The 121,896-nt window shown below is 38.7% G+C and overlaps 6 protein-coding genes and 1 long non-coding RNA gene across 10 annotated transcripts; 4 read left to right on the plus strand and 3 right to left on the minus strand.

Annotated features, from left to right (window-relative positions):
- Positions 1-4,190: 4,190 nt before the first annotated feature.
- On the minus strand, positions 4,191-10,720 carry spaca6 (sperm acrosome associated 6). Its single transcript, XM_084726448.1, has 9 exons — positions 9,931-10,720; positions 9,676-9,762; positions 9,385-9,456; positions 9,134-9,157; positions 8,616-8,693; positions 7,954-8,057; positions 5,940-6,096; positions 4,711-4,894; positions 4,191-4,555 (listed from the first exon to the last, which is right to left on the minus strand). The coding sequence occupies exons 1-9, from the start codon at positions 10,142-10,144 to the stop codon at positions 4,477-4,479; spliced, it is 999 nt and encodes a 332-aa protein (XP_084582574.1). The 5' UTR covers positions 10,145-10,720; the 3' UTR covers positions 4,191-4,476.
- Positions 10,721-11,540: 820 nt separating this feature from the next.
- LOC146321313 (uncharacterized) lies at positions 11,541-42,828 on the minus strand. The gene is made up of 6 exons (XR_014771396.1): positions 42,356-42,828; positions 28,950-29,010; positions 15,740-15,830; positions 14,097-14,327; positions 12,927-12,997; positions 11,541-12,278 (listed from the first exon to the last, which is right to left on the minus strand). It is a non-coding gene; the product is annotated as an uncharacterized LOC146321313 (long non-coding RNA).
- A 16,108-nt stretch (positions 42,829-58,936) lies between these two features.
- On the plus strand, positions 58,937-62,449 carry LOC146321314 (maternal B9.15 protein). The gene is made up of 4 exons (XM_084726447.1): positions 58,937-59,114; positions 59,815-59,952; positions 60,184-60,508; positions 61,195-62,449. Exons 1-4 carry the CDS (start codon positions 58,942-58,944, stop codon positions 61,408-61,410), a joined length of 852 nt encoding a protein of 283 aa, XP_084582573.1. The 5' UTR covers positions 58,937-58,941; the 3' UTR covers positions 61,411-62,449.
- Positions 62,450-65,052: 2,603 nt separating this feature from the next.
- kcnn4 (potassium intermediate/small conductance calcium-activated channel, subfamily N, member 4) lies at positions 65,053-97,153 on the plus strand. 2 transcript variants are annotated; one of them, XM_084726411.1, is made up of 9 exons: positions 65,056-65,756; positions 75,823-75,918; positions 78,387-78,823; positions 83,060-83,195; positions 86,348-86,458; positions 90,189-90,310; positions 93,264-93,333; positions 94,919-95,085; positions 95,213-97,153. In XM_084726411.1, the coding sequence occupies exons 1-9, from the start codon at positions 65,355-65,357 to the stop codon at positions 95,214-95,216; spliced, it is 1,545 nt and encodes a 514-aa protein (XP_084582537.1). In that variant the 5' UTR covers positions 65,056-65,354; the 3' UTR covers positions 95,217-97,153. The 2 variants fall into 2 exon arrangements, with proteins under 2 accessions (XP_084582538.1, XP_084582537.1); XM_084726412.1 differs by lacking the exon at positions 95,213-97,153 and having other exon boundaries at positions 65,053-65,756; positions 94,919-95,089.
- On the minus strand, positions 96,473-101,336 carry LOC146321316 (uncharacterized). 2 transcript variants are annotated; one of them, XM_084726407.1, is made up of 3 exons: positions 101,002-101,336; positions 100,275-100,407; positions 96,473-99,496 (listed from the first exon to the last, which is right to left on the minus strand). In XM_084726407.1, exon 3 carries the CDS (start codon positions 99,462-99,464, stop codon positions 97,620-97,622), a length of 1,845 nt encoding a protein of 614 aa, XP_084582533.1. In that variant the 5' UTR covers positions 99,465-99,496; positions 100,275-100,407; positions 101,002-101,336; the 3' UTR covers positions 96,473-97,619. The 2 variants fall into 2 exon arrangements, with proteins under 2 accessions (XP_084582533.1, XP_084582532.1); XM_084726406.1 differs by lacking the exon at positions 100,275-100,407.
- A 582-nt stretch (positions 101,337-101,918) lies between these two features.
- Positions 101,919-111,918, plus strand: smg9 (SMG9 nonsense mediated mRNA decay factor). 2 transcript variants are annotated; one of them, XM_084726413.1, is made up of 13 exons: positions 101,921-102,454; positions 102,567-102,641; positions 104,319-104,553; positions 104,640-104,737; positions 104,849-104,961; positions 106,566-106,677; positions 106,801-106,896; positions 107,040-107,125; positions 109,322-109,428; positions 109,526-109,633; positions 109,842-109,967; positions 110,059-110,203; positions 111,484-111,918. In XM_084726413.1, exons 1-13 carry the CDS (start codon positions 102,308-102,310, stop codon positions 111,560-111,562), a joined length of 1,527 nt encoding a protein of 508 aa, XP_084582539.1. In that variant the 5' UTR covers positions 101,921-102,307; the 3' UTR covers positions 111,563-111,918. The 2 variants fall into 2 exon arrangements, with proteins under 2 accessions (XP_084582540.1, XP_084582539.1); XM_084726414.1 differs by lacking the exon at positions 106,801-106,896 and having other exon boundaries at positions 101,919-102,454.
- A 5,197-nt stretch (positions 111,919-117,115) lies between these two features.
- Positions 117,116-119,616, plus strand: LOC146321318 (uncharacterized). The gene is made up of 5 exons (XM_084726436.1): positions 117,116-117,451; positions 117,743-117,856; positions 117,945-118,088; positions 118,802-118,912; positions 119,043-119,616. Exons 1-5 carry the CDS (start codon positions 117,406-117,408, stop codon positions 119,240-119,242), a joined length of 615 nt encoding a protein of 204 aa, XP_084582562.1. The 5' UTR covers positions 117,116-117,405; the 3' UTR covers positions 119,243-119,616.
- The last annotated feature ends 2,280 nt before the right edge of the window (positions 119,617-121,896 follow it).

The raw sequence follows: 121,896 nt of genomic DNA on the forward strand, positions 1-121,896 counted from the left end.
GATCTAAAACATCGTGCCAATAAAGCTAAATAAATTGAAACTGAAACTGAATTGATAGATGTAAACACTGAGTCCTCCTCCCCTCATCCTGCAAGAGTCTTGCAAGAGTGGCAGCTTCACTCGGGGTCTTGTGGAGGGGCAGGTCTTTGTAACACAGTCCAGTCCAGCCTGAGTCCCATTGTGTTTGTGTCTTTTTCCTGGGTTAGCATGGCTCTTGTCCCTGCTCTCCTCCACTCCTCTTGGGGTGGTCCTTGCAATACATTCATCTGCTCTGTCTGGGTGGTTGACGGATGCTGTGTGTATTGGTGATTGCCTCAGTGTCTGCTGCTCTTTAATCCAAACCCCATGCTTCCTTCTCCAATGAGTGTTTCTGTCATAGGTGATATATGCTTCAGTAATACAGCTGAAAAAATAGCTGATTAAAACAAACTTGTGGCACTGTTTCCATGGTTGAGGTCCATGGTGAGAGTAATATAAAATGCTGGAAACATTCTTCAGAGATTTTGCTTAATATTGACATGATAGCATCACACAGTTGCTTCAGATTTGTCAGCTGCACATCTATGGTGTGAATTTCCTGTTCCACCACATCCCAAAGCTGCTTTATTGGATTGAGATTTGGTGACTGTGGAGGCCACTGACGTACAGTGAACTCACTTTCATGTTCAAGAAACCAGTTTGAGATGATTTGAGCTTTATGACATGCTGCGTTATCCTGCTGGAAGTAGCCTTCAGAAGATGGGTACACTGTGGTCATAAAGGGATGGAGATGGTCAGCAACAATACTCAGATAGGCCATGGAGTTTAAATGATACTCAATTGGTGCTAAGGGGCCAAAGTTTGCCAAGAAAATATCCCCCATACCATTACACCACCAGCAGCAGCCTGAACTGTTGATACAAGGCAGGATGGATCCATGCTTTCAAGTTGTTTACGCCAATTCTGACCCTGTTTATTGTGTGTAATGACTTGATTCATTAACTTTTCAGTAACTTCAAGGACTCCATGGGTGTGCGTAATAGAGAGCGCCTTGTCATTATGAACTTGTCTGTGTGAATACATGTATGTGTGTTTGTTTGTTCAAGTGTGACAGAGATTTGAGTTTAAGTCACATTGACCTGAAACAACCAGGTGGAGCCTGCCACTCCTTTTCTATAGGAGAAGCAAACAATCACTAAACCAAGAACTTGTTGCTTTTACAGCTCACTTCAGAAAAAGTCAAAGGTCCAGTGACTTCTGCCATTTTTCCACATTGACAGTTTTTTTTTTCAGGTCAGAGTACAAAAGGTTGAGAAGAATTTGTTATGTAATGACCTCCACCACCCGCTGCAAAGGCAAACTCTGACTCTGAGGTTTGGGCGAGGCATTCTGCTTTGAGGGTTCACTCTAACAATAAATACGTTGGCAAATTACAGCATGACTACAGGGTCACACGTTTAGTAAAATCTGTTTTGCAATGAAGTACTTCCCCAGTCTCACATGTGATTCAGGTTTGTTTTTTTTGGGATATGCCTTTCGTTTTAGCAACCAAATATTCTGTGAGCCACAACCCTGAGGTGACACACTATAAATGTAACAACAAAGTTCAATGCAAATTCAAGCTTAACATCCTTAAAGGGATTGTGCCAATCTTTTGAAGTGGGGTTCTATGAGGTTTTTATACAAGTTATTACCTCCAGTAGATGGCGGTCGGCAGACCACCACTTTGGAGAAACAGCGGGAGTACTCATGTCTGAAGCTAAACAATGTATTACTGTGGACAGGTACAGCAAAACAAATTTTATACATTTGAAAAAAGGCCCAGCTAAAAGTAATCTATATATGTTTAAGTGTGTGCTATATTTAGAACATTTTAGCTGTTTTACCTTGCATTCAGACAGCCTTTCCTAACAGGAAATCCCCATTAGATGAGATGAATATCGCTCTCTCCAAAGCCACCAGGCTCCTTTGGCAAAACCAGTAATTTTACCTCGCAGAACATGGGAGTTGCTAGTCTACAACAGCCTCAATTGGTTAGTTAGTTTGTGTTATTGTGTTTTAAAAGGCTAGTTCAGTTCACCAAAGTCAAACAATAACACAAACTAACCAATCGAGGCAGCAGTGTGACCTGCAACTCTTGTGTTCTGTGAGGTAAAATTACTGTTTGTTAATGGAATCTGGATGCTTTTTCTAAATAAACTGATAATGCTTTTCTTAGGCTGGACTTTTATTAAGTGGCTGCCACACCAACCTCTGTGTGTGTGTGTGTGTGTGTGTGTGTGTGTGTGTGTGTGTGTGTGTGTGTGTGTGTGTGTGTGTGTGTGTGTCAAATGGCACCTACTATAGGTAACAGACTGATTATCGGTAAATACCTTATACAACCCCACTTCAAACTATTCCTTTAACAGGTCTAGGGTCTCCTCTTCTTCTTGTGCTTTCTGGCATGAGACGTAGCATGTGTGTTGCTGCCTCCTTGTGGTCACCTTAAGACTTGATGGTTTCACACAGGCCAGGATCAACGAAAGGATTTTTATTTATTTTTTTTAATCTTCTCTGCAGTTTGACTTTGGTGGGCACTTTGATAATATAATATGTAGGTTTTACCTGTCTGGATCATCCAGGTCGTTCTCGGCCATTAAAAGTGCAACCCATTTCACAATGTTTAAACCCAAACTGATCAGTTTTACCTCATCCTCCCAGTTCATCACAACTTCCTGGCCTCACTGAAGGCTTGATGTTTATAAAAGCTGACTCCCCTTCACTCCCTGTCTCCCACTCCCTCGGGTACTGGTTATGGAGTCCTTCCATGATGATATTTTCCCCAACTCTTCTGCCAAAATGCACTGCACCCTGTCTGTACACAAAGCAGTCCTCTCCATAATTTCGTTACTCTTCACCAATACTAGTGCCGTATAGCATCTAATATAACCTCATCATCATCGTCATCGTCATCATCATCAATATCAGTTCATTTTAGCTTTAGCTCTTCTGTCATCAAGAGGTGTAGATTTACAGTAAATATCTAATTTAAAGGCAGCCAGAGACAATAACTGCCACACTTTCTTTTTCTAAATTGGTATTGAACAAAAGTAAAGGAACATCTACCATCTCAAATTTTGGTGTGCCATGTAACACAGAAACTACATCTGTTTTAAAGGGAATCTTAAATTTAATGATACAGTGCGTAAGACTTTTTTCATATGTATGATCACCTGAAAATAAAAATATTTTCTGTTACCTTAGACTGAGGGTGGGGATCCCCTTTCACGTTGCACTGCCATGTTTCCACAGCAGCACAGAACAGATACACCAACAGTTTCACAGTCATGATAGGCTCTCCTACATGCTAAGAAAGGTGAGGCAGTGTGTCCAGATCAGAACATGGGCTGCAGTTACACCCACCGATCATAAAAATTTACATATTATTAATGGAAGGTGGGTTTGGGTGGGTGAAAGAAAATATGATTAATAGTAAAAATATTAATTACTTTCTCTAAAATGTGTATAATCATGCTATTGCTTTGCTCTGTGCACCATGTCGCATCTTTAAAGCAAGTGCTGAAACTTGTTTAACAAACACTTTTCACCATCTCTCATCAGTTAATCACCCTCATCACCCTAACCACTAGCGCATGTTGTCACAAAGACGTTTTTAATAATTAAGTGCGACAGATAATATGAAATATATTTAGCATTCCTTGTTGATATTCGTCTTGTGCATTTTTTTGTAAGCTTGTATCTGGTCTATCCTGTTACTGTAAAGTACACTGACTGACAAAGGAAAAAAATGACTGCTCCACTTGAAGAATCTCAGGGGCAGCCCTGCAGTCTGGGTCTCTAAATTAAAGACAATAACTGGTGATTTATGTGTAAATGTGGTTTTGGGTGATGTCAGAGCTGATCCAGGCATCTCTAGTCAAGATGTCACTAAATCCTACACATTGGTCCTTTAATGCTAAGTAGACAACATTATTTCCATTTATTGTGGCAAAACTAAACACAACATTAGACAAACTCTTATTTTTTTTAGATGTATTTACATTGATGGAATTGGTGCAAGAAGTATACAGAGTTTTTTAGCCTTTAATTACAAAAAGTTTGTGACCAGAGTTGTTACTTAGTTTCCAGAGTGGGCTTTCACATTTCAGATTAGTATTTTCTTTTTCTTTCTTTTTTTATTTTAGTTTTAGTTTTGTTTAAAAAGTAATAAAAAGTACAATATTTCCCCCTGGAGTAAAAGTATTAAGTAGCATAAAATCCAGATACTCAAGTAAAAGTACCTCAAAACTGTACTTGCAGTGAGTACACCTAGTTGGGCACTTTCCATCACTGTCTGACAGGAATGAGCAAACTGGGCATGATTGATAAAGAGCATACTGCCCTCCAGTGGTGGAAGGACTCACTCACAAGCTTTCTGTAAGCTATGACGTAACGTTTTATAGAAAATCAGAGAATTGCCAAAATGCCTTTATTGCACTACATGAATGATCCTGACTCTCAGAATCCTAAATCTTCATCTCCATCTGCTTGTTCAGCATTACTTGTTTGATCTGGTAGTGATGACAAAAGCAGAGCCCTGCAAAAGACAAAGAAAAAGAGGGAGATATGTTACCAACTCATATACTGTATACCTGGGCTAGCTGCATCTTGAATTAATGGGAAAAGGAGGGCATTTAATACGTTTCCATGCTGTTTATGTCTCTTATTGTGCAAATAATAGCTTTGTTTTACCCCAGGGAGAGGAATAGCAGCAGGAGCAAAGCAGTTAAACAGGCGGTGAGAAGCAGTGGTGAGGGGAGGAGGAGGAGGGAGTGAGGAGGACCACCAGGCGCAGGGAGTAACCGCCCTCCTGGGAGCAGAGACAGGTCGAATATCTCCTGCAGCTCTGTGTGGCCCGCCACAACCTGGGGGGTCACTGAAAGAGAGATGGAGAGTAAGAATACAGGAGAGTCTGAACTCACATTAAGGACATGAGGTAAAAGAAAATAGTATGGTAAAGGAAAATAAATATGATTTGTAATTTGTTTATGAAATTTTCACACAGATAGTTGAGTAAATTTTCTTTTATTTTTTCCAATCATAAAATACAGCATAAATCATACATACATGCTTATTTGCAAATCTGTGTGAATATGCATACCTGTACATACATAAATGATGACGATTAAATTCTATGTGGCACAAACATTAACACATTTTATTTCCTATCAATATTTCCATGGATTGTATAAGTGCTGTCAGTCTGCTCTTTCAATTTCCCCATTCCCTCCGATTTAATGTAATTACTTTTAAAGAAGTTATTTTCAATATTCTAAGTAAATATTCATCAGTTGTATCCATTTTCTCATGAGACATTATAGGTATACTTCTAATAAGCTCAATAAAATTAAATTTGTACCAATAGAAAATACATTGTAATTCACCAATGCAATATAATTTTAAAATGTTACAGGTTCAAATATATGGATGAAAAAGATTTTTCCACATTCCTTTGAACATTAAAATGATTATCACTTTCTTAAAATCTATAAAACAGTAGTTACTGGAAAATCAAACATGCTGTCACTTCTGGAGAAGTGGTTATATCATTGTTTTACGAGCTGCCTGAGTTTCTCATGTCTGTTTTTTTAAATGCCATCAGCATGCCATGGACTGCAGAGGGAAATATGTGCCTAAATTTAGAGGAAAAATACATCTACATTAAGGACTCAAGTGCTCATCATCTTAATGTGTCCTTTCTTAAATCAAAATCTAAAAACATAAACATAGAAACGAACCCTGACTAATATATATTTATATCATGTCCTAAAACACTGCATCAGTATCTTCTATTTGCATATTTTCTCCTTAAATGTGAAGGAGTTGTTTTGTGTCCCATCATAAAAATAATCCCATCAATCCCAATAATCCTATCAATCACAGTTCTCAATTCTTTCTCCTCCAGTGGTGTATGTTGTTACCTGTGAGATAGTAGTACAGTCTGACAATGGAGCGTTGGCCTGAGTAGATCTCACACTGGTAGGTGCCCTGATGCTGCAGGCTGGTTGAGGGGATGGAATAGACTGTATCCACCCCTGCAGTCACCTCTTTAAACTGGTCCACCTGCTGGGTTTTCATCTATCCAAGAAGACATTCATACAAATGCTCTGGGCAGCAATACTTTATACTACTGCAAAGACAGATTGAATATGACTAGGGAAAGAATTGTTAAAGTAATTGTTTGCTTATTAAATTTCTTGCAGAAATTTAGATGAGAAAATTGCTCTAACACTCATAACTGTACATTATGAAGCTACAGCCAGCAGTTAGCAAAGCTTAGCATAGCAAAGACTTCCAACAGGAGAAACAGCTTTGTCCAAAGGCGACAAAATCCACCTACCAGCATCTCCAAAGCTGGAGACTTACAGGAGTTTTGAAATCATCACACGGTTGCATCACGCATGGAAGTGGTAACTTAAAATCTTCTTCTCTCTAATCTCAAACATGCACACACTACAAGATTTAAAAATAATGGTGCATCACACACTGCAGGATACTGATTATTGTGCTGAAGTAGGCAGAATGATCTCACGTGAACAAAACAGAGAGTGACAGGGTGCAACAACTTGCTGTAGCAATATTTTGCTGTGAGAAAAACAAAAGAAGAAGGCTAAATGAGTCTGGGTCAGAAAATGCTTGGAGAGACACGGTCAACATGTCTGTTCATCAGCAAGAATTGGAGGTGAGATTTTAACTGTCACTTTCAATATCTGTCAACAGTAGGTATGCTAGCTAACATAATTCTCAAGGCCTATAAAGTTTACTGTTGTTTGGCAATACTGTCAGCTGCTCAGCTGCTTCCTTCTCCTTGTAGACCTGTCTCTTATTGGCTATTGTGGTCCTGCTCCAAAAGTACTGACATAATCTTCCAGATTTTAACTCCATTAATAATAATATCATTTATATTCAACATGTCTGAAAATTATTTGGGCAGCCCTGATGTGTATGTGAGCAGGTCTGGAAGCTTAAGACTGGATCTGTAAATGCCAGATAATCTGAAGAAGGTCCCAGACAAAACTTCTGAGGTAAATCAACCCAAAACTATTGTGGCTGTCTGCTCTGCATCTATTCCTGTCCCATCACTATGATTGCCTCAGACACAGCACTCACATAAGTGATCAACAAGTTCATTTAGCACAACGCCGAGCTAGCTTGTTTAACTAGTGCGCTATCTAATGATATGTGACCAAAACATCAGCATGTTCACACAGATGGCATTTTGATATCATTTTTGACAAGTAATACAGCAAAATTTACGTACTGACAGAGGGTGACTGTGAGCAATAAACCTATACTAATGAATATATGGCAAGTGGATTTGGATTTCTCTGGTGGCTGGCGGTTGTATAGTTCATAAATATATGTCAAATAATTTTTTCTGTCACTTTAGTTTAATCTTATCACACTGATGCACGTTCAAGTGTTCGTTTCTCTGATAACTTTAGCTTTAATTAGTTGTTTGATGCTATACAAATGGGGTTTCACATCACGATCGGCACCTGAGCCCTGCTCATGATTGAGTCCATCGGCTCTGTGGGCACGACTTCAATACAACGGCTCCACCTCTGATCATGACTGCAAAGGTTCTGGCTCCAAATGATGTCACCTGCACAAAATGGCAGCGCTCATATGCAGGACATTTTGGCTTCATTTTGTACAGTGGGAGGAAGTGGAGCCGCATCATCCATCTTTATCTTACAGTCAAAGTCTAGTTCAGAGCCAGACCAGGTGGTTCCCCCAGCTTCCAGACTTTACGCTATGCTAAACGAACTGCCTCCTGCAAGCTTCATATTTAACAGACAGACAAGATAGTGGCATCAATCTTCTCATCTAACTCTTGGCAAGAAAGCCAACATGTATAATTCCCAAAATATTGAACTATCCCTTTAAATGCATTGCAGTGACCCTGAATGGTCCACCATATGCCAGGCATACCTCTTCTGCAAACCTCCAGATCACCTCGATATCGTTTGGTAAGTGAAACGGCACAATGCACCACATTTGGCTTCTGCTGTTCTCTGTTATTTTGATTTCTTTAACTGAAATAAACATATAGCCACCCACCCACCCACACACACATACACACACACACACACAGAGAGAGAGAGAGAGAGAGAGAGAGAGAGAGTGAGAGAGATAACATTCACAGGGGGGCAGCTCTTGCAGTCTGAGCCCTCCTTAATGATAATACTTAAGCCCAGTCTCTGAGGAGTGGAGTAAAAGTGATGATATGCTAAACAGCGGCTGTGCTGTACAGGGTTGATACGAATACCATCGTGTGTGGGAGTCAACTGTCACCTTGCATAAAGAAGCCAAGGACTTAAACAGTACCTTGGGGGCTCTGTGCAAAAGATATAATGTGTGGAAATAAAACCTTGCCTCGGTCTCTTTTTCAAATCCCGACTTTCTGCTAAGAGCATTTCAAGGATCAAAAGCAGAGCATTTCAAGGATCAAGAGTGGATGCTTATGAAGGTGAAAATATAGTTATGTAAGGATGTGTCAAGTCTGGATTAGTGCACCTTTTTTTTCCTTATTTGAAAATTGTGATGTAACAGCGTCAGTAATCCAATATATTGGACAGATTGTTAACACTCACCTGGACAGTCGAGGGGGAATTCACAGGAGTCATACTGACAGGTGATACAGTTGTACACTGCACCTGCACTCTGGAAACCTGAAAGATGCATTAAAGTAATACTGATACATAGATTACAGTGAGATATTTTTATTTTACAGTACCCTAATAAGATATAACAAGCCATACTTAGTATTAAATTAGTCAAAAACTAGAAATAATATGCTCCTTAATAGACAATATTAGACCCTTTACTAGACCCTAAGTCTAAAAACAGTCTAACAGTTGGAAACAATACACTTTAGTCCAGTTCTGTTACAATGCATCCCTAACTACCCTCTAATGAAGTCTTAAAAGGGTTAAATAAAGGGTCTAAAACTGTTAAATAAAGACCATATTTCTATTTTTTCTTTAATTTGACACAAAGTACAGCTTGTTACACCTTATTAGTGTACTGTAACATAAAGTTTGACCAACCTTTTGTTTCTAATAACATTAATTATGATACTGTGGAGACAAAAAAGAATGAAAATACCAACCACATGGAGGGAAACATCCAGAAACTGAAAACAAAGATAGAAAACTTGGATTATCATATTTTATTTTGATCTGTCAACTTGATTCATGAGTCTGTTCAACCTGACTGCTTCCTTTATATTCTCCACAATATCTGAAAGGCTGTAATAACCTAACTAGCTTAGTACGGAGATCAGAGGAGTTGTAATGACCTAATGTGGGCCTGACTATAGATGAAAAGATGAAGGAAAAGGGGGAAGAGACCATGTCTCACCTCTAGGCAGTTTGAAGGCAGCTGCGATGAAATTGTCTGCTGCTGTCTGCAACCTTTCCTCATACACTGTGTCTGATGGATGGAAAGAAGGAGGAGGAGGAGGAGGAGGAGGAGGAAGACAGAAATATTTGGCTCAACACATCCTGGTGAATTGTGTGCTTCAGGGCATCATTTTGAAATTTCTCATTTCTTACTCCCCCCTCCGTTTCTGACCTTACTTAACAATTCTGACGCTCTAAAGACTCATTTACTTGTGTGATAATGTGTCTGTCAGAGCAGGTGTTTAGCTACCGTTATTCAGCTTTTTGTTGAACTCCTCCACCATGGGCTGAATCTCAGCATTCAGGATTTCTTTCAGCTGTTTCTCATAGCCTTTACCTTGAAAAAAGACATTTGACATAAATATAAAACAAATCTTCACCGTTTACACCTACACATGCTATCACTAATAGTTGTGCAGAGCAGATTTACTATGTGCATGCATTTTATTGCATTTTCCTTGAAGAAAACATTGCAGAAAAATAGTAAAAAGATCATTTTCCGCACCCACTCGGCCAGCCTCAATAACTCCCTCGTTGTTGTTGAATATACGGTCCAGCTTCCTGAAGCAGGCGTCAACATTTCTAACATTGTGCTTAGTCAAAATGTGCCCCCAACACAGACGAAGACTGTCTTGCACATCAACAAAGCATTGATAGCAGCTCAGAGCGGTGCCGAACAGCAAGCTAACACACATGAGCCACACAGCAGATGTGCACATTTTTCAGCAAACTCAAACAAAGGTGTCAGTATGAACTGTTTTTATTCAAATCCTGGTCTCATAGTGACTACAAATTCCAATTCTATATTCCAGAAGAAGCTTAAAAAAAACCTTGAATGTGGATTTAATGTGCATATCCCACCTGAAATTAAAAGTAAGATTTTGCTGAGGTTTGAAGGGAGAGCATCACAGACTCCCTTCTACACTTTCCCTCCTTTCTATTGTCTCTAGTCCCCATTTCCTGCTGCCTCAATGCACCAGTTTTACTGCAGAGCACAGAGATGGAGCGAGCCAAGGAGGGAGGCGGCAGCGGTGTGTGGGGGAGAGGGGCAGATGAAGAGGGAGTTAAATGCTTATGTACGTAGAGGGATAAAGTGGAAACCCAAGAGAAATTTAGAAAGAATAAAAAGTCAAACTGGTAGTGTGGAGATGGTGAGACGGAAAATAAGAGCCAAAAAATAAAACAAGGAACAAAAGGGTCAACAAAATCGATAGAATAATGAGCGACGAGACAGAGAAAGTGTGTATTATTGCTGGTGGAGTTTAGAAAATTTAAAAAGTAGCAGTGAAAGAATGAAGGAAAAAAAAAATAAGAGTGGAAAAATAAAGGGGAAAGAAAAGGCGAAAGAAAAGGTGGGTGCAAGAGGACAAAAGTGACAGAGAGAAGAGGAAGAGGGAGCGGGACTACAAATCAAGTCAACTGCCTCATCACATCCTGTATCCCCCACTCGTCTCCCATCCTCCTCATCCCCCCCCACCCCCCTCCACCCCGCGCCACCCCCTCTCCTCCCTGGTCCCTCACTCCCGGTGCATCTCCATGGCAACCAGACAGGGTGCCTAATACATGAACTTAATATATTTTCAGTGGCAGGGTGAGCTGGGTACTAATGCATTCATCTGTCTCCACACAGACAAGCCAATCAATATTAGGCAAGAGTCTGCTCCAGGACTGCCAAAGTCAGATAGCTACTGAGGCGGTCTTACATGGAAAATCCCAAATATCTATGCGTGTGTGTGTGTGTGTGTGTGTGTGTGTGTATTTGAGAGCATTTAATTATATCTGTTGTGTTACGACAAGGCACTTTGATAAACTCTTCTTTATAAGAGCATAATCTCTGCTCAGTCACAGCTTTATAATATTTCTAGTTGTAAAAAAAGGACTTTATGTGAAAGATGACACTTTTTTCACTGTGAATGAGAAAAGGGAATGATCTTCACAGGATGTTGTCGTTTTATATTCAAGAACTGGTGCTTCATGTAAAAATCAAGCCATTTGGCTGTCGGGAAAAGTTAAGGAGCATATGAACACAAAATTAAAGCAAAACTAAAAGTTTTTTTTAGGTAGCAGAGACAAAGACATTCTACAACAACTTTTAACAATTTTATTAACATACAGAGGTTAAAAAAAGAACTTTTCCAGTACAAAAACATGCACATGGTGCACCAATAAATCCTCTGATTTTTGAAGGTGACATAATTGACGGGGTCACAACCCTCGGCTGTCTTCCTATTGGCCCATTGAGGGCATTAACACAAAGCCAGCCAATAGGGATGGCCCCCTGAGAGTGTCTGCGCTGCAGAAGGAGAGGTCTTCCTCTTCTTCCTCTTCCTGTCTGACCTGACACATCTTGATCACGACATGACAGGTAAACATGTACTGAACATACTGAAGATGCACACAGCTGGAGACTCAGAAACATCAGAGCCAATAGCAAACGTGACACAACAAAGGAACGATGTGACATTAAAACATTACTTTCTTAGGAGTGTAATCATGTTTTACAAAATGCTCCTTTTTTTCTAGGACGCTGAAACTGAATGCAGCCCTGTTCCCGAGGACCTCACCTGTGACCTGCTTTGACCTCACAGGTTAAGGGTCTCAGGGACAGAGGGGCATACTGTGAAATTAAAATACACAGGGATGGTTTAAATACAGTCATTTAAGTACAAGCAGAATACTTTAAGTAAAAGTAGAGTAATTATGTTTTAAAAAATAACAGTTTAATATACACAAAAAAACAAAGTATGAGATGAAACATATTAAAAGAAAGAACCGCAGAGTCGCTGCACCGAGACAAAGACATGACCTCATCTGACATTTGGATTCTGCGGCACTGGCCAGTCTCCTGGTTTGCTGCAGAACAGAAGCGAAATCGATCAGTTCAATTAAAACATTATCATTGCATATTTATCCACACTTCATCCACACTAATCTTTTACCTTGCAGTGTAGTAGTGAGCAGAAAAGTAACATTTTTCGTGGCGAGGCTCAAATAATCCCGGCAATGCAGCAGTTGGAGCACATTATGGAGGAGACAATTAATTTAGGAGAAACAACTCATTTCAAAATGTTGTTTAATGTCACGGGCATTTCTAATGTGATTTATTAGAGCAAGCACTGACAAATTACAGTGTCTAATAGCTGTTTGAAGCTCAGTGAGCTGAAAGGGCTTTAAAAATCAGCCTCATGAGTATGTATCAAACATTAGTGGCAGAGTTATAGTCTAGAACATAACTGTCAAATGTCAAGGAAACAGACTTTTAATAATCCTACACATAAGTAGCAGAATCTTTACCCAAATCATAACTTGTGTGTCATAGACGGGGTTATTTTTCTTTAATTCTTGGTGATTGTCAAGGTATAATTGTTTAATGTTTAAGAAATGTACACACAGTTTGGTGAATTTACAGTGAAATATAGTCCAAATGTTTATTATTGCTATGTTTTATCAGTCCGGTCTCTTTTTTGAAACAAGAAAGACAGGATCTTTGTTCTGACTTACCTGTTAAGATGAAAGTAGTTTTCAATGATTATCAAAACAGGATAAGGAGGACGTATAAGACATAAATCCACCTGCAAAGGAAGAAAAATTATGACATTTAGACTATAACGATATCAAACTATTTTTAAATAAATCCAAACATATCAATGTAAAATTCTCTGTATATTGTGGTGATGACAGAAAGAAAACTCATTGCGTAGAAACATTAGAAGCCAATGCCACCCACTGGCAGACAGACAGAATGACACACACTGACTGGGGGAAGACTGAATACGTTCGTATGTTGTGGAAAAGGTGGAATTTGCACATTTAATTCCAGGGGAACGCGTTTTCATCACGTTAAACACCTCGGCGTCAATGTGAAAAAAAGGTGCAAACTGCCTGCGTCACCACCTGCATCTAACTGAACTGTGTTAATGAATATTACGTTTTACCTACAGATTGACTTCACGAGTTACAGGCCTCAAGATTTTGGCATGCAGAGGTGTGATTTTGAGATTGTCTCAGTTAATCTTACATGTGACAGACATGGCAGCTGTATCAGAGCATTTGTCATGACTTCACCTAAAAATGAATTATGGATTTGTCTGCAGCAGAGGTGGCTTTGTAGGTTTGTTTAAAACATTATCATTCATGTCAATAAAAGTGTGAATTAATTATGCAAAATCACACAGCACAATGGATATGGAAATGTCTGTCAGGTGTAAATGCATATTGTACAACACTACCTGTCATAACATTTAAATTCCTGGACAGCCGCTAATTTTTTACTAATTTACCTGCCTGATGTAAAAAAAGATAATAATGAGGTACTTCTTTTTTTTCCACTGGAGATTTTACAAATGAGGTATTAAATGAAAGTGAAATTTGAGACATGAAATGCAGACATGACCTGTCGACAACTGAAAGGCTTTTCAGCATCTGAAAACATGGACAAAATGTCACATTTATACCACAAATATATACAGCTAGAAGAGTGCACACATGCATGCATAAACAGCAAAAATTTATTAAATTATTTTTTCTGCTGTGAAAAGAAAAGGATATGAAAAATTAGTGGTGAAAAAGTTTCAGATTAAAATGCATGCTAGTTCTGCATAAATAATAAAGATACTCTCTTTAATCTACAGTGAAAATGTGGATGAAAATGAAAGAAAAAAAGACAATCACCTTGCAGCCAGCCTCTTCTTTTCTTTTCTTTCCCAGTCAGAGTGAGTCTGTGTTTCCTCTCAGCTCTCTCTCTCTGATGCTCTGTGCCGGGGCCAGACAGAGAGCCCAGCGGCAGGTAGGTTACAGACAATAGTATTGATTCCATTATTCTGCTCTCTACCTGCCTGACTAACATCCACGCAGCTCCTCACCTTTTGTCTCTGCAGGGCTGCCGTCGCCAAATGCACAGAGCTGCAAACAAGAGAGAAAAATAAAGAAGAAGACAGGAAAAGCTTGCTCACTTGTGCGTTCACATGCCCGCTTACACACCAAACCTCCCGGCACACATGCTATCCTATGCTTACACACACACTCATTTACTCTCCGTGATGCATTCATAGTCTCCCTATCCGTCTCCCTTTGCTTACATTGTACCTCAAAGTCTCTTCTGTATCGCTCTTTTACACTCTCTAGTCGTCATCCTTCCATCTCCCTCTTTTTCCTCTCACGTTTTTCGAGTCTCACGTCTCTACTAGCTCAGTAACCCCCCCCTACACACACACACACACACACACACACACTCCAGTTTGTGTGAACGTGTGAGAGATGGAAAGAGAGTGAATGAGAGTGCACTGAGTGCATGCACGTGTGTGTGTTTGTGTCTACGAAAGAGAGGAAGAGTGTGTGTGTGTGTGTGTGAGGGAGATGGCAGCGGGGGGAGGGAGGTAGAGGGTGGCAGAGAGGCTAGCAGAAAAGTGGGGATAGAGGGGGAGGGTCAGAATCTCTAATAGGATGAGAATAGAGAGAAAATATGAAGCCCAGGAGTCTCATGAACCTGAGAGGCTGACATTACTGTCTCCTCCTGTGTGTACAGCAATCATACCATCATCAAATTGATTACAGGATTTATGGTGTTGCTCCAACACAACTGTAAATTGCAGCTGGAGTGACATCAAACACACTAAATAAACCCGCCGCGGAAGCTTCGCCAATTACAAGAATGTGTCTTGATTATACAGCTTAACATCAGTGGTGGACGACTTGCAGTTTGCTGTTTAGTGCGACCAAATAAATCCAGACAGAGGCTGTTAAAACACAATGAAATACTGAAAAAAGAAAGGTATAAACATGCATGCATGCCCACGCTTTGTGTTGCATGCACGAACAAAGTAATTGCAATAGTTTTGCATATTTAATATTGTGTGATATTCTTCAATTACCAGATTTTTAAAAAATATGAATAACGGAGAAATATTAACTGTAATTCATCATAAAATGACCATGACATGCCATCAGAAAGTAAGGAAACATGCTCTCTGATAACAACATTATAGCTGCATTGTTCTCCTTTGAAATTTCTGAATTTTAGGTCTATGAACATTTAACATTTATTAGAGTTCACATTAATGCCGAATGTTTGCTGAATGAGTTAAAGTCTGTTTATCAGTTGTAAGAAATCATTAATAATCTTTTGGAAGGATTAGATCTTTACAGCAGTTGAATTGAGCAAGATGTTAATGGAGTCTGGCAGGCAGGCAGCATAACAGGCAGTCACTGAACTTTAGAGTGTGTATTTTCAGAGCAGTGGGCTTTTATTTTCAGGATAACCGGCTTAGCTTTACATTGACAGACAATTAACAGTTATAAACAGCTGATCAACTTACAGAGGAGGCCTCGTCGTTGCTTCTTATTGTCAAATTACAATGTTCATTGTGCTCGTCTCGTGCTCCTGCAGTGTTCCTGCAGCTTGCTTGTCTAGAGAGGAGGGGGCAGAGGGGAAAAACTCGCGTCAACCATAGATCGTATATTAAATAGGATTTCAACAATTTAGTATACGGTTTATGGCTCAACTCACTATTCGGACTGCGGTACTCATATTTGCATGCACAACTGCTACATATTGCTCCTTTAATATTTCTGCTAGGTTCAGCTCAGTCCATCCCCATGTCTGAAGGCAGTTTAATTCTAATATTTGTGCTACTCTCTGAGAGGACAGAGAGTTGCAGTTGTGTTTGTTGGATAACAGAATCACACGGTCCTGAGGGAAATTCAGAAATGAACGTAAATCTAATTTAGAGCCACTGATTGGCTGTCTGTTCAGCGAGATGGAGCATAAACACCACACTTGATGTGTAAGCATCATTAATGGCCCTAAAGTGTTCTGACCATGTTGTACAACAAAGAGTATCACCAACGTGTCACACATTTAGAGCAAACGAGGGTAAACTGACAAAAAAAACCCCCATTATTTCTGGCCTAATAGCGCCTACAGACCATGAGATTTCAGCGATCTTATAAGTTTATTGCAAGCCACACGGTGAGACATGTATCTAATAAACTTGGGTATAACATTTGACATACAGAGATGATCACACCTACTGAATATAAGGTTTCTATAATGCTGTCTGTTACTTGATGCATCCTTTTTCCTTCTGTGTGGTTTATATATGCATATATGGAGGCTGCACTGCTGAGGGTTCAATTGTGTGTCCACTTGCCCAAAAAATCTCATCAATTTGTCACAGTTAGCCATGTATTACTTTACTTTTGGCATCATTCACCTGGAACACTTTGAGGTTGGAAGTTGGAAACTTCAACTGGAAAATTCTGACCTTTCTCGAACGCAGCTTCAATAGATAAGCAACCATCATCAGCATGTGTCATCTGTCTGCACTGCTATAGCAGTAAACATTTACTTATTTATGCGTATGGGAAAAAAATTCAAAGAAGAGGAGGAGGAGGAGAATGTGGATGAGGGAAAAGATGCCAACTTGGGAGAGCTTGAGGTAACATAACAAAGTATTTGTAGTATGCTAAGTATGCTAAAATAGCACACATAAACATACATTGTGAGATGGTTATCCTAACTTTCTGACACCTTGAACCTCTCTCACAATGCAATTTAGACTTGGCCAAAGATCCTGGCAGGGACATGGGGAGCGAGTCCACGGCAACTTCTAAAATACGTGAAGTTTCCCCCAATAAATCTTTCAATGCAATTATTTTTTTTTTCAATTTAGATTGAATAGCTGACTCCACTTCTGAAACAATTTACACATAAACACTCTTTGAAGGTTTCGTTTATCTCGCCCCATCTAACCTTCTCTGTGGTCTGTCAGTGGTCAACACAGTCAACATATGTGTTAAACACTTCACCACAGGTTAGTTTATGATATTACTGAGCAAATGACGTGTGCCGATTGTGCCTGTAGATTGAAGCAAATCAGAAAAAAGTCTTAGTGATGGTGTAGTTTTTATGCTGAAAAGATATGTCCCTACCATAAAACACTTGCTTTTAGAATGGAGTTTGGTTTAACAGTCAGTCCACTTGAAAGACCTTTGGGAGCAGAAGGAATTTTAACGTGAATACTATTTGAGTTGACCTACCTTCTAACAATGAACCTTATAAACAGCATAAAGTAACATAGGAAGTGGAGCTGAAACAAACTAAGTTCTGTTTTCTACTTTCTTTCTGTTTTCTGCTTCTCTCAGCTTGTAGTAAAAGTTCATGTCATAAGCAAGATCTATAATCAAAGTAGAGATAGCAGGTCCGCTCCATTCTCCAAGCTGATGATTCTAGTGCCGAATTTCACCAATGTGCTGCCCTAAATTGTAATGGGCATAGGATCACCAATTTGGAGCTTTGACCAAAGATATCGGCACATTTCTTTTCCATTGGTCATCTTGCGCGTGGTAAAGCCCAACACTGAGCAGTGTATACCTGGCTTAAAGGCTGGAGCAGTCTGACTGAGGCCTGAGGTAACACCTCTCTGATGGATAGCTAGTTAACAGCCTGGCTAATCAAAATTGATGGTATGAAGTTGAGAAAAATACAGACAAAGGTAAGCAGGTCAATCTTTGTGAGAATTTGTAAAGCTCTTTCCATGAAAAGCAAGAACTGACAGACTGCATATGATGAGAATTGACTGAGACAAACTCATCCTCACCTTCCTCCAAAAGGCTTTCAGATGAGGCTTGTGTTTTATAAATATGCAAGACGAGTATCCAACCTTTCAGAAAATGTAGGTTAGAGTAAAAAAAGACTACACTATACATTCATAATACCTCATGAATATTCATGATGTACCCACACTGCCTATATAGACGAGTCTGTGTCATTTTAGCAGCAGGTATTCTAGACACACACTTTGTACAGCTGAATTTATTCCCCTGCTTTGATCCTATTCTGTATAACTGTCTTATTCACAGCCCTGATGCACTACAGGCTCTCCACATCCTCCTCCATATCCGCAATCATACTGTAATGCCATGCTACCTACATTTGCATAGAAACAACATGCTGAATGTGTTTACACTATCTGCCGTGATATGTGCACTGTGTGTTCGGCACCGTCCCTTTGCTCTGAATGTGAGTTTCTGGGCGATATGTGCTTGCGCAGCACATATATCCTATCTGATCCCGCATTAATGTCAGGAAGACAAATTCTTCCCTTTTTACAACACAGATTCTGATTGTGAATAGACTATAGAGTGCATGAGTCTCTGTCTGATCTCCTGTGTCTGTCCAGTGGCTATCTGGATGCCAATTTGGCTTAAAAAACGTGAAAAAGCAGCTCTTTCTCTAGTTTGATCAGTGTCCGAACCTGAGTGACAAAAGCAGACTGTCACAGACAGGTGTGCGTGTGTGCGTGTGTGCGTGTGTGTGTGTGCGTGTGTGTGTGTGTGCGCCTGCGGCTGCACTCTGCAGTGCCACTGAGAGACAAAGCACTGGGAGTGCTTCACAGGGATGACATCATCAGTCTGGGATGGTGTCTGCCTTGTCTGTCTCCGGATCGGGATGCTCTAATTCTCTGTTATATCCCTAGAGATTGGAGGCAGTGTCGTTTTTGGCATCACACCTCCTCCTCCTCATCATCACACCTGTTTTTATAAAGTAGCGTATGTGCACAAAGGCAAAAAAAAAAAAAAGGCTGTGATATAGGAATTTTTAGGGTGCTTCAAGGAAACCCATGACACTTTACACAAGGAGGGGTTGTGGCATTTTACTTATGGGTGCAACCTCGAAAGGCATTTTTTTAAGAGCAGCATATGTGAGTGTGGTTGTATGAAATCTGTTCACACATATGCACAGTGAGCAGCACGTGCCATGATGGAAAATGAGCCAAGTATAAGCGGTCACTGGTATAAACAATCTTTGCTGTATTGGTAGAGAGAATGAGGCAGGTAGCTTGTTGTATTCTTGCCCCACACACCTTGCAACTGTCAGATGTTTAGCTGTCTCTTCTGGCAGGAGAGCGGCGTCGTGCGGTGGATGATAAAGAATGCCACGACTGACAGTGCCGAATCAGCACAATTCTGATATATGCCCCTTTTTTCTCCCCACTACCAGGAGGAGGAGGAGGAGGAGGAGGAGGAGGAGGAGGAGGAGGAGGAGAGGCGGCTATAACGCACTGCAGATGGCTGCTGTCTCAACCACCAGTCTGACATACTGAGGGGAAGGGAGGCGGGGGGAGGACGTTGTGGGGTAATGAAACTGGGAAAATGACTGTGATAGTGTGTTGGTGTGGACACAGCGGACTACACAAACTGGAAACATTTAAGTATTAGTATCTGCATGTGTGTAACAGTATAATGCCACGCACATGAGGTTCGTCTACCTGTTGTAGCACACAGTCAGATATGGAGCTCACAAACTGCTGGCAAGCACAAGCTGGAGTCCATGACATCCCTAGCAAGGCTTTGTATAATGTATGTGACTCGTGACACGTTGTGGTGTGTTTGGTGGGACCTCTCAGTGATAATTTCTTTGACTAATCATTTTTGTCATAGTCTTCGTCAACGACATTTCAGAATAACTAAATAAAATGTAATTTATGATGACAAAAACTATCTATTGACACAGGGAAAAATAAAAAGATTGGCTCTTCAATGACAACTTGGTGGGTGTCGAAAGGCTAGTCCCTTAGTAAAATTTTTGGTCTGTGTGTTCCAGTGTTCTTCCAATTTTTTTCTGTGACAGAAATATGTTGCCCCTTGAGAGCAGCAGAGAGACCTGCAGTCCTTGTGAGTTGGTTGAAGCCCATTTGACCTCCATCTTCATTAAAAGCTACCGACACTTTAATCAAGCAATAAAAATGAGACAAAAATATTAGCTGGAGAATCTAGAGAAACATTTGAAAAATGCATTAGACTTTAATTAAACCTGCTAGATTTGGTGGGCAAAAGCTAAAACAATTCAGATGACTAAAATATGACTAAAGCTGAATGGCATTTTAGTGAAAAAACTAAACCTAAATATATCAAAATGTGCTGTCAAAATTAACACTGGCCTGTATGGAAATTATAATGGTGACAGTGAAGTTTTCTTTTTGTTAAGGGGACGACATTCTCAAAATTTTGGGAGAGCACAGGAGGGTCGTTCAGTTTCTTTATTATTTATTAGGATTATTTATTATGCCATTGTTCCCTTGATGCCTGTTTGGCCATGTGCAGAGGAAAAATCCCATCTCTGTATCAGGGCTTTATTTTCAGTAATTTGGATATAGTTAATTTAGCTGCCCTTTTCTCAAAAAACAGGGGCTGACTAGATTTTTTAAATACCATTTTCCTATGTTTACCATAAATATATTGTCTGAGATATTAGGGGAAGTGTATTGCAGTTTTTCCTATTCGAAGGGAGGGTCCACAGAAAATATTAATAATGTAAGAATAAAATTAAAAAACATATACATACGTCCTAAAATGTCTTTTCTGGTTTTGTCCACAACCCAATGATACTTTTTTTCTGCTGTACTGAAATACTGGGTGCTTTTTCTTTAATTCTATATGATAAATTGTTTATCAAAATAGATAAATTTGATAGTGATTAATTTAATACTTACTTTAATCAATCAATTGATTAATCAGTTAATTGTTGCAGCTCTACATTCAACACAAATAGCTTTCATATAGTCCCTTATTTGACCTAGAGGTAGTATCTTGAATAAATATAGAGGTTCACTGTCTTCTGTTAAAGGTATTCCTGCTGCAGTAGGAACTAATGATTGCCAGTGTGCAACCAACAACCTGTCAAACAGCAGCAGGTGGTCCTCCTGACAAACATGTCCAAGTGCTACAAATACGGCACAGAAAATGACACACAGGCTCATGCGGGGGAAGTTAGGACTTTGCCCTGAGGGCAGAGCATCTAAAAGGCGTTGCGGTTGAAAAAGACGAGTTGTGTCATTATTAACCACTAGGAGACCCTCTGCATGGCGGAGTAACAACATACTTACCTCTCTGCTGGGGGTATGTTACAGACGTGGAAAGAAGTGACTCCGCAGGGAAAGCTAGAAGGTTGTACAGTTATCTCCGTGCTGTTTATTATGCGAAACCATACAACCAACTACCTCACACTGCAGAGCCCAGACTGTAGAGCTGCTCTCCAGACAAGATCTTCACCAGCAGGACGGAGGTGTCTGTGTACACACTCTGCGTATACACCTGCCTGGCTGGCTGCTGTCTACAAGTCAGCCAATTACCTGCTGCCTCACTTCTTTTCTGTCTCAGCAAATAGTCAATGTCCTTTTCACTAAATCATTTAGCTAGTTTTGAGACTGAGACAGGCAGACTCAGAAGGGATTCACTCCTTTGATTTTCTTTTGTGCCTGTTTTGTTGTTACTAAAGAATGCGTTTACAGTGTTTTTTTCTTTGGTCTTGGATTTGAGCAAAGTCATTTTGCTTTGAGCTCAGTTGGTGCATTGTTAATTTTGTCGACTAAACTTTCATCACAGTCTTCATCAGCGTTCTTCGAGGCGATAACTACTAAATAAAAAGTAATTTATGATAACAAAAACTATGACAAAATCTATTGACACTTTTGTCAATTAATAAAAAAACAGATGAAAATGTTAGGGAGGGACGTGCTGGGAAGAGATCCAATCTCTGTAATACTACATGTTGACTGACCAGGCAGTCAACATGTAGTTGCTGTATGTCTAAAACTGCACAGAAATGTTTGGGAAGTAGAGATACATGGATAAATTTCACATTTGATGACAACAAGAAAACAAGAGCCTTTGTAAACCATGTGGAGCAACAATCACCGGTAAACAAATGTGAACCAACGAACATCAAGCATCAGGCATTTCAAACTTAAATGTTTTTGTTTTTCAGACTAATGTGATTTTATTAACTGTTCTTCCACAGCGTTCTATTATTTCTGTATAACAGATCATTGCAATGAACGCAGTTCTGATCTTTGGCGCTGGAGGAGCTAAAAAAGTCATTTTTAAAATGAATGAAATCATTCTTAAATCAACACTTTGTGTCAAATTATTAGATAATAGATTTTTTAAATAAGTAGCCATGCAATACTTGTAATAACATGTAATAATGTGTTTTCGTTAAACTTGAATTACAATACAAGCTAAAGGAAACCACAGACTTTCTGTACTGATTAGAGAAGAGAATGACCCAGAGCTGCTCAGCTTAGATTGTCAAGTAAAAGATCGACTGACATCCTTTAGATAATAAATGTTAAGTTTCACTGTGCTCAAATAAAAACAAATATGCAACAAAAACAAGTCTTAAGAAATGTCAGTTAGATATGGTGGAAGGAGCAGAAACGTAGTATATTTAAAGTTTCTAGAAGGGACGTCCATATTTTGTTGATTTGGTGCCCCCCTTGGACAAAAGTGGTACTGACTCCACCATAATAACCATAAAATATAACATTAAAAATAAAATTACATAAATAAAAATCTCCTCTTGCTTCTGTTTAACTGGCTTACACACTACTCACTGTAACTTTACCTGAAAAAATGTAAACACAGACTCGTTTCATTTAATTTCACAAATAATCTGACCAAGTGGCAGCCACTGAGAATAACTATATAGGAACAGCCAATTTTCTTGCATGCAGTCTTGTTCACTTATACATGTCATATAGAAACATCAGTATTAAAGGGAGACGGTTTCATAATCTGTTAAAAACTCCTTCAGGTTAGTAGGTGTTTAAAAGTTTAAATAATGCATTACACTTTAACTATACCAGATTTTATGATATTTAGTCGACAAACTAAATTCAGATGAATAAAACATGGCTAAAACTGCATTTTTTCATAAGACTATAACTAAAACTAAATCAAAATTTGCTGTCAAAATTAACTCTGAGTTGGTGGTGTGTGTCTGTTTGTTCATGTGGTTATGGTACACTTGTCTTTGATCAATTTGGAGTAGAACAGATGTGATGTAAAGGATGTTGTTTTACCTCAAAGGATGTATGTTACCATTCTACAACGTGACATTGGTAGCAAATCTGCACACATGACTGGGTTTTGAGGACTGCGCAACAATTCGGGGTTCTGGAGATGCAAATACACTGACTACTGCAGCAGCCATGATATCACAGGAAGGGCTGCAGCAGAGGAGCTCAGGTTTAAGGCTGCACACAAAGACCTGGAGGTAAGTTACATAGAGCAGGTACTCAAGCACGGGGGTCTAAATATGGAGGCAGTGGAGGACAGAACTGAGGCAACTGATATAATCAGATGCACTGTAGGAAGGAGTAAGACAAAAGTTGGTCAGAAATTTGACAACATTGGAAACGAACTATGAAATTCCATTTCCACACATCTAAGCGTCTCATGCAGGTGTGAGTACTACAAAGGCTTCAGGTCCTATGTTCATTCATAGTATTTTCATTTCTTAGGAGTTGTCGCCCTCTACTGGTGACTGTGCAAACTCCCTCATACTTTTTTGCTCCTCAATCTGTGCCATGAGACTCTACAGTAGAGCGACACTGAAGACTTCAGAATACCATCTATGACCGATCAGGGTTTGGCTGCTGTAGCACTGCTACATACACAGTATACAATCTCTTATCCCGTCACGTCCTGTAAAGCTGTGACTAAGCTTAATATCTTTTCCCCTCATAAACATTTAAAAAATCAGCAGCTATTATTGTGTCCAGCTCATTATTAAACCATATTGTTTGGCTTTGTTCTTTCACACACTGCACCATTTCATCCACATCAGCTGTCTGATTCTACTTAATAGCTGACAGGTTTTCATGGGAGTTTAATGCCATCTGCCACAACACTGTCATCACCATTAAGTCTGCTGTCAGCTGTGATATCTAAATCTGGGTGACTTCTGCTCCACACAAGTCAAAACGGAATTTCCTTCACGTCACAACAAGTGGGAAAAAAAAGACACTTAAAGCAAAACTTTTCTCGATCTGTGGATCCTCTCCGCATGAGTCGTAAATGTTGCATGCTACAGTACAACGTTTGCTGGCACAATATTACATTCCAACAGCTACGAGCTGCAGCAGTGTTACGTTACTCTGAGCACAGACCCAGACGTAACTGGGGCAAGATGATATGCTATGTGAACGCTGTTTAAAGGGTTTCAGCTGAGTCTTATGAAAATATTTTAACAAATACTTTAAATGTAAAGATGATTTTAATACTGCAAACACTTTTAAAAATGTCACGTTAAGACAGTCAGAGGAGAGCACTCTTAGCAAGAGTTCTACCTAGAACCATTTTCTTCTCAAGAAGTCCTTGAGGACTAGGGGTTCTTTTAAGAATCCCTTTCACCCAAAGAACCCTTTTTGAAAAGGGTTCCTCAAGGATTGTTAGGATTGTTGAAATCATCGAAGAACTCTTTTGGTAAGGGTTTGCCATGGGTTCTTTGTACCATAATATAAAAAGATTCTCGGTAGAACGCCATTGGGGGGTTCTAGATAAAACTGTTGAAATATAAAAAGGTTCTCAACAGAACCCCCCTTTTGAAGGTTTTTGATAAAAACCCCTGGACTATAAAAAGGCTCCTGGGTAGAACCCCCTTAGTGTGTTCTACATAAAACCCTTAGAATATAATTTTTTTTTCAATACAGCCCCCTGGTTGGGCTCTTGATAGCACCCTTAGAAGGTGCTATGGATAGAACCCCCACCATTACACCACAGAAACGTTTTCTAAAGAACCTTTCATAGAGGGTCTGGGTGAAACCTCTTACAGACGGCTCTTGACCCCTTTAAGTTGGGTTCTAGGTAGAACTCTCTGGAGGAGTTCCAAATGGAAGCTTTATAAAAGATTCTACCAGAAGTCACAAAAGCATTCTATGGACAGAGGCCAAAGAACCCATTCTGGTTCTAGTGAGCATTTTTATTTCTAAGAGCGTGGGAGCTCTGCTTGGCATGTGGGATTTGAGGAATCCATCTTCCTACAAAGAAGCATTACAATAGAGAGAGGGAGGCAGACCACACCTAACTGCTCGGCAGACCTCGTGTTGAACTGTGCCTGGATTAACAACATCCGTGAGAAAAAAGAAGTCAGACACAGAGAAGATCTCAAAACCCTTCAGCCAATCAGACAACATGCTGGTGTGACTGTAAACATGTTGCCAGGTGAATTTGTTTCCTTTTCTCTCCTCCTCTTTTCTTTTTTGGGTAGCTATGTGTTTGGAGTCCTAATGCTCCTCTGTCTACTGCTCCCAGTCCCTTTTCACTCTCCTGTCCCAAAGTGCACCCCCTCCTCTCCTCTCCTCCCTCACTCAACCCTTTCTTTGCTTCAGCCCTCATGGGTCCCCATTTCCCGCCTCTTACCCTTTTAACCACCCTCTGTCTTCCCCCTCCTCCTCCTCCTCCTGCCTTCTCTATCCACACATGCCGACCGGCCTTTTTTCATCCCCACCACAACCTCCTCTACTTTATACCCCGCGTCTGCAATATTTTCACAGTCAAATCACGCAGAAATGCAGTGTAATTGTGCCAATGTCAGCTATCCTTCTCTTCTCTCTCCTGCTCACTCCTCCACCCCTAAGCGGGCCTGTCTGAGCGTCTGAGCGGTGGAAGACTACTCCACTACGAAAAATGTCTGGCCTGATTCATAAATCTCCCTTCCAAGTTTAAAATACCTCTCATACCTTGATCATGGTCCACGTACAGTGACACACTTTGGGATATCATCTACAGTCCTTTAAGCCATGTAAAGAATTCACAGATTCACCGGTCAGCACAACAACGATTTCACTTTCAGTGCTTTTCTACTGTACGTGACGAAACGAGCATGATGCAACTGAGGGAAACGGATAGATGGAAAATGCTTGTCAAGGCTGAGTGATAATTTTCAACATGTGCCAAAGCTGTCCAGACAGTTTCTATATCAAATACATGCATATCGCCTGTGCCACCGCCTCTTTGTTATAGTAACTCACACATCTCTGATTCCACATCACCATCATTAATGTATTAGTAATTCTAAAGAGTAACGCTCTGATCTGCTGAAATATGCATATGTGCTGTTTTTCCCCAGGTGAGAGAAATGCTCTATCCTACACTAATCTGCTTTGGTTGACGCCAGCCTATATACCAAGATGGCAAAATGAATGTTGCCATGGGAACCTTTTGCCTGGCAACCCTAACAGCCTGGCAACTAGCCAAACTGTTGCTATGGCACAACTGTCAATCGACGTATGCTGGGATTGGTGAGTGTCTGGCCTTTTCAGAGCTCCTCCCTTTTAAAGTTTCCAATCAAATGCATGAAGGAAGAATTTATCTGATGTGTCTAAAGTGGTGGAGCTGTGTGTGCTTGTATGTGTAGCTGCATCTTCCAAGATACCATCATTTTATTTTATATTTCAGTATAAAATCCAATTTTAAACAAGTCATAAATTAGAGTATCTGGTCAGCTGGACTATCAAAGTGGTTGATAATTATTTTATATAATTTAGCAGATTGTGTACAAGCACTATTGAATTTTTTTTTTTGGATAAACATGATTTGATCATTTTTAATTACCTCATGAGATAATTTCTTGCCAAATAATTCAAGGACAAATAATCCACTTGAGATAAAAGGCCTAAAACTCCCCATAGTTATCCCAATCTATTATGCTTGAGGGCTTAAATTAGTCAACAAATATGTGTGTGTGTGTGCGCGCATATGTGTGTGTGTGGGCTAGTCCTCTGGCTTACAGCCTTTCAAAAAGTAATTTGAGATACAGAGATAATGAATGAATTTTGTGAGTAAAGACACTCTCAGTGCATCGTAACTGAGCTACTTCACTGATCTACAAAATTCACAAATGAAGGCACTTTCCACTCAGCATTAAAACTAGTGTGTGACAAGAAATAGACAGTTTAATAACCACTGATGGAATATTATCAATTCATGTGTGGACACATTTTTCCCCCCTTGCAGTCAATATTTTTGTTTTCAAGGGCTGCGAGAAGACTTTAAGGAGCTATGTCAATTCATTTTCTGTCAACGTCTCAAATGTAACATTTCATAATGACACAATATTGAAGCAGTGAGGGACAGAGCGTGGACACAATCCAGGCTGCAAATGAGAAGTATAAGTGGGACTGTGTGAATTGAGTTTTGGAAATTAAACTGTTTACATCTTTTAAAATGCACTCAAACATAAATGTTACTGCTGCAGCATTAGTGTGTTGAGATTCAGTCAGTGCAGTTTTTCCTTGTGTAACAGAGCACACATAAGATGCAGGAAGAAACGTCCATCTCTGTGTGATTAGTATCCTGCATGAAAATTCCTGATCATAAGTGTGGATTTTTCCCTTCATGGATGTGTGCTGTGTGGTGTTTTGTTTTTGGTGTTGGTGCTTAAAACGTCACGCTGCAGTAAATATATCTCCCTCAAGCTGGAGCTTTTTTGTTGTTCGGATTTCTCAATTTTGCCTCTCATTCTGACACTGTTATTATTGTTTGCTGACATATATAATATAGAGATATGTAACTGGAGAAACTGACATTTTCCTGAAACATTTTCCATTTTTCCTTAAAGCTTTCTTAAAGTAGAGATGAATCGGTATAAAATTTTAATGATTATAGTGACAAAAATTATTATCAGGATGTGCTGAAAATGTCCAAAAAGTACTAACGGATACCCTGAAATCAATATCAACAACTGTTATAGAGAGATTCAGATTCAGATAAAATAATGTGAATCTGAATCTGAATCTGACAACCTCTCAACTATTAGAAATGGTATCATAACCTTTTTGATGTCAGTGTTTTTATAGACACAAAACAAGCCCACGTTGCTGCTTTGTCTGTGTCTGAGACAATGTTACTAACTCTGGTTGATGCTGGACAGTATTTACTGTGACTTTTTATAAACCATGGTAATCAGATGAAGTTTTAACAATTACATTTATTTTTTAACATTTTATCCCTGGCTGCAAGTAAGCAGATTCTAGTTATACTGGGCTGAATGGATACAATACTTAAATGGTATTGAACCCTGTTATTTTATTTTATGACTTTTTTTGGTGTAAACAATCAACTAATTAATTTCCCTACAACTGTCATCTCAAGAAAATGTATGAATGCAAAGTCTTTGGTGCTGTAAACAAGTGGTGTTTATTTCAGTTTAATCGAAATATTTTTTTGGTTACTTCTGTATTGCCTTTTTTTTCAAATTTTGCTTTGTACTTTCTTTTTTTAGTTTATGATTACATATTTGCAGAAATATGAGAGTAAAGATGAGAAAGGTCAGAATTAGGGCTGCAACTACCGATTATTTTACTGTCGATTAATCTGCCAGCTACTGGTCCATAAAATGTCAGAAAATGGTGAAAAAAAGTGTTTCCAGAGCCCAAGATGACATCCTCAAATGGCTTGTTTTAACCACAACCTTAAGGTGTTCAGTTTAACACCTTAAAGGAGTAAAGAAACAAAAATATTCACATTTAAGAAGCTGAATTTAAAAAGCTCAGAGAATTTTCTCATTTTAAAATTATGTAAAATAATAAAATAAATAATAAAACAGATCATACTAATGGACTCTCTGCATGTGTTAATGTGTATGTGTAGGTATAGTTTATGACACTGGTGTGTGAATGTGTGTGAGTGTATAGGTGAGTGAATGAATAACTGAAATGTATAGAGTAAAAACATTGTCACCTTAAGACCAGTTCCTTGTCAAAGTGTGCCAGGCGTTCCTCAGACATGAAGCGGAGGCCGACTGAAACACACACAAAAAACACACACACAGAGGTTAGAGGGAGGCAGGCTGGCCTCGTAAATAGAAAGACTGTTTAACCAAGAGGTCACAGGTTCAATCTCTGCAACAGCTGAAGTGTCACCAGACAAGGGCCATGAAAAGCTACCGACGTACCCATGAGCTGCTCTGCAGAACCAAAATGTAACATGCACAGTCACGTTTAGACTAATTTTGTAATAACTAAGAATAGTATTGTGTTTAATCTTGCTCAGATTATTCACAGATGATGTCACAGATGTGCAAACACAGTTCAGGATTTCCACTCTTACTGTAGTATAATCACCTTATATCGAATGTAAGTATTTTGTTGTCATTATTTAGTTATATGGAATGTGACGCTGCAACTAACAGTTATTTGCGTTATCAATAAATCTGCTGTTTATTTTCTAGATTAATCGATTAATTGAAACAGTGGAAAAGATATCCAGTTTAATACATATACCAATACAGAACAGAGAAAAGCCATTTCTGCCATTTCTGCATGAAAAATTACTTTAACAATTTTCATATCAAGGACCTCCACAATAGATGCACACTGGAACATACAAGTTCAATTTTAGAGAACTGAATTGAGAAATTTAATTTTATCTAAAGAAATTCCTGTTGAGTATTTTTTAAGGTTTGAAGATAATAAAGTCATATAGGGCTGCAACTAATTGTTACTAATTAACTGAATGTCAGAAAATGGTGACAATGTCTCTTAAAGCCTAAAATGTTGTCCTTTTAAAAGTCTTGTTTTGTCCACAACCCAAAGATATTCAGTATACTGTCACAGAGGACTAGAAACCAGAAAATCACATCAGAGAAGCTGACATTTTTCTTGTTTAAATAAGTTATTATTTAAAATAGTTGGTACTAAATGGTTAAATGATTAAACATTTCAGCTCTAAATTAGTCAATCAATGATCTAAGGATCACTATAAATTGCAACCAATTAAAGCAGCAAATGCTATTTCACCCCTTGTTGTTAAAACTTCCAAAAAATGTGATAAAAGTTAAAATGTCTCCTTTTGCTGGGGACCCCCTACTACCCACTCAAGGACCCCTGCTGGTCCCCGGACACCAGTTTGAAAACCACTGGATTAGTCGACTAATCACTGCAGCTCTCATGAAATGTAAAAGATATAAGCATCCATCATAGATAGAACAAGGTCCATCATGAAATACATAAACTGCCAGAATCAAACAGTCCAAATTAGACTATCAATTATCACCACGTTATAGAATAACATGAGAGATGAATCCATATAAAGCTTTTGTAATAATTCTGACATACAGAACAGGAGAACTAATTCACACTGCAGAGTTTATTATATTATAATTAGCCTCATTTAAAAAGCTGCACTCAAAGCTTAAATGTTTTGCTTTGCTTCTTGAGTGCTGCCATTAATAAATGTTTGGATATTTACTAAATTATCCCAACATGATCAGCACCAAGGCTACTGGGAACACTTGCTGTTTGCTACGTGGATTATAACTCTATTAGAGGCTTTCGTTTCAGTGTAGCAGGACATCAGTGGTGGAACAGTGTAACATCAATTTTGTTTAAGGCTTATTTTTTCCTGTCTGAGATCGTTTAGCTCAACATTTGAGGGTGTTTAAATCTCGATATCTGAAAACCATCTCAGTGCACACATGCGTTCTGCAGTGTGGACAAAGCAATGCACCAGCCTGGAGTGCTAAGCCTCCTGCTCCGGTTTGATAAATATAACTTCAAAAGAAGCAGCCAAACAGCTTTAGCTGGCCGACTGCACAATGAGCATAATAACTCCCCACCCCCTGGGAGCTCCAGCCTAGTTCATTTACCCTTGCAAAGCGCTGCCATGTCTGTATGTGCACATGTGTCTTTGTTTCACGGCAAGTTTCTCGGAGAGGCTCCCCACCTTCTGCTCTGTACAAAGCGGATGTATAGAGGAACCTTTTGGACCTCATTTTTTACAGAGGAAATGCATCCCCCCTCCCACGCCTCCCTTCTATTTGCCCCTCGCATGTAATGCCTGATTGACCACAGCACCCCTTAAAGAGGTCAAAGGGCAGACAAAACAGTCTGGTGTCATGGCAACCTGTGTGCCACCAACCAGAATGGTGAGGGGGGAAAGCAGGGGGGTCCAATGAGCTGTCAGTTAAACCTCTAAGAATGCTGCCTTGTGTTTCGGCTAATGTGCGCACAACATGCAAACACAAATACACACACACACACATGCATAATGCACCTGCACTATGAAAAGGCCTGACTAATTTGCACTCCAGAATAATCAAACCAAATCCCACGATGCAATGCACTTAAGTGTACATATCAGAGTACACTCTGAGAAATACGAGTTTCAAAGGGGCTCTGAGGTTCTACCCGGAACAATTTGCTTCTGAAGAACCCTTTTTTGAGGGAGGGGTTTCTCACGTTTGTAAGACTATGGGTTCCAGAACCCTTTTCATCCAAAGATCCAGTTTTGGAAGAAACCGTTCTTCAAAGATTGTTGAAATCCTTGAAGAACTCATCAAGGGTTTTTTGTACCATAATATGAAATGATTCTTGGTACAACCCCTTGAATGGCACCCTAAGAAGGTGGAAAGTTTCTTGAACGAGCCTCCAGGGAGGATTCTGGGGGGAACCATTACACCATATAACGGTTCTCTGTGGAACCTATCATGGAAAGTTCTGGGTGAAACCTTTCACAGATGGCTCTTCGTATAACGCTTTATGCTGGGTTAAGAGCTGCAACTAACAATTATCTGTTGATTATTTTCTCAATTAATGGTTTAATAGTTGTTTGTTTTAAAAATGGTGAAAAATGTCAATCAGTTTCCCAAAGCCTAAGATGACGTCCCCAAATGTCTTGTTTTGTCCACAACCAAAAGATATTCAGTTTACTCTCATAAAAGAGTAAAGAAACCAAAAAATATTGACATTTAAGAAGCTGAGATCAGGGAATTTTGACTTTTTGTCTTAAAGAATTACTCAAACTGATTAACTGATTATTTGATTGATTATCAAAATAGTTGGCGATTAATTTAATAATCAATTAATAATCCATTAATCGTTGCAGTTCTGGTTGGGTTCTTGGTGGAAATTCCTGAAAGGGTTCCAAGTGGAACCTTTATAGGGTTAAAAGGGTTCTCTTTTGGGGACAAGCAGAAGAAACATATATGGTTCCTGTTAGCACCTTTATTTCTAAGAGTGTATCAGATGGCGAGCACGCCTGCACGCATGTTTGCTGTTGCTGCGCGTGGACACATCTGCGAGTGTGTGTGCTCGGGAGACACTCCTGTGTAAAAGGTTCTTTGTGACCGCTCGATGCAGTCGCAGTGTTTATGTGATGGGGGGAGGGGGGCTTACGGATAAATGGGAAGCAAATGCATTCAGATCAATACTAAGCTGAGAGAGGGTGAGTGGGGTTGAGAAGGGAGAGTGGAAGGTGGTGAGCAGAGAGGGAGGGGCCATGGAGGGACTGATTAATCATTCCTGTATTGTTATTGACTTTCTGTTATAGGGGGTGAGTCAGACTCTGAATTATGTGTTTGTGCTTATATATATGTGTGTGTGTGTGTGTGCGGCACTCATTGAGAGCACAGAGTCATCAATTACAGCCCTCGACTTCCCAACGGTTTGGCACTGTAGCTGCTTCAGTCGTGCTCTGACTGCCGTGTTCGTTCCTCGTGTGTAGCTACAACTTTTAGGCAGTTAGTTTGCATATTCAGCACAATAAACCATGAAGGATTTAATTATTCATGTTTTGTAAAAAGAGCTAATATGCTGTTCCATTTTGAACAGGAACGGGGGAAGTGAAGGAGGCGAACAGGAAATCCCCTGTGAGGAGTTAATGAGGAGCTGACGACCGAGCAGACACAACACAGAGGAGGGAGGGAGGGAGGGAGAGAGGGAGGGAGGGAGGAGGTGGAGGAGAGGAAACGCTGCCCTGACATCTGACCCTCTGACTGTGACCTTGTTCATTGTCTGAGAGGTTAGAGGGTGGACACACCTGAGCTCTGGCCACGTGTGAGCACACAGACACACACGTGCACACATGATATCTCAAAAGACAGTCTTTTAAACCAAATACCCAACAACACTCTGCCCAATCCACGCCAAAAACCCATAATTAAATAAATAAAATTGACATAATTAGTTAACAATTATAACAGCACGACACCAATGTCAGACATTGCCAAAGGCTGTGTTTTCCTCTAATTACGACCCTTTTAAAAACAGCAACTTGTCAGAGGACGCGGGCTGAGGCTGAGGCTGAGCTAACTGAATGAAACCCCCATTCAGTGTTACCTTGAACTTGAACAATGAGTCTGGTGTTTGTGCTGGGGCCACTTCCTGACCTCTCCATCCCTCTGTGGAAGCAACCAACCGCAGCCTCTCCTTTCATCTTACAGATGTGACCCTGACGACCTACATGGACCAAAGACACAGCCGGCGACGGCAGGTTTTACATCCACTACTGACTACAGAATCTTTGACTCGTAAAAGTTTACGTGTAATATTTACAAGACCATCACTTCACCTCAACCAGTTGATTCACAATAAAAAATCAGGCAGGAAATTTGTGGAATCAGCTAATCTTTTGAGTTTTATTTATTCAAGTTCATTAAAATAAACATTTTTAGTATCAACTTTGATTACTTCTGAACATGAGTTCTTCTAACTTGAAGCCTTTTGACTTGAAATGATGAGTTGAATTAATTTACTTTAAAGAGTTCAATCAATTCATGAAACATTCCCTCCAGGCTTCTGCTGGCTTTTGTTGCAGCCTAAAATGCTGATTTCACTACAACTTTTCTAAAAGAATTGCGATAGTGATGATGATCAACCAAAAGCCATAAAAGCCCCCAAAATATTTTTAAAAGTTGTGATTTTTTTTTTTTTTTTTTGTATGATTCATTAAAATACAAAGACAACCTGTTCCAGGGAGAATAAAACCACACTGTGTTCTGGGTGTTTTCAGTAACCTTAAAGCAAGGCTCGGGATTATAAAAATTATGATAAAATATGCCATATTTGTAAATGAAGAAGTGCACCTGGGGGATTCTACAAAGATATTAAATCTATTTGTAGCTCAAGCTCAGTTAAAACAGCCAGCCTGAAATTATAAAATATAAAAGCACACAAAGCACTGACAAAAGTCAATAACAATGACAAACTTTATATTCTTTTCAGTACCCATGACAAGATAAAAAACAAAAAAACAAAAACAAAAATGAATAAATAAATAATAAAACGAGTTGGTTCATTGAGATGCATATGTATGATGTTTGGGGGACTGCTGTGATCTTGGGAAGCTACAATGATTGGTCAAATTTGCAGAAAAGTTGCAGTGATTGGACAAAATAACTGCGTGTTAATTGCTGCAACATCACAACTTCCTGGAGGAACTGATTTATTTAAGTGTCTATAATTTGGGTTTTTTTGCTAAATCAGTGCTAAAATAATACTTTTAAAACTGTACCAGCACCTAACGATGCCTGAACCACTATAGAGCGAGTGTTGTGGTAATGTTACCTGAGCATGTTTAGTGATGTGTCTATAATGTCCACATCGGAGGGAAACTATTTCAACAGACAGCTCAGGCGTGTGGCACTGAAATGAAGCACTGGCTGTGTGGAATTTTGGTACCCAACCCAAAGCAGATCTGAATTAGCAATTAGCAATTTTTTTTGACTAGAAAAGTTTATTTGTTTTTAAAAATTACTTCAACTTTCCTTTTCAGATTCAGTCAAATAAAATTTTATGGCAGCCTGGACACTAACTTTTTCAAGTTAAAACAATTTTTTCCAGTGTATTTACCATCAGACTGATTAATTTTCATTATTTAAGAGCTGCTGAGGTCACTGTTGGTGCCCTGAACCACAACATTCATTCTCTAACGATTCACTGAGCAGACAGACAATAAACACGAGCAACTCCACCTCCTTCACCTTCTTTTTTTCCTTTCCTCCCTCAGATGCTTTCTCTCTGGCTTTTTCTCCCACTTGTCTCTACCTCACAGACGGGCTGTTTCTTTATGCCTTCATCTTTCTTTTCCCCTTGGTCTTCACACCATACCCACCTCTCCTCCTCTCTGTCTGGCACCAGAGAGCTGGCACAGTCGAGGGTGTCGTTGTGTGACGCGAGCAACTGATACCTGCGACGCCACTGCAGAGCCCGGCGTGTATCACTGCAAAGCATAATGAAGAGCCTTGTGATTGCCGTCAATATGCCAGAGGAGACGTAGTGACACTTCAAACCATTTGATCTACAAATTTATATATTTTTTGGGGCTACAACTAATGATTGTTTGGATTTTTTTATTCAGTTGTTAGTTGTTGAAGCTCAAAATGTCAAAAAGAAAAAGCCCATCATTGGTTCACAGGGCGGTGTCAAATTACTTGTTTTGTCGGACAAACAGTCCAAACAACAACGATATTCAATTCACAATAATAATAAATAAAGAGAAAAACTCTGCTGATGACTTAAAGGACTACTGTGAAGGATTTAGTGTCATCTAGCGGTGTGCGTCCAAGTGTGAGAAGAACCTACAGAGAATGCAAAACTCTGTTCATTTGTTCCAGGCAACTGTAGAAACGTGGTGGTGCAACATGGTGGCTTTTGTGGAAAAAGACCCATGTCCTCTTTATATGTAAACAGCTCATTCTTAAAAAACACACAACTCTTATTATCAGGTGACTATATACACTGATGAAAACATACTTAACCCCCTGAAAATCTTGAACACTAGCCTTTGAAAATGTCAAAAATGACCATCATTAACTCACAGAGCAATACTTTACATACTACTTGTTTTGTGTGACAAACAGTACAAAAGCCAAAGATATCCAATTTACACTAACAGAAAAGAGAATAAAACTTGACAAGCTGACCAACACATATGCTGGATAAATGTTTTAAACAATTATTTGGATACAATAACAGTTGTTGATTTTATCTGTTAAAAGAATTACACTTCACTTTCTCGCTTAGACTTAGATGAGAAGATCATAATCACTCTCGTGTCTGTACGCCAGAAATGAAGCTATACCTAGCTGTTAGCTTAGCACAAAGTACCTGAAACAAGTTTGTGGGTAACAAAATTTATCTAGCAGCGCAGCTCCTTAATTAACACACATCTGTTTAATCTGTTAAATAAGATTTTGTTACTTTGGAGAGTCCAGGCCCCCAATAAATGAAAGCACATAGACGTAGAGGTCAAACTATCTAATGACAACATCACATGATACACAGCAACCCAAAAACATTTTTCCCAATTTGCTTACATCGTGAAATAATTTATTTATGTATTTATTTTGAGCAAAGCCTACGAAATGAGTTCTTTCACTAGCAGGATTAGATACATTCAGTCCAATAACATTAGGAAAGTCTGACTCAGTATGATTTAGATTAGAATAGAATATCAGACAATATCATATGTTCATTTAACAACTATGTCAACTCACAAGAAAATGCTAAATTGCATGCCATGGGAATTTCAAAATAAAGCTGTCAGAAAGATGACGATATAGATCAATACTTTGACTCTGCATTGATCATATTGGATCCTCGAACACTGAATCGATATAGTGATCCAGATCAGTGTGTTGTTACACTCCTACTGGCTTCATGTGCCACAGAGTTGCTTTCATAAGAATGATTTGAGGTTCACCTCCAATGCTAAAGTCAGTTCTCCTTCATACATACATCTATTCCCTGTTTCCAGTCTTTGTGCTAAGCTAAGTTAAAAACAAATGGTTATTGAGTTATATTTAACTAAATTCAAATGTTCATTTTTCTTAGTCTAACACTGAGAAAAATTGGAAATATGATTTCAAGAGGGTGGGTTTTCTGTCTTTGTGATTCTTGTCCTGATTTTACCTGAGCATTACGGTACCTGATTATGATTCTGAAGACAGTGACTGTGTGGGCAGGCGGTGACTATTTCCTGGTCCACATTTGAACTAACTCATGAGAAGATATGAATAGATGATGCCTGATTACATCAACAAAGCCCACAATTCCTCAGGAACCAACCTGCTCCATAAAACATACATGACTGAAATACTGAAGAGGACACGAGGCCAGCAATGGAGAGCACTGTGCTGGAATTATCTCACACACAGTATCACTATCTCTCGCTTTTTACCCAACCCCCAACTCCTGAGGCTCTTTAGATGTCTGTGAGACATCTAAAGAGCCTGAGAGGAGAGGGGAGATGGTGAGGATCAAAACTTGAGACAGAACACAGAAGAAGAAGAATAAGACAGGAGCAGGAACGTGGTGACAAAGATGGAGATCAAATGTGAGACGGATGTGATAGAGGGAGATGGAGGAGAAAGACATGGGAGAAGAGGAGATCGAGGTAGTTTGGAGAGGTAAGAGTCAACACTGAGACCTACTAATGCAGAACTGAGGAATTCTCACTGCTGACTCCAAACACATTCCTACAGCCTGCAAATATTAACCCCCACCTCACCACCTCTGCCTCCATCTGAATGTACAAGGCAGCCACCTGGCCTCTGCATGAGGAAACTATTCATTGATATTAACTCAGTTACTGGAAGAGATTCGAACACCGCAGTGCATGGAAGGAAACAGAAAAAAACGTGATTATATTCAACTTGGTAGAGAAACAGTCTACATGTGGTCATCACCAAATGAGTAGCGACCTGCACTCCAAAACCCAGAAATCATGTAACATGATGTAGGCAAACTTAACTTAGTACAGTCATATTTAACAATGAAGCAGTCCAACCATTTCTCTATACTGAAGGATACCAGAGGATGAAGAAAAGCAAAATATTCAAACAAATGTAAACTGAGTTTCCTTCTGAACCAAGTGCTCTGTTGCTGCCGTTTAGAAAAAAGACTGAGATTTGCTCCCAAATCTTGTTTTTGAGTCTATTGTGTGGATGGGCCTCTACTGTATGTCTGCTCTAGATTTAGACAAGAGATATTTAGATAAAAACCTTACTTACTTAATGTAGCTGTAAGCAGAGTGAAATGATTTAGAAGAATGTGATCTGAGAGAAATTTAATGTTATTAATACTGTACTTACTTCAGTACTGTGAAAAATGTGCATGGGTTACTTTGGCAGGTACACAAATTACACAAAGTATTTTTGACTTGTGTTAACACTGCAAGATAGATGAACTGCAATGCCACTGTCAATCGCAAAATAAACTTTGCTGCAAATGCACAAACCTGTCATAATTAAGGTGAATGGTGTCCTGTGACTTAACATCCAACAAAACACAACAGCCACCTCAAACATCACTGTAGAAAATAATGCAGCAATATGTATGAAATTAGTAATGTCTAAATTATCCTTACTTTTTTTCCAAGTCAATATAACTAAAATTTCAAGCCTATTTAAAGGTCACTGTGGGATAGCATAACACATGAAGAATTGCTAATCGTTTCATGAGCTTTTACAATCATACGGTACATTATGACTTTGCTGTTGATTATCCATCCATGCAGAGCCAGCAGTATTTTGTCTCAAAATATGGTGCAGGATCTTAGTTTTGGAAAAATATTCAGACATACATAGTGGTTGCGCTTGCAGATTTGCATATCTTAGAAGACTGGACTATTGGCTTTGGAGGAGGTCTGTGCTTTCTGAGGGCCCTTCTATTTCAAAATGTATTTCTTTATTTTTATTTCATTATCTTATTTATTAGATATGAAATATGGGCACAAAGAGAAGGGCATGATATGAAACAAAGGTTTTTCATATCTTTTTTGATCCTGCTTTTTGAGACCAATAAGGAAAGTTGATTTAAAAAAAAAAAAGACATTTTGGTTCATATGTCATCTTTTAGAAAACTGAACAGGATATGTGCTGAGTGGGACATTTTACAGCTGAAAAATAAACTATGTGACCAACTATGTGAAGATGACACTGTTTCTATACTACTGTAAACATATCTGATATTACTGTATTGTTGCTGTCAATCACTAGTATTGTACAGTGTCTCGGTCTGGTCAATTTATCAGTTTAGCTCTACTTCAAATAATCTCTTCTTTGCACAATATATATACTGAGTATAATATCAAGCTTAGATTTATAAAATAACAGCGAAAACATTATTTGCCCATAATAGTTTAGAGGATAATTATATTTTTAGTAAATAATTTGTAACTATAGCTGTCAGATAAATGTTGTAGAGTATACAGTACAACATTTCATTTTTGGCTAAAATTTGTCACCTTGACAGAGACAAAATCATCTGCAGAAATCAGCTATCTCACACTAAATCATCAATAGCACCCAGCAACTGACAATAACGTCAAGACGTGCTCCACCTGCAACTGGAACAAAACAGAAGAACCTCGTGTCAGTCAGAGATTTAAACTGGTAAAACATTCTCAGCACTGTGCTTATAAAGTAGGGAAGCCCGATGGGTATCCAGTTGGAGCTCTCTCAGCTCCAGCCCCATTTCAGCCCCATGTCCTAGAGAAGGCAGACAAACACTGATGCAACTGGAACACTGAATCCAGGGGGAATAGCTCTCACTCAGACCGTGAGAGAGCGTTAGTACATCCACAACAGTCACATGGTGCAAGCGCGTTCTCTCTCTTCACGCCAGCCCGGGCCCCGCTGCCTGTTGTGTGTGGCCCTTTTCCGGTCCCTTTCACGCCAGAGCTACATAATTGATCGCGAAGGCCGAGCTATGTTTTATAAAGTCAAACACATTAACAGCTTTCTCTGCACTCCAAAGTTCAGATGTGCTCAGATCAAGTTGAAGAGTTTTAAATAACTGATACATTCACTGTCAGTACAATAAACCAGGGTAATCCCATTTTTCTGCCAAAGTATTCAGTATTGTCATGAAGAAGTAGCACATTGGAGATGCACTGAATGCCTTGATGGCTCATATGCTTTAAGTATTATTATATCATAGACCATTTAAATGCTTAACATTTGATTCATGGAATATGCACACAGCATAATAAAATAATATCCAAATAATCAGAGCTATGTCCAGTGTCAGCAGGTTATTTCCTGTATAGTCATCTGAACGTGTAAAGAAAATGTAACCATGGGTTTAAAGCTTTAACTGCACAAAACTGAACAGGCTATTTAAAAAGCAGTTTGATACAAGGGCTGCAACTAACAATTATTTTACCTGTCTATTCATTTTAATTTTCTTGATTAGTCCATTAGTCGTCTAATCGGTTAATTGAGTTATTGTTGTGGCTCTACTGTCAGCTGTCAGGTATATTTGGATGACTGGAGACAGACAGTCAGTTGAGAGCGGTGGATACATAACTGTAGTGACTACACTTGGAGTTGTGCAGGCTAAAGTGTCAGATCGAGCTCCCACTGCTGCATAACACCACAATACCCACTAATTCAAGCATCAAGGTCAGTGTGCTGTATAGTAGTCACTTCCATAGCAAAAGTGCCAACCATTCATGCATCAAATGTGACTATTTGCTGTTGTGATAGTAAATTGAATATCTTTGGGTTTTGGACTGTTGGTTGAACAAAATAAGCGACTTGACGACATCAGCTTGGGCTTTGGAAAACAGACTGTGGTATTTTTCACTATATTCTCACATTTCGGTCCATGAATTAAGAAGATAATTGGCAGATTAGTTGATAATGAAATAGTTAATACACCATCATAGGGCCCAACAATAAGTACTGGTCACTTGCTTGGGGCAAGTAAAATCTCATGGCAGACAAGTAAGTCTGGCAACTCACTTGTGGTAAAAAACAAACAAACAAAACATTAAAATATTTTGATAATCGATTACTTGTTAAAGTTATTTCTTTGCTTATTATCATATTAAATTGAATATCTTTATGTATTAGACAATTATAAAAGGCATCACCTTGGATTTTTTTTTACTATTTTATGACATTTTATATACATTGCAGCCCTAGATTAAACTTGACAATTAACTTAAGTCTTTGTTATTATGTAATAACCCACTAATAAAACCATTTGCACTGAGGCACCTTAAATTTGACTTTGGGCAAGTAGATTTTCTGACCCACTTGACTGACTGAGAATGAATATCTCCTCATGAATAGCTGAATAAGGAGTGCTTGAACTCCATGTATAAGTCAAGACAAAATTTGTGCACATGAATGAGGCCTAATGAGGACACTGAGTTGGAATTAAATGACTTAGTGTTTGACAAACTACTTCGTTTTTTTTAAATTCAATTCAATCATATAAACTTCACCAAAAACAAATGTATGTGTTTGACTGTCCTTCTCTGCTAGTCGACCTTTGCTGAACCGAGTCTTTGAGTACAAACCAGCCACCAATCATCAAGGTTGGCTGTGTGGCGTTTTAGTGCCAGTATTAAGCCACAACTATCAAGACTACCATCATCCCCTGATCAAGAAAACCCTTTTTCTGTCCTCTGCCAAATGGCGCACCCTGGCAGAGAGACAACTTGGGTATCTTTGTGAGTTGGTTTCAGTCAGGGGTACAGAAACTGAGAGCTCGTATCAGGTCTCCATGGAGATGGACAGGCTTGTTAAGAACATGTAAAGATAGATGAGGATATATCACAGGTCCTCGAGCAAACACACACATGTGGGAGACAACAGTAACTTGTCGATATTAAACAATGGAGGCGAGGCTGAGAGCAAACAGGACAGCGAGGATAAGGTGAGAGCTGCCCGGGCACGAAGCCCGAAGGTATTCGGAGGACTAAGTTAGATGTTAGTGGACATTGGGAGACGTACGGATGAGGTTTGTTCATGTGTAACAGGGACACATAGTGAGAGCACAAACAAACAGTAAGGGGAAGTAGAGGGTGGGACGTGTCAATTCCAGAGTAGGGAGGATGATGGCCAAAGAATTCAAATACTTTGTGCCATCTTTTTAACAAGAACCAAAACTAGGTCAAAAACATTCACTCTCTGACAGAATAAGACTTACAAAGACAGTGATCGACGCACAGTAATGGCAGAAAAGTGAGTGCCCCGACCCCACGCTTCCTTCCCCTTCGTCCTCACAACTGGGCCCCAAAACCAGCCTGAGTCTTTGATGAACTCTGATTTGAGGCACTTTCCACAAACACTGATATTCTGTCAAGCAAATACGGGCGATAAAAGGCACGGCTGGATTATGGGAGAAGCGTGGAAACAAGGCAAAAATGTTCCAGCGGGAGTGGGAGGAAGGAAAATGACTTTAGGTACACAAACCAACAGAAACCACAGCAGAGCCGAACACAGAAATCAAGACAGCGAAAACAATAAGACGGGAATAATGTGTGTGCATGGTGACTTTTCTTTCTAAATAACACAAAATAAGAAAATTAAAGCATATGCCGCAAAGGTCAGCCCCCCCCCCTTTTTTTTTTACCTTTTCCCGCGTTTCTTTCCCGATTCCAACTTGATTCTTCCTCTGTGCCCCCTCTTCCTCACTCTCGAGTTAGTGCCTTCCCCTCCTGACTTGCAGCCTTGCATCTCTATTTCACTTCAGTCTCGTCACATTTTTATCCGCTGTTGCCTCATCTCCGTTGCTCTTTTCTTCACCCCTCCATGCACACGGGACTTTGAAGGGGAAACATGCCTTATGGACAAAGGATCTGAACGCCGTGAGGAAAAGTACAGGATCAGTACTTTTTTTCCTCACAGCGTTTGTGCTGAAGCAGTGCAGAACCAGTTCCACCGTACGGCTGTGCAGAGAGGACAAACACACAAAAGTCTGCTGCAGGGAGAGCTGAGAAAACGGAGAAGGCATCAGTCATCGTGTGTGTGTGTGTGTATGTGTGTATCTGTGTGTGTGTGTGTGTGTGTGTGTGTGTGTGTGAGTGTGCATGCATGCAGGGTAGGAATGAAGGAGAGGAGAGAGGGAGGGACAGAGATTGAAAGAAAGGAAGGTGGGAGGGAATAGGAGGAGTATACGTGGAGAGAGGAAAAGGGGAGGAGACATTTTTTCTCCGTTTTCCCGTTCACATTTTTTTTAAATTTCCCCCCTTTTTTGTGAAATGATCCCTCTACTGTCTCCTTGTACACAAATGCCTTGTCAATAGGTCATTATTCCGTCTTCCTACGACTGTTTTCCCCTTGTCATATTCCCCCTTTGTTGGAGCCAGCTGTGTCTTTAAGCCCGTGCACTTGAACTCAGAGAGTGTGCTTTTCCTTCTCTGTGTACTTCCCCTCCGCTGGCCCCCCAGCACACAGGAAAGAGACACAGCTTGCAGGAGAGAGACAGAGAGAGAGGAGGACAGCGGGGCGAAAAGGGGCAGAGAGAGAAATGCAGATGGGGGAGGGGAAAAGGTTTGTAAATGGTGGCTCAAGGCAGTGGAAGACTTGGAAATCAGTTCAAGAAATACATAAGATGTACGACATATACGCATCAATACATATTTTCATCAGAGCACAAGTTATCTTACTGTAGTATTGAGTTGAATCAATCTTAAAGGAATGTTGGTTGCACTTCATTTTACAATACACTAATAACATATTACAAGCTGTACAGTACCCTATTTTGAAACCATACCCCTAACAGTATTAAACCCTTTATTAGACCTCTATTAGATTTTATTAAAGTAATTAAGGACACATTACAACAGAACTGTACTGTAAACTAAAGTGTATTATTTCCCACTGTTTGACCCTTTGTGGATGTTATTGGAGGGTAATTAGGGAAACATTGCAACAGAGGTGTACTGTAAACTAAAGTGAAATCACCTTCTTCGGCTGATACAATACAATTGGCAAAGTAGCCAAGGCTGACTGTCTTGTAATTTGTCCCTAATCACCCTCTAATAAAGTCTAATAAGGGTACAATAAAAGGCTTACTACTGTCTAATAAAGAACATACTACTTCTCGTCTTGTCTAATTTATGTTGTCTAATTTGTCACAGAAAGTACAGCTTGTTATGTCTTATTGATGTACTGTACAATAAAGTGTGACTGGAATGTTTGATATGTTTGCAGAAAAAGGTGAGAGAAAAGACTGCTGTTGAAATATTGATTTGCTGTATAAATTATCCCCATGTGTTTGTAACATCATGAAAGCGTGCAGTTGAGAAAGTGCAAGGTTAAGGTCAGACCATTAAGCAGAGCCTCACATATCTGCACAAAATCTCCATGGCAACTGCTGACATACAGGTGAAATGTTTCATAATAAGACAACTCATTGGTGTTTTGGGTCATAAAGTGGACTATTATACCAACTTATGCTTTTATCTGTTTGTCTATTTTCTTCTTTATGTAAAAGGAGAGTGGGCTGTCTACTCACCTTGACTGATTTAATTGTTGAAACAGCAGAGGGGGAGACAGAGGGGAGTCAGGAGCTCTGGCAGGATTCGATCGCAGGCCAGCGGGGGCACGCAGTAAACTGAACCACCCGACGCCTGCACAACACAGACTTGCATATGTTAAATTGTTCTACATTATACAAGTAGTCCCTGAGCATTTATGTATGCAGTGCCAAAGTTTGCACAACAGACGCTGGGTTCATAAACACATCTCACATCAAGGTCATGTGTAACTGGAGGATGATTTATAACCTTTAAGCAAAATATGTAACAAAAAAATGTATTTACGATTTAAATGGCTTATAAAGGCACCTTAAAAGACAAAGAGAAGGAATAAACTCAACAGGTCTTCAAGCTTTCATAGCTGTGCCTTCATAAAATTATAGCTAACGCTTGAAAGGGATAATTTGCTTTTTTGAAGTGGGGTTGTTTGAGGTGGTTTTGGAGAAGCAGACAGGAGTATCAGCACAGAAGCGAAGCTATGCACTGATATGAATGTGGTACAGTGATGCACAGATCGCAGTTACAACCGTGTGCAATGAGGTTGGACAGCCGGGTCATAATAACTAACATTCTGATTAACAGTGGGTGGACTGCGGGTGGGAAATAGCATGAGGCATCACCCCAATAACCCCACGCTGTTGGTGCATTTACGCACAAGGCACAGCTGCGCAACTTCTTTGATTATTTAATTCTGTTTAACCTGTAGATTTTCCTCTGTCCTGTCAAATTCATAACCACAGTTGCAAATTATGTTGCTTAAATGTCCCACAATATTTGCTGCAGTGACATTCCTGTGTGCATGGGAACAAAACTGAAAGCCACCTTTCAAAACGTGAAAGTAAATTGTTAAAGAAAACACTCATACATCAATACGACGCTCAAAGAAATAACCTGGAAAGCTGCTCAACATAATTCAAAAGGTAATTTATTCTCCGGGTAGCAGTAGAGGTGCAGATGCGGGTCTTACATCAGAGAAAATAATACATCCTGGTGGGTGGCGGGTGGATGATTTATGCAGATGCATACATCATGACATGACAAATGCGGATTCTGATGCAGTCAGAGCCCATCCATGCATTACCAAAGGGGTCATCAGCAAAATGTATTTTAGGTACTTACAAAAGACCCACTTGAACATTTTAAGTGTATGCTATACTTAAACATTTTCACCACTTTACCTTACTATCAGACAGCCTTTTCTGATGAAAAACCACTGTCATATAACATTGATTAGATTCTTCGTGTTATTGTATGACTTTGATGAAACCGAACTAACTCTTTAAAATACCAAAGTCACATAACACAAACAAGCTAACCAATTAAGGCAGTGATAGAACAGTATCTCCTGTGTACTATGAGGGGAAATTACTCCATTTTGCCAGTGGAGTCCAGTTGGTTTGGACAGAGTGATAAAACAGCTTGTATAACGGCAGTTCCTCATCAAGACGGTCCGATGGGAAGGTAAAACTGAACTGAAAATATTCTAAATATAGAATACAATTAAACTGATATAGATATTTTAGATTTTTCGAATTTTAGCCTTTATTAGCTAGTTACAATACATTTTGTTGCTGATCCTGTCCAATTGTTCAGTTTCCTACAGTGGTACTGTTGCTACTCCAAACTGGGCCATGTCCTCTGTCATCCACTGTAGTTAATATGTAGACTGTTGAAAAGTACTGCATACAACCCCACTTAAACCCCTGAACTTTCCCTTTAGATGGAAACAGGTCCACATTTTTTGAATATTTTCCAATACACTTCCCGCAACAAACTTAACAACATGTTACTGTCCATGACAAAAAATAATAAACAGACAATGGACGAGTATTTAATTGTATTTAGGGATTTCCTGTTTTCCCTCACACACATTACAAAATTTAAATAAATTACAAACCTAGTGTTGAGTTACACAAAGAGATAATACAGAAAAAAATCCTCCTGGAAAATCCCTGAGTTTCCCTGCATTTTTGCTTGCTCAAATTCTTAAATACAACAGTGGGAAATTTACATCCACACTTGAGTTTCAAATCCTCTGCAGTGAGGAAATTTGGGGGATTTGAGGGAGGGTATCTTTAAACATATTTTAAAAACCAGGAAATGCAATTTGCTCTTTTAATAGAAGGCACACGTTTAGCTGGAAATTACTTGAAAGGTAGATGGCTTGAAGTTTGTTGAATTAATATTTATACAACAGTTGTGGATTTATCCATTACTTGTACTTGTACATTACTCTTTATCCATTGCTGTATTGTATTGTTTATTCCCAATGCACTTAGAAGACTGTTAAAGCTGTAATGTATGTTGTGTTTAGACTGCAGCCATGTGAACCAAGGACAGGGACTGAAATGTAGGCAATTAAAAAGTCACCAACCAAATTAAATCTAGTGAGAAATGGCTTTCTTGCTGATTTAATCCTGTCTAAGCCTCAGATCTAAAAGATATAAGGGTGGATGTGAGGCTGTCTTATCTTCAGAGAAAACATGTTTGGAGGGAAAATGTCAACATGACATGCATATACAGCACTTGAACCTTAACAGTGAAGGGACGTTCGCAAAACTGAAGTAAGGCTGTTCCCTCCTCTGAACGTTTAATTTGTTAGTTTAGAGTCTGAAAAAAGGAGGAACTCTCCAGTTTCACCAGACAAAAATGGAACAATCTCACGAGGAGTTTGCCTTATTGTCCTAGAATTGTAGATGTTCAAATTTGTGTGTTTTTTGATTACAATAATTAGTATTAACAGCTATCAATACCATTTTTATATTATTATTGGATCAAATGAGCATTTTACTCGTGTTGTTTTTAAGATAAAGCTCTGAAGTTCTCACTGTACGCTACCTGCTCAGCACCCAACCACAGACAGACAAAGTCAGCAACTAGTTGGTGAACATAACAAAGCATTTAGTAGCGAAGGAGCCAGATGCAGTGAAAACCACTTACAGTGATCATGTCTGTCTGGGTCAAATTGATCACAACGATGATTATTACATTTGCCTCTTGAGTTTTTGTTTTTTCTTTATACCATAGTGGTGTCAGGATTCTAGAAATCCACATTTAAATTTGACTTTTTATGATAATGTCACAATTAGTTTCATTTCAATTTATTTATTTATTTATTTGCACATGGTCATGCAATAGTTAGACTACAGAGTCATTCACATTTTTAAATTATTCTTCAAAAAGATAGCTTATAGGGTATCAAGTGTGATATAAGACTTGGTAAGCTTTACTGTGTCATGTTAGGCTAGGGACAGGAGTTTAAAATTAGCAACAGCTATATGTTAAATTGCTCTGTCCCTATCAAATAAAATAAAGGGGAAAAAATGAACACATGCTGGATGCCACAAGAAGGCATGAGTAAAAAGAAAAAAATACCAGGAGAACTGCAAATTCTGCCTTTGATTTTGAATACTGAATGCTCACTTTGATTGATTTTCAATTTAATATCAAAATTGTTACCCCCCTACTATACACCGCCTGCTGGACATTATATGAACCCCCCCCTCCCCCTCAAAGAAACATTTACTTGCTAGCTGTCTGATTTAAGTAGCCTTTTATTTACTATGGCTAAAAGCCACCATCTTGTCATGATTTCAAAATGCATGCAGCACCAGCATTTATCAGACAGCCACAAGCAGAAAGGAGTAAAGTTACTTTAAAAAAAAATACTGTAATATTTTCTCTGTATGTTGGCAGGTATGAAAAGACCAAAATAAAGACTGCAATGTAAGTGACTTGATTATACTTTAAAATAAAGTAGTTTTTTTTCCTTTCTGTAATATTTTTTGTTTCAATATCAGCCTGCTATGTACTCATGATCATCCATGTAGCACATGTATACATCATCCATGATTAGTTACGAGCTAAACTGTGAAGGCAGTGTAGCTGTGGCTGACAACAGTCAATAATCTCCTTATTGGGAATAAAGCTGCCTCCTGCATTAACAGTCCATAGCTGAATGGTGTAGGCCTATCCTGCTGTATTTTAAAATCAGTCATATTGTTGATATGGAGAGTCAAATAATTTCAGGGGTGGTATGTGATTTAACAAGTTTGAGAAACACTGATGCACAAATAATGATAAGCAAATTATTTAGACAGTATTGATAAAGGAATGATTCTGTCCCAAGTTTTTTGATCTATATAAGCAGTTCATAACCCTGATCTATAAACAGTCTCCACTGTATTACCCTCAGGAGTTGGTAGGGACATTTACATTCATCAGGTGGTCGGATGTGTAAATAAGCAACTTTTAGCTGACAGGTTTGCCATATCGACTTAAACATTTATGTCAGTGTTGTGTGTTTCCAATAGGTTTCTGGCCTAAAAGCTGAGATTGGTTTGTTAACCACTGTTTAGTTGTTGTTGTTGTTGCTGCTGCTGTCTTTAAGGTCAAGAGTGAAAGTTCCATCTCAAACATAATTTAGTGAAGCAGGAACCTTTTCTTTCTGTCTTTCCTGTCCTGTTAAGCATCTCATGACCCCTTCGATTTTTCTTGTCAGCTCTTCAGGGGTTTGGACCCCTCGGTGGGAAACCACTGCCAAAGTACATGCAGCAGAGGAATCACAGTTTCTATGGTTTTATAATAAATATATAGACTATTTATGGTGACTGGTACTGAGGGTCTCTCATTATTTCTCAGCCTAACCATGCACATGATTATGATTACAATTAATTTAAAATGCCTTCAAAATATAAGAAAAAGGTGTAAATGACGCATGAAAAACTTCTGTCCACATGTGTTATTTGCCTGCAAGGCGCCAAACTGAGAAAAGCCAACTTTTTCAATCTAAAAAGAGGGCACTGGTCTAATGCATTGCAAATACAAATAGGTATCGACCCGCTGAGAGGTGGAGAGGAGGAGGAGGAGGAGGAGAGGAGGAGGAGGAAGAGGAGGTAGATGGAGGGAGGGGGGGGATGGGCAGATGATAAAGGTCAAAGGAGGTGTGTGCTGCATTCGCTCATACCTTTTGTCAAAGAGGCGAATACATGCTCCACACTTAACCACATTACTGAGGACCAGAGAGGACGGAGGGGGACGGGATGCCACGAGAAACACTTCTGTCTCTTAATGCAGACAAACTATTCCCCCCAGCCCAAGGACAGTCATTACCTGAGGGGAAAGAGGCAGCATGTGTGTTAGGGGAAGAGATGCTTATACTGGCGCTGATCTTGAAAGGGCCTGGCCGATCGATCGCATTAAGCTCCCTGCGAAAGAGAGAAATCAATATGTTTTTAAAGGCGAAGCAGGCTGCATGTGGTGTATGCGTGTGGGCTTCATTGATACCGCCAGACGTGTTCAGAGAGAAGCTGTTCCTGAAAAAGAACGATCACATTTCGAGGTCAAGTGCTTTCATTTCCAATACTTATCTACAAAAATCTGAACACTTGTGAGCAATATGTACATTAAAGGTGTGTGTGTGTGTGTGTGTGTGTGTGTGTGTGTGTGTGTGTGTGTGTGTGTGTCCCGGTTTGGGTTCCCATTATCACAGCAGAGTACCAGCCAGTGTTTGAGGAGCACAAATGACAAACCGAGGGGGGAAAATCAATAGTTTTCAGATGGAGAAAGTTGTGCAGAAGGATTACAAAGACAGAAAGAAAGGAGCAGAACGACCTGTGACTCTTTGAGAAAATTAATTGCTTGTTTAAAGACATTGTAATGCAATCAGTCTTACACTTAAGAGGAATTGCCTACGGAGGCTCACCACAAAGAGATGGAGTGGGAAGGAGGTCAACAACAGCAAAGAAAGAGAGACAGTAGGGAAACAGAGATAGAGAAGGCAATTTAATTTCCATCGGCCGTCGAAACAATGCTAATCGATACCGAAGACACCCACTCTTCAACACTTTCTACCCCTCTCGTGTCTCTCTGTGTCTCTGTTTATCTATTTCTATCTCTTGCACACACACTCACAGCAATAACTTACTCTTGAGTTGGCATCTGGGACAGGGAGTGTGCACCAGTCGAGGCAGGAGGGAAGAAAAATCCACACAGATCTGACACACTGTCCTCAAAATACCTGCACTGACACCAACAGACCGCTGTAACTGTTGGCCGAAACAAATGATAAGAAAAAGAAAAATATAAATAGATTAACAAAGAAACCACAGGATTGATGAGTAAATGTGTGTAAGAAAGGAAGGGAAGTGACATGCAGGTGCGTGTTGAAAAAAGGAGGGATAACTTTTAATGGCAACCATATGAGTCTGCAGATCTTCCTATAAAAGTAATGCAAAAACAGTATTTTAAGTAAAAATGTAGCTGGATATTTGAAAAGACATTTTAAAAAATGACAGGAATGATGGTTGAATTTGAGAGGATGGAGGAATTGAGGAACAAAAGGAGAGCTGATATTTGAATCTGTAGCAATGAAGACTGAGGAAGAGTAGTAATTGCTGTGTTTAAGTGCAATGTTCTTTACATGCAACGTGCAACAAAGATTTTACCTGTAGGTGCATGAAATTTGAGAAGAGAAACTAGCCTGCCCTCTAGTGGTCACAAAGAGAAGTAAACGGTTAATTTAGTCTGGACTGGAGTGAAATGCAACACTGATCAATAACCAAAAAAACAGTGATGGAAAGTAACTAAATAGATTTACTTAAACACTGTACTTAAGTTTTGAGGTTCTTATATTTTACTACAATATTTCAATTTTATGACACTTTATATTTCTGTTTATTTAAGAGGGAACTAGAGTACTTTTCACATTTTTTGCAGCTACTCTGCAAAATTCAGATCTTATATACAAAACACACAGTTGGCTTATAGACAAAATATGATGCATATATGATGCTATACTGCTATACTGTAATCATATTATCATTACAGTTCTTGTTGTCTATGATTTATTGTCTTTACAGTTTTTATCTTTACCTCGTGCTTAACTTGTGCATATTTAAATTCTTAAAACTTTTTAATATTTTGTAACTATCACATTACTTTTTTTTTAAACGCTGTTGTCTGGTAAATGTCTAGGAGAAATGGCTTATTGATTCTCTACATCAGTCATTCCAAAAGACTGGGTTAAGATCCACAGGTGGGTACCATGAGATTTTTTTTTTTATCCCCAAATAAATAAAATACTATGGGGGAAAATTTTAAGATTAATATCTGCAGTATGCTTTTTATACAGCATTTAAAATGTGTATATTGTTTTACTGATGAAAGGAAAAAACTGTCTAAATGCACTTATTTTGTCTCATTTTTATGAAGGAGACAAAAATGTCCTATGTTATTTTCCTGATAAGAGGAAATAAAAACAATGGGATGACATGTTAACTGAGCTTAAATAAATTTATTTCTCATTTATAAAGTTTTAACATGTTTTAAAAAAAAGCATCAGGATAATATAGGGTGATGTGAAATGGCAGTAAAATGTTCAGGAACATTCATTTATGCATGAATGAACACTTACCAGAATTTATTGATGAGGCTTTTATTGTGACTTCAGGCACAATAGCTTGTCATCTAAAAAAAATAGCTCCCCAGGAAAAACGCTTGGGAAACATTGCTCTATATGTCCTGGAAAAAATGACAATACTGATCAAACCTCACCACAATTGATGCACTAAGTACATTTAACTTGTATTACTCCAAATTACTTCCATACCTTTACATTATTAGAATTTTTGAATTCAAGATTTTTAATTTAAACTGCTGTAATTTTACAAATTCAAGTAAAGGATCTTAATACTTATTCCAGCACTGCCCAAAAGTCAATTATTATATTATACAATTAATTTAAAAGGGTATTTTTATAGATAGAGAATGTGAAAAAAAAAACTGTATAGTACTATCTTGTTATTATATGAGTCTGCAGTGTGTGATTTAGAGGTGCAGTCTTTCAGTCTGTGTTGCTGTGAAGAGCTGGTATTTATGGATGCTTTATTGATCTTAAACATACAGACAGTCTCACTGCTTGTTATGGCTGGAGCGCTGCGGTCAAAAGAGCACTGGGTGTGTAAGACACAACTACAACATATGGGATGGGTTCTTCCTGGTGAAACAAAAGAACTGCATTGATAGAAATAACATCAGTAATTGTTTACAGTTTTACATTCCAGTGCAGTTCATGTGCTCACAAGTTTAAGTATATTTGCTCTAGTACTCCATTTAGGTAGGCTGCAAGTTTAAGGTACTTATACTCTATTTTTTACTTTACATATCTTCTTCACTATGTTTTGGGAGGAAATGGCTGTAGTTACTGATTACTTTGAGAGCAAAGTTTTTATAAACAAAACATATGATCTATGACATATGACATAAGATGGTGTAGTGAGGCCCTGACCCACTGGGTAAGAGTGGCTGAAGCAACACTTTAGATTTAGCCCCATACCCCCCAAATAAAATGTAAAAAAAATATACCTGATACAGATAAAACTACCTAACAATATATAAAATAATTAAAGATGCAATATGAGATACGGTATGTGAATATGATGCAATATGTAGGAATTTAAGAACTCAAAAATAACTTAAATTATCAACAGCATGTGAAGAAATAGGCTTACAGTTGTGTCCTAATGTGAGAGCTGTTTTCATATTGTTTTGCAGTGATATCTACTGAAGTTGAAGCCTGCTTACCAGCTATAGTTTATATCTCAAGAGGCTGATAGTCCAATAGTATAGCTATTGTACTTATTACCCAATTCCTTTCATTTGACAGCTGCAGTGAATATACAAACATTCCTGTTTTTTTTAATTATGATACATGATCAGAATTAATATAGTTTTGTATTTTCTTTATTTTTTTATTTCATTTTTTAGTTTTGTCTGTTTTTTAGTTTCAGTTAGTTGTCAGAGATGGTCTGCCTGTTTCAGTTTAGTTCTTACTATTTAAAAGTGTTTACTTTTAGCTTAGTTTTTATTTATTAGTATTTATTAGTTCCAGTATTAGCTTTATTTTTTAAAATAGAAGAGATATAAGATAAAGCCCCACCCCCCCCCCCCCCCCTCCCCGGACCCCCTGGAGCCTCTAGGAGTCCTTGAGGGGGGTCTCAGCAAAAAGGGGAATAATATATTTTCACAACCATTCCATCCAGCAGACTACACATGACTATTTTGGTCATGGGTTTCATACACTTTCTGTAATAATACACCTAAAAGCAAAATTCCTATCAGATGGGAGACCGTGGGACAAAATCTTAATAAATGGGGGTCCATGGTCATTCTGCATGAGGACTTTTTATTTTAAAACTTCAAAAACTTTTCACTCACTAGTCGCTCACTATACTACAAACATACTATTTCTTATTGTGAAACAGTAGCTTTATGTTGTGTTACTGCCATTTTAACAAAATAAGTTCCTATTAGCTTAGACTTTGTGGGCTTATAAGGCATTAGTAAATAATTTACTAACCATTAACCCTTTTTTCACAGCAGCCATTTTGAAATGAAATAGTAGGGTAGACGGCATTACCAGTGATACTAATCAAGGGTCTGTTCAGGTCAAACAGGGTCAAGATGCTGCTATTGTGCATGTTGGCTCACTGGAAAGGCTCTGCTACACTATGTGGAACGCGACCTTAATCATCATCATCAGTATCATTAGTAACACCTGTATTTACACTACAATTTCATATAAATATGGCTGCTGTGAAAATAGGGCATAGAAAAAGGGCTGGGAAATATATCAATAATATTATACCAACATTATGATATGCAACAAAATATCTTGGATTTTGGATATTGCTCTATCATGATATAGATATAAATAATAAGTGCTGTTTTTCCCTGTTTTAAAAGGTTGCATTATAGTAAAGTGATGTATTTTTCCACACTGCTCTGGCTGTTCTATTATTTGTCTTTGCCCACTTAGTAATTATATCCACATTACTGGTGATTATTTATCAAAAAGCGACAATAGGCATCCCTACAATATTGTTGCGATTTTTAGGTATTTGGTAAAAAAAAAAAAAAATATTGTGATATTTGCTTTTGTCCGTATTGCCTAGTCCTACTTGACTTTCTACTTTTGAGCAGTTTAAAGTTTAAAGGCACCATATTCCATAGGTCATCATTATTTGAGAATTTGAAATATTTGAAATATTGTATATTGTGACATAGCCTACAAATGTTAAGATATTATTCATAAGCCATATAAGCCCAGTCCTATGAAGAAACTAGTTCCAATGCAAGACGCTGATAAGAAATTCCTTGTCAGAAAGTGGAATCATAATTGGCATCTAGAACAATGAGGTGACCATAATCTCACTGTTATCTGCTACACACAGATATATTACTTGACAAAAATAACCTATGTCACCGTCAGGGATAAACAACAAATACCATCATAGCCATCGGACAGTAACATGTGATTTGTAAGAACGAACCAAACTGTAACGTAGTGAAATTCCCCACTCAGCTGTTTACCTTGACTGACCATATTTGGGCAGGGCGGGGTGTCGCTCCGTGCAGCCGAGCCAGTCAGCTCTTGCTCATGACGCTGAGTAAAGGAAGTGAGTCACGCTGACGGTAATGTTACGTCTCTGTTGCAGCAGCAACCGAGAACAGAACAGAGAACAAGGAAGCAACATGTGCTGACCATAATAACTCCAACACATCAGCAGCACAGAGACGGTGAGGCAGGCAGCCACGACACAAGAGAAGACACAAGGAGCCGAGGACATTCACCGACCGCTGGACAAAAAACGTGAGTACCGACCTCTTTCACTTTATTGTCTTAAAATGTATTTTGCTGTAAATGTAACTTATTGATATTTTGTTGTCATGTTATAGTGTTTGTTAGGTTACATTGTTACATCTTCTTGTCGGTCATCATTTTATGTCCGTCGCTTTCTTTTATGCCTTGTTCCTTTTATTTGTAATTATTATTATTATTATTTTTTGTTATTTTGTTAATTTTACCGTCTTATTTAGTTGATAACTGACCCACTACGGAAACTTTTTCTAACTAAATCACGTCTAACCGCTGTAAAGTTTTGAAGTTTTAAAACTGTAACGCTGCGTAATGACTAAAAATCACCCTTATAAGTGAGAGTAACTCGAAAATGTATTTTATACACCGGAATTACACCGTGGCCCTGTTTCTCGGCCACGCATTTCCACTAGGGGGTTTCCGCGCTCTCAGAAAACCCAAATGCGTTATTTCCAGCTTGTAGTTTCCTTTATCACAGCAGAAAGACCAGAGACTAAAGGCTTGAGAGTAAATTGAGTTGTCGTTTCATCTTCTTTCTTCTTTTCTTTCTGGCACTGATAAATATACACAAGCAACCAAACACACACTAACACGTGTCTCCACCTTGAACCACACACACACACACACACACACACACACACACAGAGTTGTGTCTTTACTATTTTGTTTTGTCTCCTTTGTTGCAGACCTGAAAGAAAGTTTCGTTGTCACCTAAAGCCAATATCGACGAAATCAGACAACATAACTCAAATGATCGATTGTTCACCTGCACCTACCTGTCAGTAACATCTGTCAAACCCTAGAGCCACAATAATCGATTGGTTGTCAACTAATAAATTCATTGCCAAATATTCTGATGATCAATTAATCAGTTTGAGCTTTATGAGGGAAAAAGTCAAAATTCCCTTTTTCATGTGGATATGTTCTGGTTTCTTTACTTGTCTGGGACAGTAAAGGGAATATATTTGGGTTGTTGACAAAAAACACTTGACAAAGTCACCTTGGGCTTTGGGAAACACTGGCCAACACTGACATATTATGAATCAATTGTGACATACTATGGACCAAACAACTAATCAGTTAATTGAAAAAATGATCAACAAATTAATCAATAGTGGAAAGTAATTGTTAGTTGCAGCCCCACCAAGCCCTGTTCAGACCTGTTTACACTGACTATGATGTGACAGGCAGTTTGGCCTACTTTGGGACACACATATGAAGTTATAATAGTACACTTAGCACACCTACAAGCTGTGAAGCTGCACACAAAAGAAAAAAATCATCCCGTCTTTCAACAATACGCCAACCCTTTGAATACACTGTCACAGTTTGTCTGCCACATTAGCAGACAGCACAACTCTCAGTCTGCGAAATGGGTCAAGTTTTTGTCTCTGCACACGTAAAATCAAAACCGTATCAGCAGAGGCTGTCATAATGTCAGTAGGTCACTGTTCAGTAAACAGACAGACAGTAAACGTGTTGTGCAGATTGCTCTGCTCGTCATGGCTGCGAACCTTCTTTAGGGCATCACTGAACCTTTGATTAGATCAAAGAAATGACATGCATAGGTGAAGTAATCAGAGAAAACAAATGCTGTCAGTGGTGTGAATGTTTGAGAGTTTCCTTTTTTATCTAAAGACATTCATCATTAGGTTGGTATGATGCAAGCTAGTTGAAAACATGACTTAGCCTGCAATAGATCTGTGGATTGCTGCATGTTGTCAGCTGAATATCTTAACACGGGGATGAAAATTAAAAACCACACTTATTTTAATGTTGTCCTGTTTTTTGAACAGTTGTTTGTGAAGTAGATCTTAATCAAACCATAAAAGAACCTTTAATCCTTCAGTTTAGAGCTGAAACTATTAGACAGTTAAATGATTACAAAGACTGACAGACATCTGCTTCAATTTTGATAATCGATTAATTTCATATGTAATTTTTACTACTGAACTACTGAAAAAAATAACTGGTTTCAGCTTCTTAGAGTATTTCTGCATTTGTTAGTCCCCTATGATGTTAAACTGAATATCTTTGTTTTGTTTTGTTTTTTACTATTTTTGGAATGAACAAGACCAAACAATAATTGAATTAATCAAGAAAGTGATAAGAGTAATCAGAGATGAATATCGTTCTTAGTTGAGGTCCGATAGTTCAGTTTACCTGAGAAACTTGTGAATTAAACTATGGGTGCAACTAATGATTATTTTCATTAATGATTCATCTGTAGAACATTTTCTCGATTAATTGATTAGTTGTTTGGTACGTAAAATGTCAGAAAATGTAGACCAGTGTTTCCCAAAGACCAAGGTAATGTCTTGTTTTGTCCACAACCCAAAGATATTCAGCTTACTGTCACAGAGGAGTAAAGAAACCAGAAAATATTCACATTTCAGAAAGTGAAATCCGAGAATAGCAACTTTCTTAAAGAATGAGTCATTCAGATTGTTTATCAAGATAGTTGGCGATTAATTTAATAATTGACAACTAATTGATTAATCAACTAATTGTTGCAACTGTACATTAATCAACTGTAATATTAATAATAACTAATGTTGTCACAATGGCCTATATTTCAGGATACTATAACATTCAGTAAAACTACATATTATAGTGTTAAAACTGCATTTTATAAATTATTCACATCTAATATTCTGAAACATCTGAAACCAAATTGTGTTTCATCTCAAATTCATCTAAAAAATTTAATTTAAAGATATAAACACCAAATATTAAAGCTCAAGAGGAGAAAAAGTCTTTGAAACTTCCACTAAAAGCTCTCTCAGCTTATCTGTTTTGAATTCCCGAGGCCTCTCAAACATGGAATTTGGAGGATTTCAAGTACACGGCTGCTCTAACATTCCTCACAGTTGTAGCAAAAAAACACGGTAAAAAAACTGCAAAACGGACCAGAAAAACCTGCGTTGGTGTGTGTGAGTGTCAGAGTGACATCCTGCAGGCTGTTGTTTCGCAAGATTTACAACCTTTTGCTGGTGAAGAGACTGTTGGAATGAACTCTAGTTGCTGAGTGATTGAAAAGCAAAACAGAGTTCTGTCACTGAGGAAGTAGCGACAACCTGAAGAATACATGCAATTTGAACCTGTTGACCTCACAGAGTAATAACTGACTGCAATATAAAAGCTGCTGTTTGAACATCTAAACATAAAGCTGATGCTCTCATAGTCCAGGTAATGGAAAAACATATTTGTTAGGGATTTAAAGTTACTACTACTCCTGCTTGTTGTGTCACAGGATTGTCACGTCTCTCAGGTGGAGGCTGTGGCTACGTCTTACATGGGCAAATAATAATTTTCTCTCACAACACCGACTGAAAGCCACAATAACAAATGACTGTCTGCACCTCAAAGTTCAAGGCCCGACTTTCTCGTCAGGGACATCAGCAGGATGTTAGCGTGCTGCAAAGTTTGAGCTGCCTTGGCCTTTTGTTGAACACACTTTTCTCTCTGGTCAGGCTGACATTGGCACCAAACCCAAACAGACGCACTATCAGAGGGTAAACAGCACAGTGAGCTCAGTGGATTTGCATGTCAGAATACTTGCATGTCAACACAGCAACGCTAGTTTGCATCTTGTTTGCCTGAATACAAACTTCAGCCTTTTATCAACACAGAGCCATGTCCATAGCTGTAAAATGCCAGGCGCTCTTTCAGACAGAGCTCCCCTGGAGGTAATAAAAATAGAAGTCTCGGGGGCAACTGCACAGGGAAGTGCTGTTATCGCTATGGCTGAAGTTCCTGCCCCCCCTTCTCACACACACACACAGACAGACAGACACACACACATACACACACATATACATTATTGAGGGGAAGTCACAGTCTCTTACCAGAAACTCAAATCTTGCTACTTCTGTGTACCTTGGTTTGGAAAAAAAAAAGTAAATCTGCAAGTGTGTGATTACAAAACCACATACTCGCATACACAGAAACACCAAGATGAATATGTTGATGGCCTCGAGTGATTTTTTTTTCTCTTCTTCTTCTCTTTCTACAGACACCATGAAAAGAGAGGTGAAGGCTGGAGTCAACTTCCTCAAACGCCTGGCTGTGGCACGTGGGAAGCTCGATGAAGCCAAAGCAGAATTGTTTGCTGAGAAGCTACAGAAACTTTTATGTGACAAATACGATGACCACTGGTACCCTGAGTGTCCCAGCAAAGGCCAGGCATACAGGTAATTACTAATGTGTATCTGCTAACTCTTTACAATAACCATCCTTAATAAATGGTATATTGATAGTTAATTAAATCCTAATCAATAGTTGTTTTACTGTTAACAACATTCTAATAATGTTTATGTATGTTATATAAACTATTAAGTAAAAAGTTGAGTTTTATAAACGTCAGTTGCCACTTTATAATGGCTGTCCAAAAAATGTTTATAGGCAACGCGTCCTCAGTCTCAACTTCCCTATATGCTTCAAACTATGACGCTGTAGGTACGCCTCTAGAGTCAATTTTCTGTGTGTAGGGCTTCGCTGTCAAGTTAGCAATAACAAATATTCAGGATGCAGTGATTATTTTCATTGTTGATTAACCTTTTAATTATTTTCATGATTAATCAGTTAGTTGTTTGGCTGATAAAATGTCTGAATATTATGACAAATGTAGATCAGTGTTTCTCAAAGCCCAAGGTGACTTCCTCAAATGTCTTGTTTTATACAGATATATACAAATATACAAACATAACATCAAAAATAAAATCTTAACTTATGTAGGTCAAAAAGGGGCATCAGTAATTAATTGAGACTGTTTCATAACCAGTTAAAAACTCCTCATATTGCTTTTAATTATATTATTTAAAAGAGTTACCTTATATCCCTAAATCTGTTTTATTAATCCACATAATCTTTATTTTAATGCTTAATCCTCAGATGTATCCGGATAAATAACGGAGTGCTGTGTGATGAGGTAGTCCTAAAGGCATGTGAGGAGAGTGAGCTCACACCCAGCGAGCTCAGCCTGCCGCCTGAGATCACGCTGTGGATCGACCCACTGGAGGTGTGTGCTAGGTGAGTCACCAGCTGGCCTGCTGAGGCAATGAATGAGACAGACAGACACGCTTTATCAACAGAGACATTTCTCAGTCTAGCCAAGATTTATGAGCGAGTTTAAGTCATGATGCATACTGTGAAATGATGAATAACAACATGTGGGAAGTGAAAAATAGAAATATGGGGGACGGTTGAATGAAAAAATGACTCGTGTGTGGTTTAAATTAATCCCCTCCCTCTGCATCACAGATCTGGAGAGAACAGCAGGCACTTCACAATAGCCTGTTTTGAAGAGGAAGATGAGGAGGGTGAGAAGGGAGAGCAGGACGACGACTCAGCAGACTCTGTAAACCTGGACACGTCAGATTACCACTCTGCTACCTCTTCAGATTGTGGTTCCACTGCGTCAAGCGACACAGAGGAAGAGGGAAAAGACACTGAAAAGGACGTCGTTGAGAAGGAGATCGTTAAGAAGGAAGCGGCAGAAGGCGACACCTACACCATTGTAATGGTGCCCAGGATTCGAAAGCGTCATGGTGAAGGACCAAATAAAGCCAAATACGTTAGAAATATGGTAAGCATTTTCCCATACCACCTGTTGTCATTTCACAATTAAATGACAAGGCTGGTGATATTCTATAATTTTTTTGTTACTGTCAAGAAAAAAAAGCAAAGCAAAAGAGCTATTAATTGAACCTACTAACATTATTATGTAATGTGATCTGTATACCCAAAGCCTGAGCGAACTTATTCCTCATGTTTAGAGCTTCATTATTACACAGAAACTATCACACATACACCACCCTACTGTTGCAAATATGTATTAATCCACAGCTTGGTACAACTTCCCTTAGCGATAGATCGCATATTAAACAGGGCTTCAAATTACTTGATATAGTGTCTATGGCTCCAAGTCACTATTTGAACTGCAGTTTACTCATTTTTTTATACTAAGGTGTTACATATAGATCCTTTAATATTTATAACCAATGGTTACAGGTGTCTTAAATAGGGCCAGAGTGACTGAGTGCCACAGACTGGTTAGGGTAGATTGAAAGCATTGAGAGACAGACGAGGAGATTTTTGGTTTTGGTTTTCTTATGGGATATGTTGACATAGTAATGAAGTTTCAGTTTTGGATGTTCTAGAAAGGAAAACACCATTTATTCCTCCCACATGGACAAATTGTTTAGCACCCATGTTGGAAGCTCTCCACCTTTCCCTTCTAATCGCTTGTATCCAATCTTTCTGCACGTTTAGATCCCTGCCAGCCTGCAGTACTTCTACCACCCTGCACCAGTTTGGCCTCAGTACAAGAAGGGCCCTCCAGTGTTTCTCAACACAGTGTGTGTGCCTCCGGCACCGCCGCCACCTCCCCCCCAGCAGGTATTTGGCTACTACATCTTGCCTCAGCCATCTCCGCAGTTCATTCTGCCTCAGGCCTCTCTGCAGCCGTGGGGAGCTGTGAAGGGTTAGACTGTCCAGGACGTGTGGGGTGAAGCTCCTTCAACTGAGCCATGTCGTGTCAGGTCTCTCAGTTCAGCTAAACTTGGGCCAAAAAAGAACATTTTTTACTGTATAGATGAGAGTTATTCTTTGTGCAACCCTTAATAATTCCTATTTCCTTTTCATTTCTGGTGTCATTTATGGCTTGTACCCAGCACAAGATACCAGTAAACTTGAGTGAAACCTTTTTATTTAATCTTTCAAGTCTACACTGCTATTTTTTTAAGCACTGTACATGTGAAGAACGACTTCAGTCACTGGGTGCTAGGACTAACTCAGGAACTTGCAGCAATATACTTAATGCCAAATAATTGTCTTTTCAGCTGTTCTGATTATTGTTAATCTCTTTGTCAGTCCTCTCACCAAATATGGTCCACTGTGTACACGTCACACTTAATCAGTGTAAAATGTGATTCAGGGTTTTAATCTATTGTAGCTACAGTGACAGTATCTGTATATTGAAAAGGATATATTTTACTAAACTGCTTGTAAATATTACAGGATTTAGATACTGTAGACTGATGCATATTTTGTAACCTCACTGACTTATTGTTGTAATTTATTTTGGCCACCACTGGATGGCACTCAAGTCACAGCTAATACATGGAGTTGTATATGTTTTTTTAATTAACAGTGGCTGCTGTATATTGTAAATGTAACTTCACAGAACACAAACATGGTTTTAAATAGCTAAAAATCTTAATGCTGTCGGTAAAATATGTATTGTTTTCTTATTCAGGTCTATCTGTTTTATAGCCTCCTTAAAGCTGTGTGTTTTTAAAGTTTTTACTGTAAATAACTTGCTATGAAATTCTGCCATAGCTTTATAAATCCTGGAAACTTTTACTCACTGATCCTTATGTACTGTGATTATTTAATTATATTGATGCATATTTATTTAATATCTGTGCAAGTTTCTCATGTGTTTGCTTTAAGCATTGTTTTGTTTTCATTGTCTGCATCAACTATTTACTTTCTTATTGCAGCGATTAAATCAACTCATACCTGATATTATAGGTTATGTTCTGTTTCTCATTTCTATAATCCACACTTCTGAGTGTAGAGTTTGGTGATGTATGAAAGTGTTGTCTGTGTGTTTTCTCTCATAAACATATTTTGACCTGACCTACAAAAGCACCCATTTGTGTTAACACTATACTTAAAGGGACAGTTCACCCCAAATCAAAAATACATATTGTTTCTCTTATCTGCAGTGCTGTTTATCCATAAATATCTCTATAAATCCATTATTTATTCATTCACCATGTTTTGGAAATATCAGCCATAGAGATGTCTGCCTTCTCTTGACTGTACTGCAGCTATATGGCACATGGGTTGTGGTTCTCGAGTTGTTCTAAGAGTTACCTTCCTCTTGTACACAACAAAACTTGGTTAACCACCAGAGAAAACCACAGGTGTAGAAGCTGGTAATAATGACTAATATCAACAGTTTCACTGACATAACATCAGGATGTACATATAACAAAATCATTTATTAAATCGCAATACCTCAAATGTTGCTTACACACTTGAGTGTCCATGTGGCTATTTTTACATTGGGAAAATAAAGTGGAAACTGAAGGCAAGACTGACCAAACATAAACATGCTAAACTGGCATCCCCCAATACCCCATGGCTCTACATTACAAAAAACCTGACCACAGACTGCTGTTGAGTTTTTCTAATTTATTTTTTGGCACTTTGAGCACCACAAGCCGATTGCCATCTAGTTCCATTATATTGGAGACCTGGCAGACATCTCTACCGATGATATCTCCAAAACTAAGCAACTCACACCAAAACAGTCTAAATGGATAAATAACACTACAGGCCAGTGGAAAAATATGTATTTTTGATGATGGGATGAACTGTCCCTTTAAAGTCATCCTGTCACTCAGAGCTGTAAGGATCATTACCTTCAGCAGAAGCAGCAGGAAGCTGCAGCGGAAGGACTCCTGTTTGCTGGCTGCGTCATTTAGCCCAAGGTCATGACGCTGTTCCTCCTTAAACAGGCCCAGTTAAGAGGGCGAGGGGAGAGTTTGTGTTTGGCCTGTGGCGGATTTGCAGGAAATGAGAGGACACCTTGGCAACTCAGCTGATTAAAATAGATTTGAATCAACTACATAAAGCCAATTAATCCAAGAGGGAATGGCCACAGTTCAGCAGCGAGGAGACAAATGAGAAGTACATAATAAGTGGGGATATTATTGTAAAAAAACAACACCTTGGAGCAAAATACCTGAAAATTCTATTTAAAAACAAACTAAAGAGTAAAGGCCAGGATGTATGGTCATTGCCAGTGTTAGCAAACCTTGACTAAAGCTTTGAATAGATTGCAGTAACAAGTAAGTAAATAAAGCTTATTTATATAACACCTTTCATAGATACAAATCACCAAGTGCTTTACCCTGGTGAAAAATAAACATACTAAGTATATTAAATTTTAGCATACTTGAGACTCATTATCAGTATACCTCAAGTGTGTTACTGATTAGTTAACTTCAAGCTATTTTGGAACACCAAATTTTGTACCAAGTATTTTAATTGTAATTAAATTGTACAAAAGGGCAATTTTAAGTGTATCCAGTGTACTTGTACGTGTTAAAGTGGAACAATATACCTAGTGCACCAAAAGTATATGTCTGTGTATGTACTATTACACATGCTTATAATACATAATACAGATTAAAGTTGACCTTATTTGTGCCACTTTTGTACAAGTACAACTTTAGATAAACTTATTTTGAAGTACACTTTTTCAAAAAGGACAGAACCAATAAAAGCAATAAATAAAATGGAGCAGATATTCATTGAGGTATATATATATATATGTACATATATATAATTACCTCAGTGTATAATAAAGTATAAATAAATTGCATGTATTTATAGTAGTAAGTTCGTTTAGTTTTTAAAGAGTAATTATTTTTAAGTCCTTTGTAATACACTGTTAGCAGGCTTTATTTAAAGTCCACTTAATTTCACTTCATTTAAGTTTATTTAAGGTTGTACTTCAGTGTACAAAAGTAGCACAAGTAAACTTCAATTCCATTAAGCAAGCATGTATATTACACAGCCATATGCTTTAAGTGTACTGCTATACTTGAAACTTTCCCATTTTAGTACACTAAATTCACTTAAAACTGTGCTTTTCTACAAATGAACTACAATTAAAATATCCCTTGTACAAAAGTAATAAAATAGTAAACTTTAAGTTAACTAATCATTAACACACTTGAACTAGTAGGTCTGACAGCAGTCACACTCAGCTATGCTTAGATGTTATATATTTAGCATATATATTTGGGCAGACGGGTTAACTAAAAGCCTTTCTGAATAAAAACTTTTTCAGCTTTAGAAGTCAGAGGATGAAGGAAGTCAACCACGAGATGTCACTCTGTAGCTGCTGTGGAACCGATACAGTCTAAAAAATAAAAACATGTAACATGAGGTTCCTTGTAGGCTATTTTATGCTTATAGTTTGCCAGAGTTTTGTTCTGAAAATGAATACAGGTGATCCTTAGGTTTGTTCCCTGCTAATTATAATACGGAACAGAAGAAGAAGGACAAATCTAAAAAAAACAAAGAAACAAAAAAAAAAAAAAAAAAAAAAAAGAAAAGAAAAAAAAAACATTTCGTTTTGTGAACGCGCACGCTTACACACACAGAGAGAGAAACACACAAAGAATTCATTTGTGGCAGCCTGACGCACGCTCTTAAAATACTAACCCATGCAAATCGGAGCACACAGTCTACTGCCGTGTGCAAATAGCATCAGTGCGCGTAACCACGCCGCGCCGGCTGGTGGGTAGGAGTGTTAATAAGGTGAGGGTGTATAAGTGTTTTGGTAAACCCGCTACTTCGATGAGCGACAAACGAGAGAAGGGACTGGCAGACAAAGCGCTCACCACACCATGCCTTCCCCAATCCGGGAGGAAAGCAAAGGGGAGAGCGGACAGGCAGAGGACGGAGCAGCGGACAGAGGGACAGGGACAGGCGGACCACTCGTGTGCGCTCTGGAGATGGAGATGACAAACTGCAGCCAACACGGCGGTGGAGACTCCAAAGTGGATTGCGTTAACTGTGACTGTCTGATCAGTCGAAACAGCGGGGACTCGGCAGAAGTGTCCGTGCCGCTGTCACTGCTCGGGAGGCGGACAGTTCACATGGAAGGAGACAACCTCCACAGACTGCGAGACAGAAAGTTTTTATTAGAGGATAAGAAGCGTCTCTGCGCGCTGGCTTTGGGCACCGCTGTGCTCGGGATACTGCTTATGATCATCCGCGCAGAGATATGTCCCGTCTTTTATAAACCGGTAAGGAATTAACCACACTAATGTTGATAAAAGCTAACCTCAACATGCAGGAACTGATTGCAAATCCAGTAATTATATTTGAAATGTTTGAAATGTGACTCTGGTTTTGTTTTGTTGACACTTGGCCTTAAAGGGCCAGTCCAACCCCAAATCAAAACTACATATTTTTCCTCTGGCCTGGAGTGATATTTATCCATCTACATTGTTTTGTTGTGAGTTGCCGAGTGTTGGAGATACTGGTGAAACCGTCTTCTTTCTCTCCAGCATAAAAAGACTATTGTGGTGCTCAAAAATATACCACGCACTTTATCTTGAGCACTTTCATGTATTACTTCCTTTCTGCAGTAGAATTTCCCAGAACTACTTTCTTTCTACTAGAAAGAAACTAACCACACATACTGATCAAGCTACTTTCTACTAGAAGGAAAGCAATTTTTTTTCAAGGAGTAAGAAAATTCTTACATGAACCTGCATTCAACAAGGTCCGTAGATTAACTTGAGTAACAGGGTCGTGATTTCTGGAAACAAACACTCGTGTTGAATTTTTCAAATTCATTTTTTGGTACTTTGAGCACCACATGCTGAGTGCCATTTAGACCCACATTGGAAAGAAGGCAGACATCTCTATGGCTGTATCTCCAAAACTTGGCAACTCTCACGAAAAACAATCCAGATGGATAAACTGCACTACAAGCCTGAGGAAAATTATGTGTTTTTGATTTTGGGTTGAACTGTGCCTTTAAAACTGTAGCCTTGGGCTGTGTATTGGCAAGAATCTGGTTATATAATACATCACAAAATAAGAGTTATGATTCAATATATTGCATTATGTTGTGATACAGTAAGCAAAGTGATATATTGCTATTTTTTAAATCTTATTTTAGGAATACTCTCATATTATAAAGAACACACCATCATTTGTATAAAGTCTGAGTTTAAAATAATATTGCAATACTGAAGCTTATCAGTATTGTCTTTCAGCCCTATTTACAGCACGTTCCCCATTTTGTTCCGTTATATTATTTGTGTTTACCCACTTAGTCATTATATTCACATCGCTAATGATTATATGTCAAAAATCTTATTGTTTTAATATTTTGTGAAAGCACTAACAGTCATCCCTACAGTGTTGTTGCAATACTGATATTGAGGTATTTGGTCAAAAATATTGTAATATTTGATTTTGTCCTTATCACTCAGTCCTATTATCCACTTTTGCACACATTGCAAAGGGTTTCAACTTATAAATACAGAGTTAGAACATTTACATAGCAGTGCATGCTCTGTAAAGCATCAACATGACCTGCATTTACTCTGTGTTGTCAACTGGTCTAGACATTTCAGTCATGGCCCTTAAACTCATCATCAAATTATACAAGTAATAAACAAAATTAAGAAATGATCAACACTAATGTCTAAGCAATTTGAAAGTTGATCAGAGCTGACATCAATGTGTAAGAATTTGGTTGCAAATTGAACAGTTATTCGAAATGTTTGAAATGTGACCCTAAAGTTTAGTTGACACTTGACCTTAAAGCTTTAATCTTACATCTCTGTTTCCAGTGCAGTTCTCATTATGATGCTTTCTGCTAATTGATGTCAGTCTCACAAATCAAAACTTGCACACATTCCAGTGGGTTTTGACTTATAAGATAGAAGTGCAGACTTAGAACATTCACACAGCAGTGCATGCTCTGCAAAGCAGCCAAATCTTTGAAATCAACATGACCTAAATTTATTCTGTCTTGTCAGCTGGTGGTGACGTTGTATTGATGGCCCTTAAACCTGGTGGTTCCCAAACATTTTCCTTAAGGGACTGTATCTCTGTCACTGAGTAAACAGACAAAGCCTGACTGACACTTTGTATGGATGTTTAATATTCTATCTAATGCATAACAATAACAGTACAGAACAACTGATGAACTGTACAAATTGCCCAAATAGGCAGGAAGTTTGTGTACAATGAGGTGATTCTGATGAATATTGAGCAGATTATTTCTTGTGAATGTTACATCAAAGATTAGTTTTCCTGATTTCTTTAGGATTTTTGTGTTGTGTATTTGTTATATTTTTAAGAATCATACAAACTTGATAGTCATGTTTTTTGGTATATTCAGTGTTTTCTTGACACTGTGACATTGTTCTGTGAGTTCTTTGGTTGTTTTAACTTACTTTTCTAGTGCAGGATGTGGCTGTCTAGAAGAGAGTGAAGGCTCTGTGAATATAGCATGTGCAGGTCTTCACTGTGCCCTTAAAGGGATAGTTCACCCAAAAATGAAAAGTCAGTCATTATCTACTCACCTTCATGCTGATTGAGGGTCAGGTTTATTTTGTTAGTTCACAAAACACTACAAGTGGAAAGAAGCCATAAAATGCCTCCATACTGGTCATCTGGCATAATTCAATCTCCTAAAGTCCCGACATGCTGTTTGCACACCACACACACACCCAGTTCAGACAGTGTGCATGTGCACATGAACATGGCTCCAAGCAGAAGATCTACAGTGAAGATGTAGACTAAAAACATGGTGTAAATAACATTTTTTTAGTCACCTTGGCATGCCAGGGCTTTAGGAGACTTGGATTACACCAGATGAGCAATATGGAGGCATTTTATGTTTTTATTCAGTTGGTTTTTTTTACGTTTGAAAACTGTTCACCACTGACTTCAACTGTTTGGGAGATCATGCAATGCAGTTTTCCTGTGAAACTCCAGCAGTGTTTTATGGACTACAAAACTAGACCCAACCCTCAACTGACCTGACGTTGAGTAGATAATGACTGAATATTCATTTTTGGATGAAGTATCTCTTTAACCTGGGAGCTTTTTAATTATATTTACATTAAACCAAGTTATCTTTAATTATGATATACTGTATTTCAGTAGCACGGTGTATCATAACTGGTGCAGAAAACCCACTCTAGCACAACTGGGCTCTATTTGTTGTCATAACCAGCTTCTTTGACAGCCCGAGCCCTGTGCAGCACAACAGCAGAACCTGCACCTGGGCTTTGAACCTCTCTGACCTCCTGATTACTTCTTCCATTTCCAGACACACTATTTGGTAGCACAGCCTCATGACATTAACATGCAGATCTCAGTGGATAACAATGCCAGGCCACACAATCAACAAATTATTAACTCCCCCTGACTTCCTTACAGCACACGCCAGTTCCACATGTGGAAAAAAGTTCTCATGCGTGCCGCAAAACATCAGACCACCTCCATGCTGTGAAGCCAGTGATTGATTACAGTGTCAAAGAGCCCCACATTTTTAAACTCACATCAGCTTCAATTGTTTGAGAAACCTATGGAAATACGGCCCGACCTTCTAAAATAACCCTGACGTATTCACAGAGTTGAACCTCGAGAGAAACAGGGTTGTGAAATTAACAGCTCTGGCACAAATATGACATTACTATTCCAGTTTACAAATATGAACCAAGAACAGGTGTTGTCTGGCCATTCCTAACAACAGGCATCATTTGGTACCATGGAAATGCTGATGCACTGGAAAAGTGTTCTTTACCGCAGTTAAAGCATATTATTTTGGAGAGGCTGCGTTGCTGATTTAACCATAGCTTATGTAACCACTTTCAGCATTCATCTTTAAACTTCATGTGAAGTCATGAATGTGAACTGTGACATCTTCCTCCTCATGGACAAACATAAACTTTGGTCACATGGGCGCTGATCTTAACAAAAGTGGTACTTTTGTTTTCTTTTTTTTTTCCTTTTTTTTTTTAGCCTTTTTAAAGTTTGCTGCAGGATATTTTGGAGCTACCTAACTTGCATGCCTATCACAGTTAAGTCCAGTCTGTAAAGCTATATTGTAAGATTACCTTTTCATGGTTATGCACGAAAAACAGGGCTATTTATGGAACATTTTTCCACATTTCACCTCTTCCCCTGCAGCGAGATTGCTCACAGTACTTCAGGCTATCTTTCCACATCATTTAAGGTATAATTAGAGTGTTTGCATGGCCAGCCTTAAAGTCTCTATGTCTTGGGTTGGGCCGTGTTAGAGCCAGAAGCATGCACTTTGACCTGGATACAATCTTGTGTCCTCTTTTTTGCATCCAGGAATGACTCACAATACAAAATAATATCAACATAATCAATAAAGGAAAGCGCAGACTGTCACTGTTTAAAGCTCTAATGAAGACATGTATGCATGCAGTGGTGCATGTTGTCATTTTAAATGATTTAGCTACTATAATAAAGGCTTAATATTTTCCTTCCTCATCACTACCCTGTATTTTTTGGAGTGCCTAGACTTCTTTTATTACACAGGCTACCATTATTTAGATATACTTCTTATAAATGGTCTCTATTGCTGGAAAATTCTTCTTAAATGTTTGTTTGTTATGTGACATTTTTAATGGATTAACATCTACACCACTTAGCACATTGATAATTCAGAGAAATGTTGGGATAGGTTAGTCAGATCAAGTATAAGAAGGGACATTTTTATTCCAAAGCGTTAAGCATCTTTTGGTCAGACAGCCTTTCCAGTTTTGGAACATCCTTCCATGAAATATGTGATACAGCAACTCTCACCATTGCATGTCATCTTAAAAAGCATCCAGACCTACCAGCATATTCCCTGCATACCTGTGTCGTTTTCTGTCTGACTTTGTGTCCCTTGGCCTTTTCATCCTGCTGTCTTGGAGCTTCTACCTATGTCTTAATTGCTTGCATTGTACATTTTTGACTTTGCCTTTCTCTTCAGCTTTTTTCCTGTTTGGCCATTTCATGCCTGCATTGTGCTGTTATAATTTTACATGCTATGGTCAGGGGCAGATGAAAGTGCTGATGTATAATGAATGACAATTTCCTTGTGTGCTAGTTATGACTCATTAATTTTACTTGCCTATCAGTGGCTAAAATGCATGCTTATGAAATGTAGAAGTGTTTTGCCTGGACTGGTGTGTAAGATTTACAGGAATTTGCGCAAAAATTGGCAGTAATAGGATATAATGTTTATTATGTTTTCATGAGTGTATAATTACCTGAAATAGCGATGAAACTGATTTCATGATAAACCACGATAAAATTACAGATGGTTAAGATTACCGCTTCAAATTTGAATTATCATTAAAACTGTGTTTATTTACTGTGCTTTGAAAATCTCATGGCAAATACTGTCCATTATCAACCAAAGTTAGCAACAGTCTCTCTCATGCAAGCTTAGCAGTATGTGGTTTTGTTTTGCTTTGGTGAAAACACTGACATTGCAACGGACATGATTCCCTTTCAAATAATTGAGGGATTTTCAAAATAGACTAGGTGAAATTATTTCAGTGAGTGACCTCTGTTGCACTGCCATGTTTGTACAGTAGCTGTGAATGGACAAACCAAACAATGGCTCTAGATAAGGCCTTTTGTGTTTTTTTGTGAGTTGAGCAACCACTTAAGTTTCTCTCACACATTTGGAAGGAGAGGATGAGGTGATGTGTTTGCAAATTTGCAAGCTCAGCGCTAAATGCTACTAAATGCAACATACAGATTCTTTAAGCCACTGAAATTATCTAAAAAATGATTCAGGAGACAAAAATGTAATGAATTTTCATTTCATTAAAATTTTCTTTCCCCTTTTGTGGTTTATTTTTTCAAGTTTCAAACAATACATCCCAATGTTAAAATGGAAATCTGACATTGCATCACAGTAAAACACAGCTATAACCAATAACAGCTATAACGTCACAGCACCTACAGTATGTGCACCATGTATTTTGCAAAATAAAACCGTATGTTGCAATGTGGTTGCCACTCACCCACGCACTGAACCTTGACATATACAGCTTACACGAACATACACAAAAGCCACAAACCAGTATGTTGTGTAGGCCTCACCCGCCCCACGTGCAACATATTGCTACTCTCCCCAAAACAAGCACCCTGTGTGTCAGCCACCTTTGGCCCATAAGCAAGGTGAAACAACCAAAAACTTCCCCACTACCAGTTGTGGAAAGAGCACTGAAAATCTGTACTCAAATATAAGTAAAGTTACTATTACTGAAATGTTACTCAACTACAAGTTAATTAAGTAATGTTATTTAGACGTTGACGTTTCATAGGCATCCAGCGGAAAAGGGTTCTGCGTCTCCAAATTTTGAGTCTTAATTACTCCAAACTCTTGTGCTGTTCTTGACGTTCACTTCTCCAAACCAGACGTTCACTTCTCCAAACCAGTGACACATTCAGCTCGAAACCTGTGTCCGCTGTTTTGCTACAGTTTCCAGAGTGAAAAACTTGTTGCCCCGGAAGAGTGTGCAGCTGTGTGCAGCAGGGTTTGAGGTATGCTTTCTCTCGTTTGGTGGGAATGTCAGAGGTGTTAACCAATAAGGAGCAACATGTTGCAATTGCAATGCAAAACGTTGGCATACACAACAAGGTACATGTTTTGTTGTGGCTGAACATGGCCCTATGCCTGCTGCACCCTTTTTCTTTTCGTTTCCTGTTTTCGTCTTTGTTTTTGTCTATATGTCGTGTTTTTTGCAATCGGGATCGGATAGCCTTATTGGCTGCTACAAATGCAGATGAAAAGTTTTGATTTTAACTCAAATTGTGCTCAGTACGCAATTAAGATTTTAAAAGTGAATAAGTTACGTAGTTTACATAGATTACGTAGTTTAGTGCATACTTAACTTAAAAGTGAAATTACAGACTTGAAAAAACACTCATAAAAAAAACACATAAAAGAACAAGTAGCCCAAAAAAATTCCTTAATCCTTCTCAGTTCGAGTTAGTTTTCCAGGGGGCTGAGGAATGCGGCAGTTAACCAATAACTAACTAGTTAGTAAGGCAGAAACCCAGCAGTCCTAAGATCCCCAAGGACCAAGATGTAAAATGTGTTCTGCAAAAGTGAAGTGGTGTCTTACTCACCTGTGGTCTTTTGGGGTCGGTGACCTGCAGGTTTTTGTTCATTTCTGTCCTGTCCAGTGTCTGCCTGACACCAGATCCCGAAACATCTGTCTCATGACTTCACTCTTCGGTTCATGTTGTCTGATGCAGTGGTTGACTGGCATGAAGGGTCACTCTTGACAATATGTAAACTGTAGGTGTCTGTAGCATCCAGAGGTGATCTGTCATTAGGTAACGTGTGTCTTACCTGCTCTGATGTCTCTTTTGCTGACTGTCCCTCTACATCAGTCTAAAATTCTTGTAGGGTATCATGTGGAAGACTATTTTTAACTTTATTACAGTGTACCTCTAATTCCACGAGTGACCTGTAGCACAAGAATCTCCATCTGCTAATGAAACCACACTGACTAACAAACCAAATTAGAAAACTCAAGTCAGATGCATGTATTATTTCTTCTGGAGTATTTATTTATTACAGCACATACAAACCAGACCTCTTTCTTTTGCATTGGATTCAGTGTTTTATTTCTAATTTTTTTTGCCATGCCCTGGGTGGCCTGTCCCGGTGACGGTGGCTCGTTGTCCATCCAAGATTATGAGAAACAATCCATGTTAAGGTTAACCCAAAATTAGGTTCACCAGGCCTGAAATGACTGTTTCCAACAGGCAAACGTTACAAAAACAATTTCAGAAACTCGGCAAGAAACATGTTGTTGAACTCTCTGTTATGGAATGTGGTGAGATGTTGAGCTTTTGTGGGGTCTTCTAATTAGCCCTGGACGAAATACAGACATGATGTGGATGCTACGGGAGAAACTGTGGAAAATGGTGTACCTTGCCAATGGACGTCACACCATACCACCTACACGCTCAAGTTTCCTCAAGTTTGAAAGTTTGTAATTAGCTTTATAACTCTGAACCACATTAAACTGCACTTTCCTGTTAAAAACTTCCATTGACGTCGCATCAGTTGTTCTGAGATGCATGAGTGAAGGTTATAGGTGCTCTTTAACCTGCTGACACAAAGGTCATATGGCAGAGGCTCAATGCTAAATTCACTTTGTGAACACATATTGTGGCATCACAATGGGCCATAGAGGTGTGCCCATACAGGACTGACAGCCACATTACAAAATAGCTGTCATTGCACACACTACATCTACCAGAATGCCTCACCACTCAGACAGGTGACCATACTTAAGCAAGTGAACAGGAAGAACAGACATTGGGACATGCACCCTGGATGGTCCCAATTTCAGAGATGACAGGTTGTTCTTCTGATTTTGCTGTGTTCATGAGCTTTTAAGACATATTGTGGAAACAGTATGGATGCTAGAAAGGGTAAAGTAGGGTAGTGATTAATGTTGCTATCCAAGTATGCTGAAACTGTTTGAAGCTTTATTTACAAAGTGATATTATCCCAGACTTGTTGCTGGATAATATGCTCTAGATATTGCTTCACCTGACTTGTTAATAGGATTAATGCTAATAAATAACATTAAATCAATCTAGGTCACTCTATGTGGACAGGAACAGGAACAGTTACAACTATTTTACAAATTACATGTGAACAAAAATTGATTATGCAATACATGAATTAAAAAAATGTTTACAACCAAACGTTTACTCTAGTCTGCCATGTTCCTGCATATATGTCTTTAACAGACAACAACCTGGCAAATCATAAACCAAAATTTTTACCGATTTTACAAGTTGTTGTTCTGAATTTAGGTACATGAATTTTCCCAGTACCCAGTTTCCCAGAACTCATTTTTCTGATTATTGTGACAATACATAAATGCAAGAAGAGAGCACACAGCTGGAAGGATCTGCGTAAATTTTGAAAACACTATCCATACTTAAAGTACCTTAATGACTAATAGCTGTGGAAGAAGACTCATGAACTGACATTTTATGTTGAATTTTTTTTCCCACAGGTTACCTGTTAACAACCTACCACTGACCTCTCATGACATTAAAGTATAGACTATGTGGGACAAAACATCATTGTGTGTGTATGTTTGTCTCCAGCTGTCACTCTTATGGAATGGAAAGTATTTCATTATAAGCCCTGTTGTTACTGTAATTAAGTGTTTTTTATGTACTTCATTTGGAGTACATTGTAGAATCAGTAATTCCACTTTCACTAAGTCCTGTAAATGTCCAATGAAGCTCCTGGTGGAAAGGCAAGAATTACGGAGGAGCCTACAGTTATGTTGTTATAACACAGTCAGCAGGACAGTCCATGAAATAAGTTCTAAATAACCTTTCATGGAAATGAACTTTCTGAGAAAACCTTAAGTACAAAGAATAGATGGTTAACTCTTATTTCAGAGCAGAGGGTTTGATTGGTATCCATTGTGGTGAGAACACTCAAGTACAAGAGAAGTACATTTTCTTACTGAAAAACAAATATTTTATAGATATATGTTGACATTCGTCTAATGTAACCTTGAGAACTTTCAAACCCCATTTGAAACTCCATAAAAGAAGAACAGGCTGCAATAATTATTTTCATTATTGTTTAGTATATCATTTTTCAATGAATTGACGACTGCTTAGTAAAATGTCACCAAACACGTGGTGAAAAATACCCACATCCAACTACAAGAACAAAACCCAAGACCTCTCATATAAAATTGTGAAAAGCAAAAGCAATACTCAGATATTACTGCACTACAATGTAGCTTTGACATCTGACCGAAAAAATAACATAAAAAAAATCTGAAATTTACAAAGCACAAAGACCGAGTTAGCTTTTCACATATGAAAGATGAAAGATATGAAAGACTTATTTCTAACTAGCTAACTAACTAAGTAACTAACCAACTAACTCACTCACTCACTCACTCACTCACTCACTCACTCACTCACTCTGTATTATGTAAGTACTCCTAAGAGTGTGAAAACAGGAGGCCTCATTGGGCCACTAAGACAATGTCTGTTTTGAATGTTTATGTAAGTATTTTATATATAATCTTAGTAAACACTAAAAAGCACTTTAAAGTTGGATATTCTCTTTTCTCTTTACTCTTGCTATTACCACAATGAACACAGGAAACGGTTCAGTTCATGAGCTATGTTCAAAAAAACTAAAACTAATGATAGTGACGAACATGAACAGAAAGAATTCAACTCAGCTGTTGCGGAAAGCCTTCCTTTAATGCCTTATCTTCCTTGTCTCTCTTTCTTTCCCAGGGCTCAAACATCACCTTAATCATCAATTGTTCCATCAGCCTGTCCACTGGGTGTCTCCTGGTCCTCATTATAGCTTTCCATTATAAGGACATCAGGGTGAGTTTGCCTTTTGTTTCAAGCAGTTTGGACTCCCTTATTATGATGTGCTGTGTGTGAGGCTGTGTGTGCACGAAAAGGTGCATTGTTGAGCTTCAGGGTTTGACTTGCCATATTTTTATTCCAGTTATGTTTGTTCTGAATTAGTGTAGCCAGAATGATACTTTGTTGGAGATACTTGAGGGCAATCGTTTTAGAGGGAGCTCTCGCTCTGCTGATGGTAGCCTCAACAATGATTATCTGTGTTATATTTGCTGTACGTGTGAAAAAGCCTGGATGAAAACCTCAGTCCACACAGGCATGCACAATGTTGCAGCTGAGATATTTTTCCAGTCCACATGGCTCGCTGCCGTTGTGTGTGAATTCAATATACATGGAGGGATTTGGTTGAAATTAAACAGAGTAAACATTCTTTCATTTGTCCTCACACACACTCACAGCATGCATATTCAATAAAGAGCCTTCCGAACAAGTGCAGAAAGCACCGTGTGCGTACAGAAGTAAAAAAAAAAACTGAACTTTTCAGGATTCAAGGTCTCTTTTAGAGCCTGACCGATATATCAACCAACCAATATTACTGGCCCGATATCACAGCTATATCGATCTATGTAGGCATCAGCATTCCATTATGTTCTGATATGATTTTTTTTTTCATAGTACAATGCAGATTGTTTTGTTTTTTAGCTTTATAGGCAGTGTTTACATACATTTGATCCTTTTTCTAATTCAAAAAGTTAACATATAGGCCTATATGAGGCATTGTGTTCAGGTTGTCCATCTGTCTGTCTGTCCCATTCTTGGAAACGTGTCAAGAATGTCTGAAGTGGGAATTTCTTCATATTTGGTACAAACAACCACTTGGACTCAAGAGTGAACTAACTAGAATTCATAATGCTAATTATGACCAAATTTCACACCAATATCTAATAGAATAAAATGAGAATGTGGTGACATTTTATATCCAAAAAATCAAAGGTCAGCTTTACTGTGATATCAGTGTAATGTTCAGCTCTCTATCAGTCCTCTGCACTCCTCTGTAAAAATAGTACCCTGATTAAAGACAGCATGTTTCTCACTGGAAATTATTCACTGAAATCACACGTCAATATAGCGATGCCTTCAAATTAAAAAAAAAAGTTGTGAACAGAATAAAATACAATTTTATTAAATTTATTAAATCAAAGTCTTCACTTACACATATTATATGAGTCGGGCCAGACACGGGCGTAAACTTAAACTTCACTCATTGACGGAGGCATACAACCGCAAAGCAGTAATTCTAGTTTTATTCATAGTTTTTTTAGAATTATTAAAAAGTGAAAGTTTACTGTTTCAGTTCTCTGATGTCAGTTTGGACAATAAAGTTTATTGTTAAACTGTATAAGTGTTTGATCACCATATTTGAGAGATCATTGCAAAAAAAAAAATGTGTCCTGTATATTATATTCTGCATAAGAAGATTACACAGTATATCAATATCAGAATTGTTTTTTTTTTTTGTTTTTGTAATAATATTGGCATTTGCCGAAAAATCCAGTATCGGTCAGGCTCTAGTAGCTTTGACTTCTTTTTGTGTGGTTGCTGGGGATACTGTCACCTACAGTGTTTTTACTTTAGTTGCAAGTTATGTGTGTCTGATACAAGTGGGGTCCATGCAAGTGTGAAGAAGAGATAAGGTTGGGCAGGTTTAGGGTGGAGACTGACACGCAGGCAGTGTTCAGAGATGTCTGATATAGTGTAAATTCCCTGGTGTCAGAGGTGACAAACGAAATCAAGCCAAGAACAACAAGACGCTTCAAGTCTCGATCAGTGGAGCAAAGAGTGGAGAACATTCTGAGGATATTGCTTAATTTCCTTTACTTTCTGAACAAACTGGGTCACAAAGAAATCATATACTGAGGGTAGGGTAGAGTAGGGTTAAAACAAGGATGAAAGTAGAATACTACATGACAAGTTTTTTGTATACACTGAATGCATTTTGCATGAAATACACAGAATGCATAATATAAGGTGGGAAGTAAAAACAATTGAATAATAATTATAAAATAATAATACAATTCCAATAAAAAATACAATTTTAAAATAGACTACATAGGATGCATACAATCCTGTTAAATATAACATTGTAAAAGAAAATTAGCAGTGCATGAGTGTAAGGCAAAGTGCAAACGAGAGTTTCTGGCCTTTATTAGGAATGTCATAACTAGTTAAAGGCTAAGGTGAAGAGATCTGTTTTAAAAAGTTAAAAAAAAGTTTAAAAAGTACCTGAAAAAGGCTGCATCCTCCTTTTTTTGTCTGTTTCTGGGAGTCTCCAATAACCCAGCAGCAAATGATGGTAGCATTCTTGTAGTGAACAAGGGAGTTACCAGTACTAACATATTAAAATTAAGATGTGACTAAATGTGACTCCATCAGCACTTTATCATGTTTTTCTTTTCTCCATCCATCCATCCTCCTCCATCTTTCAGCTGTTCATCATTGACCACAACCAGGTGGACTGGCGGATTGCAGTGACCAGCCACAGGGTTCTTGTAATCACCCTTGAGCTGTTAGTCTGCGTCATCCATCCCGTTGGCACATACTGGGAGGTGGGCCCCCATGTCAACTCCTCTTCTTCAGCACCACCCTGCATTTCCAGCCACCACGGCGAGGCCCTGATGGACATGGAGCTGCTGTTATCAATGCTGATGTTCCTCCGCTTGTACTTGGTGCACAGAACCATCCTGCTGCACAGCAAAGTGCTGCTGAGTGCCTCCTACAGGAGCATCGGCTCGCTCAACAACATCAACTTCACCTTCCGCTTTGTTCTCAAGGTACTGATGAACAAATACCCAGGGCGCACGCTGCTGGTCTTCATCCTCTTCCTCTGGCTCACTGCGTCCTGGATGCTGACTCTGTGTGAGAGGTAGGCAAGAGAACAGCATGTGTGGTATCAGTATAGACTGATTATAAAATTGTACCAGCAAAAACTAGTACATTGTATGTGTTTTGTGTGTACCAAACATATCAGTGATAATATTAAATAAGAGAGATGTGCTCATTTATAACTTGGAGATTGGTGCTGGAGCTTATCCCAGTTAACATTGGGTGAGAGGTTGGGTACACCCTGGACAAGTCGCCAGTTCTTCACAGAGCTGACACTGAGAGACAGACAACCACTCACACTCACATTTACATCTATAGGTAATTTATAGTTACCTGCATATCTTTGGAATGTGGGAGGAAGCTGGAGTACCCAGAGAGAACCCACATGGACGCGAGGAGAACATGCAAACATGCTGGTGCTGCCCAGCTACAAACTCCCCAGCCTCCGAACTCTCAATATCACGATACAGTGTTTTTGAGAATCAATACAGTATCACAAAAAATAATATTGTGTACTCCAGTGTATTTATATTTTCATACACCACTAACGTACAAGGTTAACTGTACCTGCACTAATGAATGCTTTATTATTGCTTTCACTGTAAATTGAATATTTTATTCTCTTTTATACATGACACAAACATTAATTCCCTGGAGACCTCACCTAACCCTAACCATAACCAATACTAACCACTGACCCAAAAATCAGCTTTTTCCCAAACTGGGGAGGCAGCTTTTGTTCACAATTGGACAATCCCTCTCAAATTAACTGGTCTTTAGTCTGAAATGTGTTCCATGTCAGAAACACACACACTATAACTCTGTCTGTTACTGTCTTACTCCAAACTTCCACTCCCCGTCACACACGTGCACATTAAAAAAACAGAGCGCTCGGTAGTTTAGCATTCCTCCTCAAACTTTGATGGTCAATTTGACTTTCCTGTTCAGAATGGACTTCTAATAACGGATTTGATAATCATGATATTCTGTTTTGTTGCTTTAACAAATGGCTCTTTGCCGTGAGCCAACTAAACGTCAGTCTTATCCTCTGCAGCGTTTGAACAGTGTGAGGTCATTTGTTCGTTTGAACCCTAATGGGAGGTTTTGCCTTCAGTTTCACATGCTCAGTTGTCTTGTATGTTTTGATTTGTCAGGAGTAATAAAAGAGCTTATGAATGATAGCTGATAAGACAACCAAATCTTGTAACACAGAACTGTTTCACCAGACATTTTCTGTATAAGTTGCTTGCCACATCCAGGAGACAGGACACTCACACACTGTGTGACCTCTTTATGTGTGTCTGTGTACACTACACGGCTATATAATGTTTTACAAGTTTACACCACTACCCTCTTCCGTTCCTTCAAACTACTGTAAGCATCAGCACTGATAAGACAGTTTGATTAACAGACAACACCTTTATCAAACTCAGACCAGAGACCAATGGGTTGGGTTTAAGTATCAGGTAAATGCTTGAACTTACAAGTCCCAAAGGACCTGATATATAACTGTATCATGTCATTATCATGTCAAGAAAAGTCAAGCCGAAACCACAAATCACAATTTGCCTCATGTAAGCATCATAACCAGAATCATTGCATAGGATGTATTGTGCAGAGAAATTACAGGAAATTATAAACGTATAAAAAAAAATATGTGGAAAAAATTGTGTATATATGTATATGCATCATGATTATGTGAAGAAAGTGCATTCAGGAGGACGGTGAACAACTTAAGTTGTCGATAGTGGGACCTGAGCCATATGACCTCCTCTCCACTATAGTGACAGGAGAAGGACATGAGGAGAGTAGAAGGAAAGAAAGCGAGAGGAAGAACTAAAAAGAGAGAGGAAGACAAACTCACACAGCTTGGAGGCATGTGGGAACAGAAACAAAAACAGTGGGTTAGAGAAATGCAGCGGTTTGTAGGAAGACTGCAATTTTATTCTCGCTGGTAGCACTCAAGTACTAGGGTTAAAGGATTCATAAAGACTGTGACTGACCCACTGAAAGGATCATGTTAACAAGTGTAAGGCCTGAACTAATCGAAGAATGTAAATGTACTGAAAGTTAAGGTGACCAAATGAGTCTTATGTTTGGATTTAAAGGCCTCGATGAAGTCAGATTGTAAGCAGGGAGGTTATTCCAGAGAAATCACAAGAAAGTTCCTGGAAAGGACGATGTCATTTGTCATTATAGAGACATAGATGGTTGCGAATGATAAAATTGGTCTATCAGCAGTCTTTCAAATTATGTATTGAGTGGGGTGATATCATGATATAGACGAGAAAATTACATAAATTTGTGTAACATCAGTTTTTGAATAAGGATGTACTTACAGTTGGTCCCATCCTTCTCTCCATCTGGGTTTTTCCATCCTCATGTAAACATGCCCTGGTGCAGCCACTTTTAAAGAAACCTGATCTTGAGGCCCATCTTCTCAGTAATTATAGACCTATCTCCAAATTGTTCTTTTCATCCAAGACTTTAGAACATTGATCTCCTCACCGCTCCTGAAAAGTTTCAGTTAGGTTTTAGAGCCCACCACAGGACACTGGACTGCCATTTAACACAGTGGATCACACCATACTGTTAAATGACTTACCAGGGTAGGTCTGGGTGGTACTGTCCCTCAAATGCTCATTTCCTACCTTTCAGACAGAACCCTTTCTGTTGTTATTGGCAATATCTCCTCTGTGGGCGTCATTGGTCTAGGGCTATGATTCTTGCTTATGGTGTGAGAGGTCCTGGGTTTAAATCCTGGGTGACCCCTAAGAGGGGAGCCAGTTCAAGCCCAGCTCGGACCAAAAAGTATGGAGTAGACTGTTAGCTGGAGATTTGCCAGTGACTGCCTCTCACCAGTTCACCTCCTGGGCACTGTCAAGGTGCCCTTGAACAGGGCTGTTCGGGGTGCCTATTTCTGGGCAGCATCTTTCACTCAACCACCTTTCCCATAAATTGTGTGTGCATACATGTATACAAGCCTATGAGGCTCAGAACTTCCTTCATTTAAACTATGATAAATCAGAAGTTCTCCTGTCCGCCGTTCTCAGTTCCAATTCCAGTTTACAAGTAGTCTTAACCCTCTCTTTGTTAACGGTAAACCAGTTGCAAGAAACCTGGGTGTTTTTATTCAACACACCGAACTTTGTTTTGACGCTCAAAAAAAGGGTTGTGCAATCTCGCCTCCCGCACCAGAGCAATATTTCTAAAATAAGATCATTTTTATCTATCTGTCAACGCCCTTGTCTCATCTCATTTGGATTATTGCAATGTCCTTTACACGTTATCTCAGCCAAAACTAACTACATCGCCTGCAGCTGGTGCAAAACACAGCTGCTTGACTGATCACTGGTGCAAGGAGATTTGAGCATATCATGCCGGTCTTAGCTGCACATCACTGCCTGCCTGTCAAATACAGAACTGAGTATAAGATGTTATCGTTCAAATTTAAAGCTCTGCACGGTTTGGCACAAAGTGATCTCAGTGAGCTCTTTATTCCTTATGTGCCACCTTGTAACCTGAGGTCCTCTGACATGACATGGCTCTACTGGTTGTACACAGGTCTAAGCTGGTGTGTAGGGGACACAGGGTCTTTGCCATCAGTACCCCAGCCTACCTGTGGACCTCAGGTTAGCTGGCTCAACAACCAAAATCTCTTTTAAAAACTTATTTTTATGAAAAGGCTTTTTTAAACCATGTAAGGCAACAGCTTGGTGCACCCATTCTACACCCTATATTGTCCTTCCTTTGCTTATTTTTGTTCTAACTTATTGTTTTTGACACCAGCGGTTTCAGGTATTTAGTATTCTCATTACTTTGTTTTACTGTTTTTTTTTCTTTCTTATTGTTGTTTTCCATTATGCCTGTATTTTTTTTCTGTACATGCACTTTGTAACTATGTAACTATGCACTGAAAGGTGCTACACAAATAAAGATTATTGTTATTATTATTATTATTATTAGTAGTAGTAGTTGTAGTAGTATTTGATTTGGTTAAAATAGAGCAATTCTTTCACAGTGATACCTCTGGAAATCAACACAACTGAGTAAATAGATCTTTCAGAACTTTCTCTCTGTTGATATATATTGAGCTACAGAGTTATTTAAAGGAATGTTTGGATTTAAGATTGTTGGGGTTATATAAAATTACGTTATGTTAAAAAATGTGGCCATGACTTCACCCATAAGTATACATACAGTGGAATCCATATGAATGCATTTCAACATATTCTGTTATGGCACTCTGTCTCAGTCCTGTTTTCCCTCTCTGCAGAAAGACCCAGGAGTTGACAAGCCACATGGACACAGCTCTCTGGCTCATAGCCATCACCTTCCTCACTGTGGGCTATGGGGATGTGGCGCCCAAGACGACATGTGGCAAGGCGGTGTGTCTCTTCACTGGAGTCATGGTAACTAGGTTGGGTTTGCTTATTAAGAAACTGGAGATTTCATGGTCTTTCAAGATTAATTTTGAATAGTTTTGTGTAAGTCTGTAACAAATCCCATGCAACTGTGTGCATAATTAAGTATATAAACATTTAATACCTGAGGCATTTATATTATTTCATTACAAGTGGTTGTTTTGGATTCTTTTCCCTCTTATCAGAAAACGAGTTAACCAGCATAGCAATAGTGGTTTTGAACACAAAAGAAAAGTTGAAAAGTTTAATACTCAGTTTGATAAACACAAAGAATGGACACATCTTTGTTTCATTTCTGTATTCCTAACCAAACAAGCAACCTTTCTCTCCATGCACTACCAGCTTGATAAGGTACTAAAACAAGATGTTCTGTTGCTGTTCTTTTCATTTTGTTTGGCTGTGTTGTTTCTGTAGAAGCCCATTTTTAATTATTCTAATACTACCCTTTTTAAATTCAAATTTTGCTTTGTTCCGTTTCTTTCTTTCTGTCTTCTGCTCTGTACCATTCTCAATTTAATATATTAATTCCTATTCTGCTATTTGTTCTATTTTATTGGCTTCTGCTCCATATTATTCAGCTCTATTCTGTTCCATACGGTTCCATATCACCTCTCTGGTTTGTTTAATTCCTTTATGTTTCTGTTCCATTGCAGCAACTTTCCCCCCCCATTTTTCTTCTTTAGTTTTTCCCATTTTATATCGGATCAGTTCAGTTTGGTTCACCTCTCCCCTGCACTTTTTGCATTTTATCCCAGCCTATTCTGCACTATTCCACTAGTTACATTGGACACATTAGACCTCTTTTGCCCAGCTGTACACCCCAGTGGTGCTGACAGACCTGAATGCCTTCATTCCCTTGTGTGTGTGATTTAGATCACAGCTGTAAATTAAGGACCTTGGCGGTACCAGGCACTCACATGAAAAGATGGAGGGAGGGAAAATGTCAGGATGCAGTGGGCTCTGTGCAGTCCACACAAAACATCTGTATGGGGCATGATGTTTCTGCAGAGTGATGACATTGTTTGCTGTGCTTACTGACTTCTTTCCTTGTCATTACTTGTGGAGATATTCTATAAAACGTCACACTAGAGGTTACATTTAGCTTAATTATTTATCTCATGATTCACATGAGGTTTCTGCCTGTAAAAAGGAAGTTTTTCCTCATCATCGTCACCATAGTGTTTGCTTTTGGTGGGAATTAAGTAGCTAACAGTAGTGTTAGGTAACTTGTTTAATCTGTTTTCACAGACTTGTTTAATCTGCCTTTACACAATAGATTCTTAATAGGTGAAGGAAAAAAAAAAAGACCGTTACAAAGTAGAGTAGCTTGATGAGATGAGAAAAATAGTTAGGGTTGCTAGGTAACAGATGTAAAAGTAGATAAGTGATGTTGGATTGAGTAGGCTATTCAGGATTTCCTAACCTGAGATGAGGATGATGCAAGAAAAGATAAATAAAAGATAATTAAATTAATAAGGATTGACCTCTGTAATGAAAATTGGGAAAAATCCTATCAACTCTTCCTATCTTAATTTAAAACTTCAAATAGGAAGTTTCTGTAATGCATCTCCTGCTCTGTATGAAAAGTGCCCTGTGATAACATTATTTGGTGCTGTACAAATAAATAAATAAAAAAGACTCATCATAGAATAAAGAGGAAAAAATATCCTAAACAGAAAGGAAGCAACAAAGCCAGTTCCAACTGTTTGATTGCACAGTGCTGTTTTTTAAAATTACAGCAAGACAGTATTGTGTTTTTTATGATAACACAAAGGAGTGGCAAGGTTAAGAATGACAAAAAGGTGGAAGGTAGGGTCAGAGATAGAGATGGAGGGTTAAAGGGATGGGGAAATGATATCTGAGATAAAACACAAAGACTTACAGTAAAGTAAGATAAACAATACGTCACTGAGAGCGAGGAGTGGCTGTGTTTAACAAGGTAACAGACTTTGGTTGTCTGCCTCACCTCTGCTGCCTTAAAGGCTGGTACAAGCAGATAAGAGCCACCACCGTGGTTCTGGATGTGGGCACGGATCCGGTTTAGACACCTCTGTGACAGAGTGGAAAACACTCTTTTCCCTCTCCCTTTCTCCATCTGCCTTGTTTTTATAAGCTTCCCCCCTTATAAGGGAAAACTTTCCACCATATCCATTTTTAGGTGGTTTATTGCCTTTGGCACCACTACAACAGGAGGGTGTGCCAACCTGTGCCAGTGATTTGGAAAAAAATAAATTTCCTTCTCCCATCAGGGCAGTTTGGGGAGCCAGTCACTGGGGCTCTCACACCTGTAATATGGCTGAAAGCCTCTATGGTCAGCACTTCTGCTTCTCTCCAGCCAGCCGTAACTCAATTTGCAGCTGTGTTCAGGGGTTGACAACACTGTTTGCATGCCATCGCTGTGTGTGGATGGATCCAAGGAAAGAGTACCTCCCAGGTTTCACAGACAGTGTAATGATAGATATTTTGTGGCTGTTGGAGTGAAGTATAAATTTAAAACTCAGGTTTATGCTTGTGCTTGACCACCCCTTCTTTCTCTCTGTTTCTAATGCAAGCTGAAAAGAGGAAAACAGGTAAAGTCTGGTTATCATCTGTCATTATCTATGGTAGACATGAAATCAGTGTAACGTTTTGTCTAAGTTTCCTGTGACGTGTATTTTTGTGTGACTTTGTGGATTTGAGTTGCTCTGCAGCCCGACTGAACCTTCCCGGTCCAGCAATAGCACAAAGCTATTCTCAGAGGAAACCAGCACTATAGCAGTGCCACAGAGGCCTGTGTTTAACCATTGAACTCTGTGTGTGTAAATATAACTTTGATTTATTGGATGTAACCATATGAGGTATGAAGATCAACATTCAGTTTTCTGAATAAGTGCTTTCCCTTGAGGGCCGTGGTGGAGCAAAACACACAAGACTCTAATGACTGTCGAGGATGTAGAGAAATTCAGGCACAAAGTCAGACTGTAAAAGGTTACATCAGTTTTTCTTGAGTTCTGCCTTGTTGATGTCACTTCAGGATCCATCTCCAGTGATTATATGATTATTAGAAACTACTGAGAAGACAGGCAGATGGCAAATATATAACCATGCCAACATCTGTGTGTGTGTGTGTGTGTGTGTGTGCATGTTCGTTGGGTTTTTAGGGTGTAGCCTGCACTGCCATGCTGGTTGCAGTCGTTACCAAGACGCTGGCGTTAAACAAAGGAGAGAAACATGTGCACTTCTTCATGCTGGACATCCAGATCTCTAAAAGGGTAAGAGCAAAATAAGTTATTCTGTAAAAATCAACTCATCAGTTTTATTTATTGCAACACTTTGATAATATTCTTCATCAGGAGTATGACTTTTGGGTGTACACGCATGGCCATTTCCTCTTGTGATTTTGCTATTTCTTATCATTTGCATCACTCTGACAGGCTAGATCTGATAAATGTTACTTCAAAGATGATATATTTTTGCATGTTCTGGCCCATTTACATTAAGTCATGTGTACTTCATGTTGCTGCTGACTCTGTTTCAAAATATGCTGTGATGTTTTAGATTTTTTAACATGCCCTCCCTCTAATTTCTGCATGAAAATCAGCCTGCAGAAACTTGAAACTTGTTTAAGCTAGGTAATCCATCACAATGAACACCATGTCTGTGTTTATTGTTGTCACAGTCACGGGAACATTGCGTTGTAATCCAGCTCTAAGCGCAGCATGATTTGAAAAGCCTGCACTGCACTGGCAGACAATAATAACATAACTCAATAAAAAAAGAAGACACTTTGGTATGCTTTAGAAAATGTTTGTATTGAATGAGCCAAAAGATGTAAAACTCTGGGTGTTTAATAGAAACCCACCATACAGCAGAATTCAGCATCCTCCCCAGTGGAGCGTTCAATGAAAACAGAGTATTTACATAAAATTATTAACACATTATAGCTCAATAGATAATTCACTCTTAAACTTACAGAGTGTAATTTCTGCCAGTAGGCCTGTCTCACATCAAAACAACAACCAAATATAATTGATAACATCATGAAGAAACTTGGGGTCATGGGAGTTATTGTCTTGTGCCTTGGTTAAACTACACAACTGCTTTAAGTCGTCAGATCGCTGTACTGTTCACACTACACAACTTTCTGTCTTGTTATCGGGAATCTTGAAATCGCTTTGGTTTGCAGGGTCAGTGGGTCACAAATTGCAAGATCAAGTCTGTCTGGTCTTCAACCTACATTTTATCATGAATATCCACACTAGAAGTGGAATTGAATTATTAATACTGAAGCGTCAGTGTGCAGCATGTTAATGTTGTAGTTTCTGAAGGTGGCCTACTTTATAGCTTTATTACTACTACCTTATAATTAGTTTGTGCTCAGTTTTCTATATTTGAACCTTTCTGGCTGCTGCTCAGGTGTCTGCTTTCATTTGCTGTAGGTCACTGCATGACGCCCCGACCAGATATTAAACCTACTTGATATCTCTTGGGTGTCTGTGAAGCATTTGCGAGCTCTCAGCAAGCTGTAGTGCTTTCACACTTGGTGATCAAGCAACAATTTGCAAGCACAGAGTGAATGCTGATTTGCCTCTGATTTGGGAACTTCCATTAGCGATTTCCAATAACTGTCAGCGAGTGGAAAATGTTAACATTGTTAACAACCGCCATGGTGATGAAAATATATCTTATGTGACAGAAATCATGGACAAGGTAATGTATTAACATTTTATTCATATTACATTTAGTCATGTTCGCCAGCTTCCTTCCACGATCACCCTCCCCTTCTAACTGAGTAGGAGAACCTATGTTGGCCATGAAACAAAGCAAAATACAGAGCCAGTGTTTGGTTTGTCCATTCTGGGCTACTGTACAAACATGGTGGTGCAACATGGCAGCCTCCACGGTAGAGGACCCATACCCTCTGTAGATATAAACGACTCATTCTAAGGTAACGAAAACAAAACTATTCTTATTTTCAGGTGATTATACACGAATGAATATTATATCCCATTCTGCCATATTTCTGCCAATAAATCCCATAAATCATACACACCAGAACTTTGATGTGGAAATGTTACATATTCATATACAATCATATTTATCTTGTGTCGTCATGTGAAAAAATGATGACATCACAGGCTCCTTTGTACCAACCCTAACAACGACATACAGATCTACATTAAAATGTCTAATATAGCAGGTATGACAGATGGGTGTTGTAAAGTTCTCTAATGGAGCTTATTTTTGCAGCATTTTTGTGATAATATTTAACTAATAATCAAATAACCTACCCCCACATTTAGTAAACAGTTGACTACCTAGAGGTTAGTGCAGTGGAGCAACACCACAAATAAGGGAGATGATAAAGCGGATGGAGCTGTCAGGATGGAAGCGTCACTACTTTCCATGCCGTGCGTATGTTTTGGTTTTTGAGTCTTATTATAATTTTTTTTTTCCTTAAATAAGAGACACCAGAGGACAGAATAGTGTGGGAAAAGAGGAGGGAGATGAGGTTTGCCAAGCCCTTTACAGCATTTTCAAGGCGTCAAACAGAGGAAATCATCTGATCTCTGTCCGGAAAGAAACTTGTGTCAGATCAGGACGGTGCAGCATCGGGCAGGAAACCGGTTGTGTTTACGTGTATGAGTGTTTGTGAGTGTGTGTGGAAGTGGCTTGCAGAGGACTTACTCTGTTTCTAGTCCTGGGCAGGATTCAAATGTTTGCTTATTGATGGGAAGAAGGAGGTGTCAGATAAACAAAAGCTTACAAGGAATTGTTGTCATGAAGCCAGAACAATGTCTTAGGATTACACATAAATGTGTAATGACTGATAGCGTCCCTACAAGCTTAGTTTGTGCTTTGCATGCAGTGCTACAGCTTCTCAAGCAATGTCTGACTGCAGTAGGTGCAATGCTTCGGAGGATACAACCATTTCCTTTCTCCCGGTGGCTGCATCCTGTCAATAGGTGCATCGTTATGCCTTGCTTGTGGTTGTTCTGGCGTGTGTGTTAATGTGCGTGTGCATGCATTCTTCTGAGCTATCTGGTGCAGTCCAGATTTACACTGATGGGAACAAGGGAAGACATCTGGATGTAGACACTGACAGCCTCTATTAATAACCCTCACAACAGGGCCAGAGTGACATCATCACAGGGCAGTTACAGTGATTTGTGCAGGAAGACAAACAGACATGAATAGAATCAAAGAGAAAAGTGCAAAAAGGTGATGCTGGAGAAATCCTGCAATGTCTAAACATCAGTTCTAGTGTGTGAGGTCTGTCCTTCACATTTGTGTATATAAGCATCTCTGTGAAAATAAGACCTTCAGAGTTCTGTTTTATCAGAAATCAGCATCAAAGAGCAAAATGGTAGAACAAGAAAGACTATCTGGATTTAATCAGCTGAGTTGGATGACTCGTGGTTTTACTTGCTGCAATAAAATGATTGATATCAATCAAATTCTGTTGAAAAACATGCGCCGTGTGGTTTTGTCCGTCAAACTTGTAAGTTTTATTGACTTATCTTGACTCTCTCTTCAGAGTGCACAAGTCTTTCGCCTTTTACTCAAGACTATTGTGGAGAAGATCACCAATGACTTGAAACCACCGGCATAAATAAAAATGGACAACATGTCTCTGCTTCCTCCCACTGTAAATAAAATGAAGACAAAATATCCCAGATACGACCGCTGCCATCTTGCGCTAGTGATATAGTTTGGACCCAGAGTCTGCACATTAATGATCAGGGTCGGAGCTGAGCTTTCTAGTTTCCACTCACCCAACTCGCCAACTCACTCATAAGCAGGTCTCAGTTGTAAGCTAGCCGATATGAAACATGCTTTTCAAAGCATGAATGGAGTTTTTTATCATGATATTATCGTTCCGTCCTTAGTAAGTGACCAATAAACTTTTAAATTCTTCTCTTCCTCTCTCATCACCACATTTCAGTTCCTGGAACCGCCATGTTTGCTCAGTCGATTCTGATGTCTTTGTCTCTTTTCCAGATCCGCCACGCTGCTGCTAATGTACTAAGGGAATGCTGGCTTCTGCACCGCACAAATCTGACAAAGGGCAACCGCGGTGAGCATCGCAGACACCAGAGATGCCTTCTGGAAGCCATCAGAGTGTGAGTTACAGTATCGCTAAATAATACCTCCAGGCGGGGATGTCTATGTATGTTTGTGTCTGGGCGAGGGTGTGAGTGGGTGGCGGTTTGTGTGCTTTTCATGTGTATTTTACGGGTCATTAACTTCATGTCAACATGCTTAACCACATAGTCACAGTTTTTAATGGCTAATTTAGATTACTAATTAGACCTTGTTTGCCTCTTTTATGTGGGCAGGGCATGTGTGAGCAAGGGTCCACCCTTTCATTATACAGAATTCAAGACAAGGTTTTGACAAGTGTTGGCAAATAACATTTTTACTAGATTTTAATCCAGTACAAAGACAAGATATTTAATGTTCAAACTAATAAACGTTAATAATAAATAAATGCTCAAACACCTGTTTGGAACAGTCAGAGGTAAACAGGCTAATTAGTAACGGGTGATAGTATCATGATTGGGTGTGAAAGGGACATCCTCAGACGTTCACAAGAAAGGACCAGGTGATGTCACCACTTTGTGAAAAACAGCGTGGGCAAATAGTTGAACAGCGTATTTCAACACAAAAGTGCACAGAATTGAAGGCTTTCGCAAGGCGCCCCTATAGCTCAGTTGGTAGGACGTGTGCCCCATGTACTGTGTTAGTCCTCTGCAGTGGCCGCTGGTTTGAGTCCTGCCTGCGGCTCATTTGCTGCATGTCATCCTCTCTCTCTCTGCCTCCTTTCCTGTCATGTCTTCAGCTGTTGCTATGATTTAAGGCAAAAAGCCCAAAAAACAATCTTAAAAAAAGGGGGTTTTCTCCATCTACAGTCCATTAAATATCATTAAAAGATTCAGAGAAACTGTAGAAATCACGGCAAATGGGAGCAAGGCCAAAAACCTGTATTGAATGCCCGTGACCTTTGAACCTTCAGAAGGCACTGCATTAAAAACCCATGTAAATGTAAAAAGGATACTACAGAGGCTCTGGAGCACTTAAGAAAACTGTTGGCGGTAAACAGTTTTCCGCTGCATTTCCAAATGAGAGTTAAGACTCTACCTTGCAAAGCGAAAGCCATATATCAACAACATCCAGAAACGCTCCTGACTTCTCTGGTGCCCGAGCTAATTTGAGATGGACTAACATAACACAGAAAAGTGTGCTGTGGTCCACATTTCGGATTGTTTTCAGAAATCGTGTACAACGTGACCTCTGTGCTAAAGAGGAAGAGGATCATCCAGATTGTGAGGGACCGCCCTGCTTATTTCAGCAAGACAATGCCAAGACACGTTCTGCATGCATCACAGTGTGGCTTCTCAGTAAAAGAGTTCAGGTACAAGAAGTGATGTATCAGAGTGATAAACATGCCCCTGTCCCAACTTATTTGGAACATGTTGCAGGTATCACATTCTGAATTTGCAAAAAACAATAATGTGTCCGTTTGAACATAAATAGTGTTTGAAATCGATAAGCCAAAAAGATTTTGTAAATCACTGCATTCTATTTTTATTTAGATTTTACACAAAGTCCCAACTGTTTTGCTATTGGCCTTGTATAATTTGACAGTAATACACAACACATTATACATTTTCTGAGGCACTCATCAAGAAAAAGAACATGGGACCCATTACATTTCCATTTGAGTCATGTCCTCTTGTTATTGAGCTCCTCTTCTAAGAACAAGTGGATTGCACAAGACAGGAAGTCCAGAAGTGTGATTGTACGGTTCAATATCCTGACAACAGGATTATGTGTGTGAGTGTGTGAGTGGAAGGGTTGACTTCCTGCTTTACACTGGGCAAAGCCACTATAAATAAACACACTGTGGAAAGCACAAGGGAGGGACCACCACACCTTGGAATTAAGAGCAGTATACTGTAATGAGACCATCACTTCATCACTCTAATTTGTTCAGAGACTGGCTGCTTGATTGCAATATTGGTTTCCATATGTCTTTCTTGGTGGTTTCAAGGTACTAAATTTAGGCCTTTTCCACCTTTATATGTCAAAACCCTTCTAGTAATGTTTTATAGCTATTTAACAAACACAGCATGAGTTCTGCATGTTGAGTAGTGGAATACTTAAGTTGTCGGCATATTCCTCTCCAAATCAGGAGCACTGTATTGTGCCAGGACTGTTCCATTTGTCCGAAAATAGGGCACTCCATCCATAGATAGGCTTCGAAATTGTTTTTGGAGTTTTTTTTTTGGAGTCTTTTTTGGTAACACTTTGCAATAAAGGTAGAAAGCATACACTTAATAAAACAAAATAAAAAACTTAATAAAATGCATTTATTTAATCAATGAATTTATGCAGGATGTATCATGAAATCCTCAACACTAACATTTATCAGGTCACTATGACTTAATTCCTAAGTCCTGCCCCTTTTTGCTGCGCTCCAGTTGAGTTGAGCAAGCTTGGTAGATGGCAAACAGCTAGCACTTTTGTAACATTAGCTATCAGATGTAAGTAGCTAGGCAACAACTGATGGTGATTGATTAGTTAGCGAACTAGCTGGTGTTTTGGCAATACTAGCTACCAGATCTTTCGTTTTGATGTTTTTATCAGACTGTAATATTTGTCGCTTTTACAGGTCCCTTAGCAACATCTGTAAACCATCTCACAAATGTGTTAACATAGATGAATCCAGCGCAGAGCATATCTAATTACAGGAAACAGACAAGGAGAAAGTTGACCAAGGCTCTGCCAGGTGTCAAACTTGCTCAACTGTTATTAGATCACAGAGTGAAAGGGGTGGGACTTAGGAAAGGTCAGTTGTTTGATATATCAGTTTATATGGATCAAGTCAACTGGTTAGCCCTTTGCTGCATGTCATGCACCCACTCTCTCGTTCTCTCTCCCGTTCTGTCACGTCTTCATCTGTCTTACATGAAATACCTTTCTGTTTCTGTGTCTCAGTGCAACATTTGGAATAATTTAAATATGCTTATGACATACTTGACATACTTCCACCTTACCTTTCTTTCTGCACAGATTCCGGCATTTACGCCTCAAACAAAGAAAGCTGAGAGATTACGTCAGTGAGATGGTGGACCTCCCAAAGGTAAAACGACAGCTGTCACTGGAATGTTTTGTACATGTTCCATTGGAAAAGGTAACGCCACATCAGATGACAAAGATCCCCCTAAAAACACACTCACTACTCACATAGACTATTACGCAGTATTTTACAGGCTGTTTATCGCTAGGTGTTCAGACACATTAAATGCTTGTTAAAAAATCTCCTTAAAATGTCTCAGGATGCATTTGTGTCAGGAATTCATAGGCCCAGATAGGTTTTCCATGTGGAATAAACCTGAAATATAAAGACATTACCCAGTTAGGGGCACTAATGTGTAATTGTGCATTTTAAAACACATTCTCTTGATTGATTTATATGGAAAACAAGCTTAGTTTTTCCAGACTGCAAGTGTAGCCCCTTGGTAAGATGACAAAAGTAAACCATGCCATGGTGACTTTGCAATTAGTTAGTTACAGTATGTAAACTGAACATGCTGCTCTCCCTCAGTGACTGAGAGCAGCTGAGCCACAGCAAACATAGAGGACTAAAAGGGTGACCAGATTTGCTGCTATAGCTTCTTTTTTGTTTTGAAAAATCAAGTTACTAAAGGGCCTGTAAAATATAGTGAGACTTTCTAAGCTGGTAACACTGGGGTTGGACTTTGCCCCAGTGAGTTGGCTTGAAACTAGGGCTTGAAACTACAGTTATTTTCATAATTTATTATGCTGACTCTGATTATTTTTTTTTACAATTAACTGATTGTTTAAATGTAAAAAAAAATTAAAAAAAAGGAAAATGCACATCTCAATTTCCCAGAGCCCAAAGTGACATCATCAAATTGCTTCTTCTGTCCAACCAACAGTCCAAAACCCAAACTCTCCTCATTTACTGTCATAAATGACTAAGAAAAGCAGCAAATCCTCACATTTGACAACCATGCATTGAAGTAAGAAAAGTGTAACATTATGTCAACTCTGTCAGATGGAATATCTGACAAAGTTGACATCTATACATCTATGGTGATGGAGATGACATAACTCTAATTTCAAATGAGTAGTGTGTTAGAAATTAGTACTTTTTTTTCAATTAATCGAAAAAAAAAACAAAACAAAAACAAAACAAAAAACAAAACAAAAAAAGAAGTAAAACAAAACAAACAAAAAAAAAAAAGTCAGTACCCTCTTGTGTTCATAAGGATGCAAGTGTGATAAAGGTGTTGATAAATGATATTATATGTTGTTTATCACAAAGACATTACATTATCAGAAACTGTCAGTGGTCAACATTATAGTGGCATTTATTTCTTGAATAAAATTATATCAAACTATTTGATTATACAGCTAATTAAATAATCTTGTCTTTAAGGCAACTCAAACTATTAAACATTTCCTACATGTTTCACTGTATACTGCTATGACTTTTTGTGTGTCTGACATAGTTGGCAAAATATCCAAATAGTCCTCACTTGGAGCTTGGCCTGTTACAAGCTTTTAGAGTTGAGAGTTAGATCTTCTAAAATATATATTCCTAGAATAACTGAAGAGTAAAAATCAAACCCTCCTCAAAATATGGTTTTGTCTCAGTTCTCAAGAATGAGTGAAATACACAAAGTTTTGCATTTCAACAGATGCAGATGATCATGTGCGACCTCAGTGCCAATTGGAATAACTCATATCGGGAGCTGGAGCAGCGTATCCTCTCCATGGAGCAGAAGCTGGACGAACTGAGTCGCTGCTTCCACCAGACCTCTGAGCTGCTGTCTCAGGTCCTACGTCACCGCAACCCAGAGATCAGGTAAACAACACTTACAAGTGCTCAGCGACGCTACACAGAAGCGATCACAACACAGTGCAGGATGTGGTGTCTGGGTTGGCACACACCTGCTAAGAAAAATAACTTTTTTGTTGCTTTCTGTTTGCAGGTGACATGGCTTCATACGCTTATTAAAGAGATAGATTTTCTTCAGCTTTTTCATCTACAGTATCCATAAAGTGAGATGGTAAATACTCTCCACCCAGGGCTGCTCCAGACTCTTAACATGCTGAACCACTCGGAGGACTGGCATACCTACCAAAGATCTCATCCTCTGGCCCTGAGTGCACTGCACAATGACTCATAGCTGTAAAATTATACAGATAAAAAAAGACTTCAATTTACTGTGGCAGAATCACAGTGCATTTTCAGAAATCTGTTGTGTTTTCAGCAGTTATATTTGTGTCTGTGCACAGAGAACTGAATTAATCTCAAACAGGGACTGTGGAGAGCCTTGTAATCCACACTGTCAAAAGGCCAGTCCAGGGACAACTGCTACTTGTAAAGCTTCATTGATGGACTCCGTCACTGCCTTATTCCTGTGGAATAAGATATTTTTACATCTTAACTTTATTTTAAATTTCTTTCAGTGTTTTAATAGTAGTCTGATCTGATTCAGAAAAACCTCTTGCAAATCCCCATGTTCATCAGTAGACAGCTGAAGGGACAGTTCACCCCAAAATCAAAAATACATAATTTCCCTCTTACCTGTTGTGCTATTCATCCACCTAGATTGTTTCGGTGTGAGCTGCAGAGTTTGGGAGATATTGACTGTAGAGGTGTCCAAACTGCCAAAAAACATATATTTGAAAAACTCAGCAGCAATGTCTCTTTCCAGAAATCATGACCTGGTTACTCAAGATAATCCACAGACCTTTTTATGAGCAGTTTCAAGAAGGAACTATTGTCTTTCTATGGTAGAATCTAACACAACTACTTTCTTCCTGCTAGAATGAAAGCAGTTCCAACATCACATTGCTCACAATGTCTTTGGATTATCTTGAGTAACTGGGTCATGACATCTGGAAAGAGAAACTGGTGTTTTGTTTTTTTTTTAAATATATTTCTCTGCTGCTTTGAACACCACAACATACAGTCTATATCTCAAAATCTTGGTAACTCACACCAAAATAATTTAGATGGATAAATAGCACTGCAGAGGAAAAATATCTATTTTCAGTTTTGGGTTGAACTGTCCCTATAATGGTTACTAAGTCAGTTATTGTTTGCAAGCAGGCTTACAGAGTAGAATTCAATTTCTAACAGTTCTTCAACGTTATGCTTTTCTGTAACCCACAAAGTGAGTTGTGCATGAAGTGATGTGTTTTTATACTCAACCAAGAGCAGAAACAAAACTTCATTTCAAATATTGTGGGAAGAAACCTTTATTTCAAAGTTGGTGTGATTTTTTAAGGGATGTCAACTGCAACTCAGAGATGAATGTCTATATTTAAAGTTGAAAGCATCAGTTTACACCTGTTCTGGGGACAATAATAATTGAGTGTAAGCTGCCTTGTGATTCATTTTAGCAACTCAAGAGCTCCATCTAGTGGACATAAATTAAGTGCACTAGAACATAATGGGAACCGTTAACATTAAAATTTTAAAGATTATATAACAACCATAAAAAAAGTCGTATGCTATTTTCAACTTGAATCCCAAGCCCTCTGCAGTGTCTCACAGGAACATAACATTTGAATCAGCTGCAGTGAAAACAAATCTGAAAGACAGAAAACAAGAGGACTCAGAAATTCCCATACAAACCTCACTGATAAAAATGCACTTTGTGAGAAAAATTAACAAAACTGGATTAACTCTTTCTCTGGAGGATAAACTGGAGTTTTGATGTGTTTGTTTTTTTTTTAACTTAATCCAATACTGAAAAAATATGTTCCTTGTGGGTTAATTTGTACTCTGGTATGTTGTCAAAAGAACCTCTGAGAAACCCTGTTTACTCTGTATCATTTGCACATGGTGAAATTATGTTAACAACCATCCAGGACATGCTTGTAATTAAAAGCCATTAAGAATAAACATGTATGTGATTTTGCTTTGATTTTGTCACTTGATAATAAAACAATAAAACAAAAAAGCGACAATCAGATTACATTAGGGGTGTCACGATTCTCCCAAACCACAATTTGTTTTCACTTTGACTAATTTTTTTTTTTTTTTTAGCACTGTAGGCTATGTAATTGTCAAACAACTGTCATTTTCAATTTCAAAGTCCTCTTTAATAACATAAAAGAAGAAAAAGTGCAACTACAGGTTAAAAGTGACATCTTTGAAGTACAAGTAGGGAGGTGGAGAGACCAAAAAAATACTGGGAGAATTGCTGATTCTGCTTTTGATTTTGATCTTTTTTTCAATTTAGCTCATTTTTGTTGACTTTTGATTTTGAATTGGAATCGTGACACCCCTAGATGACATGTGGGAAAGGTTTCTTTTAATTTAACACCTTGTGTTTAAGTGTGATGCTCAAATCATGGATAAACCAGAGATCTGTTGGTGCTTCGTCATTTCAAGGGCTTCTTCAATCGTTTTGGTTTTTTCCTGTTTTGAAGTTGGTGCCATATGTAAGCTGAAGGCCTAAAAAACAGCTGTCCACAGTCACATGTAAAGGGCATTCTGCACTTTCTCTTAACTTTATGTTTCCTTTTAGACCGGGCTTTTTTCCGTGTTTTGCCCTTTAAGTGTTCGGCTAAGAGTTTTGCTCCTGTGAAAGTCTCCCCACAGCTGACACAGATGTAGCTTATGGCCTCGGCATGCTGAACACAGTGACGCAGGAGGTGCAGTCGGTGCTTAAAAGCTCGTCCACACTGGCACTGGTGTGAGCGGCGGCCTCTGTGGAGGTACCGGTGGCTGATGATGAGGGAGGGCTGCCGCAAGATGGCGCCACACTGCCTACAAGGGTAAGTGGCCTTGGCGCGCCAGCCTGTGTTCATCCGTTTCATCAGAGCCATATCCTGGCTGTCGTGCTCAAACATGGCCATAATAGTTGGCATTGGTGGGGAGACGGGCGCTGCAGTGGCTGGACTTGTGTCAGTGATACCAGGGTCAGATAAAGGTGCAGAAATATGGCTTAAATGCTGGTTGGTTGGTTGACCTAGGGTGCAGTTACTCCCTGATCTGACAAGTGCAGAAGCAGACGCCAAAGGGCTGGATTTCACAACAGTGGATAGTGGTCCTGCATGAAGCTTTCCATTAAGGACCTGGTTGACAACATCTGGACTTCTAATGACTGACGACGCTCCTGTGCCTGGGACACCTGGCTTGGCAATGATGCACACCTTGGTGCTGACCACTGATGCATGAGCTCTGGTGACATGGTTTAACAACGTTTTCTCATTGGTGAAAAAGGATTTGCATATTTTACATGCTTGTGGCATCGACTCAGAGCAAAAGAGGACCAACGGTGACTTGCTTCCTTTGGGACACTGGTGTTGACGGTATGAGTCCAGGTGAGAGAAAACTTGGCCACAGACATCACAGTTATACAAAGGCATGTAGTGTTCATTAAGAGATGCCTCAGTTAGAAAGAGCTCCTTGCACAGAGAGCATTGATATTTCACCCTTACACCACTACAGTGTAGCAAATGGAGTTTCATAGACCTGAATGGCCCTCGACCACATGAAGCACATATTGAAGTATTAACACTAGGAAGGCCCGGGGTGTTTTTAGAGTGTGGACTTTTAGAAGAGTCACTAGAACAATCAGTTGAACTTGAGCCACCATCTGACTCTGGGTCATGTTTAGAGCGTTTCCTATCTTCGTCATCAGAATCTGAGCTTGATGAATCACCTGCCCTCTCACAATCACTGTCCAAGTCAATGTCATCTTCACCCACTATATACTCTACGCTGTTCACAGGTGTCTCAGGTCTTCCAGGCTTCATCTCAGTTCTTTGTTGAGGTCTCAACTTTGATACTGAGTCACGTAGTACTGAGATTGTGCTTTGCTGTGTAGTCACCTTATTAAAAAAGTTGCAAACCTTCTGATTCTGGTGTATGACAGTAGAAATCAAATTAGGAGCCTCTTGAAATGACTTGTAGTCCATGCAATGTGTCTCTGCGTGCTTGTTCAACTCCCACACATTACTGAAAGACTGTTGGCACTTTTTGCAGAAAGGTGGTGAGTGGGCATTATCCAGATGTGTGGTGAGTGACGTCAGGTGTTGGAAAGTAACCTTGCAGATGTGGCAGGTAGCTCTGATATTGTGGCTTTTGTAGTGTGACAGCAAGCTTTTTATGTTGCAGATTGTTTTGCCACATTCCCAACATTTTGGCATTGGGTGTGCAGCAGACACCTGCCTTTTTGTAGATACGTGCCATTCGTCATCGCTGCTGGAGTCTTCAGACATAAAGGAGTTGGTCAAGGCAAACGCTGGGTGGTCTGCAATTTAAAGCAGAACGGACAGAATCACTTTAAACATTAGTCTGGGACTAAATCCATATTATAGGTTACAGCTATTTAAGAAGATTTAGCAAAACCACAGTAATTATTAGAGTTGTCACGACACCAGAATTTTAAACTGTGATACAATACTAGTATAAAAAATTGATACATATGAATACCTCTTTTGATATAGATAGTTTTTTGTTTGTTTTATTTTTCATTAACAACATGCAACCTGTCCCGTTGTTAGCTAACTATCTGTTTGAAAAAAAAAAAATCTGATTACGATGTATAGCCAATATTTGTTATATAAAATATTGCATACAGAATATAGGATCCATACATAAACACTTATTTTTTTCAATGATCCCTCAGAAGTGGGTAACAATCATAAGCAGGATATGTATTGGAAGCAGGATATTTTACAGTTTAATAATAAACGTTATTGTCCAAAATGACATTAGGGCACTGAAACTTAACTTTCACCAGTACTTTAGATTATTATTAATAAAAAACACAAATAGTGCAACATATTTGTATATATTAAATCTGAATTAAGCAAAAGCTTGAAATATAAATAAACGCTGCCAACTGCCATCTACAGTATGTTCTGTTAAAAAAAGTTTTCATTTTAGTGCATATCAGACAATATACAGTTGGCAACTTGGACCAATATAGCTGTGATGGGGCATTAGGGCCCATAATATCCATCAGGCTCTAATCTATACCTCTGAGTTTTTTATCAAGCAACAATGCCAAGCATTCTCAGAAATACCTCAATAACAATAACTTTTGTACAGACATTCATGGTCCCCAGGAGATGGAGTTGACTGACTTTGTTGTTCCCTTGACTCTTCCTCCAGTGTCCCATCGAGGTTCACATTTGTGGCTTTGAGTGAAACAAACACCTGCCAAATAACAATCCCATCAGCCTCAGCTAGCAAAGCTGGACTTTGTGTTTCGTGCTAATCTACTACCATGCTAAACTAAGAGGGTTATTAAGGGTAATATGGTATACATGTTTAACAATAGCATGCTAGCATTGTAATTGTAAGCATATTATGATTTAGGTACTAGCTTCACAAACTTGCTCGCATGGCTGCAAGCTCTTAGCTAGCCTTATTTTCTTGTGTCATTGTTGTTTTTGTGTTATAACATTGCTATATTATCTCAATTCTGTGTGTTTAAGCTAGCTAGTTTTACACAAAATAAGGAATTTGAAGAAGTCACGGTGGGATCAGCTAAGTTGTGACAGGTTACTTTTCTGACAGTCTACAGACTGTTAGTAATTACAACAGTCACTAAATGCAGCTCTGGTGTGTTTAACCTTTTGTCTTCTGTGTCATTTGGAGCACTATTCATTAAAGTAGCTAACACTATATTTCCCTTTAAAGCAGTTTCCCACATGAAGCTAACATCACAGCCCCATCATGTGTTGTGTTTGAGCCATGTAAATAGGGCAGCTCAGTACATTTCATCTGAAAAAAGGACACTGTACTTACATCTGTCCACAAGCAGCGTTACTAGAAGACAACTGCATTTGATGCCTTCAAACTAGAAGATGATGGTTTGTCCAAGTCAGTTAACGTTATTGAGCAGTTAACTGTTAGTTGAAAACACAAAACGCTGGAGTTAACGTTAACTTGTATGTAAGTATTTGGGTTTTTGAGGAAATGAAAGCCTCTATTCGGCATTTGAGTCTGAGGCACATCCATCTGTACAGGTGGCGATGATACACATACAATCCAGAACACTGCAAAAAGAAAAACCCTTCATGTTGATGGCGTCCACGAACCGAGCCCCTCCATGTCCGTTTGAAACCGGAAGAGAGACGCCTACATGTCCCAAAATGCATCAGAGGGGAAGTTTAAAATTTTTCCAAACTTAGCAAGAGTAGTTATTGTTGTTGTTAACTATTATTTATTTACTATTTCAACCATATTATTATATATATATTATCTGTATATATTATATGGTCTACGGGAAAACTCATGTTTGATGTACTTAGCCAGTGGAATTTCATGACAGTTCAAAATTATTTCAGGCTAAAAATGTTAAACAGGTGGCCTTGTATGCTTTCTTTTTAAATTAATCTGAGGTAACCTAAACGACTCGTTATCTCCATTTGAATAAAACTTATATTGTAAACAATACTATTTGAACTATGCCTTTAAGAAACCTACTAATGATCTAAGAATATGAATATTATTAATTTACTGTATAATGAAGTGAAAAAAAAGCATCAGAACACGGGAAAACAAGAACAGGGTGTTTATATGTTCCTACATTCATTTATAGTGTAAATTATGCAGAATAACGAGGCTATACCTCAAAATGAGCCTAAAAGTGGCGGAACTGACCATATCTTTAGGTTGTTTCATAACGACTTCATTTACAAGACGGACGAGATACGTTTGATTGGTAACGCAAAGATTTTCGGGCGGGTGGAGTTTCTTCCAGCACGTCTATGTTTCATAGCCGCCCCAACGTACTGTAACGGCTAAAGCCGAATTTTAAAATAAACAAACTAGCGGAAAGCTTATGCTAATGTTACTTATACCCACAGACAACCGCCTTGGGTTCAGATATAATGAAGTCACCACTAAGTAACTTTAAACGTTAACGTGAGTAATGGTCACAGCATTGTTAACAGAGAGCGGGTTTCTAGTTTCGAAAATATTTCAGCGAAAGTAACATCATTTTTAGCTCAGCTCTGCCTGGACTGGGGTTCCGTCGTTAGCTAGCTCTAGCTAAGCTGTCTGTTGACATCAGTTGTGCTGCTGTGTTGAATCACGGGTGACTGTCGACATGTCAGAGTCCGGCCACAGTCAGCCTGGGATGTACGGACAGGGACGCAGGAGGAGGCGACGCCGAGGAGACAGAGACACTGGACCTCCAGGTCAAAATCTGTCCGGACCCAGTCGGGATCGAGAATACCAACCTAGAGAACGGAGGGTAACTGAATTAATACATACATACTCTCATTAACAAGATTGGGTTGTTCTGACTGCTGGTTTAAACTGTGGATTTAAGAATACCAGTAACTCACATTCATTTGTCTGTTCAGGATGGGAGCGAGGATCCACCAGGCCCACTCATCCAGAAGACTCCCATCATTCTTGCTAAACCCCCTGGGGAAAGGGTATGTTGTCTCAGATGTCTTGATCTCTTTTTGTCATTACCTCAGAAGAGCCAGATGATCAGCAGATTTATTTAAACTATATTAGGGGCTGATAAATTATCGTCTGATGTTCACAACAATATCTGATTTGACAGATTATGTCAAAGTATTTAATTTGATTTCTTTGACAAAATGCCTTACAAACGCCTCTGGACGTTTGTGAAGTTTTGTTGATGAAAAACTAAATGATCATTTGAAGAGTCAGAACTACTCTTTGTTTTGTTGTAATATTTCTGTCTGGAATATTAAATCATCCATCTTTGTTCACTACATCTGAGCCTTTCTTACTTTTAGGTGTACAAAAACTACGGGTTGTATGAATTTCTTTTTAAAATGTAAATGTGACTTACTTCCCTTTGAGGAGTCTCCAAACTGCACCTTGTGCCCAGATGGACTCCCAGATTGAAACGTGTATTTCAAATGCAACAGGGGTGTCACAATTCCAATATAAAATCAATTGAAATGAGCTTTCAATTTCAATGATTGAATCATATAGACAGAATCTTCTATATCTTAATATTTTTTCTCCACCCCCACCTACTTGCCCCACCCAGCATGTGTCCAAAGGAAAAAAAACCCAACATTGATAAGACAACAGTGTAAGTTACTGACCATTATATCACACTTGATACCATATAGACAGTCTTTTTAAAAAAATATTTTAAAATGTAAATGACATTTGTCAGCACATAAACCATTGATCTGTTACTTTTACAAATCAAAACTCAATAGTTTAACAATGGCATAGCTCTCAGTGCTAAAGAAAAATGTTCAAATCAAAATGTGGATTTAGAGAATCAGCTGTGGACTGGATATAGATGTACCATGCTCTAACTTTTTGTTACCCTTGAATAAAACCCCACAATAAAGTTCGATCATGTTTGAATAGGTGTTCTTATAACAGACTCTACTCCTGCCAAACAGATGCTGGCTGTAATCTGGAAACAGTACAAATACTCAATGGGTTAACACATTTAATTAATTATTACACATAATTAATATGGAGCGATCAATGGAAATAGTTCATGGAGCTGGAGCTGGTACAATTTCAGCACCTGAAGTCATGACAAATAAAATCAAGCAATTAGTGTGATCACTGTTTCCATTTATTGTTAGATTTGAGATTTCTTTGTCCTGCAAAAACTGTATGGAGACCCATGGTGACCCATGTGGTGTATTGTTATTTATCTGAAGCAAAAATAATAATAGACAGTTGATCACAAAAATATATTAAGCTCTTTTTGTAATTATCTTTTGTGAACACAATCAGTAATGCACACAGTAACATTGATAGATCATTAGAAATGTTTGATTTGTCAAAGTAATACTTTGCTTGCAGGGTAGTCAGATAAAAATATGCATTAGTGTGACTGCAGTATGTGAAATCAAACATCATGTTACCGAAAATGAGAGGAAAGTTTGGCAGAAAGTTTTATAGTAATTCATTTGGCAGATGCTTTTGACCAAGGTGATCTAAGTCACTTAAATATTTACATAATTCTTTCCAAAATTAGTGAAACCTACACAATGCCAAAACAAATGAGTCCCAGTCATTAAGTGATCTTTACAAAAAGTGCAGCTCGTACACCTCAGCTCATGTGATCTACAGACTTGTGGTGTTGTTGGATTCTTTCAAAGGCCAAGCCATCACAGAATGCGCCTGTTAGTGGAGCTCCAGTCATGGAGAAGCCCATCATGCTAATGAAAGCCAGGGACGATGGAGGGAAGCCGGGGAACCCTGCTGAAGCAGCAGCTCAGCCCTCTGGCCCTGGACCATCCAAGATGGAGAAGGAAGGACAGCGACCAACCCAGCCTGTATACCAGATCCAAAACAGAGGAATGGGTTCTTCTGCATCGAGCAGCGCTGTGGACCGTGAGTTACTAAATGTCTATTACAGTGATTCTGAGAAACTATACATGCAGAGAAAATAAAAGCAAATCTTTTCATATGATTTCCAGCCATGGTTGGCCAGTCTAAACTTCTCCCTCCAGAGAAGATGAAGCACAGCATTAAGCTGGTGGATGATCAGATGAATTGGTGTGACAGTGCCATGGAGGTGAGTTCGTGTTCACTGAATTTAGATGATTGTGAAGCCAGTGTATTAAAGGTTTTGATAATGTTTTGAATATACTTTACTGTATAAGTTGTGTCTTGTGATGTGCTGCAGTATCTGAGGGACCAGACAGATATGTTGGTGGTGGGAGTCATTGGCTTGCAGGGAGCTGGAAAATCTACAGTCATGTCACTGTTATCTGCCAACACTCCCGAGGAAGATCAAAGGTAAGGTTGGTCGAAACACCAACAATGAGCTCAAGCTTGTAAACTGCTCAGGTAGATGAGAAGTAGGGCTGTCACGATATCACATTTTCAGTACACAATTATCACATCTCAAAGAATTCACAATAACAATATTATTGTGATATTTATAGAAACTTTTTAAAAAATGCTGTCAGTCAGATTAATTTTTAACTTTGTTTGTTTGTTTGTATTTTGGCAAATGAATTGCACTCAAACCATGACTGTATGGAGGTGGAGAGAGAGTCTCTAACCATAACGGTGCACAAACTTATAAAGAGGACAAATGCACTTATTGGATAGTGAAAAGGCAACTACATGAACTGATAAACAAAAGAAATGGAAAGAAGTGGAAAGTGTTTAAGAGCATACAGTACATTTAAGAGGCGGTAGATTATATACACTATATCACAATTATGAACTTGATATCAAGCTTTCATTTTTTTAAAAATATCACTGTTATTGTAAATACTGGTAGACATTGATACCCCTAGTGTCAGAATGTCTAAATTTAATGATTCCTCTATATGACCTACATAAGTAAACAAGACCAAGATCAACCATTTCTGTAGTTTTTCTGGATGCCTATCACTGTGTCTGGTTCTCCTTAAAATCAAATGAAACAAGCCTGTGCTTACATTTTCCCAGTTAAAGTTAAAGTTATGGTGAGTCATACATTAGCCACTTAAAAAGAAATAGGAGGACATTTTTTGGACGTTATATTTGGTGGTTATTACAGAGGAAACACTACTGTTTTTGCCCATGGGGCCTCCAAAATCAACATGATATGAAAGTTCCTTGTAGTAGCTTTAATAACAACAATAGCAAAATATAATTTTGCATTTATCACAAGTGGTTTAAGAAAAAAAATACTACTCAGAGAAAATCAGGATAGTGGAAAACAGAAGAGTGATAAAACTTAGAAGACACTGATGAGGAGGAGACTTTCCCATAATGACTGAAAATGTCCTCTAGCATGTAAGAGGGATTTGAAACAATAAAATGCAGTATCTTATATCAGTTTAGTTCATGAAGAGCTAAGTTGAGACTACAGTAAACCTAGAAGGACTGAGCTTACAGTACTGTTAGTACAGTGCTAGATCAACCTGTACTGTTTTTGCTTCACCTGTTGTTCTAGAGAAGAAAGCTCAAACATCATCCATAATATAATAATCTTCCAATCAAACGTCAGTATTTTAAAGCTGAACCTAAAAGGTGATGGTACTCTTTTTGAACACATGGGGGCAATATAGTAAACCAATCTACTTCTGTGGAGTCCAGTGGAGTGTTTCAGCTCATAGTGCTTTCTTGTAGTTCACCCTTAAAGTCAGTTTAGTGTGTGGCCCTGTACAGTGCCCATTCACCAGTAAACCATATAATCAAATACTTTTCTTTTATGGGAAATGAGAACTACTAACTTAAAGACTTATTTAGACCTTAACACCCACTCACTTACCCACTTTACTTCCCAGGTTTTAGGTTCTCAAACATCTATGACTCGTGCTGTCAGTGAGAGGATAATTGGAAGAAGTGATGGAGGTCATATTGTGACTTTAGTTTGAGATAAGCATGCTTGTTTGTTTGCACAGGGGTTATGTATTCAGAGCTCAGACTCAAGAAATCAGGGAAAGAGGAGGAAACCAGAGCACAGGCATTGATTTCTTCATCACACAGGAGAGAGTCATCTTCTTGGATACACAGGTAAGAATTAAGTATTTTGATAAGTGACAGTAGTATTTTCAGTTTGCTGCATAGATTGAAATTTTACCTTGAAATACAAATACATTACGAGTAGACTCCAGAATGCTTTATTTGTTTTTTAAGCCAATGCTCAGCCCATCTATTCTCGACCACCTCATCAACAACGATCGGAAGTTGCCTCCAGAGTACAACCTCCCTCACACATATGTTGAGATGCAGGTCAGTGGGCAGCCTACAGATGGCAGTGGGGGAAAACAGTAGTTGTTTATGTGAGCATACCTTGAGTCCTCTGATTTATTGTTTATGGCGACTGGCTAATCATTTTAATTCCTATAATAATTCTCTGTACAATCTTTTATCAGTCTCTTCAGATAGCTGCCTTCCTGTTTACGGTGTGCCATGTGGTGATAGTAGTTCAAGACTGGTTCACTGATTTAAACCTCTACAGGTAGGTATTTGATCATCTACATCTGTGATGGATGTGTGTTATAGTTTCTGCCCAGCTTCACAGCATAAAAGAAAATTGTAGCTCTCAGGAAGGCTTTGACGATAACTTGAATGTCCTCTCCGGCCGCAGGAATGTTGAGCATTTCATCTCGTATCTTGAGAGGATATTTGTCTTCTGCTTTTTCATAAGCTCAATAATGTTATTCTTTCAGTTGGTCGTTATGTCAACAAATGCGGACAAAGCCAGACCTGTTGAAAATGACTGGCTGTGTGCTCATCTAATGTGTGGATACATGCACTCGTTCAGTCTTAATGTCAAAGTCACACACTTTCTTTGTGTATACAGTGCCTATAAAAAGTATTTAACCCCCTGGATGTTTTTCCCTCTTATTGCTTTTGTAAATGGAATCATGGTCAATATAATTTGGCTTTTTTTTTTTTTTTTACAAAAAAATGACAAAAAACTCTTTAATGTCAAAGTGAAAACAGATTTCTACAAAGTAATGTCAAATAAATAAAAATATGTAGTGGAAAATATTCACCTTCTTCAAGTCAATATTTAGTAGATGCAACTTTGGTCGCAATGACAGCACTGAGTCTGTGTGGATAGGTCTCAGTCAGGCTTGCACATCTGGACACTGCAATTTTATCATTTGAGATTGCATGGGGATCAGGCATGAGCAGCCTTTTTCAAGTCCAGCCACAAATTCTCTACTGGATTGAGGTCTGGGCTTTGACTCGACCACTTCAGAACATTGACCTTGTTGTCTTTAAACTGTTTCTGTGTAGCTTTTGCTGTATGCTTTGGGTCATTGTCTTGCTGGAAAATAAATCTTCTCTTAAGTCATAGTTTTCTTGCAGACTGAATCAGATTTCCCTATATTTATCTACAGTCATTTTACCCTCGCCCTTAACAAGCCCTACAGGGCCTCCTGATGATGAGTATACCCACAGCATGATGCTCCCACCACCATACTTCACAGTAAGGATGGTGTTTTTGTGGTGTTGTGCAGTGTTTGGTGTCTAGTCTGATGGCCAAAAAACTCCATTTTGGTCTCATCAGACTAAAGAACCTTCTTCCACTTGACCATGGAGTCTCCCTCATGCCTCTAGTTGAGATTTAATATGAGCGTCCTTCAACAGTGGCTTTCTCTTTGCCACTCTCCCATATAGCTTTGACTCATGAAGAACCAGGGCACCAGCTATTGTATGCAAAGTCTCACCCAACTCAACTGCTTAAGATTTTAACTCCTTCAGAGTAGTTATAGGTGTTGGTGGCCTCCCTCACTAGTTTCCTTCTTGCATGGTCACTCAGTTTGTGAAGACAGCTCTAGGCAGATTTACACATGTGCTGTATTCCTTTTTCTTTTTTCCTTAATGATGGATTTAACTGAACTCCAGGAGATGTTCAGTGACTTGGAGATTTTTTGTATCCATCCCCTGACTTGTACGTTTCAATAACCTTTTGTCTGAGTTGTTTGGACCTTCCAGACACAGGTGTCTTTACACTACAATCACTTGAGACAAATTCACTGCACTCAGGTCATCTCCATTTCACTAATTGTGAGACTACAAGCACCAAGTGGCTGGACCTCCGTTGAATTAGGTCACTTCAAAGGGGGTGAATGTTTATGCAAACACTTGTTTTACATTATGTATTTTGTATTTAATTGACGTTACTTTGTACTTTGACATTAAGGAGTTTTTTGTCAAAAAGCCAAACTATATTGACCATGATTCAATTTATAAAAGCAATAAAAGGGAAAACATCCAAGGGGATGAGTAATTTTTATAGGCACTGAACATATCTTAGCTAAAGCTGAAAATATTTTCATCAAAGGATGGATGGATGGAGGATTTACAGTAAAATACAGATGGAATAAGCTTGAGAGTGTGTGTGTGTTGTTCACATTTTGGGTGCACACCAGGTTCCTTGCACTTAAGTGAAAAAAATCTCAATTTCATGTTTTTGCTTAACAACCTGAGGGCACACAAAAGGCCTTCATCAGGCAAAACCTGATGAAGGTCTAGTACCGAAACGTCACGAATAAACGACATATTGCAAGTTCGACAGTGTGCGGGAGTCCTTTTTCAATCTTTTTGTCTTCTCTCTCCAGCGCACCTGTCTTTTTTTAAACAGATGTGCAAAGTGTTTCCTTTACTACACAGAAAGGTGAAATGTCCTGTTGGTCAATAGGTTTCTTCAGACTGCAGAGATGTTGAAACCCTCCACTCCGTCTGCAAGCCATGACAGCACTGGCTCTTCAGGCAATGACGATGGAGCCGAGTACTATCCTCATATAGGTGACTTTTCATGCAGAAACGTACACTATCACTCAATAACCAGATTTAATGATATCAAAATTAAAGTGTCTCTTCCTTAAATTTCCCCTTCATCCAGTGTTTCTCCAGAATAAGGCCAGACGGGATGACTTTTGCCCAAGGAATCTGAAAAACATGCATATGGTTGTGGACAAATTAATGGCTCACTCTCACCTCAAATACAAAGGTTCAAAAGAATATTCTACTCAAAAGTAAATATATTCTGCTCTCGTAGCTGTTTGTGAAGGCAACTTATGTCCAACACTGAGACAATGACAAGCCTTTGCAAGTTGGTTGGCACAGTACTATGGATATCATCTGGTTTAGACATTTGATTAACAAAATAGTTACATGGCTCACCAGCATTCATCCTATACTGTGTGGTTTGTTTGTAGGTACATTGTCCATGCTTGACTGCAATATCTTCCCTGGCTTGGGACAGGACTATCTGACATCTGAGGTCAACATGTTTCTCCTTCCTGTGCAAGAGAATGATGGCGAGGATAATCTGACTAAAGCAGGTTATAGAGAATTTGCTTCACATAAGGAAAAAAATCAGTTGTCCTCCTGTATAATGTGTTAGATGAAAATGAATCTTTGTGTCATGTTTAGGGTCGGGAACATATCCGCTCTTCTCTCTGCTCCCGGGTTACAGAGGACACCCTGCCTTCTCCACCATGGTTTCTAAACTCCGCAGCCAAATACTGGCCATGCCTCGCTGTCAACTGTCACACACCATCCTCACTGAGAAGAACTGGTAAGCATCGCATTCTTCTTCTCTGCACTCTTTCCATTTATTTCCACTAGGGATGAGGGCACCTTTAAATGGATAGTTTGGATTGTTCTAAGTGGGGTTTTATCAGGTACTTAGTACCATAGTCAGTGTTTTACCTACAGTACATAGTGGACAGCACAAGCAGCAGGAGGACTGGCATAGGAGGCTAAGAAATTAACTGGTGTGGACAGGCTCAGCAGCAAAATGTGTATTAGCCACTTAAAAGAAGCAAAATTAGTTTGACTGTGCACTGTATTAAGAATATTTTCACGTGTTGCTTTCTCCAAAACCACGAAACTCCTTTTGCAAAAATTGTGATTTTACCTTGCAGTCTACTGCTGCCTCGATGGGTTAGTTTTTGTGTTATTGAGACGTTGGTGTTTAAAGACTTAGTTTGTATGCATGGCAATCACAGAGTAACACAAATAAATGAACAGATTAAAGCAGTGGTAGACCATGAGGTAAAATTGCTGTTTTTGCCAAAGAATTCTGGTGGCTTCTGAGAGTGTTTTGAGAATGTTTGGTTTATGTAACAATGGTTTATAAAGGTTGTCTGGTGGAAAATTCTGAAATTAATTCTGTACACGTCATCCTCACAACGTTGTACACCCACACAGCCACAGTCAGTTCATTTACATTTTTATTTATAGTCGATATTGTTTCCTTAAAATGGCAAGAATCGTGTGCTCAATTTGTAGGGTGGTGGCCCATTTACAGAGGCAGTCAGTCCTCTGCAGTAGTTGTGGGTTTGATTCCAGCCCACAGCCCTTTTCTGTGTGTCCTCCCGTCTCTCTCCCCTATTTCTGCCATTTACAAGCAATTCTGAGAAAGATTAGAAAATTAATCTTGGAAAAGAATGTAAGAATTGAACACCAATCAAAGACAAGGCAGTTAAAAACAGTGCCCTTATTAGTTGAAAATGTAACATTAGTTATTATAACGTAACAGGTTTCTGCTAATGAAACAGACCATGAATTTAAATAGAGCTTTTGTAGTAACAATGCAGAGTTTTACAAAACATTTCTATTTTTGTGTTGTTATACTACTGTTATTTGGGAAGCACAGTAACCAATTTAGTTGTAATTTGTTATTTTCTGTTTAATATAAAATGTATATTCATGCAAGCAATAGCATTCACATTTTTATTTTATTTTTTTAATTGCAGTCTTCATTGATTTTGCAAGGTAGATGTGCTATATAGCATGTAGTAGGTATATTTAAAACTAACAAACAGAATATCACAGATGGTTGTATGTTTACAGGTTTCACTACGCAGCTCGTATCTGGGATGGGGTGAAAAAGTCTTCAGCGCTCTCTGAATACAGTCGCCTGCTCTGCTAACACCTTGGCTGAACTGCGGTTGAATACAATAGCTGTGTCAGCTCCTGTGTGTGACAGTCGGGTCACATAAAGAGAGATGTGGCTCTGAAAATGGAGACCATCATTTGCACCCTACAGGATGGACAAGTAAAAATGGAAGCCTGCTTAGTGGAGAAGAGGCACATATAATGCAGGATGCATTATACCTGTCTGTAGACTGATGGTGGGAATGAAAACCTGATCTATGTCAGAGGTTGCCAATTCCTGCCCTCAGGAAATGTCATGTTCAATAAACACAGCTGCACCCTGTGCTGTAGTGTCACGAGAGAAAAAAAACAATTTTTCTGTACATGTATAAATAAAATGTGATTCTTTTATTTGACTATTCATTCATTCAACCTTTATTTATTTCTTGGGAATACATTGAGGGGTGGCCCTCATTTTCAATGATGCCGAGATTACAATTAGGCAACAAAGCAGAAATACAATAGAAACAAACAAAAAAAAAAAAATACAATTTCTAGTTAAAACATGTGCATGTAAGAACATTAAAATTTCTAAGCATAATTTTAAAATCTCCCAAAGTTATCAGGGACTCTTAAGTTTAAAGTGCATTGCAAGTTATTCCATGTGTCAGGAGCACAGAATCTAAAAGCAGTTTTTCCTAGTTCAGAATTGACACGAGGAACATGAAGTGTTATCCAGTCCTGAGAGCGGGTCTGATAAGCTCCCGTCCTTAGATGTAATAGTGATGCAAGGTAGGTTGGTAGTTTGTTAAGGAGCGCTTTGTAAATAAATAAATACCAATGATGGTCTCGTCTCACAGAGAGAGACGGCCAGCAAACTTTGTTATACAGAATGCAGTGATGGGTACTGTAGATATCGCCGGTGATTAACCTAAGAGCAGAGTGGTAAACTGCATCCAGGGGCTTAAGGGTTGTAACAGCAGCGTGTCTATAAATCACATCACCATAGTCAAGAACAGGGAGTAAAACAGATTCAACAATTCTTTTCCTACAAAACATTGGGAAGCAAGACTTGTTTCTGTAGAGAAAACCAAGTTTTGTCCGCAGTTGTTTAGCCAGATTATTAATGTGAACTTTGTAAGTGAGTTTGTCATCAATCCAGATGCCCAGGTATTTGTAGTGTGGGACTCTTTCGATAGCTGTGCCTGATAAAGTGCTGATCTGACATGAACTGTAATCAATTTTCCTAGATTTTGTAAATACCATATATTTTGTTTTTTCTGCATTTAACATGAGTTTGAGGCCAATGAGTGCCTCCTGAAGAGCATTGAATGAAGATTGCAGCTTGTCGATGACCAGCTGTATTGAATCCGCCCAACAGTATAAAATGGTATCATCAGCATATAAATGAACCGTGCAAGTAGTTAGGGCCTGAACAATGTCATTAATGTAGATTGTAAATAGGATAGGCCCTAAAATTGAACCTTGAGGAACACCTTTTGTTATTGATAAAAATGCAGATTGGGCATTACCTGCTTTTACACACTGCTGTCTACCTGAGAGGTAATTGTGGAACCATCTTTGAGTGTTAGCATCACATCCAATACTTGACAGTCTGTTTAAAAGCAGGGAATGATCGACTGTGTCAAAAGCCTTTGAAAGGTCGACAAACAGAGCAGCACAATATTTCTGATCGTCTACTGCAGACACAATATCATTTAAAATTAGAGATGTTGCAGAGATCGTACTGTGATTAGTTCTAAAACCGGACTGGTGCGGGCTCAGTACAGAATATGCAGTTAAAAAAGACTTCAATTGATTATTTACTAACAATTCAAGTATTTTAGACAGACATGATAATTTAGATATAGGTCTGTAGTTATTAAGATCATTAATATCTCCTCCTTTATGCAATGGAATAAGATGCGCAACCTTCCATACTTTGGAAATTGTACCTGATAAGATGGTTAAATTAAAAATATGTGTAACACATTCTGAGATCATCAAAGCAGAAAGCCGGAGAAAGAAAGGGTCTAGGCTGTCCTCTCCAGTTGCTTTCTTGGAGTCGATGGCAAGAAGTGCTCCAGTAACTTGATTAGGGGTGAAAAGTTGGAGAGTAAACTGAGGAATGTGTCTTACAGTGCATACTGAGACATCAGATTCTGGACAATTTATAGATTCCCCAGAATCCATATTCCGATTTTTGAAAAGATGACCTGCTGCTGCAAAATGCTCATTAAAAGCTGTGCATATTTCCAAGTGATCTGTTATTATTTGCTGGCCGGAGGTTACATGTGAGGGCAGAGAAACAGTATGTTTATTTTTAGAGGGATTCACTACCTTCCAAAATTTAGCTGGGTTTGAAGAACAGCTAGAGATGGTATTTAAATAATAATCAGATTTAGCTTTCCTCACAAATGATGTAAGTTTATTTCTTAGCTGCCTAAAAGCAAGCCAGTGGGAGGGATCCCCAGATTTTCTAGCTAAAGCCCAGGTTTTATTCTTCAATTGGTACAAGGATGAGAGCTCAGAGGTGAACCAAGGACTTGATCTGTCTTTGATTCTTTGCTTCTTGAAAGGGGCGTGTTTGTTAACAACTAAGTTGAAGGTGTTTATAAAATGATCCAATTCTAATTCAACATCTGGGATTTGTAATGTGGTTAAAATATTACTATGACAAAGATCATGTAAGAAGGCCTGTTCATTAAAATTTCTGAGATTTCTCCTCAGAACAATTTGTGGTTTAGTTCTTTGCAATCTCGTATCCCTAATACAAGCTATGGGGCAATGGTCACTTATTCCAAGGTCAAAGACACCAGAAGCAACAATTTTATCACTCCTGTTAGACAAAATCATGTCTATTAAAGTTGACTTTGAATTGTTTTTTAGGTTAGGCCTAGTGGGGTCAGAAATCAGCTGAATTAGGTTGAGATTATCACAGACCTCCCTCCAATAAGCAGATACACTAGTTAACCAATTGAGGTTAAAATCACCCAAAATTATAATCTCTGAATTACTATATTGAGAGATTAAATCAGCCAATTTATCAATGGCATCAGGTTCAGCAGACGGAGGTCTATAAATCCCAATCACAACTAAGTTACTAGGCCCTAAACTGACCTTCAAAGCAATGAATTCAAAACATTTTTGTATGGTAACAGTATTTAGAACTGTAACCAAATAACCTGATTTAATAAAAATGGCCACCCCACCTCCTCTTGCATTTCTGTCAATTCTAAATAAATTATAATCATTTAAAGATACTTCACAATCACTGACATGTTTCTTTAACCAAGTTTCAGTCAACACCAGAATATCAGGGTCTGTTTGGGAAACTAGAATCTTAAGGTGATCAAGTTTTTGATGTTGAAGCAGACTTCTAATGTTCCAATGGATGAAACCCAAACCATTCCTGTTTTTAAAAGTATGTGGATTAAGTGAAGAGGGTGGAGTTGACCCAAGTTCATGCAATGAGGGGGTAGCAGCATTAGACTGAAGGGGAACTCTAATTAAATTTGAGATAACTGCAGTGCGTTCTGAACATTTCAAGTAAGTTCGAGGCTTCCATAGGACAGGTATCCTGAGTAGAGGGGTTGGTGGCATAGAGGTTATCAAGGGGAGAGTGTTACAGCAGGAGACTGGAAACTTGTGGTCACCAGGCGGAGCTAGTGAGTAAGTGACTGAGTTTGGTGTGGGGCGTGAGGTGTGAGGCGGAGCATGTGACCGATGACCGGAAGTGGCCATCTCCAAATTTGAACATGAGGCATTGGGCGGACTATGTAATGTTGTAACAGCAGTTCTGGTGTACTGATGATGCACATGTTTTCTGAGATGAGAATATAGCCTTCTCTAAATTATTTTTTGTTTCCTTTAAAAACATCAATACAAAGAGTAAATAGTCAATTACTCAAATAAATTTAACTTTCATTGCACTCATCTCTTACAGGGCAAGGATGCTGATGAACTCCACAGGCATACTGTATTTAATCCTTTAGCAAAACAGTGCACAGCATTGCACTATGTATATAAAAAATGTAATATGGTTTTGGGACACACCTACTGTCTTCTTGTTGGAAGTCATTGCAGCATCAAAATCACTATAATAGTTAACTGCAACTGTGAAATAAGTCACAGCCACATTCATGTGATATGTAACATTAATTTCTCCCAAACAAACACACAGACCTTGGAGCAACATGTGCTGCCATCCAGACTACATCTTTTTCAGAGACATCCCTGCTTATTTCTGCAAGACAATGTCAAGACATATTCTGCATGTGTTGTTGCAGCCCAAAAAACACTGCAATAGATATCCACAACTGTGAAACCTGTGTAACTTTCGTTTTCCGTGAAGAGCACATTTCTCTTTCATTGCTCTTTAAAAATGCTTGAACTTGACTTCCTTTCTGCAAAGTCACCAGTTACTAAGAGTAGTGGAGAAATGAGCACAATATTTGCAGTAGACTAAAAGTAAAAGGCAGCAGAAAATGAAAATACTCAACTAAAGTAAAAAAAAAAATGTACTTGAGTACTTGATGTACAGTTCTTAGTTACGTTCCACCACTGCCCATGGTACAGATGTTGCATGAGGCTTTCATGTGGCCGACATGGGCAAACGCATGGCCTATACAGAAAGGCACTGCATATACAAAAACATGCTGCAAATACAGAAGCACGCTGCATATAGGAAAACAAATGCAAAAGGAAAACACTGCATATCCATATATCCACATATCCTTATTTTTCTTTTTCTTTCTCTCTTTCTTTCTTTCCCGTTTTTCATGTGGTCTTAATCTTTTACAGTATTATCGAAGAGCAAAAACAGAACGAAAGAAAAAGAAAAAAAAGAATATGTACCTTTTTGTGTGGCCTCTCCTGACTCCAACTTTCCTCCAACCATAACTTTCTTCTTCTCACTCACTCCCTCATCTGCTCCATACCATACACTAATATGTCTGTATTCATGACCTGGTAAACAAATTTCGTTTGGCTGTTGTAAAAGCTGAACACACTACTTACTCAACTATCTGTAATGGAAATGTTTGCCAGGATGAGTACCCTTCATGTTGACCTGTCTCAAATGAATGTAATTTACATATTCAGTAGAATCAAAGATCTTTTAACAGTCAAATGTTGTCTGCTGACCTGAGAGCCATAACGTAAGCCCTTACAAAGCCTTTACACCAATCTCTGGAGGTGTGCTTCTCCTCAAAGGCAAACTTGTGTTGTTGAATTCTCTGGTATTCATTTGTGCAGCTTTTTACAGTATGGCTCAGAAATATCTTCGAATGCAAAATACAAAGAACAGTCAACTTCATATAAGCCTAAAGTGAAAATTGCTGCATTACATGTATTCTGTCAAGTATTTATGTTTTTGTCCACCTGCTTAGCCTACAGTCTGCAGTATTTTGAATGTATAACACAGTACACAAAGTTGTCCTTGTTTCAACAATGCAGAAAGTTGCCCCAACTTACATTACTGTATAATTCATTAACACCTTGTTTGTCTGTGTGCTGCTGCAACATGTTCATGACTTTTACACATGTAATTTGGAGTGTTGTATCATGGAGGTGTACAAAGAAATACTGTACGTATCTGTGGTACATAATGGAGCAACCTCAGCAAGGAAATCTGCTACTGAGGCTATTGGCAATAAACGTAATTCTGATTATGGCTGTTTTTTCTGCTGCATTAATATAAATCACGTTATTATTTAAACCATAGCAGTTTAACAACCAATACAGTCTCTCAAAATCTAGATCTCTCTGAATAAATTTACAAGGCTTCTTATTTTGAATGAAGGGGTGGTCTAAGGATGAAGGCAACTCCTTCCCAGGGAAAGTATTTAAAGCTGAAGCAGATCAAACTGAAACTCAGTTGTGCTCCACCATCACAAAATGCTTCTCCTTACTCTGGTCTTTGGGATTGTGCTTCTCCCGGAAGGCAAGTTTCTTTTCTGTAATCTGTTTTTTTTTTTCAATCTCTTTTAATCTTGAGAGGGATTGCCTTTACACATGCTTCATTGGTTGTTTGAGGTTGTTCACATCCACATGTTATTTTGCTGTTGGTTCATATTCATACTGTATAACCCATTTTGTAGCTGTGTATATAATTGAACACAATAACAATAGTTAAAAGGTTGATTACTTCAGTATTAAGGAGTCAATATAGTTTGTCCATCACTTGTAGAAAAGTTTTTTCTTTCTTCTAATCTTAATATTATTTTTTTATCAGCCAACACCCTGAAATGTTACGAGTGTTTCGGCACAAGTGGCTGCACAGGCACAGAAAAAGAATGTCCTGCACCTGGTTATCAGTGTGCTGCAACGACAGTGGTTTCACATGCAGGTATGGTATTTTTCTTTTTCGTTTGTTGTTTTTATTACAAATCAGCTTTGCACTGGCCCAGATTACAAAGCCTGTTCTTTTATTGCAGCTGGAGCAAAAATTGATCTTAACATGAAAGGTTGTGCTCTGGCTGAGGAGTGTGTTCAAGGCTCAATCAACTTTGGAGTTTCCAAAACTGCACTCAACAGCAAGTGCTGCGCCACCGAGCTCTGCAACACCCAACTTGCCCCTGGTAACTATGACTTATATTGTCTATTGGAATTTTGATATTTAAATGCTTGTTTGCACTGGGAGCCTTTCTTTTTGGAAATAGGCATGTAGTTACATCAGCCAAAACAACTGATTTGAAAACTACTTTCCTTCTTGACTGTCTTAAAAGTCAATGTTGTATTTGTGTCATGTCAAAATAATGTCAAAAACATGTCTGAATTACTGGCTAAATTATACAATCCATTTTAACACATAAATACATTATAGGTCATAAATTCACGTCTTGTGTCATGTCGACATTGTCATGTCATGTCATGGGTTGAGGCTGCCAGTCCATGTATCAGAACAATGTGTTTGGAACAGATATTGTTAGAAAAACAAGACTCAAATTCCAAGACGATCCAGTATGCAACTGCCTGTGTGTGTGTGTGTGTGTGTGTGTGTGTGTGTGTGTGTGTGTGTGTGTGTGTGTGTGCGTGCGTGTGAGAGAGAAAATATTGTTTTATTGCCAATTTAGTCAAATCATGTTCTGACTGACTTTCCTGTATCTCAACATGATCAAATTATGGGCTAATCAGGAAATGAACAAATCCCATACATCTTAACATTATGTGTATCCATTAATTTAATAGCTCAACTTGTACGTCCATCAGCAGGGAAACACACCCACACTAATTCACTTCCCCCCTACCCTTTCCCCCATTCAATATGAACACTGTATGTTCTGCATTACAGAGCCCAGCCAATCCAGTCCCAATGGTAGAAAGTGCTATCACTGCAATGGAAAAACGTGCACGGCATCTCTCAACTGTGAGGGGAATGAGGACCACTGCATCACAGTAAAAGGTAAAAGGCCTATGGCGTTTAACATCTAAATGTTCCACAGTCTTCCTCAGCTCAGAGTGATGTTAGCGATTCCAGTAGATGTATTAGAACTTTCAGTTCACATACAACAACAATATTTTCATTCTTTCAGTTAATGCAGGAGGAGGAAATGCGGTGGTGAAGGGCTGTGCCTCCAAGGTGATGTGCTCAACAGCAAATGCACAGGTCAAACAAGCCATTGGAGGAGATATCAGCTGCTGTAAGGGAGACTTCTGCAACAGCGCCAGCAGCACAAGTGCTGGCCTCCTGCTCCTGGTGACACCGCTGGTCTCTTTAATCATGTTGTCTTAACCGGTGAAGACGGCAGTGTCACCGCCCAGTTTTTATTCTTATCTTCACATGGCCTCATAGTGCTCATTCCGCTTTCCTTTTTCTGTCAACTGATGAGTGAGAAAATAGAGTTTAGCAAGCAGAGTATTAAATGTGATTTAGCTATGATTTTCCTTTGTATCCTTTCCTTTGTCTGCTTCATGCAGTTTCTGACCGGCTTATTTCCATTTTTGCATGTTGCCTCTAAAGAAAATAAAACTGTCTTGCATAGAAGTATCCACAACAGCTTTCTTTTTTTCCTAAGTGCCATTATTAACCCCAAATGCACATTTTATTGGAATTATTAGAAATGTTTGATGCTACTGATGAAATGAAAAATAAATACATTTCTGCAAGATTGTTTTTCTGTTTTCTTTGATTGTTTTAATCCTTTCTCCATCTCATTTAAGCTTTGAAAACATACTTTTGACATTGTGTCATGAAAGCATTGAGTATACTAAGTCAAGTTTGTACATGTAGTTTACAGTAAGTACAGGAAAGGATAATGGTTCATGATTCATGAGTCACAGAGAATATGAATAACCACTTCTTGCTGTAATGCAAGTGTGATCCTACTTGCAAGCTCTTTACCTTTTGCTTCTGAAGTGCACACAGGGAGCCACCAAATTTGTACAAATCAGAAATAATGCGACCAAGTCAGTGTTAATGCCAGTGCCAGTTGTGGAAATATGCATGCCCAACAGGCCAACATTTCACAAGTAAAAGTTGTGGCACCTGTGGTACCTGTGAGACTTGCCAGACAACAAGAGCCACCCGACATTTTGTTTATTTATTTTAACCCAGTAACAATTCAAGGCTTTTAATTAGTGATAGTTATTGTATTTTATATCATCAAACAAGGACAAGATATGATGGCGGTTTCTAAATATCTGTTTTGAATGGCACAGACACTGGGCAATACCCAAATATGATATGAACAAGTGATATCAAAGTGATGAGACAAATACATGTGCAAATTTGTGGATGGACTAACTCCCTGATCGCTCACCTAAATTAATTTCATCATTGAGAAGATGCATTCTAAATATTTTTAGATTTAGTGTGCACAGGAATTTGGCCTGTGTTTGCTATAACAGTTTTTGTAAAAGATGATGACCCCATTAATGCTTATTAGGTCTTAACTGTTCAGCCTGTCCCCAACTATAACTGTATTTGTAGGTTATGTGGAAAAGAAAATGTTATATAAGTTATGGCAGGAAATGTGAAGAGAGCAGAGAGACACTTTGTGAGACATGATTAACAGTGTAGCTCCATCTAGTGGACAACTTTCACATGACTGGCAGTTGATATTGTGGAGTGGACAAAATACCCACAGGAGCTTAAAGTCAAGCAAAGGGAGTTCCATGAGATTCTTAAAGATTCGCCTCTTATCCAAAGGCTGTGCTTGTTGGATTGCTGGTTTTGGAAAGTTAAAAAAATCTCACATGCAGCCCCCCATTCAGACACTTGAAATGTGTTGGGGGGAGGATGTCTAGATGTTCAACCATTCAACAAGCACTTCAAGAGAAGAGTGACACCAAGAAGGTTTTTGGATGACAGGCAAAATGTCTTCAAGAATCTAAAGCAAAGACAAATTTGTGCTGATCTCACATCTAGTAATTAATTTTAAGGATTTTTCACAACTTTTTAGCAGCTTTTATTAGGCTGGCTGAGTGTATTGATTGTATTTCTTCAGATCCATAGTGTGACACAAGACCTGCAAGAACTCCAGCAAGACTCAAAAATGTATTTTAGAATTAGAAATACAAAGAACAATCAACAAATCAACAAAATTTAATTGATTTTTATTTAATTTAATAGAATTAAATCAATTTAACTGTGCAGCTCTCTTGTGGCATTCATGTGCCGTTTGGATCAACCTATTTTCCATGTTGGCGAGTCATTCCCCCAACTTTGGTGTGTTCATGAGCTTTAGGTCATAATGTGGAAACAATATGGACGCTAAAAAGATGTGTTTTCTTTTATTGTTCAGTGACAGCATCCAATGGTTACGACACATATAATGCAGGATGCATTATACCTGTCTGTAGACTGATGGTGGGAATGAAAACCTGATCTATGTCAGAGGTTGCCAATTCCTGCCCTCAGGAAATGTCATGTTCAATAAACACAGCTGCACCCTGTGCTGTAGTGTCACGAGAGAAAAAAAAAAAAATTCTGTACATGTATAAATAAAATGGGATTCTTTTATTTGACTATGTAATGTTGTAACAGCAGTTCTGGTGTACTGATGATGCACATGTTTTCTGAGATGAGAATATAGCCTTCTCTAAATTATTTTTTGTTTTCTTTAAAACATCAATAAAAAGAGTAATAGTCAATTACTCAAATAAATTTAACTTTCATTGCACTCATCTCTTACAGGGCAAGGATGCTGATGAACTCCACAGGCGTACTGTATTAAACCCTTTAGCAAAACAGTGCACAGCATTGCACTATGTATATAAAAATATGTAATATGGTTTTGGGACACACCTACTGTCTTCTTGTTGGAAGTCATTGCAGCATCAAAATCACTATAATAGTTAACTGCAACTGTGAAATAAGTCACAGCCACATTCATGTGATATGTAACATTAATTTCTCCCAAACAAACACACAAACCTCGAAGCAAC

This window comes from Lutjanus erythropterus, chromosome 9, assembly GCF_056507025.1.
Source record: "Lutjanus erythropterus isolate fLutEry1 chromosome 9, fLutEry1.hap2, whole genome shotgun sequence".
NCBI lineage: Eukaryota > Metazoa > Chordata > Actinopteri > Lutjaniformes > Lutjanidae > Lutjanus > Lutjanus erythropterus.

Coding starts and splice junctions, on each gene's coding strand:
- spaca6 (XM_084726448.1), bottom strand. CDS start 10,144: ATGTGCACATCTGCTGTGTGGCTCATGTGTGTTAGCTTGCTGTTCGGC. Junction 9,158..9,384: donor TGCCTTCAAACTGCCTAGAG/GTGAGACATGGT, acceptor CTTTGTTTTCAG/TTTCTGGATGTTTCCCTCCA. Junction 8,058..8,615: donor ATTCCCCCTCGACTGTCCAG/GTGAGTGTTAAC, acceptor TGTTTATTTCAG/TTAAAGAAATCAAAATAACA.
- LOC146321314 (XM_084726447.1), top strand. CDS start 58,942: ATGAAAAGAGAGGTGAAGGCTGGAGTCAACTTCCTCAAACGCCTGGCT. Junction 59,115..59,814: donor AGCAAAGGCCAGGCATACAG/GTAATTACTAAT, acceptor CTTAATCCTCAG/ATGTATCCGGATAAATAACG. Junction 60,509..61,194: donor CCAAATACGTTAGAAATATG/GTAAGCATTTTC, acceptor CTGCACGTTTAG/ATCCCTGCCAGCCTGCAGTA.
- kcnn4 (XM_084726412.1), top strand. CDS start 65,355: ATGCCTTCCCCAATCCGGGAGGAAAGCAAAGGGGAGAGCGGACAGGCA. Junction 75,919..78,386: donor TCCATTATAAGGACATCAGG/GTGAGTTTGCCT, acceptor TCCATCTTTCAG/CTGTTCATCATTGACCACAA. Junction 90,311..93,263: donor CTTCTGGAAGCCATCAGAGT/GTGAGTTACAGT, acceptor CTTTCTGCACAG/ATTCCGGCATTTACGCCTCA.
- LOC146321316 (XM_084726406.1), bottom strand. CDS start 99,464: ATGTCTGAAGACTCCAGCAGCGATGACGAATGGCACGTATCTACAAAA.
- smg9 (XM_084726413.1), top strand. CDS start 102,308: ATGTCAGAGTCCGGCCACAGTCAGCCTGGGATGTACGGACAGGGACGC. Junction 102,642..104,318: donor CTAAACCCCCTGGGGAAAGG/GTATGTTGTCTC, acceptor ATTCTTTCAAAG/GCCAAGCCATCACAGAATGC. Junction 109,968..110,058: donor GGATAATCTGACTAAAGCAG/GTTATAGAGAAT, acceptor TGTCATGTTTAG/GGTCGGGAACATATCCGCTC.
- LOC146321318 (XM_084726436.1), top strand. CDS start 117,406: ATGCTTCTCCTTACTCTGGTCTTTGGGATTGTGCTTCTCCCGGAAG. Junction 117,452..117,742: donor GATTGTGCTTCTCCCGGAAG/GCAAGTTTCTTT, acceptor TTTTTTTATCAG/CCAACACCCTGAAATGTTAC. Junction 117,857..117,944: donor GACAGTGGTTTCACATGCAG/GTATGGTATTTT, acceptor CTTTTATTGCAG/CTGGAGCAAAAATTGATCTT.